This window comes from Andrographis paniculata, unplaced genomic scaffold (genome assembly GCF_009805555.1).
Source record: "Andrographis paniculata isolate CXL003 unplaced genomic scaffold, ASM980555v1 Contig79END, whole genome shotgun sequence".
Taxonomy (NCBI): domain Eukaryota; kingdom Viridiplantae; phylum Streptophyta; class Magnoliopsida; order Lamiales; family Acanthaceae; genus Andrographis; species Andrographis paniculata.
Window position 1 is genome coordinate 2,676,190 of NW_026137616.1, and position 108,818 is coordinate 2,785,007.

The 108,818-nt window shown below is 34.8% G+C and overlaps 10 protein-coding genes across 14 annotated transcripts; 3 read left to right on the forward strand and 7 right to left on the reverse strand.

Moving 5' to 3' along the window:
- Positions 1-28,986: 28,986 nt before the first annotated feature.
- On the reverse strand, positions 28,987-31,257 carry LOC127240388 (probable cinnamyl alcohol dehydrogenase 1). Its single transcript, XM_051259050.1, has 5 exons — positions 30,810-31,257; positions 30,581-30,697; positions 29,898-30,125; positions 29,335-29,777; positions 28,987-29,260 (listed from the first exon to the last, which is right to left on the reverse strand). The coding sequence occupies exons 1-5, from the start codon at positions 30,884-30,886 to the stop codon at positions 29,058-29,060; spliced, it is 1,068 nt and encodes a 355-aa protein (XP_051115007.1). The 5' UTR covers positions 30,887-31,257; the 3' UTR covers positions 28,987-29,057.
- A 131-nt stretch (positions 31,258-31,388) lies between these two features.
- LOC127240389 (transcription factor MYB73-like) lies at positions 31,389-32,365 on the reverse strand. Its single transcript, XM_051259051.1, has one exon. The coding sequence runs from the start codon at positions 32,338-32,340 to the stop codon at positions 31,594-31,596; it is 747 nt and encodes a 248-aa protein (XP_051115008.1). The 5' UTR covers positions 32,341-32,365; the 3' UTR covers positions 31,389-31,593.
- A 9,450-nt stretch (positions 32,366-41,815) lies between these two features.
- On the reverse strand, positions 41,816-43,338 carry LOC127240506 (uncharacterized). The gene is made up of 2 exons (XM_051259224.1): positions 43,326-43,338; positions 41,816-42,150 (listed from the first exon to the last, which is right to left on the reverse strand). Exons 1-2 carry the CDS (start codon positions 43,336-43,338, stop codon positions 41,816-41,818), a joined length of 348 nt encoding a protein of 115 aa, XP_051115181.1.
- A 492-nt stretch (positions 43,339-43,830) lies between these two features.
- Positions 43,831-45,819, forward strand: LOC127240384 (F-box protein SKIP2-like). The gene has a single exon (XM_051259044.1). It carries the CDS (start codon positions 44,194-44,196, stop codon positions 45,772-45,774), a length of 1,581 nt encoding a protein of 526 aa, XP_051115001.1. The 5' UTR covers positions 43,831-44,193; the 3' UTR covers positions 45,775-45,819.
- A 17-nt stretch (positions 45,820-45,836) lies between these two features.
- On the forward strand, positions 45,837-48,608 carry LOC127240390 (protein RER1A-like). Of its 2 annotated transcripts, none has more exons than XM_051259053.1 (4): positions 45,837-46,419; positions 47,416-47,596; positions 47,674-47,769; positions 48,170-48,608. In XM_051259053.1, the coding sequence occupies exons 1-3, from the start codon at positions 45,977-45,979 to the stop codon at positions 47,677-47,679; spliced, it is 630 nt and encodes a 209-aa protein (XP_051115010.1). In that variant the 5' UTR covers positions 45,837-45,976; the 3' UTR covers positions 47,680-47,769; positions 48,170-48,608. The 2 variants fall into 2 exon arrangements, with proteins under 2 accessions (XP_051115010.1, XP_051115009.1); XM_051259052.1 differs by having other exon boundaries at positions 47,702-47,769.
- LOC127240386 (cysteine proteinase COT44-like) lies at positions 47,957-49,768 on the reverse strand. Its single transcript, XM_051259049.1, has 4 exons — positions 49,277-49,768; positions 48,949-49,184; positions 48,715-48,852; positions 47,957-48,392 (listed from the first exon to the last, which is right to left on the reverse strand). The coding sequence occupies exons 1-4, from the start codon at positions 49,758-49,760 to the stop codon at positions 48,135-48,137; spliced, it is 1,116 nt and encodes a 371-aa protein (XP_051115006.1). The 5' UTR covers positions 49,761-49,768; the 3' UTR covers positions 47,957-48,134.
- A 2,636-nt stretch (positions 49,769-52,404) lies between these two features.
- LOC127240385 (beta-1,4-xylosyltransferase IRX14-like) lies at positions 52,405-57,868 on the reverse strand. Of its 4 annotated transcripts, none has more exons than XM_051259047.1 (4): positions 56,793-57,868; positions 56,263-56,715; positions 56,035-56,135; positions 52,405-52,654 (listed from the first exon to the last, which is right to left on the reverse strand). In XM_051259047.1, exons 1-3 carry the CDS (start codon positions 57,476-57,478, stop codon positions 56,036-56,038), a joined length of 1,239 nt encoding a protein of 412 aa, XP_051115004.1. In that variant the 5' UTR covers positions 57,479-57,868; the 3' UTR covers positions 52,405-52,654; position 56,035. The 4 variants fall into 4 exon arrangements, with proteins under 4 accessions (XP_051115004.1, XP_051115003.1, XP_051115005.1 ...); XM_051259046.1 differs by lacking the exon at positions 52,405-52,654 and adding an exon at positions 52,703-52,729; XM_051259048.1 differs by lacking the exon at positions 52,405-52,654 and having other exon boundaries at positions 55,692-56,135; positions 56,793-57,454; positions 57,541-57,868.
- Positions 57,869-60,049: 2,181 nt separating this feature from the next.
- On the reverse strand, positions 60,050-61,634 carry LOC127240618 (protein IRX15-LIKE-like). The gene has a single exon (XM_051259396.1). It carries the CDS (start codon positions 61,261-61,263, stop codon positions 60,301-60,303), a length of 963 nt encoding a protein of 320 aa, XP_051115353.1. The 5' UTR covers positions 61,264-61,634; the 3' UTR covers positions 60,050-60,300.
- Positions 61,635-61,738: 104 nt separating this feature from the next.
- Positions 61,739-88,381, reverse strand: LOC127240617 (midasin). The gene is made up of 45 exons (XM_051259395.1): positions 88,050-88,381; positions 87,612-87,943; positions 87,342-87,426; positions 86,392-86,666; positions 85,576-85,782; positions 85,241-85,401; positions 84,459-84,568; positions 84,257-84,376; positions 83,490-83,568; positions 82,865-82,987; positions 82,714-82,780; positions 82,532-82,628; positions 82,318-82,446; positions 82,181-82,237; positions 81,893-82,069; positions 81,672-81,797; positions 79,840-81,585; positions 79,237-79,304; positions 78,954-79,149; positions 78,733-78,837; positions 78,325-78,630; positions 77,373-77,566; positions 77,242-77,296; positions 76,866-77,016; positions 76,001-76,074; positions 75,613-75,760; positions 74,809-74,907; positions 74,535-74,635; positions 74,346-74,435; positions 74,203-74,268; positions 73,733-73,897; positions 73,385-73,592; positions 72,442-73,307; positions 71,163-72,349; positions 70,749-71,064; positions 67,070-70,616; positions 65,529-66,982; positions 65,308-65,451; positions 64,952-65,152; positions 63,152-64,879; positions 62,791-63,072; positions 62,507-62,686; positions 62,322-62,420; positions 62,100-62,225; positions 61,739-62,011 (listed from the first exon to the last, which is right to left on the reverse strand). The coding sequence occupies exons 1-45, from the start codon at positions 88,152-88,154 to the stop codon at positions 61,979-61,981; spliced, it is 16,185 nt and encodes a 5,394-aa protein (XP_051115352.1). The 5' UTR covers positions 88,155-88,381; the 3' UTR covers positions 61,739-61,978.
- Positions 88,382-97,107: 8,726 nt separating this feature from the next.
- On the forward strand, positions 97,108-99,810 carry LOC127240430 (SUMO-conjugating enzyme SCE1). Its single transcript, XM_051259124.1, has 5 exons — positions 97,108-97,479; positions 97,603-97,686; positions 98,436-98,588; positions 98,691-98,804; positions 99,413-99,810. The coding sequence occupies exons 1-5, from the start codon at positions 97,411-97,413 to the stop codon at positions 99,473-99,475; spliced, it is 483 nt and encodes a 160-aa protein (XP_051115081.1). The 5' UTR covers positions 97,108-97,410; the 3' UTR covers positions 99,476-99,810.
- The last annotated feature ends 9,008 nt before the right edge of the window (positions 99,811-108,818 follow it).

Consider the following 108,818-nt stretch of genomic DNA (forward strand, 5'->3'; position numbering starts at 1 on the left):
CAAATCGGATGAGGGAAGTTTTGGAATCTCGCAACGCCTTGGCTATCAACAATCCCAACTACCAAGCAGTTCGCATCCGAGACAGCATCAAGACCCATCTCACAGACCCAAAAGATCTGTATCGTGCTTGGTATCGACGAGTAGCAGAACACTTCCAGACCCAATGGCGATCCCAAAAGATCGACCAAGCAATACTACTGTCTACCATGCCTATCAACCTGCATGAGAAGGTGCTGTTGGCCATGTCCGCCTTCTGGAATGCGGAAAATGGGACTTTCCTTTTGCCCTCGGCCCCCTTTGGCCCAACTCTTATGGACGTGGCCATGATCGCACATCTCCCAGTCGTGGGTGAAGACCCTGTAATGGGAGCCCTAGATGGGCAGGAGCCATCAGAAGACCATCCGGGATGGTCTTTACAAGGTGTGAAGGAATGGGGTTGGACAAAGTTCGCAACCGACCAGCAAGGGGCTCCAGGGACTCCTGTAACCGACCGGGAGCATACTGCCTTTATTCTGTTCTGGCTTTGTAGGTACATCATTGTTTCTCCTTCCAAAAGTGTTCTTCCTTCCCATCTCGACCTGGCCATTCATATTGCGTCAGGTCGGTTCTTCTCCCTTGGCACCCTATTTTTAGCCAATCTGTTTGAAGGACTCACCAGGGTTAGCCTTCGTTTAACAGATAACGATAATAGGAAATTAGACACTGCCGCGTCGGGTCCTTTTTGGTTTTTAGAACTTTGGTTCCGTCTTTACTTCCCCAACGCGTTTAACTTAGGATCTCCGCCCACTATGCCAACATCTGAAAAACATTTAGGATTAGTCCTCAACCGACTCTGCTCAGGACGCAATAAACTCCAATCGTCTGATCCAATAATAACTGCCATTTTAACAGATACCCGCAGTAACTCTCGATTTTCTATGTATAAAAAGTATGCGGGTTATGCTCCCGACCATTTTTGGCCCTTTCCAGTACCAAACCCGCTTCCGACTCCTGAGCCTTGTCCTCATCCCACTTATCCTTTCGCCTGGGACGTCGCCCTCAAACCCAGGTCTCTTTTTAGTAGTAAGAAACTTGATAAAAAAGGGCAGAAAACTTTTTACACTTTTAACTATGAACCTCAATTCATGGCGCGCCAGTTCGGCTGTTGCCAAGGTATCCCTGGACCCGTCGCATGTCCCCAAATAATATTTCAAAGTCCCGACCGACGAGTCCTTCCTAATTCAATCCCTTCTTATATCTCCCAGCTCACCACGTATATAATTTCCAATTCTTATATTCCTTTCCGCTCCAACCCTGAGATTGTAGATACTTTCAATGAATGGTGGTCGGTCGTATGGTCCCTGATATCCCCTGATGAGGGTCGGTTGCTAAACGTACTCCTCCCTCCCCAAGGACTGGTTCTAGGGGCGGCGATACATACTAGCACCCAAAAACAAACAACCGCCCCGGGAATCGGATCTGGGGGTCCCACGCGCAAAAGAAAAACTTCCCAGCTGCACACACCCCCGACCTCGGAGACCGACCAGCAAACACTAGCAGACCTTGGAATAACTAGGACGTCAGCAAGGACCCGACCCCGAATTGGTAATGTTTCTTAACACCGTGAACCATTTCACTATATCATAACTTTGATTTCACTCATTTCATTCCCCAGAACCGACCTTGGTGACACCGACCAAGCAACCGACGCCAGCACCAACCGACCATTCAATCGGGCCTTTGGTCCAGACCAATTTGCCAATGAGCAGTCGGAATTCCCAGCTTTATAGGAAACGAACCAAACTCCTTCTTTAAAAGAACACTGTTTCTCACATTTTAAGAAACATATTCCCAGGCATATTTTAAAATCAAAACACTGAAAGTGTGAACAAACATGGCGAACGACCGACCTCATGTTCCATCAAGCAACTGGGAGGGTGTTCTTCAACCCTTCTTTATAGGTAATCACCCTATTGGAGGCCATGCAGAAGACTTGTTACATATACTCAAGCAACTAGACTTCAAATTCCGATTCTCCCAACGAGGAAGAAGAACCATTCATCGCGTCATCCGCCTGATGGAAAAAGTCATTGAGGGGTATGAACCTCTTCATGACATCCTTAGCCGCATTCCTGATCTTCATCATCACATGGAAATGATCGAAAATCACGCAGCAACCATACTTCCAGATCTTGGCTGGGATAACATATTTTCCAATCAACGAAAAGTCTTTTCAAGATTGCGTACCATTGTTGACCGTGAACATCAAGCCCTAACAGACATGCAAGCACGTACCCACCAAGATCTAGATGACATGCAAAACCAATGGGAAAGGTACCGACCAGACTTGGAAGATCTTATTGAAGAAGAACCAGAGCTAATATCCACTCACTGGGATGAAAAGTCTGATTCAGAGACAGAAAATTTCTCACAACTACACGATGACTAACAGAAATGAACCTTCCAGTAGGTTCGAACCCCCATAAATGGGTTCTGAATAATATGTGGTTTCAGGCAGTTTTGTTATCTGAAAAGGCAGGATAATACCTCTTCAGATATTTAGCATTAATACAATCATGTACTCTTCTACCTTCATGATTTACAATAATGAACGCGCCATTTCCAATATCTTTTTGAACAATGTATGGTCCTTCCCAATTCGGTGACCACTTTCCCAATTGATCAGTTTTCTTATATGTAGGAAGAATGGTCTTCCAGACTAGGTCTCCTTTTTGGAATGTCCTGTGAAGAACTTTCTTTCCGTAACTCCTTGCTCTGATTTCACTCTGTTTCACACTTCGATCTATTGCATGGAGACGGTTAACATCCAAATCTTCTAACTGCTGCAGCATAAGTTGTTGGTATTCCTTTGTAAGATCATTATCAGTAAATTCTGTTCGGCCGGATGATACTCGAATTTCGGCTGGTAAAACAGCATCTTGGCCAAACGTAAGTTGGTAAGGTGAGAACCCTGTGGCCGTATTTCTGGTATTTCTATGTGCCCATAAAGCCTGAGACAATAACAAATGCCACTTTCTTGGGTTCCCTTCAATCATCTTCTTTATAATCCCAATGATAATCTTATTTGCTGCTTCCGCCTGTCCATTGGCTTGGGGATAATAAGGTGAAGAATGATGTAACCGAACACCGAATTCTGCCAAGAAATTAGAGAACCTTTCCCCTGTAAAGACCAAGCCTTGGTCGGTTGTTATAGACTGAGGAATACCATATCTATAAATAATTTGGTGCAAAACAAAGTCTATCACTTCTTTCTGATCCACATTTTTCAAAGCAACCGCTTCCACCCATTTGGTAAAGTAATCAGTCGCGACCAATATGAAACAGTGATGTTTCGATGAAGCAGGATGTATCTTACCAATAATATCCATAGCCCACGATTTAAAAGGCCATGGTTTTGCCAAGAATTGTAATTCGGTTACTGGCAAATGATTTAAGTTTCCATGTCTCTGACATTCCTGACAGCCTTTTGCAAATTGTATGCAATCCTCAAAAATCTTAGGCCAGAAAAAACCCAAGCGATGAATGGCCCATTTCATATTGAGACCTGCCCGATGAGCTCCACATATCCCACCATGTACTTCTGTCATTACCTCTAGAGCTTCTTTAGACCCCAAACATTTCAAAAGCAGACCTTCAAATGACCTCTTATACAAAATTCCATTTATTAATTGAAAACGTAAAGCTTTCAATCGCGTCGCAACTGAAACATTTGCACCAGGATTCTGTAAATATGTGATGAGCTCTGTTCTCCAATCGGGCACTGTTTCACTGGTATCTTCGTGTCCGACTGTAACTAAGCCGTCGGGCTCCTGTCCATCAGTCTCATGCCCGACCATAACTTCGCAATCGGGCTCATGTCCATCAGTCTCATGCCCGACCATAACTTCGCAATCGGGCTCATGTGCGAATACCTCCTGCCCGACTGTAACTTCGCAGTCGGGCTCATCTGCGACTATCTCCTGCCCGACCGTAACTTCGCAGTCGGGCTCCGATCCGACAGTCTCCTGCCCGACCATTCGATCACGTATTGGGTCTGTCTTTTCTTCTATGTCCGACTTGACCTCCGACCACATATCCCCTGGAATTCCTTTACAGGCCCTTTGAGCCAACTCATCAGCACGTTGGTTTTCTTTCCTTGGAATGTACTCAATTATTACTTCTGAAATTTTTGTCAATAACCGACCCACGATGTCCCTGTATTTGCGAAGATGAGGGTAATTGCAAACATATTGATTGTTTACCTGGTTGACTACTAATTGAGAATCCCCCCTTATGATTACAGACTGGACCTTCCTGGCAATTAAAGCCTCCAAACCCAAAATTAAAGCTTCATATTCTGCCGAATTATGGGTCATGGATTCCAATCGTAGTTGTAAGTTGATCTTTTGACCATCAGGTCCTTGCAAAAAGACCCCTGCCCCCGATTTGTTTCCAGAGGTAGAACCATCAAAGAACATCAACCATGTTCTGGTACTTATATAAGGCACACCTCCGACCTGTAGATTATCCAGATATGATGCACCACTAAATGGTCGGACACTATCACAAAGAGAATACCCGACTTGTGAGAATTCTGCCAAGAAGTCGGCTACTGCTTGTCCCTTAATTGCCCTCAGTGGGGAATGGTGAAGATCGAAAGGAGCCAATTTGATGGCCCATTTCATGAGTCTGCCCTTCATAGTAGGTCTCTGTAAAATCAATTTGATGAGATCCACCTTTGATATGACCTCAACTCTTCTGGGCAACAAATAATGCTCGAGTTTAGTACAAGCGAAGACCAATGAATAACACATTTTTTCTGGGATAGTGTAATTCAGTTCTGGTCCTGTAAGGGTTTTACTGAGATAGTAAATTGCCCTTTCCTTCCCGTCATCACCATCCTGCGCCAATAAACAACTAACCACTTCATATGTATTTGCCAAATAAAGTTTGAGTGGCCGACCTTGTTTGGGAGGCATCAAGACTGGAGGGTGAACCAATGCCTGCTTGATAGCATCTAAAGCCGTTTGTTGGTCGGGACCCCATTCAAAGGCAATTTTTCCAGCTTTCAACAATTTAGTAATGGGTCTGACCTTGCCAGCAGCATTAGAAATGAAACGCCTCAAATAATTCACCTTACCCAACAGACTTTGGATTTCTTTAACCGTCTTGGGTGGCCGACTATCAAGAATGGCTTTAGCCTTATTGGCATCAATTTCAATTCCTCTCTCATGAACTAAGAATCCTAGAAAGCTCCCGGCTGATATTCCAAAAGCACATTTGGTTGGATTCATCTTCAACTTGTACTTCTTCATTCTTTCAAATGCCTCTTCAAGATCTCTCAAATGTTCGTCAAAACTGGCAGATTTAACTATAACATCATCAATATACACTTCCATAGATCTGCCAATTAAATCATGAAAGATTGAATTCATGGCTCTTTGGTAAGTTGCCCCTGCATTCTTTAACCCGAATGGCATGACTGTCCATTCATAAATACCCAAAGCCCCTGGGCATCTGAATGCTGTCTTAGGAATGTCTTCTTCTGCCAAGAATATTTGGTTATAACCTGCATAGCCATCCATCAGACTAAGGATTTTATGCCCTGCTGCTGCATCTATCAGCATGTCGGCCATAGGCATCACGTATTCGTCCTTAGGGGTAGCTAGATTCAAATCCCTGAAGTCGATGCATATCCTTATCTTACCATTTTTCTTGACCACTGGCACAATATTAGCCAGCCACTCCGCATAACGGCAAGGTTGAATGAAACCCACTTTGAGAAGTTTTTGGATTTCTTCCTTGATTTGAGGCATCAGATCTGGACTCATTCGCCTTGGAGGTTGTTTGTAAGGTTTACAACCTTCTTTGATGGGCAATCGATGCTCTATTAGACTTCTTGTCAAACCAGGCATCTCTGAATAATCCCACGCTAAACAATCAATGTTGTTTCTAATAACTTCAAGCATCATTGTTTGTTGCTCTTTAGACAAATAACCACTTAACCTGATCACTTTTGGAACCAATTCGGTTCCTAAATTAAACTCCAATAACGGGTCTTGTGATGAAGCTGTTGGTTCTGTTTTTTCTAATAAGTCGGGCCAACGAAATTGTTCATCTTCTTGGAGGTGAACATCTAGAATCTCTTTATTATTTTCTACTTTATGTAATAACTGTTTTAAATAGAACTTATTAATAAGAGAACTACATACTTCTAAAGTTGTATCTTCCATAACAAACAACTTATACAGAAATGGGTGTGGCTTTATCATGAGCCATACAATAAAGGTGTTCTTTTAATAGAACATCGAGTTCTGGCCAGTGACTTTATAACCCTTGTTTGGGTATTCCCTGGCCATATACAACTGAGACATCGGAGCCAAATGACTAGAATAAAACACTGACTCTTCCACTTGTTCTGTTACGTCGAATGGGTTGTCATTCGCTTCCATTTTAAAGACCTGATTTCCTTCCCAGAACATTAACTGTTGGTGCAAGGTTGATGGCACACATTGAGAGGCATGAATCCAATCTCGTCCCAGCAAAAGAGAGTATGTAGTATCTGCGTCCACAATAAAGAAAACAGTGGAAATTTTCTTTGGTCCGACCTCAATTGTGGCAACCATCATACCTTCAGGCTTGGTCGGCTGCCCTGTAAAACTTGTCATTTCGAATTCCACAGGGGACAGATCATGAATTCCTTTCCCTAGCTTCTTGAGAGTCTTCAATGGCATAACATTAAAGACTGCTCCATTATCCACGAACACCTTTGTGATTGGTTTCCCACAAATGTGAGCATTAACATACAGCGGTTTCAAATGGGAGTTCGCACCCTCTGGAATAGGAGGAAAGACAATTGAAGGTGCTTCCGACTGAGGCTCAGAATCTGTAATCTTTGCCAACTCTGTTTCCTCTAATTCGTCATCTGCCAAGAATGCCCATAAAGGTTCGTCCATAGTATCATCTACCAGACTCGCCCACGTCGGTTCATCACTCATCTGGTTAATCTCTGTCATTCGACAAGGGATTCGTGGTCCCAGACGAGATTTAACAGATCTTGAATTTTCCTCTGTAGGCACCACTTCTTCCTTCGTCTCATTTCGAGATTGAACCGTCAAGGATTCAATACGAAATTCTTCCAGAGATGGATTGATGTTGATCCGTTCACAATGTTGGCATCTAAAACCTTTAATTATTTCATCTGCCATTCCTTTACCTTTCCCCTGTCCCGACGAACTTCTTTTGGTATAGTCGGAAGCTCCTAATCCGTCCTTCGGTTGCTTTCCTGACCAGACCCGACTGGACCGACTTATTGGAGACTGAATGGCCGCTCCCTGCTCGTCGGTCGTTTGTTCTGCAAAGACTCTAATGAACTGATCTCCTGTCAAGTGGTCGGCTGCATTTTGTTCGTCGGTTCTTTGTTGTACTGCAGGAACTCGTTTCCCATACTTTGCAGCATACCTGCGTTTGGCATTGCGAATCTGTGTACGATTCATACCTGGGAAACGAGGATCTATATCAACGGGTAAAGGCTTTTTATTTCGAGCCCAATCGTTCCCGACTGAACCCGTTTTTCTGGTCGGGTGGTCTCGCACTAAAACCTTTTCCTTCACTTCCACATTAAAAGAACCGTCTGGACGGTCCCATTTTTCAGCGACTGGCCTTTCAACAACTTTGAGTCGTTCTTCCGTTCGGCTGCTGTTTGGCTGATTCCCTTTCTTTTTTCTGGGACTTGCCTGAGTTTGCTCCCCTGTTTGTCCACTATTGACCGAACTTTTCCCTGTTTCCGAACTTGGTTGGATGTCAACCATTGCCGTTGTTACTTTCGGAAATGGTTGCTGGTCTACACCTAAAGTGATGTATTTGAGCCGACCTGTCTTGATGGCCTTTTGAATTTCCTTCCTAAAATGAGTACACTGACTTGTAGTGTGTGTGAAAGAATTATGCCACTTACAATATGGTCTCCCTTTGATTTCTTCTTTAGTGGCAAGTCTTTGGCCCTTTGGAATACGGATCTGCCCGTCAGTCAGTAGAATATCAAAGATTTCATCAGCTTTCGAACTATCAAAGGTCGGCTGCTCCTTTCCTTCAGATCCTGGTATTGGCTTCAATTTAGGACATACATACGGTTTTCCAGAAAGGATTTCGGCTGCCATCTCTTCTGACTGATTAAAATCAAAGTCGCATGTTTCTGTTCCCATACTCGCCATATGTTGGCCTCTATTACGCCTGTTATGCTGATCTTCCTCTCTGAACAAAGACTCTAGACGTCCTGCCTTGGATGCAAGACTTGCCAAATCCTCAACATCCAGGGCAGTAAGTGCCTTTCTTAAACGATTATGCATATTCCGGACCACTAAATTGGTCATCTCTTTCTCACTGATTACCGTAGGACATCGTCCCTTCATCAATCGTACCCTTTCTATAAACTGTGAAGCAGTTTCTTCTGGATACTGTCTCAATTCAAGTAAATCAGTTAAAGACACAACTGGTAAAGGATTGAAGAATCTAGCGTGAAATGCCATCTCCAGTCCTTCCCATGTCTGAATTTGTCCAGGAGGTAGGCTTACAAACCATGAAAACGCCGTTCTGGTAAGGGACAAACCAAACAGCTGTAACTTATAAAAAGGGTTATTGCCAACTTCTCCTAATTGTGCTGTGAACCGACCAACATGTTCTATGGTGGAAGATCCGTCCTCCCCTGAGAATGCATGAAAGTCGGGTGGTCGAAAATTCCTTGGGAGAGGGTGTTCATGAATGATCCTTTCTGGGAAAGGTCTTTGATATGCAGGGCGGTTAGCCATCTGAGGAGTTAATCCATACTGATCCCTTAATATATGTGCAATCTCATCAGGATCTACATGAAAGCGTTGATGATCAGGAACCTGGAACGGGTCCTGCACAGGAATATGAATCGGATCATGTATATATCCTTCAGGCCTGTCCTCCCGTGTATTGTTCGGTTGCGAATTGGTAACCCTTGGTCCCAGTGGAACATTGTTGGGAAAAGTCAAAGGAGTTTTTCCCCGATCCATTCGGTTGGGATTTGTGGCACTTGGGAATGTACTATCCACGAATGATGGCCCTGCGAAATTTGCCTGTGGTCCGGACGGTGACACTCCTGGTGGCGTTTGAGTGGGTTGAAGACTAACCCTTGACAATGCTTGATCTATCATGTTCTGCAACTGACTCTGTTGCTCACGCAACATGTTCGTTTGTTGCTCACGCAACATATTCTGCATAACCAAGGTATGCTGGTTGTTCATTTGTTGAACATAAGACCACCAATCAGTTGGTGGTTGTGGGATTTCCCCGGCATTTGGCACAATGGGTGGTGGAACGGATTCTCCCACCGGTGTCGAAGATGCTTGCGGTTGTGACCCTGCCATAACCCTTCCGATGATTCGGCCGGATCTAAGACGTATGAAATTATCGCCGGAATTGGGATGAGCAATTTTGTCTTGCTCCCACTGTGGTCGCCAATTTGTTGATGTATTTTTTCAACAAAAATAAAGTAAAATTCAAAGACATAGAAAATATCCTTAAACTTGATTAATTAGTGCCTGAGATTAGGAATCTCTAAACACTGTAACGGTACAGAAACTAAACTGGAAAATAAAAGACTGAAATTTAAAGTGGTGATCCCCAAATCTGACTTTGCTTTGTTGAAGTTGATTGAAGATGCCTTGCCAAATGATGATCCAAATCCTTAAATATTCTCTGGGAAACCGTACTGAAAACCGTCACCCGAACGGTTACAACGTCTCCTTCTCAACCGTCTTCCAACCTTTCTCATGCTGACACGTGTCCCCAGCAGACCAAAATTCCCTATATTTCGCTCCTTGAGCCGACCACAAACCTTCCGCTCTTTTGGCCCGACTTCGTCTTTCGTCCGACCTACTTCTTCGCCCGACCCCACTTGGGCCGACCTCCATATCAACCGCCCCCTGTCTTTGATCAAAGGCCTCCGCGTTTGTCCGACTCCGCCTTCTATCCGACCTACAGCTTACCCGACCTGCGGATATCCTATCTCGACAACTTTTCCGACTCGAAGACCTTCCGACTTGAGGTCTTTCCGTCTTGCGGACCTCCCGACCTGAAGACCTTCCGACTTGAGGTCTTTCCGTTTTGCGGACCTCCCGACCTGAAGACCTTCCGACTTGAGGTCTTTCCGTCTTGCGGATCTCCCGACCTGAAGACCGTCCGACTTGAGGTCTTTCATCTTGAGGGCCTCCCGACCTGAAGACCTTCCGACTTGAGGTCTTTCCGTCTTGAATTTTCCTTAGAAATAAATAAATAAATTTATTTTCCTTGATTTCCTCACGGTATCCTTCAGCCAGTTCAATCAACCCTATTGCCAGGCCCATTCCTCGTTTTACCTTGGGCTTTTAACCTAATTCTAAATTTCGTACGTAACAATATTTATTATATAAACAAAATAAAAAAATATATATATTTTCATAATTAAGGTCCTTGATTCTGAAGTTTTGACTGAGAATTTTAAGTTCAACGTTAGTTCGTTTAGTCAATTTCCACAAGCCAAACTTATTTTGTTTTCCTCAAAGCCGACATTTTTGTTCCAAGATATTATTCATGTTTGGATTTGAATTTATGGTTTGTTTGATTTGTACTTCAAAACAATTTTTGCATTATTTTAGTATGTACGATTTTGAGAAATATATAACATTTTTCTCGTAAAATAACATATTAATCTAAATTAAAAATCAAGTATTATTTTTTTTTTGATAAATATCAACTGAAAAAAAAAAAAACAAAAACAAAAACAGAAACAAACAAACAACACACCTTATGTTATTTTCCATTGGAAAATAGTGGCTTTGTTTACTTTTTACTTGTTTTCCATTGAATAATTATTAGATGTAATTTTTTTATATGAAATTTGATATATTTTTATAAATAATAATAATAATAATAATAATAATAGAACTCAAAACAGAGAGATCATGTTTTGTAATAAAATTCACAAAAGTAAACAATTTTAAAAAATTTAAAACAAAATGAAAGCACGAGTAAGACTATATATCTTTTTTAAGGTTTTTGTTTTTTGTTAAAATAATTTTAATATATGTTAAGTTGAAAAACTCTCATCATCTATTTTTGACATATTGAAAAAACTTCTCTGTGTTGCTGTTGTTGTCAGAACCCATAAACAACAACACCTGACATAGCTAGTGCAGTCATATCAAGTTGTATTTATTTGTCTTTCCTAAGATGGTGGTTTCTCCAGACAAAATGGATATTTTGGATTTGTCTTCTTATGATCAGAAATGTATAGAAACACATCATTCCTTTTTTGGCTCAAGAGAATTAATTACATGTCAGATCAATGGCTGTTGTGGTTGCTTAACACAACTCGAGTTTAGTGGGAAGATGAGAGAATGGTTTTGAGAGAGTGTGTAGTGAGAGAAATATTGTATCAATTCTCTCAACCTCTTCCCTTTCTATCTCCATGCTTTGAGTGAGTGATATACATTATTATCTTGCTGGAGAAGTTCGTCGGTCGAAGGGAGATCGGAGTTCCGATCAGAAGGACATTTAGAATCTGAGCAGCCCAGCTATGTGTTAATTGTCAGTATGCGTTTGTGACAACATATGCTTGTGGAGGGAATTTTCTAGATAATCAGCTTGTAGTTTAGGTTGAAGGAGCTTTGGGTGTTTTGCTCTTAATCAGCACTGGTTAATGAACCTCTTCTGGATTGGTATCTCCCAAGTTTATATCCGAACCGGGTAAACAAATAACTTGTCATTTATTGCTTTTGACTTTGGATTTATTTTATCGACAAATCGCCGTTATAACTGTGATGTAACTACGCTTCGGGAGTTGACCCATTTGAATAAGTGTCCGAGAATTTATTGGAGCAGCGCTTATTCTCACCCCCAACAATATAAAACGAACTAATATTTGTAGCTATAAGTAGACGATGTCACCAATCCAAATACATGCAACTGAAGTTACAAAATTCTACGCCTAAGTTGACTTATATGGTGTAGTAGGTGTGGTGTAACCGGATCATCTATATACATATACAAAATAAATAACACGTATTTAAAGTTGACCAATCACATCAATAACCAAAATTGTTCCTTATGAATAGATATATTTCAAAGCAAACAGTATTTGAATTCAAAGTGTGTTGTGTGGTCCCCCGGCCTGATTAAATTAAATTGCGTTACACTAAATAATTTGGCAATGGTAATGGTGCAGCCCTAAGTTAGATTTGAATTGAATATACGTGCTTACTTGCTGCCCAATTTAGACTCAAAAATTCTACTACTAATTAATTTCTTACATTTCATTCAATTCACCACATTCATAAATAAATAAATAAATAAATTCGCAGTCAATGAATATATTCCCATACCCATACTATAAATAACCCCTCATTTTCCCTAATTTGTCACACCCACAACTTTATTTGAAAAAGTTTTTTAAAAAAAAAAAAAATTAATTTCTCCAACTCCACTTTCATAAATTATGAGAGCCTTTAATTTCTTCACCATTCTTATTATTACTGTCGTAGCTGCCTTGGTCTTGGTTGTCTCTCCCGGCGAGTCCCGTCCCCTGAAGGCCCCCACAGATAACAAAGTTGTTGCAAAGGAGGGACTGAGTCCGGGAGCCGGACACCGGTTTTCTGAGGCGCACACGCTCGCGTCGAAGGATGGGCCTAGTCCGGGAGCTGGGAATGGAACGAAGGATTCTGGTCCGAGTCCCGGAGGCGGGAACAGCTATAGTAATGCTAAGACATACGCACAAATTAAGGAATCCGGTCCGAGCCCCGGGGAAGGACACTGATACGTACGTACGGACATGTAGATGTACGTATTTGTATAGTAGTATATTATGAATTGATTTTATTCTTTGTTAGGGATTTTTTTTATAGGTGTTGATGTATTTTTTCAACAAAAATAAAGTAAAATTCAAAGACATAGAAAATATCCTTAAACTTGATTAATTAGTGCCTGAGATTAGGAATCTCTAAACACTGTAACGGTACAGAAACTAAACTGGAAAATAAAAGACTGAAATTTAAAGTGGTGATCCCCAAATCTGACTTTGCTTTGTTGAAGTTGATTGAAGATGCCTTGCCAAATGATGATCCAAATCCTTAAATATTCTCTGGGAAACCGTACTGAAAACCGTCACCCGAACGGTTACAACGTCTCCTTCTCAACCGTCTTCCAACCTTTCTCATGCTGACACGTGTCCCCAGCAGACCAAAATTCCCTATATTTCGCTCCTTGAGCCGACCACAAACCTTCCGCTCTTTTGGCCCGACTTCGTCTTTCGTCCGACCTACTTCTTCGCCCGACCCCACTTGGGCCGACCTCCATATCAACCGCCCCCTGTCTTTGATCAAAGGCCTCCGCGTTTGTCCGACTCCGCCTTCTATCCGACCTACAGCTTACCCGACCTGCGGATATCCTATCTCGACAACTTTTCCGACTCGAAGACCTTCCGACTTGAGGTCTTTCCGTCTTGCGGACCTCCCGACCTGAAGACCTTCCGACTTGAGGTCTTTCCGTTTTGCGGACCTCCCGACCTGAAGACCTTCCGACTTGAGGTCTTTCCGTCTTGCGGATCTCCCGACCTGAAGACCGTCCGACTTGAGGTCTTTCATCTTGAGGGCCTCCCGACCTGAAGACCTTCCGACTTGAGGTCTTTCCGTCTTGAATTTTCCTTAGAAATAAATAAATAAATTTATTTTCCTTGATTTCCTCACGGTATCCTTCAGCCAGTTCAATCAACCCTATTGCCAGGCCCATTCCTCGTTTTACCTTGGGCTTTTAACCTAATTCTAAATTTCGTACGTAACAACTTGCCCGCCGCCAAGGAACTTTCAAACGCCAATAAATGTTTGGAAGTTCATAAAGCACTACCTTCTTGAAAAACTCCCTTAGCAACTACACCAGTTACTGCAACACTCCTGGTTTTCCTTCTTCGCAATACAAGCCTGTGTGAATCACAATCCCAAAACATTCTAACTATGGCGAATCAATACATTCCTGCCCTTCCTTTCGACGGAACCCTTCCAGAAGGTCCATTTTCAGCCTCGAAAGTACTAACTCCGACGATCCGTCCATATTGCACTACTCCTGAAGATTCAAATCGGATGAGGGAAGTTTTGGAATCTCGCAACGCCTTGGCTATCAACAATCCCAACTACCAAGCAGTTCGCATCCGAGACAGCATCAAGACCCATCTCACAGACCCAAAAGATCTGTATCGTGCTTGGTATCGACGAGTAGCAGAACACTTCCAGACCCAATGGCGATCCCAAAAGATCGACCAAGCAATACTACTGTCTACCATGCCTATCAACCTGCATGAGAAGGTGCTGTTGGCCATGTCCGCCTTCTGGAATGCGGAAAATGGGACTTTCCTTTTGCAGATTTTATTTGGTCCCAATGAGAGTCGTGGGTGAAGACCCTGTAATGGGAGCCCTAGATGGGCAGGAGCCATCAGAAGACCATCCGGGATGGTCTTTACAAGGTGTGAAGGAATGGGGTTGGACAAAGTTCGCAACCGACCAGCAAGGGGCTCCAGGGACTCCTGTAACCGACCGGGAGCATACTGCCTTTATTCTGTTCTGGCTTTGTAGGTACATCATTGTTTCTCCTTCCAAAAGTGTTCTTCCTTCCCATCTCGACCTGGCCATTCATATTGCGTCAGGTCGGTTCTTCTCCCTTGGCACCCTATTTTTAGCCAATCTGTTTGAAGGACTCACCAGGGTTAGCCTTCGTTTAACAGATAACGATAATAGGAAATTAGACACTGCCGCGTCGGGTCCTTTTTGGTTTTTAGAACTTTGGTTCCGTCTTTACTTCCCCAACGCGTTTAACTTAGGATCTCCGCCCACTATGCCAACATCTGAAAAACATTTAGGATTAGTCCTCAACCGACTCTGCTCAGGACGCAATAAACTCCAATCGTCTGATCCAATAATAACTGCCATTTTAACAGATACCCGCAGTAACTCTCGATTTTCTATGTATAAAAAGTATGCGGGTTATGCTCCCGACCATTTTTGGCCCTTTCCAGTACCAAACCCGCTTCCGACTCCTGAGCCTTGTCCTCATCCCACTTATCCTTTCGCCTGGGACGTCGCCCTCAAACCCAGGTCTCTTTTTAGTAGTAAGAAACTTGATAAAAAAGGGCAGAAAACTTTTTACACTTTTAACTATGAACCTCAATTCATGGCGCGCCAGTTCGGCTGTTGCCAAGGTATCCCTGGACCCGTCGCATGTCCCCAAATAATATTTCAAAGTCCCGACCGACGAGTCCTTCCTAATTCAATCCCTTCTTATATCTCCCAGCTCACCACGTATATAATTTCCAATTCTTATATTCCTTTCCGCTCCAACCCTGAGATCGTAGATACTTTCAATGAATGGTGGTCGGTCGTATGGTCCCTGATATCCCCTGATGAGGGTCGGTTGCTAAACGTACTCCTCCCTCCCCAAGGACTGGTTCTAGGGGCGGCGATACATACTAGCACCCAAAAACAAACAACCGCCCCGGGAATCGGATCTGGGGGTCCCACGCGCAAAAGAAAAACTTCCCAGCTGCACACACCCCCGACCTCGGAGACCGACCAGCAAACACTAGCAGACCTTGGAATAACTAGGACGTCAGCAAGGACCCGACCCCGAATTGGTAATGTTTCTTAACACCGTGAACCATTTCACTATATCATAACTTTGATTTCACTCATTTCATTCCCCAGAACCGACCTTGGTGACACCGACCAAGCAACCGACGCCAGCACCAACCGACCATTCAATCGGGCCTTTGGTCCAGACCAATTTGCCAATGAGCAGTCGGAATTCCCAGCTTTATAGGAAACGAACCAAACTCCTTCTTTAAAAGAACACTGTTTCTCACATTTTAAGAAACATATTCCCAGGCATATTTTAAAATCAAAACACTGAAAGTGTGAACAAACATGGCGAACGACCGACCTCATGTTCCATCAAGCAACTGGGAGGGTGTTCTTCAACCCTTCTTTATAGGTAATCACCCTATTGGAGGCCATGCAGAAGACTTGTTACATATACTCAAGCAACTAGACTTCAAATTCCGATTCTCCCAACGAGGAAGAAGAACCATTCATCGCGTCATCCGCCTGATGGAAAAAGTCATTGAGGGGTATGAACCTCTTCATGACATCCTTAGCCGCATTCCTGATCTTCATCATCACATGGAAATGATCGAAAATCACGCAGCAACCATACTTCCAGATCTTGGCTGGGATAACATATTTTCCAATCAACGAAAAGTCTTTTCAAGATTGCGTACCATTGTTGACCGTGAACATCAAGCCCTAACAGACATGCAAGCACGTACCCACCAAGATCTAGATGACATGCAAAACCAATGGGAAAGGTACCGACCAGACTTGGAAGATCTTATTGAAGAAGAACCAGAGCTAATATCCACTCACTGGGATGAAAAGTCTGATTCAGAGACAGAAAATTTCTCACAACTACACGATGACTAACAGAAATGAACCTTCCAGTAGGTTCGAACCCCCATAAATGGGTTCTGAATAATATGTGGTTTCAGGCAGTTTTGTTATCTGAAAAGGCAGGATAATACCTCTTCAGATATTTAGCATTAATACAATCATGTACTCTTCTACCTTCATGATTTACAATAATGAACGCGCCATTTCCAATATCTTTTTGAACAATGTATGGTCCTTCCCAATTCGGTGACCACTTTCCCAATTGATCAGTTTTCTTATATGTAGGAAGAATGGTCTTCCAGACTAGGTCTCCTTTTTGGAATGTCCTGTGAAGAACTTTCTTTCCGTAACTCCTTGCTCTGATTTCACTCTGTTTCACACTTCGATCTATTGCATGGAGACGGTTAACATCCAAATCTTCTAACTGCTGCAACATAAGTTGTTGGTATTCCTTTGTAAGATCACTATCAGTAAATTCTGTTCGGCCGGATGATGCCCGAATTTCGGCTGGTAAAACAGCATCTTGGCCAAACGTAAGTTGGTACGGCGAGAACCCTGTGGCCGTATTTCTGGTATTTCTATGTGCCCATAAAGCCTGAGACAATAACAAATGCCACTTTCTTGGGTTCCCTTCAATCATCTTCTTTATAATCCCAATGATAATCTTATTTGCTGCTTCCGCCTGTCCATTGGCTTGGGGATAATAAGGTGAAGAATGATGTAACCGAACACCGAATTCTGCCAAGAAATTAGAGAACTTTTCCCCTGTAAAGACCAAGCCTTGGTCGGTTGTTATAGACTGAGGAATACCATATCTGTAAATAATTTGGTTCAAAACGAAGTCTATCACTTCTTTCTGATCCACATTTTTCAAAGCAACTGCTTCTACCCATTTGGTAAAGTAATCAGTCGCGACCAATATGAAACAATGATGTTTCGATGAAGCAGGATGTATCTTACCAATAATATCCATAGCCCATGATTTAAAAGGCCATGGTTTTGCCAGGAATTGCAATTCGGTTACTGGCAAATGATTTAAGTTTCCATGTCTCTGACATTCCTGACAGCCTTTTGCAAATTGTATGCAATCCTCAAAAATCTTAGGCCAGAAAAAACCCAAGCGATGAATGGCCCATTTCATATTGAGACCTGCCCGATGAGCTCCACATATCCCACCATGTACTTCTGTCATTACCTCTAGAGCTTCTTTAGACCCCAAACATTTCAAAAGCAGACCTTCAAATGACCTCTTATACAAAATTCCATTTATTAATTGAAAACGTAAAGCTTTCAATCGCGTCGCAACTGAAACATTTGCACCAGGATTCTGTAAATATGTGATGAGCTCTGTTCTCCAATCGGGCACTGTTTCACTGGTATCTTCGTGTCCGACTGTAACTAAGCCGTCGGGCTCCTGTCCATCAGTCTCATGCCCGACCATAACTTCGCAATCGGGCTCATGTCCATCAGTCTCATGCCCGACCATAACTTCGCAATCGGGCTCATGTGCGAATACCTCCTGCCCGACTGTAACTTCGCAGTCGGGCTCATCTGCGACTATCTCCTGCCCGACCGTAACTTCGCAGTCGGGCTCCGATCCGACAGTCTCCTGCCCGACCATTCGATCACGTATTGGGTCTGTCTTTTCTTCTATGTCCGACTTGACCTCCGACCACATATCCCCTGGAATTCCTTTACAGGCCCTTTGAGCCAACTCATCAGCACGTTGGTTTTCTTTCCTTGGAATGTACTCAATTATTACTTCTGAAATTTTTGTCAATAACCGACCCACGATGTCCCTGTATTTGCGAAGATGAGGGTAATTGCAAACATATTGATTGTTTACCTGGTTGACTACTAATTGAGAATCCCCCCTTATGATTACAGACTGGACCTTCCTGGCAATTAAAGCCTCCAAACCCAAAATTAAAGCTTCATATTCTGCCGAATTATGGGTCATGGATTCCAATCGTAGTTGTAAGTTGATCTTTTGACCATCAGGTCCTTGCAAAAAGACCCCTGCCCCCGATTTGTTTCCAGAGGTAGAACCATCAAAGAACATCAACCATGTTCTGGTACTTATATAAGGCACACCTCCGACCTGTAGATTATCCAGATATGATGCACCACTAAATGGTCGGACACTATCACAAAGAGAATACCCGACTTGTGAGAATTCTGCCAAGAAGTCGGCTACTGCTTGTCCCTTAATTGCCCTCAGTGGGGAATGGTGAAGATCGAAAGGAGCCAATTTGATGGCCCATTTCATGAGTCTGCCCTTCATAGTAGGTCTCTGTAAAATCAATTTGATGAGATCCACCTTTGATATGACCTCAACTCTTCTGGGCAACAAATAATGCTCGAGTTTAGTACAAGCGAAGACCAATGAATAACACATTTTTTCTGGGATAGTGTAATTCAGTTCTGGTCCTGTAAGGGTTTTACTGAGATAGTAAATTGCCCTTTCCTTCCCGTCATCACCATCCTGCGCCAATAAACAACTAACCACTTCATATGTATTTGCCAAATAAAGTTTGAGTGGCCGACCTTGTTTGGGAGGCATCAAGACTGGAGGGTGAACCAATGCCTGCTTGATAGCATCTAAAGCCGTTTGTTGGTCGGGACCCCATTCAAAGGCAATTTTTCCAGCTTTCAACAATTTAGTAATGGGTCTGACCTTGCCAGCAGCATTAGAAATGAAACGCCTCAAATAATTCACCTTACCCAACAGACTTTGGATTTCTTTAACCGTCTTGGGTGGCCGACTATCAAGAATGGCTTTAGCCTTATTGGCATCAATTTCAATTCCTCTCTCATGAACTAAGAATCCTAGAAAGCTCCCGGCTGATATTCCAAAAGCACATTTGGTTGGATTCATCTTCAACTTGTACTTCTTCATTCTTTCAAATGCCTCTTCAAGATCTCTCAAATGTTCGTCAAAACTGGCAGATTTAACTATAACATCATCAATATACACTTCCATAGATCTGCCAATTAAATCATGAAAGATTGAATTCATGGCTCTTTGGTAAGTTGCCCCTGCATTCTTTAACCCGAATGGCATGACTGTCCATTCATAAATACCCAAAGCCCCTGGGCATCTGAATGCTGTCTTAGGAATGTCTTCTTCTGCCAAGAATATTTGGTTATAACCTGCATAGCCATCCATCAGACTAAGGATTTTATGCCCTGCTGCTGCATCTATCAGCATGTCGGCCATAGGCATCACGTATTCGTCCTTAGGGGTAGCTAGATTCAAATCCCTGAAGTCGATGCATATCCTTATCTTACCATTTTTCTTGACCACTGGCACAATATTAGCCAGCCACTCCGCATAACGGCAAGGTTGAATGAAACCCACTTTGAGAAGTTTTTGGATTTCTTCCTTGATTTGAGGCATCAGATCTGGACTCATTCGCCTTGGAGGTTGTTTGTAAGGTTTACAACCTTCTTTGATGGGCAATCGATGCTCTATTAGACTTCTTGTCAAACCAGGCATCTCTGAATAATCCCACGCTAAACAATCAATGTTGTTTCTAATAACTTCAAGCATCATTGTTTGTTGCTCTTTAGACAAATAACCACTTAACCTGATCACTTTTGGAACCAATTCGGTTCCTAAATTAAACTCCAATAACGGGTCTTGTGATGAAGCTGTTGGTTCTGTTTTTTCTAATAAGTCGGGCCAACGAAATTGTTCATCTTCTTGGAGGTGAACATCTAGAATCTCTTTATTATTTTCTACTTTATGTAATAACTGTTTTAAATAGAACTTATTAATAAGAGAACTACATACTTCTAAAGTTGTATCTTCCATAACAAACAACTTATACAGAAATGGGTGTGGCTTTATCATGAGCCATACAATAAAGGTGTTCTTTTAATAGAACATCGAGTTCTGGCCAGTGACTTTATAACCCTTGTTTGGGTATTCCCTGGCCATATACAACTGAAACATCGGAGCCAAATGACTAGAATAAAACACTGACTCTTCCACTTGTTCTGTTACGTCGAATGGGTTGTCATTCGCTTCCATTTTAAAGACCTGATTTCCTTCCCAGAACATTAACTGTTGGTGCAAGGTTGATGGCACACATTGAGAGGCATGAATCCAATCTCGTCCCAGCAAAAGAGAGTATGTAGTATCTGCGTCCACAATAAAGAAAACAGTGGAAATTTTCTTTGGTCCGACCTCAATTGTGGCAACCATCATACCTTCAGGCTTGGTCGGCTGCCCTGTAAAACTTGTCATTTCGAATTCCACAGGGGACAGATCATGAATTCCTTTCCCTAGCTTCTTGAGAGTCTTCAATGGCATAACATTAAAGACTGCTCCATTATCCACGAACACCTTTGTGATTGGTTTCCCACAAATGTGAGCATTAACATACAGCGGTTTCAAATGGGAGTTCGCACCCTCTGGAATAGGAGGAAAGACAATTGAAGGTGCTTCCGACTGAGGCTCAGAATCTGTAATCTTTGCCAACTCTGTTTCCTCTAATTCGTCATCTGCCAAGAATGCCCATAAAGGTTCGTCCATAGTATCATCTACCAGACTCGCCCACGTCGGTTCATCACTCATCTGGTTAATCTCTGTCATTCGACAAGGGATTCGTGGTCCCAGACGAGATTTAACAGATCTTGAATTTTCCTCTGTAGGCACCACTTCTTCCTTCGTCTCATTTCGAGATTGAACCGTCAAGGATTCAATACGAAATTCTTCCAGAGATGGATTGATGTTGATCCGTTCACAATGTTGGCATCTAAAACCTTTAATTATTTCATCTGCCATTCCTTTACCTTTCCCCTGTCCCGACGAACTTCTTTTGGTATAGTCGGAAGCTCCTAATCCGTCCTTCGGTTGCTTTCCTGACCAGACCCGACTGGACCGACTTATTGGAGACTGAATGGCCGCTCCCTGCTCGTCGGTCGTTTGTTCTGCAAAGACTCTAATGAACTGATCTCCTGTCAAGTGGTCGGCTGCATTTTGTTCGTCGGTTCTTTGTTGTACTGCAGGAACTCGTTTCCCATACTTTGCAGCATACCTGCGTTTGGCATTGCGAATCTGTGTACGATTCATACCTGGGAAACGAGGATCTATATCAACGGGTAAAGGCTTTTTATTTCGAGCCCAATCGTTCCCGACTGAACCCGTTTTTCTGGTCGGGTGGTCTCGCACTAAAACCTTTTCCTTCACTTCCACATTAAAAGAACCGTCTGGACGGTCCCATTTTTCAGCGACTGGCCTTTCAACAACTTTGAGTCGTTCTTCCGTTCGGCTGCTGTTTGGCTGATTCCCTTTCTTTTTTCTGGGACTTGCCTGAGTTTGCTCCCCTGTTTGTCCACTATTGACCGAACTTTTCCCTGTTTCCGAACTTGGTTGGATGTCAACCATTGCCGTTGTTACTTTCGGAAATGGTTGCTGGTCTACACCTAAAGTGATGTATTTGAGCCGACCTGTCTTGATGGCCTTTTGAATTTCCTTCCTAAAATGAGTACACTGACTTGTAGTGTGTGTGAAAGAATTATGCCACTTACAATATGGTCTCCCTTTGATTTCTTCTTTAGTGGCAAGTCTTTGGCCCTTTGGAATACGGATCTGCCCGTCAGTCAGTAGAATATCAAAGATTTCATCAGCTTTCGAACTATCAAAGGTCGGCTGCTCCTTTCCTTCAGATCCTGGTATTGGCTTCAATTTAGGACATACATACGGTTTTCCAGAAAGGATTTCGGCTGCCATCTCTTCTGACTGATTAAAATCAAAGTCGCATGTTTCTGTTCCCATACTCGCCATATGTTGGCCTCTATTACGCCTGTTATGCTGATCTTCCTCTCTGAACAAAGACTCTAGACGTCCTGCCTTGGATGCAAGACTTGCCAAATCCTCAACATCCAGGGCAGTAAGTGCCTTTCTTAAACGATTATGCATATTCCGGACCACTAAATTGGTCATCTCTTTCTCACTGATTACCGTAGGACATCGTCCCTTCATCAATCGTACCCTTTCTATAAACTGTGAAGCAGTTTCTTCTGGATACTGTCTCAATTCAAGTAAATCAGTTAAAGACACAACTGGTAAAGGATTGAAGAATCTAGCGTGAAATGCCATCTCCAGTCCTTCCCATGTCTGAATTTGTCCAGGAGGTAGGCTTACAAACCATGAAAACGCCGTTCTGGTAAGGGACAAACCAAACAGCTGTAACTTATAAAAAGGGTTATTGCCAACTTCTCCTAATTGTGCTGTGAACCGACCAACATGTTCTATGGTGGAAGATCCGTCCTCCCCTGAGAATGCATGAAAGTCGGGTGGTCGAAAATTCCTTGGGAGAGGGTGTTCATGAATGATCCTTTCTGGGAAAGGTCTTTGATATGCAGGGCGGTTAGCCATCTGAGGAGTTAATCCATACTGATCCCTTAATATATGTGCAATCTCATCAGGATCTACATGAAAGCGTTGATGATCAGGAACCTGGAACGGGTCCTGCACAGGAATATGAATCGGATCATGTATATATCCTTCAGGCCTGTCCTCCCGTGTATTGTTCGGTTGCGAATTGGTAACCCTTGGTCCCAGTGGAACATTGTTGGGAAAAGTCAAAGGAGTTTTTCCCCGATCCATTCGGTTGGGATTTGTGGCACTTGGGAATGTACTATCCACGAATGATGGCCCTGCGAAATTTGCCTGTGGTCCGGACGGTGACACTCCTGGTGGCGTTTGAGTGGGTTGAAGACTAACCCTTGACAATGCTTGATCTATCATGTTCTGCAACTGACTCTGTTGCTCACGCAACATGTTCGTTTGTTGCTCACGCAACATATTCTGCATAACCAAGGTATGCTGGTTGTTCATTTGTTGAACATAAGACCACCAATCAGTTGGTGGTTGTGGGATTTCCCCGGCATTTGGCACAATGGGTGGTGGAACGGATTCTCCCACCGGTGTCGAAGATGCTTGCGGTTGTGACCCTGCCATAACCCTTCCGATGATTCGGCCGGATCTAAGACGTATGAAATTATCGCCGGAATTGGGATGAGCAATTTTGTCTTGCTCCCACTGTGGTCGCCAATTTGTTGATGTATTTTTTCAACAAAAATAAAGTAAAATTCAAAGACATAGAAAATATCCTTAAACTTGATTAATTAGTGCCTGAGATTAGGAATCTCTAAACACTGTAACGGTACAGAAACTAAACTGGAAAATAAAAGACTGAAATTTAAAGTGGTGATCCCCAAATCTGACTTTGCTTTGTTGAAGTTGATTGAAGATGCCTTGCCAAATGATGATCCAAATCCTTAAATATTCTCTGGGAAACCGTACTGAAAACCGTCACCCGAACGGTTACAACGTCTCCTTCTCAACCGTCTTCCAACCTTTCTCATGCTGACACGTGTCCCCAGCAGACCAAAATTCCCTATATTTCGCTCCTTGAGCCGACCACAAACCTTCCGCTCTTTTGGCCCGACTTCGTCTTTCGTCCGACCTACTTCTTCGCCCGACCCCACTTGGGCCGACCTCCATATCAACCGCCCCCTGTCTTTGATCAAAGGCCTCCGCGTTTGTCCGACTCCGCCTTCTATCCGACCTACAGCTTACCCGACCTGCGGATATCCTATCTCGACAACTTTTCCGACTCGAAGACCTTCCGACTTGAGGTCTTTCCGTCTTGCGGACCTCCCGACCTGAAGACCTTCCGACTTGAGGTCTTTCCGTTTTGCGGACCTCCCGACCTGAAGACCTTCCGACTTGAGGTCTTTCCGTCTTGCGGATCTCCCGACCTGAAGACCGTCCGACTTGAGGTCTTTCATCTTGAGGGCCTCCCGACCTGAAGACCTTCCGACTTGAGGTCTTTCCGTCTTGAATTTTCCTTAGAAATAAATAAATAAATTTATTTTCCTTGATTTCCTCACGGTATCCTTCAGCCAGTTCAATCAACCCTATTGCCAGGCCCATTCCTCGTTTTACCTTGGGCTTTTAACCTAATTCTAAATTTCGTACGTAACAATAGGCAAGTTGCAATATTTTTTTTTTAAATTAAGTTTTTAAATTAATTAATTCTTTAATTCAATTTACAGGTTAGACATTCTTTGTAGCTTCGTATTTTTGTATGCATTTGTAGATCCCAATTCATTTGCAGTCAATAAAGACAATTATTATTATTATTATTATTATTATTGACCTTTAGGCCCATTTTTCGCGTGCATATATCATTGTGTGTAACTACATATAAAGTGTATCATCATAGAAGTCAAAGACTTCAATTCATTTAGTTAGGTGTGTTTTTTTTTTTTTTTGTTTTTGGCATTTCTATTTAAACAATAGTAGATTATATATATATATATATATGTATACTTATACTATTTCATTAAAAGATTATATGTTGAACCGGGCCATGAGTCGCATCAACAATCACATAAAAAATAAACGGCATGTTCGTTGATTTTCGATTGTAAATAAATAAATAAAATTATATGTATCTTAATAGTTTAAATTTTTAGGTGAAACGGTTGTTTACTTCATCACAATTTATATTTATAAAATATGTTGTATAAACATATTTTATTATATTGAACTTAATGGTCGTGTGTTGTATGAGTTATTATCATATTGATTGTCAATTCATATGATATATTTGTATTATTTTAACACAAATATTTTGTTGTTATTTTTTATTCTATGCGTTGGCTATCAATATTTAAAGTCTCGTCGACTGTTGAATATTTTGTATTAGCATACAAACAACCTACAAAAATGATACTTTTTTCATTCATTTGATAAGTATTTGATTTTTTTTTTCACAAAATTTAATGAATATTATATATTTAAGTATAGTTGATACTTTTGTTCTTTATATAAAGACATATATTTTAATTTAATATAAATATTTATGTAAATAAATATAAATTTAAAAATATTTATAATATATAATGGAGTCAACACTTACTAAAAAGAAAGATTGAAAATTTTTGTATTTGAACGGCCAAAAATATAAAATTGAACACATTTCAATCATGTGAAAGAAGTGAAATTCTTCCGCACATCATTGGTAGACTTTAATAATTTAAATATAATTTCAATTTTCAAATTTTGATTTGGGGTTTGTTCATTAATTCATTAAAAAAAAAAAATTGACATATTTTCTAATTAATATTATAAAATATATAATACTCCCTCCGTCCCATAAAGAAGTATTCATTTATTTTTTACACATAGTTTTAGAAATATTAGTATTATATTGGGATATAATAGGAATAAAGTAAAAATGACTAAAATAATCTTATTAGTACAATTTTATTGGCATAGTAATAAAACAAAAAAATAAAAATAAAAGACAACACAAAAAGTATATAACCTAACGTAATTTTTAAATAAAATTATATAACCTAACGTAATTTTTAAATTGGACATCATATTTTTTATGATTTAAAAATTTTACTCTCTCCGTCCCGGAACAAGGGTGACATTTGCTTTTTGAACGTAGATTTTTTAATATTAGTATTATAATAGATTGTAATAAAAATAACGAAAATACCCCTATTAGCATTGTGTAATATAAAAATAATGATATTTGTGTAATATAGTGTAAGTTGTAAGGATATTTACTATGTTAGGTAGGTAGTACAGTTACTAAATTAGGAAATGATAACCTTGTTTTGGGACGGATAAAAATAAAAAATAACAACATTTTAATAGGACGGATAAAGTATATAATTTTTCTTTATTTCAAAAGTCTTTCACTGTTTTTACTCCAATAAGAGCAACCACAATGATAATCATAAATATGGAATCTCCTTACCAAAAGCTTTTTAATATCAAAAAATAAATATCAATAACATTTATATAGAAAGAAAACAAAAGAACACCCTGGAAAAAACATAAGCTATATTTACTTGTAAGATTTTACTCTGATTTTACTATTTTAATTTTATTTTTCTTTCAAAAATATCAAATTAAATATCTAATTTTTATTTATTTTATCACACTAAAATATAATTTTAGTTTCAAAATATCATATCAATACGTATTTATATCACATCAAACAACTATTTCAATTCAAAATTTTACTATTCAAAATCAAAATCTCCCGACTAAATAAAACAGCTAGCTTTTGTTATTAGTTTTAGAGCAAAGACAATGGTTAAACATAAAAATACCTTCTATATGTGGCATATCAATGAAATTTTCATTCAAATGACTAGTTTAAGAGGTAATGAGAAAAAAAAATGTAACACAATAGCTTTTTTTAATTGTTTTTTTATTCATTATATTGATGAGAGATAAAATTATAAAAGAGAAAATGTAAGTACTTCTTCTGTTCTGGTGCAAGGTTTTCGTTTACTTTTTATACGTAAATTTTTTAATATTAGTATTATAATTGATTATAGTAAAAAAGACGAAAAATACCCCTATTAGTATTGTGTAATATAAAATTAATGATATTTGTATAATATAGTATAAGTTGGAAGGGTATTTATTATGTTAGGTAGATAGTACAATTACTAAATTAGGAAATAATAATCTTATTTTAGAAGTGACGAAAATGAAAAATGACAATTTTTCAAATGAGACACAGGGAGTATTATTTTTATAAGAAGAATAAAAAGAAAAAAAAATCTAAAAAGTAGCCTCAGCTGCACAAACTTGACTTATGAAAATTACCTCTATTTTTCTTCTAATAAATGAGTCATTATAAATAAAATTTTATCAAGCTTGAAAAAAAAAAAAAAAAAAAAAAGTCCCCATTCTACGGAGGTCATCTATAACTTCTTCGTATTTGCTCTTACTAAGACACATTTTACAAAAATAACAATGGGTGTGTTTACTTGTCAGATTTTACTGTTGATTTTACTATTTTAATTTTTTTTTTTTTTAAAAAATATCAAATCAAATACCTAATTTTTATTTATTTTATTACACTAAAATTTAATTTTACATTCAAAATACCACATCAACACATATTTATATCACATCAAATAACTATTTCAATTCAAAATTTTACTATTCAAAATCAAAATCTAAAACTAAAACCTCACAAGTAAACACACCCAATAATAATAATAAATAATTAGGGGGGGGGGGGGTTTTTTTGTTATTTGTAGTATAAGTCACTATATATATACTCTCTCTCGTTCATTTTGAAATGAATTTTTTGGGATTTTATAGTATATTAAAAAATAATACTAGTATTTTATTAATTAGTGGAAGTATATAAGAGATTTTGATATTTTTGTCATTTGATTTTATGTAAAAAAAAAAAAAGTGTATATGTAATTGTGTAAAGGTATATTTGTAATTTAAATAAAAGTTAAAGAATATTTTGTTATTAGTATAATTACTTTTACTAAAAATAGAAATAAATACTTTGAAATGAAACAGACGAAAAATTGTAAAAATAGTACTCGAATTTGGACGGATAGAATTTTTGTTACTTGAGACTGGAGTCTAAACAAACTGTTTGCACACCGCAACCAACAAAGACTTTTTATATTATAATTATTATTTTTGCTCTTAATAATGTCCAATTTTTTAGCCGTCTACATTTAACGGACTTAATATATTTTGTGCTTATTATTGAATTTTTTATGGATGACGAAAGTATATACTATTACACAAATATTTGTATTGTATATATAAATACTTAAATAGATATATGTAACTAATATAATTAAATTTTAATATGTCAAAAATTTAATCAAAAAAATTTCATTGAAAATCGCAAAAGAGTAATAGAGATGATACGAGTTTGTGATGTGTAAACATGAAGTGTGAAAATGAAATTTTATAGACACTCTTGGGGTTGTGTTAAAATTAATAAAAATTTCAAAAGATCAAAAATTATTGATTACAAATTTAAATAAGAATTAAAAATATATTAAATTAGTTTTAAAATTATTTTAAAAATTCAAAATTTAGAAATTCTAATAATTAGTATTATAATCACCATTAATCGTATATTTAATGAAAATTAAAAAATATTAAATCAAATTTTAAAATATCAAGAAATACAAACAAAATAAAAAATAGATTTAAAACAATGAGTCCCACAAACAATAATTATTCATCCTATCCGATCAATAAAAAAATAATTATTCATCCTATTAATTGTAAACACGCCATTAGGGTTTTGATTTTGGTAGATTAAAGTATAATTTTATTTATTAAATTGCAATGAGAATTACTTATATTCTTTAGTAAATAGGAAAGTCAGTTGAAAAATAAAAAAAATAAAAAAATATAGTTATTGAAATGAATCGAACAAGAAATACTTTTGGTGATTTTTTTTAAAAAATTATAAATTATATACGATATTTTTGTAAAATTATATTTTAATACATATATTTAAAAAAAAATAAAATTAAATATTTAAATAATAAATTAAATATAAATTTTTAATAAAATAAAAATATGTATATATTGCAAAATTTATTTCTCTATATTTCTCTTTAATTGATTTTTTACCAATGAGAAATTGTTGGGTCTGTCTTCTTGTTCTTCAATCAATCGAAGATTATAAACATAGTATAGCATAATCCATGTCTGTATTCTCAAATCAATCCTTGTAAGAACAAGGATTCGTCGATCATATATAGCCATCATTCTTCGAGATTGCTGCCAGCTACATCAACCACAAACCTGTATCTAACATCATTCCTTTCCATCCTCTCCAATGCTTTGTTTACATACTCCATCTTCACCACCTCCGCCAAGCTTCTCAGGCCCTTCTCCACCCAGAACTTCAGCAATTCCTCCATTTCCTCCATGCTTCCAATGAAACTACCTGCAACTGTCTTCTTCCCTGCACAACAAAAAAAGAATCAATTTTCAGATCCATTTCAAGTTCCATTCTGTTGCATACTGATTAGTGATTACCTAATATCAGATCACTTGCTAGAAACTGCAGTGGCTGAGGAGATGCTCCCACCATCAATATCTTCCCTTCTGCTTTCAGTAGCGAAATGTACGACTGAATCGAATGGTAAGCCGGCACTGTGTCTAGAACATAATCAAGGCTGTTTGCAGCTTTCTTCATTTCATCTTCATTACAACTTACCAAGAAAGCATCAGCCTTCAAGTGATCGATAGCCTCGTCTCTTTTCTTATCCGATGAGCTTATCACCGTCACATGATGCCCCATACCTTTAGCTATAAGCACCCCTAGATGCCCCACCCCCCCTAAGCCAAGAATTCCTCCATTGATGACCTTTTCGGAATTATGCTTAAACTGTTTGAGAGGACTGTAAGCTGTCACTCCTGCGCATAGCAGCGGCGCCGCCTGTTCAGGTGCCAATTTTTCGGGGATTTTAACTGCAAACCTGTTTGCATTTTACAATGTCGGATGAAATATGAATGACTCTTTTCTTTCTGTGTTCTTATGCATGCATTAGAATGAAGAGAAGTTTTTTTTTTTTTTTTTTTTTTTTTAATTTTGACACCTGTGATGAATGACCATAGTCGATGAGAATCCGCCCTGTGTAGGAGTTCCGTCGGTGTATACGTCGTTGTATGGTAAGATTCTGTGGCTGCAGTATTGTTCTTGATGAGAGCTGCACAAATCACAGTCCCCACAAGAACCTATGATCCCTCCAATACCTATTAGGTCTCCCAATTTGAAGTTGTTCACTTTTGATCCCATTTCTATCACTTCTCCAACCACTTCATGCCTGCAGAATGTGTTAAAGAAATTTATTTCAAATTTAATGATCCTATTTATATGATGGAAGGTTTGATGTACTTAGAAATCCAAATTCTATTTTGATTGCAAGATTTGGAAATAGAAATTATTGGATTATAGTGAGATGAAGATCCTATTTTTATCTAGGAGATCAGCTCAGATGTTGTAATATGAATATGTAAGAAGAATTAGTGGGAAAATTGCAAAAAATATTTTAATGGATACCTGCTGGCAAAATATATCTCACATGTTTGCAAAAGTCGTTATTTCTATCCTTTGGCCGCGCATGGTATGGACATCGGCGTGTCCGAATGACAGAAATAGAGACTTTTGCAAAGATGTAAAATATATTTTGCTATAGAGATAAATAGATGAGAAAAGTGACAGTGGAATATACACGAGGGATATATATACATTACATACATTACATATATACATACATACCCTGGAACCAAAGGGTAGATGGTATTGCTTTTCAGTTCTCCCTTAATTTGATGAAGATCAGTGTGGTCAATTCCACAATACATCACCCTCACCACCATGTCATCTGGACCCATTTCCCTGTTTGAAAAGAAAAAACGGACAAGATTAAAGGATTGTATTTAGACAAGCAATTCTATGTTCATTTATTTTTTTTATTTTTTTTTATTTTTTATGTAGGAGAGAAATTAACCTGAGATGATATGTGTAAGGGGAGAGATGGCCAGATGGGCTTGTGGCTGCCCATGCACTTGCTTTTCTGCCTACCATATTTGATGTGTGTAATAAGGAAGAGAATAATTTAGGGGAAATGAATGCACAAACTCGGCCTATTTATGGAAGTATGTGCAATTATAATTTGGTCGTTTTAGCAGTCGAGGTTGATATAAATAGTAATAAAATGAAGGGAAAGAAGACATGTATGCTTAGGTTTAGCCCATTATTTTATTGAGGAAGAAAGAAAAGAAGAAGAAGAGTGTTCGAATTTGAATTTTGGAGCTCTTTCCAATCAGCAGTGACGTCTGCCTGCCTCTTTCTTGTATTGTTCCTATATATTCCCATGTTTCTATATTTAGAATTTGTTATCGGTATTGCTGTAGTGTTTGTGACCAAGACTCCGACAACAAGTCCAAATGCTCTTTCTCTTCTTCTTCCTCAAGTTTTCAAACTAATGGCAATGAATTATTAACTAATTGAACAATCCCAGATGATAATTTAAATGAGGTTATTTTTTGGGTGTGTTTTTACTGTTACCAACCAAATGGACAATAGCTATAGAACCAATTCTTTTTGCCCATCTCCTTGCTGCTGCTGTACATTGATTGTACAATATTTGGTTTTTATTTTCTTCTTCCTTGTCACCATTTTTTTTTTGTTTTTTTTTTTTAATTTAATTAGCAAAATCTACACTAAAAAAAACAAAGAAACAGTTCTCCCCTCAGATTCTGCATTTCCTTCTCAAATCAAGATGTCTTGTCTCAGCCAAACCTCCTCATCGCTGCTCCATTGCCGAACCCCATCCTCGGCCGTTGATGATGATCCTCATCGAACGGCTGTCGTTGCTTCTCCAAACCCGCCATGTAATTCCTCACCTCCGCCCGAATCATCTCCTGCATCACTGCCATCAGCTCCGCCCCGAACGACACCGGAAACTTCGCCGTAACCGAATCAACAATCGCCGGGGCCGGAAGAATGGGTTGGCTCCGATTCAACTCAGTTGTACGATTGATCATCTCAGACGCCGCCGGGAGCGACAGGCTGAGGTCGGTCGGAGGATCATTGGCCGGCAGACCCGAGTCGCTCAAATCGGATCCGGACGGGCTGCCCGGACCCGACCCGGCGCTGCTGGCGGATCTCTTCAGCGGGCGCGGCGCCGCCCCGCCGCCGTCGGAGGAGGAGGCGCATTTCCTTTTGAGCGTCGCGTTCCAGTGGTTCTTGACGGCGTTGTCGGTCCGGCCGGAGAGCAGCCGGGCGATGGTGGCCCACCGGTTCCCGAAGCGGGCGTGTGCCCGGATTATCGTCTCGTCCTCCTCCGGCGTGAAGGGGCGGTGCTCCACCTCCGGCGAGAGCTGGTTGCACCAGCGGAGGCGGCAGCTCTTGCCGGAGCGGCCGGGGATGGAGCGGCTGATTAGAGACCAGTTCCGGGGGCCGTGGGCCTGGACCAGGCGGCGGAGGAGGTCGTCCTCCTCGGGGCTCCAGGGACCCTTGATCCGGTCGGCGTCCATTGTGGGTGAGTGTGATGGGGGGCTGGGGTGGGGGTAGGGTTATATACGAGGGGGTGGGGTGGGTGGGTGGGTGCCTAGGGCCAGCTGTGATTTTTGGATAACGGTTGAAAATGGGGAACAGCTAGCAAAAGGGGACACACACACACATCCGATGCTGATTTACTCATTAATATCTGCTTTTATGTGGCGTAACCTTTAAACTAATGTAGTATTTTATTTTATTTTTTAAAAATGTTTTTAATTATTTATTAATATTTCTGATTTATAGTTATAAATATCTGTGTGCAGTGCAGTGTGCTCTGATAGCGAGAATATTCGGTTAGTATAATAAATGTAATTAAAAATATATAAATATGGGGGTTGGGAAGACAGGGTAGGTATTTACTCGTCGGTTTGAACTTAATTAATACAAGGGGTTCTTTGTGTGTTTGAATAAAATTATTCATTACACTAATTTAAAGATTGACAAATATATAAATTAATGTAACAAAATTTATATTAATATAATACAAAATTTAACGTATAGAAACAAATAGCACAAAAATGGAGCAACCCATTGCTTTGGGTATGTGTGTATATAAACTTATGTAGGTATATATTGAAATTAATATTATTTATTCTATACAAATTTTAATAAAAATATTTCATCAAAAATACCGTATAAACAAAAATTCAAATTAATTTTTTATTTCAAATCAATTTCAAACGATAATAAAATAAATGCAGTACTTCAGAGTATTTGGATTTTTTCTCGAAAAGACATAACATATATTATAGTAAAAATTAAGTCGATAAACCATCACTACAATTAATGGGAAAAACATATATAGTGATTGATAAAGATGTGTGTGCTTTTAGTTTTCAATTGAATTATAAGTGCATGAAAATAAAGAGCCTTTATTTGAATGTAGGAGAAGTAAGTAAACTAAAATAATTGAATGACTTTACGTTCTTGTTTATATTTCTTGTATTTTAAAAATATATACATTTTTTATCATAATAATTTTTATATTATATATTTTAAAAAAAAAACTAAGTTAATACTTACTATCTATTTATTATCATGATATTTGGAATGTATTATACTTTATTATTATTGATGTTCTTATTTCTTCTCATACTAACTTACATATGCATTTAATAATGAACAATAAAATTGTTATCAATAATTATTAATTCGATGTTACGTTAAAAATAAATAAATATGTATATATATATATACTTTTATTTTATTTTTAAAACAATAAGGACACGTTTGGGGGTTGAATGTAGGACAGCTAAGAGTCGATAGAAGTTTGTATAAGAACACAACTGCTCTCAATAATTCTCATCTTTTTGCTAAAAAGGTGAACCAAACAAAGCACAAGTACGAACCAATACGGCTTTTGTCGCTATCCTATCAAAGTATTCAATCCTTTTTATTTATTTTATTATTTTTATATATATATATATAAATTATTTAAATATAATAAATAGTATTTCTACATGGAATGGATCGTATAAAGTAGAAACGAAATCAGCGTACGCCACCGTAGATACGCTGAAAGGGACGGTGGACTTCTTTTAGCCGTTGGATTCGACAGTTGGGGCTTGCAATTATTAATTTTGCAGATGTACAACTTGTGCTGCGGAAGGTACGTACGTCAAATGCATATCCCACGAATCCCGCTTTGAGGGGATTTTTTTAACCATTTTTAGTCCGCTTTTAGGACCCATTTTTAAATAAATGAATGATAATTTTTTTTAGTATGATTCATTTTCTTTAAAAAATATAATATTAAATATATTTTTATTTCGCATAATATTAATTTTTTGTTATTTTAAAATTTTCAAAAATCTCCTGTATAAACCAAAATAAACTGAAAGTATTTGAGGTGCGCTTGAAGGTGTGTAGTGTTTGATTTATAATCTAAATAAATATTTAATTTAATATTTGAAATAAAAAATTAATTATAAAAATAAAAGAAATTAGTACTATTTTATCTTATGTTTTGGATATTAAAAAAATAGTGTAAGTGAACCGCATGCCTAAACACACCTGAGTACTGACAGAGACTAATAAGCCGTTGTCCTAAACTAATAATAATAATAATAATAATAATAATAATAATAATAATAATAATAATAATAAATATTATTCCAATAATTGAAATGTTTAATTAAATAATTGAGTGAAAGGGGAGGTTCTGTAATTATTATTATTATTATTATTATTATTATTATTATTTTGTGTGCTAAGTATATATGTATTATACTTGCAAGGATATTGAAGCTACAAAAAGACAATAAATCAGTCTGTAACTCGAATAAATCGAATGTAACTTTAATCAAATGAAAGAGAATCCTGAAGACAAAAGGAATAGCAAATCAATTGGGCCGTGTAACAACTAAAAGCCTAATAAAAATTTTTATTATTATTATTTTTTTAAATACTACTTTTTCCGTCCATTGAAAGGTTGTCATTTTTTATTTTTATCCGTTATCATTTTCTAATTTAGTAATTGTACTATTTATCTAATCTAATAAATACTCCAACTTACAATATATTACACTATACCTATAGGGGTATTTTTGTTTTTTTTTTTTACTACAATCCAATATAATATTAATATTTAAAAATCTAAGTGAAAAAAACAAACGTCACTCTTTCATCGGAAGGGAGGGAGTATGATTTTTAAGATATACTAATAAAAACAAGTTATTATTTTATTTTTTATATATTTATTGTATAGATAAAAATATAAAAATGCTAATATATATGGTGTGTTTTTATATCCGGCTAAATTTAAGAAAATATCAAACTTACTTTATAAAAAATTAAAAGATAAATAAATCAGTAAGATCTCCAACCACACTGCAATTATGCCGCCCCGGGTCTCCAATTCAACGCCAATTGCAACGCCATTTTTTGTGTTTGTTACAGTACAACACCATTTTTTGTGTTGCACTATAGCAAACGCCATTTATGGTATCTTTATTATTATTTTTTTTTATTTTTTATTTTTTACAAATGGTAAATTTAACTTTTAAATTTAATTTTTATTTTTTAAAATTTTTTAAAAATTTAATTTAAAATTATAAAAATAAAAAGTTGTTTAAAATAATAAGAAAAATTGAATATTAAAAGAATAATAAAGTAAAGTAGAGTTATGGTTGGAGTAAAATTACCGTAACAATTGCATATTTAGAGTTAAAATTGGATAAATGAAGTTGATGGATTGAAGATTGCATAAGACAATAAAACAATCACATAGAGCTTCAAAATTATTCAAGATATACAAATCAAACAAACAACAGCCAAGAAACACTTCGGGGTTGTGTTACTTTGGGTGCGAAACCATTATATGTAAATATCATTAAAATTACAATATATAATATATAAATATATTTTACTCACTAAAAAAATAAATAAATAAATAAATAATACAAAATATTCCTACTATTTTTATCCGTTTTAAAACAATAGTCTTATTTTCATAAATAATCATATCATTATAAAAACTATTTTTATTTTTTCATTATTATTACATAATTGTCACTATTTTTTACACTAATACACTTATAAAATAAAAAAATTACTCGTATTTTTTATCCACTACCAACATAATATTAATATTTCTTAAATTTCATGTCAAATACACTCAGACGGAGGGAGTACTATTTTCAATAAGTTAAAAATGCACAATGGGTTCGGCTCTATATTCCTATCTTGTCAGAAAAAAAAAAAAAGGACCGAAAGTGATAAAAATGAAAATAAATATACTTTATCTGTTCTCATACTTTATCTGTTCTCATTGGAAGGATGACATTTGCTTTTTGTACGTAAATTTTTTAATATTAGTATTCCCTCCATCCCGGAACTAAATATCCATTTGCTTTTTCACGTAGTTTTAGAAATATTAGTATTATATTGGGATATAATATGAATAAAGTAGAAATGACTAAAATAACCTTATTAATATGTGTGATAGAAAGGTAATGACATTTGTGTAATATATTGTAAGTTGTAAGGGTATTTGTAATGTTAGATAGATAGTACACTTACTAAAAATGAAAATGAATATTTTGTTATGGGACATACTAAAATAGAAAAATGGATACTTTGTTATGGGACGGAGGGAGTATTATATTGGATTGTTATAAAAAAGACAAAAATATCCCTATTAGTATAGTGTAATATAAAAGTAATGATATTTGTTTAATATATTGTAAATTAGAAGGGTATTTATTATGTTAGATAAGTAGTACAATTACTGAATTAGGAAATGATAATTTTGTTTTGGGACGGACAAAAATGAAAAATAATAACCTTTCAATGGGACGGACAAAAATGAAAAATACTAACCTTTCAATGTGACGGATGGAGTATATAAATAAATAAATTGCATGAATTATGGCATCTTTTCCATTTGATCTCATGTGGATCACTCTCCTAATTTTCCTCAACCATTTTGTAACCTTAAGTTAATAATTTTTTTACCAAAGATGGATCTCGTCATTTCAGTATGTCTTGAACTTCTTGGACTAATACGGGCCAGTTCACTTGCTTGAACCATTATTTTCACTATTTATAAATTTTATTTTAAAAAAATATTAAATAAAATATTTATTTTTATATTATATCAATATTTTTCAAAAATATTTTAATAATATATATTTCGACTATATGAAATAATAATTCAAATTTAAAAATTTATTACTAAAAAATCAAACTCAAAGACTCAAATCCCAAAATAGGACATTCTAAAATTTTAAATCATACATATTTTATCTAATATCAATAATAAATATTTTTTTTTATGTTAAATATAATGAATTACGTTAATAATATAAAAATAATATTATAATAATTTTTAAATAAATAAAATATTATATTATATTTTTTTATGTAATATTTATAAAAAAATCGTGCCACACAATAAAATGCAAATGAAATATGTTGAATTTAAATGCCCGATCTTTAAAGCGGAAGCGTACCTGATGAAGCTATATACAAATCTTGGGTGATTAAAGGTTTGGTCTTCCAAGATCAGAGAGCCGGCTTCCTTTCTGTCCTTGACGGGTGAGGAGCAGAAACTGCAGGGAGAATCAGATCTTTTTTACGGCGTGCTGATCATGGGGACCTAACCCTAGCCTATTTATAATAGGGCAAACATAATTGCAATTACAATTATGCCCTTAATTAATATTATTAATTTGTCACGTCACCAAAATAATAATATTATACTGGTAGCTGCACTTTCATTTCATAACAATCAAACCTATCAGTCAATAATTAATTATATTAATTAGATCACTTAAATAATAAGACTGAATAAAATAATGACTTTAACAACATATTCGATACACATATTTGATCCCAAATCCAACAATCTCCCACTGGATCTAGTATGTGTCTGAATGAACATATTGTTCCTTATGTGCTCAATTTTCAGTCATTATAAAACAAGGATTGCAACAATCTGGTCCATCAATCACAACAATATAGGACTAAAGAAGCATTCGCCGTATCAACAGCTAAACTCACAGTAATCACAAATATCAGTGTAATCAAATGACATAGATCAATCATGGAACGTGCAGAGAGAAAATTACATAAGTGTGATATAAATATGTCAATTTTCTAATGGTCCAAACTGAATGAGATCGTAAATTACTTAATCATAATGTCCAAAACATCATAACCGAAATAATGATCAAAAGAGTATAAAACAAATATCAAGTGAACGACAAAAGAATGTAAATGCATACTCCCACTACAGTGAAGCTTCCTCAAATTGTAACACACCCATATGAGCAGTATGCTCATGGAAGACCTTAGGCGTTACACCTTTAGTTAGGGGGTCTGCTAACATAGATTTCGTCCCTAAGTGCTCGATCGAGATATGATGATCTTTCACTCTCTCCTTCACAACTAGGAACTTAATGTCAATATGTTTTGACCTGGATGAACTCCTATTGTTGTTGGAGTATTCAACGGCTGAATTGTTGTCACAGAAAATCTTGATGGGTTTTTCAACCATCGGAATGATTCGCAACCCAGCGACAAAGTTCTTTAGCCAAATCGCTTGCTGTGATGCCTCAAAACACGCCACGAACTCAGCTTCCATCGTGGAACTGGTAACGAGTGTCTGTTTGGCACTGCGCCAAGCGATGGCCCCACCAGCCAACATATAAACATAGCCATATGTAGATTTCCTACTATCTTGGCATCCTGCAAAGTCGGAGTCAGAGTATCCAGCGATCTCCAATTGGTCTGACCTCCTATATGTGAGCATGTGATTACTGGTTCTCTTCAGGTATCTCATCACTATCTTGGCTGCCTTCCAGTGATCCAATCCAGGATTACTAAGGTATCTGCCTAACACACCGACTATGTACGTAATATCTGGACGCGTACATACTTGTGCATACATGAGGCTCCCAACTGCCGAGGCATAGGGGATTTTTTCCATCTCCTCAATTTCCAGATTTACTTTAGGGCATTGGCTGAGACTTAATTTCTCTCCTTTAGTTATAGGGGTATCTCCCGGCTTGCATTTTTGCATGCTGAATCGCTCGAGTATTATATCAATATAGCTCTTTTGAGATAATCCGAGAATACACCGAGATCTATCACGATATATTTGGATGCCTAATACAAAATATGCTTCACCAAGATCTTTCATTTCAAAGTTACTCGAGAGAAATTTCTTAGTTTCGTGCAACATGCTCACATTATTTGTGGCAAGCAAAATGTCATCCACATACAAAACCAAGAAAATAAACTTGCTCCCACTGAACTTATGATAAACACAATCATCAACCACATTCATCTCAAAACCATATGAGAGAATTACTTGATGAAACTTGTGATACCACTGTCGAGACGCTTGTTTGAGCCCATAGATGGATTTTCTTAATTTACAAACCATTTGCTTTGGGTCACCGACCTCAATAGTTTCTGGTTGTACCATATAGATCGTTTCATTAATGTCACCATTCAGAAACGCCGTCTTAACATCCATTTGATGGAGCTCTAAATCAATGTATGCTACAAGAGCCATGATTGTCCTAAAAGAGTCCTTCGAAGAAACCGGAGAGAAAGTGTCTTTATAATCAATCCCCTTTTTCTGAGTATAGCCTTTAGCTACAAGACGTGCTTTATACCTCTCCACATTACCATTTGCATCCTGTTTGGTTTTAAAAATCCATTTGCAACCTACGGGTTTTGCACCTTCTGGCAATGGGACAAGTTCCCAAACTTTATTGTCTTGCATTGACTTGTACTCATCACGCATCGCATCAATCCATTTATCTGAATAAGAATCCTTCATGGCATGATAAATATTAATTGGATCATCCTCAGTCATGCCATTATTATCCTCACTTTCTTGAAGAAATGTCACATAATCATCCGGAATGACATTTATTCGTTCTCTAGTGGATCTACGCAATTGCGTTGGCTCTTGAACTGTATGTTCTTGAGTTTGTTCCATAGGCATAGGTTCCTGTTCTATACGAACGGGTTCCTCAGTCGCACTTTGAAACTCTATGGGAGTTGGAATGACTGCTAACTCATGAGGTGTTTGATCAATCACATCAGTGATTTCTTGATCCTCAAAAGTAAAGTCTAAAACTGTATTTCTCCCCCTAAACTCAACATCCTCAAAGAACTTGGCAGTAGCCGTCTCAAAAATAGTTTTTGATGTGGGATCATAAAATTTATACCCCCTTGACCGTTCCGAGTAGCCAATAAAATAACTGCTTACTGTACGAGGTGCTAGCTTTGGTTCATTTGGCCTATAGGCCTTCGCCTCAGCTGGACAACCCCACACCCTAAGATGATTTAACCTAGGCTTGCGCCCAATCCAGAGTTCATAGGGTGTTTTGGCAGTCGCCTTAGTTGGCACTCGATTAAGGATGTAGATTGTTGTCTTTAATGCTTCTCCCCATAATGATGGTGGCAAAGTAGATTGACTAATCATACTTCGAACCATATCCTTCAATGTGCGGTTTCGTCTCTCAGCAACACCGTTCATGCTAGGTGAACCGGACATGATGTATTGAGGGACGATTCCACACACCTTAAGGAAGTCAGCAAAAGGACCTGGACGTTGTTTACCCGAGCCATCGTTTCTGCCGTAATATTCTCCTCCACGGTCAGATCTGACAGTCTTAATGCGTTTGCTTAGTTGATTTTCAACTTCAGCCTTAAATGCTTTGAACATGTCCAGTGCCTCAAATTTTTCCTTAATAAGGTACAGATGACCATATCGAGAATAATCGTCTATGAATGACACAAAATATTGTTGACCGTTCCACGAAGGAATGGGAAAAGGCCCACAAATGTCTGTATGTATCAATTCTAAGACATCCGTAGCTCGATAAACACCTATCCTTTTAACCTTGGTTTGTTTACCCTTAATGCAATCGATACAAACGTCAAAGTCTGAAAAATTTATGGAATCAAGGATTCCATCCTTAATGAGTCTTTCAACTCTGTTTCTTGAAATATGACCTAAACGTTTGTGCCACAATAAACTAGAGTCATGCAATTTTCGCTTAGTACCTTTTGATTTCATATTAAGTGCCTCATTATAGGAAACCAAAATATCGAGCATATATAAACTGTCATTCACCATAAAAGTACCAAAACCAACAAAACATGAATTAAAAGACAACTCAACTTTATTGTTTCCAAAAGAACAATGATAACTGAATTTGTCCAAATAAGAAACATAAACCAAATTTCGTCTAAATGACGGTATAATAAAAGTGTCTTGCAATTCAAGAAAATGTCCAGTACTCAATAACAGCTTGAAAATGCCCACGGCTTCCACCTCTACTGAATCCCCATGTCCAAAGTAAATGCGTCTTTCAGCATCAGTTAGGTTTCGGTAGCTCAGGCAACCCTGCATTGAAACACTTATGTTAGTAGTTGATCCAGAGTCTAACCACCAAGTATTTCGAGGTACTGAAGCTAAATTAACCTCAGAACAAACCAAAGTAAGAAACGTACCCTTCTTCACGCGCCAATCGTGAAACTTAGTACAATTCTTCTTCTCATGTCCAGGTTTCTTGCAAAAGAAGTAAGTCTTTTCAGGACGAGCCTGAGGAGCTGGAGCTGGAACATGAGCCTTAGCAGTCTCAACCTTAACGGCCTTATATTTTCTCTTCTTGCCGCCTGCATCCTTTGAGGTATCCACCACATGTACCTCTTCGGTCTTATTACGCTTCATCCTTTCTTCTTCCTCAACACAGTGAGAGATGAGCTCATTAAGAGTCCACTTCTTCTTTTGACAGTTGTAACTGACTTTAAACTGATCGTATTGAGTAGGAAGTGAGAGCAAAACCAATAGGACTAACATGTCCTCTGAAAGGTCTAACTTAAGTGCTCTCAACTTAGAAGCAGTATTAGACATGTTCAGGATATATTCCCTTATATTTCCTTTGCCGTTATACCTCATGGTAATGAGACTCTTGAGAAGAGTACTCATTCCGCCTTATCGCTTTTGGTAAAGCGTTTCTCAATTTCGACAAGGAAATCATTGGCAGTAACGATATCATCAGATATCGTGCCCCTAAAGATTTCTGGAATGCTTTTCTTTATGATCATTAGACTAAGGCTATTAGACCTAACCCATTTCTCAAACAACTGCTTTTCATCTGCAGTGCTTTCTTCCGTAGGAGAAGGGGGTTGGTCTATCCTTAATGCCAAGTCTAGATCCATACAGCCCAAATGAATCAATATTGATTCTTTCCAGTGCTGGTAGTTGTCCCCAGACAATATTGGGACTGAATAGTTAGAAGATACCATAAGATTCGATCCTGAAGATAATAAGGAATAAATATACACATAAGAACTCAAGTAGCATAATGAAACTCAAAATAAAATAATGCAATCCCATCTCAAGACACTAAACGCAACATTAATGTTTAATCTTTGGATCAATGCCATTAACTGCAAGCAGTCATCTTGTTGCAATCATATACGGATAATAAGGTAATGTCAAATAGTAACCAATCTTTGGACTGATTTACTATTCATATAAGTTAAATCTATATAATTGTCCCATACATATTATCGCATATGTATATTTCATTCTGTCAATTATCAACTGCCTTTGGGCCGAAGAATAATCACATGAATTAAAATACACATATAAACACTTACGTTATCAAGTAAAAATTTCATATAAGAGAGGTTACTTTGGCAACTTCAAACACTAGATTTTCACCGTCAAAACGCAGCAAGCATTATTAATGAGTTTCCAATTCTGAAGATTGAAATATTTACAATATAAGCAAAATTAATATCTGAAGATGCATACAGCAATTTCATAAATAACATATTCCAAAATATTCATAATTTAAATGAATAAATATATGCATCTCTCACAAATAAATAAATAATGTCCAGGGGTGTGTACTCGATTTCCGAAGATGTAATTGAATGCGCACGTACATTTATACATGTATTACTATATCTATGTTGCTGAATTACAGTTTGATAAATCGAACTTAAATAAATAAAATAAAAAAACAAATGCAATATCAAGAATTGCACGAATTATTATGTTTGAACATGTATGCACGCATACATCACATTATATATATACATGTTTGAATAAATAAAATAATTAAACATGTACTTTCAATCAATCAATTAAATGTTGCTTTGTGATATATATCCATACAACACAAGTAAGAATTTGATCAATGTAATAAATAAATATTGGCACGGTAATCGAGGCATGACACACAAAGAATTTGATCAATGTTATATAAATAAATAGAGGCACACGTCATAATTAAATCAAGAAAGTGAACGGATACACAATCGAATTCAAAACTAATTGCACATCGTCGGATTCAATCCAACAAAGAAACCCTAGATCGACACCAATGTGTTCGATTGATCCGACAGAACATCCAAATAATTCAACCTGGCTCTGATACCAATTGTTGAATTTAAATGCCAGATCCTTAAAGCGGAAGCGTACCTGATGAAGCCATATACAAATCTTGGGTGATTAAAGGTTTGGTCTTCCAAGATCAGAAAGCCGACTTCCTTTCTGTCCTTGACGGGTGAGGAGCAGAAACTGCAGGGAGAATCAGATCTCTTCTAGCCTATTTATAATAGGGCAAACGTAATTGCAATTACAATTATACCCTTAATTAATATTATTAATTTGTCACGTCACCAAAATAATAATATTATACTGGTAGCTGCACTTTCATTCCATAACAATCAAACCTATCAGTCAATAATTAATTATATTAATTAGACCACTTAAATAATAAGTCTAAATAAAATAATGACTTTAACGACATATTCGATACACATATTTTGATCCCAAATCCAACAAAATATTTGTCCTGTGATACTTTTATTAAATATTTTGGCGTTAATAATATATGTTTTAATAATTAATATTTATTAAATTTTAAGATATTATACCAAATATTTAATTTTATTATTTTTAAATTAAAAATAAAAATATCTAATAAAGCATTAATTTTGATGACAGGCCTGAGATCCAAAAAAATTTTTGGAATTGGATAGCCTTCATTCAAAGCGGGCCATTCCCCAACCGCAACATTCAATAAAATTTGCAAACAAAATACTGTAAAGTCAGCATGAGCACTCACTCTCTCCCTTGAGGCCGTGCCGTAGACGCGCCGCTGTCTCTGCGACGGCATCCTCACGCACAATTCTCCATCAATGCGCATTCACCGCTTCCATTCGCACCGCCATTCCCTATGACGTCTTAAGATTCTATAAAACCACCACCACCACCATAGAAATCCTGCATTGCATCACCTGTATCCTAATTTTTGGGAAGATTCCGGCTGTTATACGCCGCCGGAATGGGCCAGACCGTCTCCAGCCGAGGCGGCTCCGCCGGTAGTTCGACTCAATTTCGCAATGCCAGCCTCTTCGTGGATCACCATCAATGCCGCCTTGATCTCTCCGACCAACAGCGAGATTACACCTCGGACATCCCTGACGATTGTTTAGCCCTAATTTTCCAATTCCTGAGCGTCCGCGATAGAAGTCGGTGCTCATTGGTATGCCGGCGGTGGCTCTCCGTGGAAGGGCAGAGTCGCAATCGCCTCGTCCTCAACGCCTCGAACGACATCGTTCCGCACCTGCCTGCGCTCTTCAACCGCTTCGATTCGATCATCAAATTAGCCCTCCGCTGCGAGCGCAAGTCCGTGAGCCTAAACGACGACGCCTTGGATTTGATCTTCCTCCGTTGCCCTAACCTGACCAACCTGAAGATCCGTGGCTGCCGCGAGATATCCGATCTAGGTATGTTTTCTCTGGCTAAAAACTGCAAATCGCTGCGCAAATTCTCCTCCGGATCTTGTACGTTTGGTGCCAAAGGCATGAACGCGCTTTTGAATAACTGCTCTTCCCTCGAGGAAATTTCCGTGAAACGATTACGCGGAATCAACGATGGATTCGCCGTCGAACCGATTACCCCTGGCGCTGCATCTGCGTCTCTGAAAGCTATCAGGCTCAAGGAGCTCTACAACGGCCAATGCTTCAGCTCATTGATAATTGGATCGAAAAATTTGCGGACATTAAAGATCTTGAGGTGTTTGGGGGATTGGGATGGATTATTACAGGTGATTGCTGAGGGAGATAATTTGTTGACGGAAATTCATCTAGAGAGGCTCCAGGTGAGTGATTTAGGGCTAATGGCAATTTCCAAGTGCCCTAATTTGGAGACCTTTCATTTAGTGAAAGCTCCAGATTGTTCAGACGCAGGGATTTCTGCCATTGCAGAGAATTGCAAGCTTCTGAGAAAGCTCCACATCGATGGATGGCGAACGAATAGGGTAGGTGATATTGGATTGGCTGCTATTGCAAGTAATAGTGTTCATCTTGTTGAGTTGGTGCTTATAGGTGTCAATCCAAGCATCGAGAGCCTGTCTGCCATAGCTTCGAATTGCCAGAAGTTGGAGAGGTTGGCACTCTGTGGTAGCGAAACCATTGGAGATACAGAGGTTTCCTGCATTGCAGCAAAGTGCTTGACATTGAAGAAGCTCTGTATAAAGTGTTGCCGGATCACTGATAATAGCATAGAAGCATTAGCAATTGGCTGCCCCAATTTGGTGAAGCTGAAGATCAAGAAATGCAGGGGGGTGTCTAATGGAGCTGCACGCGGTCTGAGGAAGATGCGGGCAACATTAGATGTGGCTCTCGATACTGATGTAGTAGAATTTGATTCCCCGGCTGCCATGGAAGCAATAAGTAGTGAAGCAGCAGCACCAAATGATGGTGCAACGGTGACAGCAGAACTCGACATTGATCCTTCATTGCCACAGTCCTCCAATAGGCCAAGGCGTGGCCTTTTCGTAGGCCGGGGGATAGGTGCCTGTGCGTGTTCCAGCACTTCGAACAGGAATGGTGATTCAAATGAGGATGTTAGAGAATTTTGATTTCTAGCAGCAAATGGTTTGTGAATAAAAACTATGTTCCTTGACTGTACTTTTTTTTTTTTTTTGGCTCGTGTGCAAGAAGAAAACTTTTTGGGTTTAATTGATAATTATGAAGAATTTTGTGGTAGCGGGGCAGATTTTTCCCGAATAGGAAGGAGTGAATTGATATTTTATAGATTTCCCTTTGGTTTATATACGGACGATGGTCGGTGGCTTGGCTTCCCACTATTCCTGTTTCGGTTCAGCGATGGAATTGGAACCCTCGCCGGACGGTTCAGCCTCGGCCTCCGCTACTGACGCGGCGGCCGCCTCCGAGTCGAGTGATCGGTCGTTCAGAGCGGCGGCGTCGAAGTGGACGTTTGCAATTTCGCAGCGATTCCAGCACCTCCTAGACAAGTCAACGCCGCACTTGCGCTACCGGTGGATCGCGTTCCTCTGCATATCGTTCGCGTATGGAGTCCGGGTCTACCTGCTCGAGGGATTCTACGTGGTTTCGTACGCCCTTGGGATATACATACTCAACCTCCTCATCGGCTTTCTCTCGCCGCAGGTGGACCCGGAGTTCTCCGATGGCCCGGAGCTTCCTCTTCGGGCTACCGACGAGTTCCGCCCCTTTGTCCGCCGCCTTCCCGAGTTTAAATTCTGGTATGTTGCTTGATTATCTGATTGCTACCGTAATTTACGAATTAGGGCATCATGATGAATATCAGTCATCTTATTGTATGTTGAAGTACTCTGCCCTCCAGAATTGGATTTTCTCTGAATAGTTAAATTGGGCTTTGGTAGAATTCTTGAATGGTTTCTGTCTGTAGTATCTACGGGGATTTAAAATGACCAGATCAATCATAAATCTAGGAGTTCTTGACTAAATCCATAATTTTTTACTAAATCTATTATAGTTGCATACTAGCTGTTTACGTTTTCAAATCACTCTGGCTGCATTATTTACCATCACAAAGGAGAGTGTCTTAGGGACTATTTTGGAATCGATTATTGTATATTAAAATAAACACTTTAGGGGAAAGTGAATTCTTTTGTATCCGCTGGTAAAAATTTGCTGCCATAGTAATTTTTGCCCCATGTTTGTGTATAAGCTTTGAGATGAATGGTGTAAATGGAAGTGGACTTGGCAAGTTGAATAATTTTACTTAGCAAAAGCTGGATTGGAAGTGAATTCTTTTGTATCCTTTTGTCCAGTTTTGCAATCAATTTTAGAATTGGTCCTTCCTGATGCAGATTGAATATAATTTATTCTTTTTTTATCTTTGTATTTTTGTTTCGGTGCTATTGGTTGGGTTAAATGATTTTTGCACATAAGATGTTAATTGATAAAGAGGAATATATATGCTCTGTTCTATTAGAGCTGGTTTATTCGCTCGAATGTTTTGTCAGTGTCCATTGTTTGAAAAGAATATGTTGTTCTCAGTTGTTTGAGAATATTATGTTGACCTCAGTGTTAGATGACATCCACAAATTAAATTGGTAGGAATTCTCATTATGTTCCTTCTAGTTGGATGAATACTTTAAGTGCTAATGCCGTTAATTCGAGCAATTTTGTTTTCTTAATAATGAGTGGATAACTCTGAAAAAACGTATTATAATTTCTCCCGTCTTATTGGAATTTCATTGTTTTGTGTCAAGGTATTCAATCACCAGAGCCTTCTGCATTGCTTTCCTATTGACATTCTTCAGCGTATTTGATGTACCTGTTTTTTGGCCAATTCTCCTTTTCTACTGGGTCATTTTGTGCTTTCTAACCCTGAGGAGGCAGATACTGCATATGATCAAATATAAATATGTTCCTTTTTCTTTTGGAAAACAGGTAATTTAAATTACATTTTAATTTCTTCATTTTTTATGTTTCGTGTTTCATTACTGCTTAAAATGGCTTTTTGCCAGCAATAAGACAATTTGGTATACCTTTCAGCGGTATGATCGAAGGAGAGAACCTTCTCCAGAGGGTGAAAGCTTACAACCCTAAATTTAAATCCACAGGTAATCTCAATTTTAATTATTTAATCATTTCCAGCTCCAATGTTGGCTCTTTAGTTGTGGAGATATATGAATATTCAGGGATTAGATCGGTACTTCATTTCGTTCAATAGCTGAAAACTTGTAAACAAGCCTGTGTATTATGGCATACAGATTGAACAGAAAATATTGTGTTTTGACTACTAGAAAATATCATAAAATAACATTTGGATTCAAATAAAATTAAATCTTGAAAATGCATTTGAATGAAATTTGTGTTCCCAACACCAGTGCTGGAAACATAGAATATGCGAATGTACACATTATCTTCATTATGAAGAGAATCCCTCATCCATCATCAGCAATCATCTGAAAGTTTCTTCTATATCTTATTCAGCTGCATAACCAGAGTTTGATTTTGCAGGATTGTTGCTGATCTTCGTAGGATAGGAAGCTTCCATTGTAATCCCACACTTCCCGGTGTTACTACCTGCGAGGTTACGTTCCAATCTCAGGTACCCGTTCTCGCCCCAGTCTGTCCCCCATGAGTTCCTCACTATCCAGTAGTCCACCCCATTCTCCGAGCCGTATCCTACGGCTACCACACCATGATCCAATTCTGTGCCGCATTCCCCCGTAAATACACCCTGTTGAGACACAAATGAACCATTATGCTGACACATTTCTGTTTTTTTAGTAACTTATTAGTTGATTTGCACTGCTTTATTCCGATGCTCACAAGTCACAAGTGATTAAAAGCAAGAGTATGTTCTTTTCCCTTGCAAAACTCTCTAACCTCAGTTACTTGACTCTAAATTTGTCGATTAGTTTTATAGTAAATTTATTGACTTGACTTGCTTTTATTTCTGTGATCTACACAGTTGCTGGCCGATAGAACTAACTATATCCTGTATAGAAATTATAGAGAGAATATAGTGTATGGAGATAAAGTATCGGTTAGTTAGTTACCGATGTGTAGAGCTGAAAGGCTCTCCCGGAGGCTTCAATGGCAATGCTGACGGGCTGACGAGAGACAGCCTTCTGCAAGGCTCTCTCATCCTGAGGCACATCTTCATACCCATCAATGCTTACTACTTTTGCATTCTTCTGCACATAATACATAGAATGCATAGTAGAATAAGGAATTAGAACCGATTGAATCCAATCGAATCGAGGAGTAGGGGTAGAGCTTTAGATACGAACCCGTGTAGGATCACATCTCCCATCAGTCCCCTTGTAGGGATAGTCGTCTTCTGTGTCCATGCCACCATTGGAAACAATGAATTGGAAGGCATAGTCCATAAGGCCTCCATCGCATCCACTGTTTTCCGATGTGTCGCAGTCCACCAGTTCTTGCTCGGATAGGGAGATCAGTTCTCCGGTAACTATCTTGTTTATGGCTTCGACTGCTGCCACTGTAGAGAAAGCCCAGCAACTTCCTGAAATGGTAAAAATTAAAGTCAAGAGTTACACTATTTCCGATCATTAAGTATTTGGACTTTGATCGGAAATCCGGAGAACTCAAACTCACCGCAGGAGCCCTGATTCTTGACAGGAGGCAACGCGCCATGCTCCCTCCAATCCACGGACTCCGGCAGGTCGTCCCTGGCCCTGGCCATGACAGCAGCATACTTTTGGCTGGCAATCTTGGCCTTGGTGAATCGGCGCCTGGCATCAGTCCGAGTGCCAAAGTAGATGGACTTGAACTCGTCGTTGGTGAGGTCGGCGAATTGGTTAAGGCCGAGCTTGTATGTTCGGTTAAGCGCATTATGTTGGCGGATGAAGTTGTAGTTGTCCTTGAATATCTCGAACCTCTTTCTATCGATTCCTTCTCCTCCATTGTTGTTGTAGTGTTTGCCATGCCTTGCTAGCCACACTTGGTATAGAGCCTTGAGGTGTTGTGGGCTTTGTTGGTCTGTGATGGAGAAGCTTGAAGCATGAGATGATGATATGATGAAGGTGAAGAAGAAGAAGAAGAAGGTTATGGATATGGGTATGGCTATGAGTGAAGGCATGGGTTGGATGTAGAAGGAAAGTAGTTGGTGTGTGGATTGGGGTTGAGGAAGTTGAAGATCCAAGATGCTATTTATAACTATACAGCCATCAGCGTCTTTTATTTATTTATACGTGTATATTTTATATAGCTTACTATTTTTGGAAACGAATGTGTGTTTGTTTGTGTTCTCTTTTGAATTCGATTTTTTTAATGAAAATAATTTTAAATAATACTATGACTGTTAAATAAACGTGGTAACTTCCAATACAAGCGTTTGTGTTATATGCCTTTTTTATAAAATTCTCTATACTTTAGGCTGTGTTTGTTTGGGGGATTGGATTAGATTTTCACTATTTATTCAATTTTTTTTTTCCCCAAAAATATTAAATCAAACATCTATTTTTTATTTTTTATATTATACTAAAAATAAATTTTACATTCAAAACATCACATCAACAACGCCTGTTTATATTACATCATACAATTTTTTAAATTCAAAATTTTTACTATTCAAATTCCAACTTAAAATCCAAACCCTCCGACCAAACACACCTGCATGGTTAAGATATAGACAAATTTACATAAAATTCACATTTGTTACTTTGATAGTTGTGGATGAATATTTTATATGTTGTTTAATATTTCCTAGGGGTGTGTTTGTTCGGGGGTTTGGATTTTGAATTGAGATTTGAATAGTAAAATTTTTGAATTGAAATAGTTGTATGATGTGATATAAATAGGTATTGATGTGATGTTTTGAATGTAAAATTATTTTTTAATATAATATAAAAAATAAAAAATAGGTGTTTGATTTGATTTTTTGGAGGAAAAAAATTTAATGAATAGTAGAAATTTGGAAAAATCCCCCAAAAGAGGTATTTTTTTAAAATTATCGTGTGTATTGCCGTGATACTATATTTGATACGTATAGATTAATATTTTAACGTCGATATAGGTAAAAATATAAATAAAAGTATTATGGAATTTTTAATAAATAATAAAATAAGTAAAAAATAATATGATAAATTGATTATATATATTAAAAAAAAAAGATAAATTAAATTATATACAAATACAATTATTTACTATAAATATATACATATATAAATTTAGCAAACTACCAAAAAAAAAAAAATAACAAAATTTTTTTAAAAAAATTATATCCAATCTAATTCATGTTTTTACCATTATACTAAATATTTTTAACTTTTAAATAATTTACAAACATATAAACATATTATTATAAATAAATATACACAAATATTATTACTAACTCTACCTACTAAAAGTCTTAGTTCTTTAATTATAATTTTAATTGAAATTAAAGAATATTTTAATAAAATTTTTATTGTTTTCAATAAGTGACCCACTTGGATGTGTTTGTTTGGGGATTGGATTTTAAATACAGTATTTATCCCATTTTTTTCTCCCGAAAAATCAAATTAAACACTTATTTTTTATTTTTGATATTATACTAAAAATCAATTTTACATTCAAAATATCACATAAATACCTATTTATATCACATCATATAATTATTTTAATTCCAAATTTTTACTATTCAAATTTCAGCACAAAATCCAAACCCAAACAATCACACCCTAAAAGTTGGCATCGGACTCCACTTCCAATGCAGAGCAGACGCAGACAGTGATACTAAAACTAAAAGATGAAAGCAAAGTGTTTAAAAGTGTTAAAGATGATAATCCCTAATTTTCACATAATCTGTCTTTATTTTTATTTTTCATTCGTCTCATATGATTTATCTATTTTTTTAGAAATATAATTATACATTTTAATCTTATTTTAAATATACTTATACACATTCATAATAAATATAATTATTTGATATATTCTAGAAATATAATTATATATATTCATAATTCATAATAATATAATTATTTGATTTTGCAGTTTTTACAATTTTAAATCAGTATATGATTATCTACAAATAATTTTATATATTTTAAATTGATAATTTACTTATTTAAATATCTACAATATCAAATTGAAACAAATAATTATTTACTATTCTGATAAATTAAAATTAAATATAAAAATATAGTTAATTATTTTAATTATTCTCAATAAAAACTATTCACTCCGTCCCAAACAAGGTGCAACATTTACTTTTGGTACGAGTTTTTAGATGGGTAGTATTAAGTAGAATAATTTAGAAATTAAGTGATGTGATGGAGAGAGAAATATATATTTTATTTTTTTATTTGGATGATATGAAAGGATAAAGTGTGAGGCAGAGATTAAGTATAATTAATTATTTCCTATTTTAAAAATATTGCAGGGTGTTTAGGACATACCAAAAAAAATATTGCAGAGTGTTTAGGATGGAGGGAGTATCATTTAATAATAAATATAATTAATTTTTTTAATTTTTTTTAAAATAAAAACTAACATTGATATACATGTATATTATAACATTATTTTAATATAGTAATTATTTATACTTCGTTTATTATTTTTTAAAATATTTTATTTATAGATACACTCATGCCGGTTTAAATGTCACTACGAATTATGTATTAAAATTAAAATAATTTAATAAAAATTATAAAATTTAAAATATAATTAAAATATATATTTATATATTTTTGAAAAATAATGAATTATATGAAACAAATAAAAAAAAAATAGATAACTTAGGTGAGAGACGATAGGAGTATTACGTAAGAAGTACAACCGAAATGACTGAATCGAACCTAGATTTAGGACAGGTACGTCGTTACTTTTATTCGCTATGTCTATGTAACCGCCTAACGGCTTGCGATATGATGTAGGAAAGCCTCCAACGCCCACGAATCATAATGTTCCACGTGGACTGGCTCTACTCGGGAAGCAGCAGCTTTTTCTGCATTGATCCAAGTGCCGCCACCGCCAATTCCTGCCTATTTATTACTACTATTATAATAATATTATCCTCTGATGCGCGACCACCGAAAGTTGCTGCGGCCTCACATTTCCGCCAATCACCTATTTTTCTCATTTTTGGGTATTATTATTATAATATTTTAATGGATTAGAATATTCATGGAAAGGAATCTTTTGGTTGGCATAGATTGACTCCCAGTTATCAGTGATGGGTGGGTGGTTAAACGAACCGCGCTGTTTGTTTGTGTTTTTTCTTATTCCAATTGTGTTTCAGAGAATTCTACGGCTTGTATAGCAAATCAGGTCATTTTTTTCAAAAAAAAATAATTATATATTTTAATTTCATTTTAATTCTTTTTTATTTTAATTAAAATAATTAACTATCTTAATTTTAATTTATAATTATTTATATTATAAGATAATTATTTACATTAATACATTCTTAATTATTTATTAATTATATTTATTATAAATTCTAGTGTTTACAGTGATCCAGACATCTAACGTGCGACGAGAGGAGTACTTTTTTTTCTTCTTTCGTCTCTCGCAAAAAAATAAAATAAAAGATAAAATGTTTAAAATAAATTAAAAATATTTTAAATATAAATATTTATAGAATATTGTTATAAAATAAAATAGAATACCTCATTCGTTCAACTAGAAAGTATACATATATTCTATTTTGGAATGTATAATCACACAGTAAATATTTTATTAAATACCTCACATTTTTCCATAAATATCTTTATTTTACATTATATAATTACTTTTACATCAAAAAATAAAAATAAAAATATCATTACACTACTTTTAGCTGCTCATTATAATTAAAATACTATTATTTTTTAAATATCGTACCAAAATAAATATATATTTTGTAGGTGATCGGAAGGAGTATAAATAAACAAACTTAACAATATCTTAAGTGGGCTTAAAATAAAATAAAATATCTTCACCGCCACACCGCACGCAATTTAAGAAATTACGTGGGATAGAGTACCCAATAAATGAGAAATATTTTCAATAAAAATCATATTTAATACTATTATTTTTCTATGAAATAAATGTTCAATACTTCATAATACTCAATTCCTCTTAATAAAATATAGTCTCACTCCATCTCAGAAAGAAATATCTATTTGTTTTTAACATATAATTTTAAAAATATTAATATTATATTGAGATATAGTAAAAATAAAGTAGAAATTACTAAAATAATCTTATTAGTATGTGTGATATAAAGGTAATGATATTTGTGTAATATATTGTAAGTTGTAAGGGTATTTGTAATATTAGATAGATAGTACAGTTACTAAGAAAAATGAATACTTTGTTATGGTACATACTAAAATGAAAAATGAATACTTTGTTATGGGACGGAGAAAGTATTTAAATTTTTTTAACACAAATTTTAATGTGTATGTTTGTTATTTTCTATATTTTATAATACTAACAAATTATATTTTATTTTTATCATTCAAATTTATGTTTATTTATGAATAAGAGTTTTAAAATAGTTATTTTTATAATAAATAATTAAAAAATATATTAGTAAAAATAAATATAATAAATATAATTATAGATTAAGATTAAAATTATTAAATAATTTAATTAAAATAAAAAATTATAAATTATGATTTTTAAAATGACAATTAAAATGTATAATTATATTTCAAAAAATAAAAATACCAAATATAATGAGTAAGACATAAATAGAAAGAATTGATAAATTAAGTGAGACGGAAGGAGTATTATTTATTTAATAATTTTTTAAAAAATATTACATTTAATATAATTTTTTTTTCATAAAATAGTATAATTATTTATTTAATAAATTTTAAAAAAATTGAAATTCTAAAATTGTGAAACTCTTGCCCCAAATACTATTCAAACGGTGATCTCCTCCCTATTCAAACACACTAAGGGTGTGTTTGTTTGAGGGATTGAATTCTTTTTTCACTATTCATCCAATTTTTTTCCCCCAAAAACATCAAATCAAACACTTATTTTTTATTTTTTATATTATACTAAAAATCAATTTTATATTCAAAACATCACATCAACACCTATTTATATCACATCATACAACTATTCAAATTCAAAATTTTTACTATTCAAATCCCAACTCAAAATCCAAACCTCCAAACAAACACACCCTAAGGAGTTTGTTAGGATTAGGATTTTGAATTGAAATTTCACTAGTAAAAAGTTTGAATTTAAATAGCTGTACGATGTTATATAAACAAATGTTGATGTGATGTTTTGAATGTAAAATTGATTTTTAGTATATAAAAAATAAAAAATAAATATTTAATTTAATATTTTTTGAAAAAAAAAAATAGAATGAATAGTATATTTAAAATTCAATCCTCCTAACAAATCCACTCTGCAAAAATCCAAAGAGCTAGTCCCTCTCATTTTATGGACTATTTCATTTGGTAATTTTTTTTATATGATAATGGGCCCATTGGAACTTCTGTTTGGTCCATAAAATTTTACTCCCTCCTTCCTGTATAATTTGTTTATATTTTTTATTTTTTTTTTCCACATAATTTTTTTTGAAAATATAATTATATATTTTAATCACATTTTATATTTTATAATTTTGATTAAATTATTTAGTTATTTTAATTTTAATATATAATTATTTTTATTATACAATAATTATATTTACTGATATATTTTTTAATTACTTACTAATTATATTTTACCAAAATTCTGTAGGAATATACCCATAGATGGAGTAAATGGGATAAACAATTGATTTGTTTGATAAGATTTGAAGTTAATTTAAAGTAGATTGATAATTTAAACTTTTATTTAAAAAGTTTTTTGGTGTAACTCTTTTTTTTAAAAAAAAAATAATATATATTTTTATTAATAATTGTATGTAATAAATTATATTAATTTAAATTTAAAATTACTATTTCTTCGCAACTATCAAAAGATAAAATATATTTTTAAAAAAATATATATGAGATTATAATTGCTAAAAAAAATTGATATATTAAATTTCAAATAAATCAAAATAATAAAACAAATAAATTAATTTCAAACAAAAGATATTAGTTAATTATGCACAAAAAAATATTTTATACAATAAAAATATTGCGTGTAAGGAATTCGAATTTAATACATACCAAAATCACTACCCGCTCGCCATAAACAAACAAATCAAATTCATCAATAAACAACAAATGATTCTAATTTAAAAAATAAAATAAAATAAAATAAAATAAAATGAAATATGAATTATTCACCACATTTATCTATAAATCTCTCTAACTATCGACGTATTATATATGCAACAGCTCCCTTCAATCCTCCATTCAACTCTTTTAAGTTTTCACATATATATAAAAAATAAAAATAAAAATAAAAATATAAAATATAAAAATTCTACTCACCTCAACCTTTCCGAGAATCCTCCGGGAGCTCCGGCGGAGTTTCCGGCCACGGCGTGCGCTTCGCGCGCACCGTGATCGACAGCGGAGGATCGATTCTCCACCTGCATTGCCAAGAAACCGATCAAAAAAACTCAAAAGATCAAGATCGAGATCAAAATCAAAATCGTAATGTTTATAAGAACTCGGCTTGTTACAATCTAAGTATACGAATTTTTTATTTCTATGTACCCCGCCGGGAACTTGCTGTCTGCCCGGGCCTCGACCCGCGCCCACCACAACAGAACTTTACGTCCACAGCCGCCTAAAGGCTCCACGGCTGACATGTCGCTTAACATAGACAACGGGCTATCGACTACCTCTTCGAAATCCTTAATCCGGACAGGCTTATCCGAGCCGTCCCACAACAACCTCGAATTCAATACAAAGCCTGCCCACTCCAACTTCTTTGGCATGTCGCCGGTGTACCTAGGACTTGTGTCGAAGGCGTGCCACCCGATCAAATGTCCTGAAGAATTGCACACAGGGCCTTGCGCCGTCATTTTTTCGCTACGAGCTAGAATCCCGATTGAAACTGCACCGATCCGTCTCACTTTTTGGATTTCGTCGAAGAATTCCATCGAATGGATGTTGCTGTCGTCCGCGAATACGACTATCCCTTCTAGCCGCTTGTCGCGCACGACCCTGCAGCAAAGGCATTGTCGTCAATGGCGAACGTTTATAGCTATGGATCATTATAGGAATATCGACCTAGATTTTACCTCAAGGCGTGGATTCTCATCTTCGAATCCAGGGCGCGGCGATCGTCCCAAAGCAGAGGGATACGCCCCTTGAATCCGATGTGGATTGTTTTCAGCCCTGATTTTGAAATTAGGTCGGCGGTTTCGTTAGTGGTGGCGCCGGCGACGGAGGCTTCGACGACGATCCAAACGACGTCGTATGGGAGGTTCATTAGAGAATGCATCACGCCGGTTAGATGCAGAGCCTGAAAAGTCCGTACATAAGTAGGAGTAATTGCAATTACTGTTCTAGGGTTTTTTTCCCCAAATTGATTTCGCTGCTCCAGTTGAACTCTGGAGATGATCCCGTGCGCCTTCATCACCTCCGACGGATCGGGATGCGGCCAGGGGCGGATCAGTATGCCGTGGCGTCCGACCGCCACTCTGCTCGACGGCGCGGGGGCGGCGGAGGAGGACGGGAACGACGTCCGGAGAGCGGTGTAGATAGTGGTGGCGGAGGGGGAGGAGGAAGTTGAGATCACGAGGAACAGCACCAGGCGGGAGAATCGGAAGCCGAGGACTAAGCTGATCAGGCAGCAGAATCCATGGACGAGAAGCCAGAACACGGTCGCCGTCGATCTATTCGGCGCGTCGGCGTTCGATTCCGAGCTCCGGAGACTGCTGCTGCGGCGACCGCCTCCCATCTGCAGCGCCATTAGCTGCTTCATTTTGGAGAGAGAGGAAGAAACAAACAAACAAACAAACGAAGGAAACCGAAATAGGTAACAACCAGTGGTTGGTGGGAGGAATATTAATCGAGAGGATTGCTTCAATCTCACGAATCGGTTGTTAGCATTGCGCAGTGTCGGCTTCGATTTCCGAAATTCGATATCAATTTCATCATCCACTTTTTCCCCCTTTTGCTACGAACTCCGGACCCTAAAAGGGGCTATGGGATGAGACGTCCGCCATGGAAGGAAGCTTGAAGGTCAGTGAAATTCAAATTATTGAGGATTAGGGTAAAGGGTAGATGGAATTGGGATGAGTAGATTCAATCGGATTAGGTTAATTGTCAATGATCGAATGAGTTGAGGCGTCGCTGCTGCTTTCGAATGATTTTCTTCCTCACTACTTAACTCTCTCTTCTGTGTAATTGTAATTAGGAGCCGCCATGTTTGTCTTCACGTTGGATAATTAAGGAGGGAAGATTTAAACTTTAAATAAATGAATAATTAAAATAAATTAAAGAAATGTATTTATTTGGTATAATTGGCCACTGTTTGTTGTATTTGGACAATTTTATTACAACTGAATATTGACGTGTATTAATTGTTGCATGTTAATCTCGTGACAGAATCTGGCAAATGTTGACGAAATAAAAAATTATTATATCTATTTTTTTAATAAATGAATTATTAATCACTCATATTAAAATTCGTATCTAAATGTATAACATATTTGTTGAATTGAGGAAATATTAGGTTGCTATTTGTATTGTATTTTTTTTTTTTTTTTTTTTTTATATTTGCGTAATAGTTTGATATATTCTCTCTATTATTGAAAATTATATAACAATTTTTTTTGTCATCTTTTGAATTTATATACAATTCATTTATAATAATTAATTTTATTTATTATAATATTCCCTCTGTCCGATAATTATGTATCTATTGTTTATTTTTTTTGCACGTAGAAATAAAGTAGAAATGACTAAAATAACATGTGTCATGTAAAGATAATGTGTAACGGTATTTGTATTGTTAGATAAATAGTATAATTACTAAAAAAAATAAATAAATATTTTGTTATGGGACAGAGTAAAATGAAAAAATAGATATTTTGTTACGAGACTGGACAGAATAATAATATTATTATTCTAATAAATAATAACTAATTTATTATTTACTTTTCTATTTATATCATTATCTTTTATCAATATATATATATATATTTTATAATATTTCACTTTACTTTAAACTCATCCTACTTTAATATTAAAAGATCATAATTTTTATGTTCAATCAAACATATGTAATTTTACTAAACCAAAAAAATAATAATTTGTGTATATATATATATATATATTTAGAAAATATACAATTGCATAATAAGAAATACAAAAAATTATTTAAAAATAAAGGAACCAAAACATACACATCTGTCCTAAATAATAATAATAATAATAATAATTCGAGAACAAACTTTATCCTAAGTTATGTAACCTATCACTTTCTTGAGAAAGGTTCATAATTTATTTCTCATGCATACATATATATATATATGGGTCTTAGTATTTTACGGTGAAACTAATTTATATAAATCTTATTTAAAAATAAAATATACATATATTAATAGTACTATATATTGTATTTTACAAAATTAAGAATTTAATACAAAATATTATTTTTATATTACCAATTAAATTTTTTTATACACTTTTATGGACTAATAAAATACGATTACCTCCGTCCCACATACCGTGTTTGCTACATTGTAGTAACGGTATTTTAGGAGTGGTGTAATTAGTAGATAATTAAGAATGTATTAGTAAAAATAATTATTCTATAATATAAATAATTATAAATTAAGATTAAGATAACTAATTAGTTTAATTAAAATTTAAAAAAAAATTAAAAAATTTAAAATGAGATTAAAGTGTGTAATCATTTTCCAAAAAAGAAAAGTGACATGGTATGTGGGATGGACATAAACGGCAACGTGGATATAGTACGTCGGAACGGATGGAGTATTATTTTTTAATATAAAACAAAAAAAGATACATTCAAACGGAACAATTTTAAAACTTAAATTGCTTTTATGTATTATACTCCTTTATTCCGTCTCATATTTATCTATTCGTTTAGACGGAATTTTACAAATATTAGTTTTATATTGAGATATACTCCATCCGTCCCGTTGGAAGGGTGACGTTTGCTTTTTGCACGTAGATTTTTTAATATTAGTATTATATTGAATTGTAGTAAAAAAAACAAAAATACCCCTATTAGTATGGTGTAATATTTAAATGTAATGATATTTTTGTAATATATTGTAAGTTGTAAGAGTATTTATTATGTTAAGTAGACAAATACAATTACTAAATTAGGAAATAGTAATTTTGTTTTGGGACGGATAAAAATAAAAAATAGTAACTTTTCAATACGAAGGAGGAAGTATTAAAAATAAAGGTAAAAAAAAAAAAAACTATCAGAATTATATAATATAAATATAATATTATTTTGTGTAATATATTGTATGATATATTTATAAACGAATATATTTATTTATTTTTATGAGACAATGGGTGGGAATCTCATAATAGGTACATTGAATTGAATTGTGCCAAGAGTGTTGATTTAAAATAAGACTTAAATCGAAAGGATACAACACAGGAAGGACTACAGAGGTAAATAAAAATGCAAAATAAACAAAAATTGAAATCAAATTATTAGGTAAAATAAAATAAACTCAAACAAAAAAATAAAAAATAAAAAATAATTAATTAAATAACCGTCTGCCACTAATACAACAACGGAATTCCACAAACGAATCACACCGCCGCAGACGGCGGCGGGGGACGGCTGCTCCGGCAGAAGTGGGAGGCGGCGCTGTCCATTCGCTCCACCACAAAATGCGCCATCTGTTCCTTCCATTTCACCAGATTCTCCCTGCACAAAAATTCGAAGCTCGTTATTCGATCCACCTTCATATTGAAATCGTGCACGAACACGTGCGTCCTCGGCGTTCCCCCCTTTTTGCTCCGCGCCAGCACCGCCGCCGTGAATATCGCCGCCATCCTCCCCGGCGCCTCCGGCCAGTAGCCTCGCGGACCGTCGACGAGGATCACATCCCAATCCACTTCGTACAGCTGGTTCGGCAGATCGTTGAGCCCTAATTTGCACTCGGAGAACAACAGGTTCTGCACGGGGCGGCACTCGTTCTTCGCCTGCTCCTTAGCCGCCGCGATGAGCTCCGGCATCTCGCTCAGCCTCGTGGCGTACTGGACGTCGTACGCTTCGATCTCCGGATACTTCTCCTCAACGTAGGCCGCGTAGTACCGATTCTCGTCGATGAACACTGTCCGGCCGTTGTGGTTGAGTGCTCGCCACAGTAGGGTTTCGTGCGTGAGTCCGAAGACCAGGAAATTGCAGGGCGGCGAGCATTGCCGGAGCGCGTCGGCGATCTGCTTGATATCTGTGTGCGTCATTTTATCGGTGTTGTTGGAATTGGAGGCGTAGTGGATGAGTGCCATAGACACCGCCTCAGACATTATAGTCGGCCTGGCGGAGGCGGAGGCGGCGGCGACAACGGCGGGGAGGGTGGAAATGGTGGAGATGGAGTCGCGCGTGTGAAATAGGGTTCCGAGGAAGGCGAGAGTAAGGAAGCAGAGGAGGAGCAGAAGAAGCCATAGGCGATTGGAGGTGCCCTGTTTGTGAACATATGGATGGAGAAGGATGAGCTTAGTGGCGCCATTGCCATTGCCATAGCCATTGGCGAGGTTAGTCGTCTTCATCTGATCTTAATTAATTTGATTGAAATCTGATTCCGGGCATACATGAATTCATGTCACAAATTCTTGTTGAGTTGAGTGTGGTTATTGAATAGAGAGAAGGGTGGGGGTGGTGGGAGTGGTTGGGGGCAGTGAAAGAGAGGCAGAGGCAGGGCAAATGTCACTGTTACTTGTTTCCATTCCACTCCATTTTAACCACTAGTCTTCATTTTATTCTTGTCCTCCTGTGTGAAATGAACACGTAGAGATAGAGAGTTAAGTTTAGGTGTCCTGTCTTGAGTGGGTTGAAATGAAGACGACAGGTCAGCTGCTACTGCTGTCTGGTGTTGAATTTGGTGGGATGGAAACGAATAAAGAAATCCTATTTGGAATTAATGTTGGATTCTTGGGGTTTGGTTTGGTTTAGGCCTCATTGACCCAATCCAATATAGAGACCCGACCCGAAATTGATTTATTCAAAAGGAAAGAAGAGTTAGAACACAATTAAATGAAAGTTTTATAGATGCTAAGTATATACATATAGGGAACCCTGTGTTTATGCAGTAAAAGTAATGATACAAAAAGAATCGAACGCACAACTATCCTGCAAAATTTCCTCAACTGCTCCAGGCATGCTATGCTCTCTTAAATAGCTAGCCTAGCCATGGTGGTGCTGAGACCAGTTGACTTCCCAAGTCAATTCTCATTTTGAGAACTGCCTTCCTTGTCTATGTATAGATCACTCCCCGTAATACTGCATCAGCTCGAACCACTGGACAGGACACCAACAAAAATGGGACTACAGTCAGTTTACCTTACTTACACATACAAAACAGTTGCTCAAAGCTTAGCTAGCTTACCTGTCTTAAAAGATCCCCCAGTGTCCTGGGAAGTGCTTCAATGTTCTTCAGAACTACGTAGTACGGAAACGGAAACGAATCCAGGTATTTTGAGAACTTTATATCCGACCCATGAACCGTAGCTTCCTGAAAACATACATACATACATACATACAACAAATGAGTTATCGAATAATACACCTCAAAAACCGATCTCAATACAAAAAATATCATTATATTTACCATGAAGTCCACAATCGATTCATCTGGACTATCCAAAAGAATGAATGCAACCATTCGTTTCTTGCTTAACAGATTCCTCACACGTCGCTTCAATTTTTCCTAATAAGACAAGGGCGAAAATTTTATTGGAGAAAGAGTATAAGAAGCAAGAAATCTGTGAAAATGGAAGACAACTAAGTAGCTACCTTCTCATTAAACCGGCCATCAGCTATAATCAACACGAGTTGTTCTAGTGGGTTGGTCCCGGATGGTAGCCGAGCCCTCATCACTGCAGCATCGAGCATGCTGTTCAAATATTTCAGTAGATCACCCATTGGTTCATCCGCTATCGTGTTCTCTTGTGTAAACGTAAAGCTTGAAATCACCTGCCCAAAGATGACATAAATAAGAAATAAATTTAAATATATCAAGCAACAGTTTGAAGAAAATCAGAACCATAAAGAATTAAGCATGAGAAAAAATAACTAACCTTGATTCCAGCTTGAGGTGTGAATGGTTCATCGAAATCATGAAGTAATCTGATATTGCCCTGCTGCCCGAAACTTGCCACAGCCAAATTTCCCACTTCAAGTTGGGACATTGCTCGGCACACCGTAACCAATGCTTCCAATGCAAAGTTTCCACAATGACCCTCAGACATGCTGCGGGAATCATCCACGGCAATAACCACTTGGTAATCACGTTTGTTGGGCCTTGTCCGTCTCAGCCAGATTTTGTCTTTCCTGTAATGGCTGGCCACATATGGGATCACCTGTAATCAAGGAATTGTGAGAATTGATCACCGGTTAACTCGTATAACTGATAATAAATAAACCATGTAGCAGACATACCTTCTTCATATTAATCCTTTTACCCGTCTTGTAGTCGCCTTGGAGTTTGCTGGCTAATGTAGGTTCCATGATCAGTCGTAACTGTTCTGCTAACTCCTGAGACAGTCTTGATGTCCGGGAATCATATCTTCTCCAAAGAGCAGTAACACCTTCCCTTTTATCAGTGGAAATCTCAAAACGATGAACTTTCCCCAGCTCATCTTCATTAGTTTGTAAGTCACTAAATTGCTGTAAGTTCTCGCTCATGTCTGACTTCTTAGCAGATACAATACTCTCCGGAAAGGTAGTCACCTCTTCATTGTAATCATCGTCAATTTCCATAGATTCTCCAGGTTGCTTCTCTGCATCTGTTATTCCTTGATTCTTTTTAATGTCAGTTACATGATTCAAGGCAGAATTTCTGATGGGGCCAAACTCAGAAGTTTCTTTGTCAATCTCAATTTCAGTAGGCGAATCTTTTGTGTCAACATTACCCGTATCTTCCTGCTCAGTATCATTAGGAGGAATATCGCCCTTAATTTGGTCAGCCATTGCCGGTCCAAGTGCTTGAGCTGTACCCTCTTTAAACTCCGCAGTGTATCCATACTCATCCGCATTCTCATCTGCTAAATCATCTGCATTGTCCATTTGGTCCTGAATATCAACAGAAACTTTGACTCTCTCTTTCCATCCATCAAGAGCATTGCCAACGCTGCGACAAGGGTTCGGCTGAACGTTTTGAATAAGAGGCTCCAGAGGAGCACCCATAGTTCTTGAATGTTCATTGCTTAAGGTTTCGCCATTTGTTGCATCAGCAACCCTTACTTCAAACTCAGAGGCATTAGGCTGAGCACTTGCAGGAGCAAGATCATCTTTCAGTTCACTGAGATCTGAATGTTTTTCATCTGGTGCAGTGTTTCTGGGGTCGGCTGTATCCGATAAGTCCTGCAAAGATTGCCTTCCAGATTGATCAACATTGTCGTTAGGATTGTACTGAGCCATATCTTGCTTTTCTATTCCAAGATCTGTTTCTGTATCATTATCCTGGGAACTTTCTTCAGCATTAGTGGTATCGGCATTCGCAGCAGAATCCTCGAACCCTGCCTCTTCCAGAAATTCATCTGCCTTTTCCACATCATCCTTCATATCGGATTCATTCACATCTTCTGATTCCCCATCCTCCATTTGGTCAGTATCTTCCATTTCATCCATGGGAATGTCGTCTTCATCCATGTGAGTGTCTTGATCAGGTTTCTGGCTTTCGTCCTCCGGATTTATACCAGAAGGATCAACAAATGCATCATCTTTGTCAACCTTCATATCTTCTCCACCATCATATTCTTCTTCTTCTTCTTCTCCATTTTCATCATTATGTGCATCGGATTCTTTTGCTTCCACTTCTCCAGTATCCTCTTCAGCAGCAGCAGAATCATCCTTAGCCCGAAGCTCTTTGTCATGGGAAGCTTTCTCATTCACAGCCGGTCCATTCTCATACTTCTCATTTGCATTGGGATTCTCATCTTCACCATCATCGTTGGCATCCCCAAGTTTCTCGTCAGCTACATCTCCATTGGCACCTACATCCCCCAAGGCAGACTCCAGCTGCTCATCATCCTCATTATCGTCATCTCCATCATCTTCAGAATCCTCACTAACACTGAATGCCTCACCATCGAAGTCTTGTTCCATCTCAATTCCTTTTTCATTTTTACTTGGCATGTCAGACTTTGCATCCTGCTCTTCATTTCCCTACAGAAGCACAAAACAAGATTAACATTGTGATATCCAACTAAAACTTAGATTAAGTGCAAAATTGCACACCTTTTCTGAGGCCCCAAGGAGCTGATCCTCATCAGTTATTTGATCACTGACATCATTCAATCCAGCACCCTCACCCATACCAGTTCCACTTGCATCTTTGGTACCTTCTTTTCCATCATCAGTTTCTTGTTCTTCGATACCAAATCCTTGGGCAAACAACGAACCCAAAATATTCACAAGCGCATATGTCAATTTAGATACCTAGACATCAGAGAAACATGGGTAAGAACTCTTTCACTATGATTAATTCTGCAAAAGATCTTCCAATGCTTGACATTCATCTTCTCCCTCCATCTACTATACAATAAAAAAATAGATGCAATATATTTACAAGGTAAGAGTTGCATGATACTGACCATATTATGCAGGCATAGAAAGTCCTTCAAAAGATTATCAGCAAAAGCTAGTAGCATATCCAGTAAGCTATACAGATGTTTCAACTGTGCACAAACTGAAGCCACCATAGGGTTGTTGCACCCACAGTAGTTACATAGTTCATCCTGAGAATAAAAGTATAAGTTTGGAGATCGGTTTCACTGACTTGTAACTTGTACAATACTAAATTGACAGGACTTACAGCGTATTGAATAATTCTGATCACATCCTCATGAATGACGTCCAGCTGAAGATACTCCATATCTTTTTCAAAGAGGATCTTCCAATCCTTTATATTCTTTAGCCTCTCCCCGTCAGCAAAATCCGGGTTTAGGGAACTCAAACTCTGAAGTGTACCGAGGACATGTGTATAAGTCCCCTTTAGGGCATCATCAAGATGAGACTCAAGTTCCTTTATATTGACATCTGCAATATTCGAGACCTTTCTCTCCTGTGAAGAAGAATAAAGTTCTTCAAAAGTATGAGCCTTTACAAACAAGTCTTCAATATGCCCAAGAAGGATATGTTCAACAGCTCCTTGCCGATTTTCTACCCCTTGGAAAGCAGAGAGATCCCTCTCAAATGTTTTAACTAACTTGAAGTTATGATTCACCAGCTGTTCCATTTCTTTTGTGACGCCAAAGGGATGCAATACTGTTCCAGCCACAAAAGTATCCTCTGAATCCCCAAGAAGGTGGTGGTCCAGAGCATTCTTGGATTTCTGAAAGTTGGGAAGGAATTCCTGAATGAGCTGGTGAATCTTTTGTGCTCCATCTTTGACACAGGAACAAGTACTCAGATGAGTATTTTCAACCGTCTGTAGCAACAAATGTTCTTCATAAAGCAAAGAGCAGAAACCATCAAAGAGTAGCTTTTGTTGCCACATACACTTGAAAGTTTCATGTTGGTTATGAGCAAAAGAGCCATCAGTAACGGTTTCCCCAGTTGATTGAATGGAGCCCAAGAACAAATTTGAGAAAGGCCATATAGATTGTCTCAAGCACTTGATCTTTCTGGAAAAGCCAGAGGCAAGAGCTCTTTGATCTTGCTGTATCGCAATTAGATGGTCAACAAAAGATCCACACCTTGTGACCTGTACGAGATTAAAATCTTTATGGAAATTCAGGCATATGTTCTGCAGAACTTTCACCGAAGCAATGCTCTTGAAGTAGTATTTATTTGCATCATTCCATGTACTTCCATTGGGTGAACCCTGAAGGTGGTTGTCATCAGTACCAAATTTACCAGAAGAATCATTCAGCAGCAACAAATGTTTTGCATCATATGAGGGCTGGAATAACCAGGACTGTGAGTTGTCAATTTGGCTCTCCACTGATGTTCTATGTTTGGACAAGCCACAACTCTCAAGGAGCTTTAGAAGATCAGACAAGGCCCTCCTTTTGCCCAACTTGTTTTTATTTTCCCAAAGTTCACAGCAGTGAATCAGAGAGGCAGACAAGGTTTTGATTGTATGCCACAACTCTGTCCTTTCTTCCCATTGCAAAGGTGCACCACTCTTGATTCCTTCCATGGCCAATTCAACATTCTCTAGACGTTTCCACCACTCAGAAACCCATATAAAGCCATCCTTATCCTTAGATAGACTTTGATTGCAGATGGTATCCAGGAGACTCCTGCTAACCTCATAAGAGTCAACTGCAAGAAGAGAGAAAAAAAAAGGATTTAGCCGCAGATAAAAATATATATATATGAAAAAAGAATTAAAAACTGCAGGCTTTTGACCTTCAATGGAATGGTTGCTCAACCCACTTCGTGAGGTTTCTCGACCAAGAAACTCCATAAGAGGTTGTTGGAGTACGTCCATATACTTCTTGACAATCTTTCGTAGTTTCAGCCTGGTTCTTTTCAAGTTCTCAACAGCCATATAATTGTCAATGCGATCCCAACGACACAATTTCATAAGTTCATTCAGCTCCTTTTCAATGGTTTTCCTGTTTCCTTCAATATGCTCCGAAATTCGGGGCCACAACTGCACATAGAAGCCAAAAGTGTTGTACAGTATTTTCACACTCTCCTCTTGACAGACGCTTGTCAATGGCTGATCCAAATTGTGGCTTATCTGTCCATGGAAAGAAAGAAGTAACTGAAGTTGACTTTTAAATTCTCCAATGCTGGATGTCTTGAAAAATTCTTCAAGGCTTTCTATCATTGAGCATCTGTATTGATCAATACTGGAACAACTGTTTTGCTGAAAAACAGAATACAACGGAAACCATAGTTTTCCAGCATTTCTCTCAAATTGATATTGAACTTCATTAAGCAATGCAGGCCATGATTCAAACTCTAATTTATGCCATGAAGACACCAGTGCAAAAATTGGCTCCAGATGATCTGAAAGAGGAAATTTGGCAACATTTTCCTGCACAAACCGAATCGCATTGAGAAGGAATTCCAAAGCTGAGAGACCCTTGGCAAGAGGACTGTCGAGAGGTAGAGCTAAAATCATGTCAGAAACTTCTAAAATCTTCTTAAGTGAAGGGTGATCATCCCACTCTTTCAGTAGGATGGATATTTTCTTCTTCAGAAGTTCAATAGGCTCCACCAATTTAGCCATCATGGAGGCATTAGAATCTTTGTAAAAGTTGTATGCAGCAGTGGATTTACGAGAACCATTAACCTTGCCATCATGTTCCAAACAGAGGCGAAACAAGCTCTCTGGTGCAATCTTAGTATCAAACATAGAAGAAAAAGAGCCTTTCAAACCTGTGGACATTTTCACACCAAGCATATAAGAATCAACAAAGGAAGACAATCTATCTGAGTCAGATACATGAAGTCTGCCAGGTCTTTGAACAAGGTCCACTGAACCAAACACCTGTCTGTGAATACTGACAATGCCATCCAAATCAGATTCTTGAACATTCCAATCCTGCTCCAAAGCTTCATCTTCCTCATAATCTCTAATCTTCTCATCAAGGCTTTCGGACAGAAGTTCCTGCCACTCAGACAAGCTATCATTTCCAAGAAGATCTGCACAATTTGATAAATCAACGTTGATGATGCTTTCCATCTTAAATCCTCGTGTTTTGAACTTGAACTGCTCAGATCTGTTCCCCTCACTTTGCTTTACCCGGTGTTCCATCCAAATATTGGCAACACTGTCAAAAATCTTATGCAAGAGCTTAGAAGAAGAAGAACCAAGGAAATGAGCGTCAGCAACGGAATCTTTAATTCTAGCCAGAACATTGTGGTATATAGACACCGTAAGTGACAAGTCTGAGACTTGTTCTCTTGCTGAAACAGTGTCACTTGCAAACTCAGGTATAAATTTCAGCACATTCATGCCTATTTCTTCAATACTACTTGGAAACTCAATATCACCGGTTGAAACTTTAGGCAACCTCCCAGCCTTGAATGAGACAATCTTTGATGCACAAACTCTAGGATACCTCATAAACTGATAAACAGTTGTGAGAGCAGTTTCCATATCCTGTTTTCTATCTGATAAATATCTTTCCTGCTGTACACCAGAAAAAAGTAATGACAGGCCTAGTTTCATTTCATATATCGCAACCTGGACAGGTTCTGTCACATCAATATATGCCAAATATTCATTTGATAACCGACCAATGAACCGTGATGTTATCTCTTGCCAATTGAGTACTTGGTTAGTGAATTGCTCAATACTCAAGCATTGCAGATCCTTGATCCATTCAACAACAGCTACAACGGACTTAAGGAACTCGTGGCATGCATCATTCAACTCCTTAAACTTATCAGAATTAGGGCGAAACACCATCTTCTTTTGCAGCTTTCTCCTTTCACCATGGAGTTCTTCCAATAAATTTATCCTGTAATTATCAGGGGCTCTCTGGGTACTTCCAGCTAAATAGATGCATTCATTCTGAACCTGAATTTCGATCTCAAGGGAAGCTATCTTCTCTGATAATTCTGCATACTTAACAGAGTACTTCAACATGGGATCCACATCATTGCAGAGAACCAAAAGATTGTAGCGCAGTCCCCCAAGAAGCACCAGTGCACGCCCAACACTCTGGATATCTGCAAAGTCATCATAAGGGCTTATAGAGTACAGATCACTGAGCAGCGGCTTGATGTACGAATCAATCAAGGATGTGAAGACATGGTGATTAGATGACGCCAGATGTGATACAAGAAGCTTTATATTTTCCAGCGGGCTTCTTAATTCCTGGATAGAATGGAAAATGCATATGATCTCCGCATATACAGAATCCTCAAAAGACTTTTGGTGGGCATGAATTATCTGCTGGAAGAGAGATCGCGACATAGAAATCAACATAGAATGCAAATTAACTGTATTTGCAGAGCTTAGCCAAATGTCACGGGAAGCAACTCTAAGCTTAAAGCTGCGAAAGTTGTAGTCAGCAATGGAGTTTGCAGTTTGCAGGATCTGATTTACCATCGTTACTTTCAGGGGACAAAAGAGTTTGTGAGGCACAAGCATACCACAGAGATCATCTTCAGGTAGGGTCTCAAATGGCATGGGGCATGGTTCCCATAGAGTTGCATGCCATTTAGACCACATGTCCATTATGAAACAGGAAACTTTCTCATTTGCCATAGGGACTGATTCCCAAGCATCCAGGGTCCACAGAAGTTTTTGGTTAGGTACAGAGTCGGACGGAGATCTCGACGAATAATGCAGAGAGAAGTTCATCGAAGCCTTCAAAATATCAGACAACTTTAAGAAAGCACGGTGTTGTTCTTCCATGCCTACTACAGAAATCCTCATAAGGTGCTGCAGTACCTCCAGATCAATGGAGAGACTAGTCTCATCAACTACTGGTTGGGTCTTAAGCCAGCATTCAAAACCAGAACTTCGAAGCAACACATCTGGAGTAAACTTGCAGCAAACAGAACACATTTCCTGAAAAGATCCAAGATTCATAGTAGTCAATTTCTCTGCCAATCTTTTCTTTTCATAATCCAACCTCCCCAAAAGAATATGATGCATTTCTTCTAGTTGGTGAATAATCTTATTGTCGTTATCATCATCTTTTCCAATAACATATGATGACAGGCAAAGTCCTTGCATTGAAAGGACACGAAGATCAACATCAGTCATCAATGCAACCTCTGCTGTAACATGGTTCAATTCATCCACATCCAACTTCATGAATGTATTTTTCCTTTGCCATACCATTTCACAAAAGTTTGAAAGTTGGCACTGCTTTTGGTATATGTCAGCAGATGAAGGCAATATTGGATGTCCGCCATGTCTCCAAAGCAAGGGTTTGCTTGAATTCAAACATAAGGATGAGACAGAACTCAATTTCCTCATCTCAATCTGCACCAACAACATTTAGAAACAGTAAGCATATAAAACAGGATACAAAGGAAAAACTAACAGCGCACAACAAAATAAAAATAATAGGGAAAAGGGGAAGCAAAAGGGAATCGCAAGTTCACAACAACTTGCCTGAAATATTTCTACTTTTGCAGGACAAAGTTCTTGTAGTCTTAAAGAATCCTTCATTAGAGACCTCCAATATATCAGCTGGGAACCATTCTGAGGCGTAGTGATACTGCTCCAAAAGAGCATATGGTGATGGAGGAGGCCACTGAAAGACTTAAAGTGCACATGAAAAGAAGGTGACTCAACAAGGACATCTAGCACTCTTTCCTCCATCCTTCGCAGAGAGATCAAAACACGCTCAAATGGCTTTCTAAGTCTGGGATCACACTCATCCTCCTTGCTCCATTGCACAAGACCATGACGCAATAATCTAACACACCTGAGGCCCAGAAGTACCAAAATTGCTATTAGCACTATAACTAATATACCCCATAAATCAGAATAATAGTAATTTAAATAAATAAATAATCAACACACCTGAGAGAATTCATTAAAAGAGTATGACAAGAATTTGAAGTGCTAACAGATCGGGAAGCATCAGTCAATTCCATGGACAGTATAGAGAGGGGCAAGGAATCTATATCTCTTCCACTTAGAGACTTGCGGAGCTGAAATATCCTTGTCCAAATAGAATGTTGCAGTTCCTTTCTCAATAAATCTGAATACCAAGTGAAGAGTCGAAAAGATGGCTGCAACCGCGAACCAAACCACTCAAACCAGTGAACGTAACTCCAGCAGTCACTTTCTGTTGCCTGTTCCATCACCCAATCAACAGCAAAGGACAGCTTCCTCTGGGATAATACCAAATCCAGATTATTTTGTGCACCATAATTTGCAAGAACACCAGTAGAGTCCATAGGAAACGATACTTTGTTCAGCAATTTTGCATCCATAAGGTGAATCAACTTGGAACCTCCTCCAATCAGAGTTTTTCCCTTCGATCTGTTCAAGGAGTCAGTAAACACATGGGAAGCAATCTGAGACCCCAGAGATTCCAAATACATGGTATTTTGAAGGATGCAAGCCTCTTTTGAGTGAGAAACATAATCCCACAGTTTCAAGGGAGTTGGCCACCCTCCCGGTAAGCAGAGAACACGATCATCAGATGAAGTGAATCTATAAAGTTCACATCTTGATAAGAAAGAAACAGCTGCTTGAGATACAATCTCTTTTCCTTTCCCCTTCCCAAAAGAGGAAAGATACGTATGCTCCCAACTGACTTGGATGCTCCAGGAGGGCTGGCAGCCATTTGCAATGAGCAGATTAAATAACTGCATCCAGCGTGAAAGCTCCAGATATGTGATGTTTACACCAAGATGAGATCCTTCATGCTTCGCATAAATGTGAGCTCTGGCCATCATATCAACCAACTTACCCACAGGAATTCCAGAGAGAACAATAAATCTTTTCACTTCTCTGAGCTCAAACTCACTTGGATCCACACCACATTCCCCATCTACTAACCAATTAGGCTGCATCAAATATATTTCAACCCCTCTATTTCTCATAGCTCGAGATACTTCACCAAAATTAGGATTCACAGTAAGAAACATTCGAAATTTAGGATGGGGATGAAGAACCACTGGATTTCCATCCACAATGCCACACTCATTAACTGTAATAGAACCAGATTGCTCAACCAAAGAGTTAATTCTATCAAGAACCTGCATGCAATTAAATGCGATAAATCAGTTTCACATAAATTACAACACTAGATTAAAGTGGGCCAGGACATCCAAGAACAGAATATTCATACCGTTGGATTGCATAGGTTTGCATTTTCTAGAATGATCCACTCCCCATTTTCTATGGCCTTGATCAATAATCCAGTTACCCATTCAAATTTCACAGACCGCTGCCTTTTCTGCTGATCTTCCAACTTCCTAATCTTTCCCAAAGTGCTCTCCAGATCTTTCATTGACCAAGGTAAAGGCAATGCCAATTTGTCAATGTCCAGCTTTAGACATTCAATGATTTCAACTAATTCTGGAATGGAGCCTCTCATCCGTGGATTATCAATGAAGGTTACAAGCCTATTTATGGTGGAGAGAAATGTCAGCCACCGGTTAGTAAGATCCTTCCTCCGAATGAATGCCTCCGGGGAAGATTCCAACTGCAAATTGCAGTACTCGTTCATATATCTTTCAACTTGAGTGATTGCAAGATGATAGTGACGGGAAGCATTATACTGCTCAAAGCATCCAAGAAGCTCAGATATATCAGTTCCAGAGGAAAGATTTAATACATTTAGAACATTCCCAGTCAGATCAGCAGCCAATCTTATCAGTGATGTCTTTCCTGAAGATGAAGGACCTACTAGTATGCAAAGCCATTGATGCTTCACACACTGTGCAATGGATTCTAGGCTCTGGCGTAAGCTAGGCAAAATCTTAAGGCCATTACTGGCAATTGATGACAGGCACAAATGCCTTTCAACAGAGACATCACCAACAACCATTGATTCAGGAGTGAGCATTACTCTAGGATATAGATTTATAAATGGCTTCACTCCAAAAATCTGTTCATACAATTTCATGACTTCTATCCGATCAGATGGTGTGCGCATTCTTTGCAGGTAAATAGGACAAAGGAAGCAGTCAGACTTTGAGTTTTCGGGGGCATCTGCAACGGTTCAATTTAATTTAGAATTTAAGTAAATAAGATATAAGCATACCAGAAAAGAAATAGAGAGAAGAGACCTTGTATAATTCCACAAGAACGGATCACATCTCGAAGATTAAACTCCCATGGGGAACCACTTTGACCAAATTTGTTATGCAACGTAGTCTCTTGTTGTAAATTGATATTGAATTTAACCAACGCAGTCAATAGAGACCTTTCAATTGATGGAAAGAGGGAGCTGCAAATGGAAAGATAATCTTCGTCCACCAACTCATCAACATAGACCTGCATCATAAGAAAATTATACAATATTAATTGATAATTTATTATTAATTATCAATAAATCCAGAAATAACTTCACAAACAGCTTTCTTAATCGCTATAAATAGTAAATTTGCATGGAAGTGTAATAAGAAAAAACATACCTTAGTAAACCTGTTAAGGAAGGATTTAGGTAGGCCTTTCCGGCCACCTCCTTGATACGAAGGATTTTGGCATGCAAAGACCCGAAAAGATGCTGGACACTTGAAAGAACGACCAAGCTCGGGAATGAAAACTTCAGCTCTATGGTCCAAAATAGCATTCAAACCCTGGCATGTATAATTAACTTGTCATTCCATTGGCATTATCAAGTGACAACTACTACTTAACATTAGCAGTTAAATAGATTTATTTGTGGCAAGTTGCAACTATCATTTTCTTTTAGCGCACAAGCACTTCGAATTGAGCTAGTCCAGAGTTCTAAAAAGATCTACAGCTGAGGCATTTGACATGGTTTGTAAAATAGTCTCAAATAATAATAATAATAATAATATAGATTAAAATAAATAACTAAAATAAGCAAAGATACTAAAGCAAAAGAGAGATAACAATTGGATGCAACTATGAAAGATACCTCCAACACAGATTGGGGTGCAAGATTAAGTTCATCCAGAAGAACCCATGATCCCTTCTTTAAAGCCTGATAAGCAATACGCAAAGTTAGATACTAAGCAAAGAAAAGATAAATGAAGACATTTTGAAGACATGTTAGCTCACCTGAAGTAGAATACCATCTGACCAGGCAAACCGTATGCCTTCATCACTTTCAACCGGTAAATCAGATCCAATCAAGTCCATAATGTCTGTCTGTAGAAAGAAATTCTAGTATAAATACGCTTCCATAGAAAGGAAGAAACAACCAAGTGAATGGATTTGGTACTGTTACAACCAAAAATGCTTGCTAACCTGCTCAGACAAGTTAATTCGTACAACAGTATGTCCAGAAAACCGTCCGATGGCAACAATTAAACTTGTCTTTCCAACACCTGGACTTCCTTCCAACAAAACTAGAGAGGAAAAAAACCTCAATATTAAGAACCTTGCTACATGTGAATAATAAGCTCTGAAGGGTGATTGTCTCAAGAATTAACTTATTTAACCAGAACATTTAAACATGTTAAAGCAAAATTAAAAAATACATTACTTCCAGAAAAATAAAAATTAGTTTAGAAGGAAATACCAGGCTTGCCAAGTTGCATAGCACGCAGAACTCTCAGAGTATTCCTGCGAGTGGTAGGGGCCAAGAATTCAAATCCCTCGGTATCTATGCAGTCAGTACCTGGACAATGCCAGGTGCCAATTTATGTTACATCATAAAAATGCTGAAGCACCCTAACAAGGTGTCAAAGAATGAAAGTGAAGAACTGACAAGCGAAAATGGCATTTACTGAGATTGCAATTCCGAATAACAAGGCAATAGTCATTTTGCATTAAATCCCATTATGCTGCTTCACTATCAGAACATATTTTATTATAATCAACAATAGATGACATACAGTCAAAAGTTCAGTGCTAGAAAGTCAACCCATTAGAATGGCGCAAATTACACAGGTAGCTAATCTTACAAGACCTAACAAATAATCTCAAATAAACAAAAAGAAACTATATATCATCAGGTAGTAAATGTCTCCCTCTTCCAGCACAAGTATTGCCAAACATCAAACAATTAAACATTAACAAGTAATTGGCCACCAAAAATAAATGTAACAGTTATTTAAAAGCAGTTCAATTTCACAAGCCTTACCAAACATCAAACAATTAAACATTAACAAGCAACTGGCCACCAAATATAAATGTAATGGTTATTTAATAGCAGTTCATTTTACACTGCAGAGACAACTAATCATCATTTGCATGATGCCTGCAAGCATACTCGTTCATCCATCAAAAAAGATAAAATTAAAATTAAAATCAATTAAAGTAAAGTAAAATGAAATAAACGCTAGAAATGTAAAGGCGAATATCCCATCAACGTGCAAGATACCTTTGGTGATATAAAATGGATGCATTCCAAAGAGATTGTCACACTCCATATTATCAGAACAACTTGAAACTGACAGATTTCCAGGATCACTCCAACCATAAGACTCTAGACGATCAAGACTTGATGAATCAAAACCTGGCTTGTACTCCTGCATTGAAGCAGAATGTTACTTTAGTCAGTGTTTGTAATAGTGTAAAAAATTTCACAAGTCAAAACTAAGCAATTTGGAAACTTGGAAACAGAGCACCAATGCCTAAAATGGCACTTCTCTTGTTTCCTACTAAGGATAAACTACTGAGAAACATGGTTCCCTAAAATTCTCTTATTCCCCAGAAGAGAATTGATAGTTTGGATAAATGGGTACTGAACCTCAAATAAAAGAAATCACCTTGAGTTTCTGCAGAAGGAAAGAAATAGACTTCATTCTCAACTGAACAGCTTCCTCCTTGGAAATATTTGTACCTGAAGAACAAAGAAATATGTAGTATGAAGAAATAGATGCAGAAGACATTCCATGTGTAATAAGAGATACAACATATTACAAAGACGAATCGTAAATAATCAAGTCAAGGGCCATCAATAATCTTTCTGCAGCCAAAGAACATAAATCTCTTAAATTCAAAACTTTTCTTATTCTTACAACAATACAATAGCTCCCACTTCCTAATGCAAAATCCTATTTATTTATATATTCAGTTTAAACAAATATAGAAAAGAAATAGTAGGTGAAAACAATGGGAAAAATATTTGGAAGAAGGCAGGAATATAATTATTTTTATATTGGCCACTAAAAGCAGGTAGGTCTTTGCCTTTCTCACTGAGGTACAGACAATGATAACCAACTCCCTCAAAGTTATCAAAACATACCAGATATCCTAAAAGCTATAAAATGTGCAACAGTGCAACAGCATTATTACCAACAAAACTTAAAAAGATTACATGTGAAATGCAAACAGAAACTATGGCAGAATAATAAAGTTGAGGAAAATGACAAGTTGTTCCTCCAGAGCATTTCTTATGTTATAAGCAACACTATCATCCTTCTGAATGATGATAACAAGGAAACCAACGGTTACAAGACCATAACTGACAAGTTTATGACACTTAGTTTACATGGAGAGATGTATATTGGCATTATAAATCAAAAGACAAAAGTCTTCCATGAACATCAGTCTGGAAAGCGAGCAGTAAGATATTCTAGAACATCAATTCCCAGATAAAGAACTAAGTTGTACATAACAAAGTTGGCATACCCAATGTAAGTCCATCCAACAAAACAAGGAATGCTCCATGAATAAATGCAGATTCAGGCGGTAAATTTCTCTCGGTCAGATTGATAAAAGAAACCCAAGACAAGATATCCCTCACAGTAAGTACTCTTCCTGTGTGTAGAACATTAAACCACTGCAAGGGGAGCAAAAGAGGATCTAAGAAAATGTCGAAATAATTGCATGAAATAGGAGAAAATGCTTCATATTGTTGTTATGGAACTGATAAATAACTGTAAGAGTAGCACACATTCTACTGAGGATCAACATAATTTGTAATATACATCAAGCTTTGATATTAATAGAGCAACAATCTAATAGATAACAATTTAGCAATGATAGAAGAACTTTGAATTTGTACCTCCCAAAAGTCTATCATGGCATCCACAACATGACCAAGTTCTGGGTTCATAATTCTGCATGGTAGTAAGTGGTAAGCCGTATAAAATATGACTTATTATCATAAAAATTATAATTGTTAAGATAACTAACCTCTCACGTGCAATACATTTTAGCTCATCTACATCACTGACAGAAGGAACCCATATCTCAGTAAACCTATTGCGAAGGGCGGGTGAGAGTTCTTTTTTACCATAATCACCACCAGGATTCATCGTAGCCAAAAGGAAAAAATTTGGATGAGCAACTACGTTCTCAAGATGAGAGCCTCCTTTCTCGGCCAATGACTGCATATGTGAGGGAAATAATAAACAGAGGATAAGCAATGCAGTTTAACATATATACACATCTAGTTCTTACTATAAAATAATGAGCAGACCCACCACCAAACATGGAATAAATGAATTATTGCAGAAGATGGGAGGTGGTTATGTGGGTATATGCGAGTAATATTCAGGAACGGGAATTTAGATTTATACACTTATTTCATCTTACAAAAATCTGAATTCAAGTAAAAGTGGTATATCAAGTACATGTCTCTAGCTTTTGGTCTCTTTCGAGAAGTGGCCACAAAAACCATGTGCCATCAACTCAGATAGAATTCCAAGTACTTCTTTCTGTAATTTTACAATTATTTCCAGCTTTATGTCCATACCAGCACACTAACAAGTAACAATGGGCTCTATTTAACAAATGCAGTAAATTTTCTTTACAGCCCCCACTCCATGTGACCTATAGAGAGATATTTAGACCTAATTAAGGGCACAGAAAGTTGCTTTCTTTGATTTATGGACTGATTAGGATCAGTGCACTATATGATGCTCTAAGAGATATTCCACATACAAATGTACATTTGTCTTTGATTGAATTAGAGTGTTGACACAAAAAAAGAAAGTCTAAAGAACTTATTAAAATGTTATTGTCAAGAATCTGTAACATTGTAACATATACCTAGTTTTAAGTAATTTTACAGTTTAAAAGATATCGGCTATAAACAAAAAGGTCATAAAAGGTCTCAAAGAAAGAATAATTCAGAATCACTCACCAGTTTCCTTTCCGGCTCCAAAACACTGTTTAGCCTCTCAAGAACACTATCATCGGCCAACGAAATCTCATCAACAAGAAACAGGTCACCCTTCTTCATTGCCTCAACCAGAGGACCATCTTGCCACATAAAAATGGTCTGCCATTTACTATGAAGCTCACAAAGCTCCATGCAAATTTTTTCTACATAATCAAGCTCTTCTTCCGTGACATCCGGATGAAACACTGAATGATCTCGGTAACTCTTGATTATTAGTGCAAGTTCATTAAGAGTCACAGAGGCCTGGTTGATGTCCCTTGAAAAGTTCTGGGAAACAGATAAATCCCAGAAATTGCAAATGTAATCGAGAAAATGAAGAAAAAATCCAACAAAAAGATATACATATATATAACACGAGAAAGAACTTACAACATCTCTGGGAAAGTGAATAATAGCCTTCGAGTGGACCAACTTCTTGCAAAGATTTTCAAAGCCCACACTTAATCCTGATCTTTCTCGAATGGGATAAAATCCCTGTCAGCAATCACCCATAAAAAAAAAAACTCGGAGTTCAGGATCAAAAGAAGTTGTGAAAGCAAGCAGAATGAAAAGACAAAGTAACTTAAACAACCAGAATGAAAAGGACAAACCCCAATAAAATCAGATGTTTCTGTATACTGGTGACAATTCAGAATGTGTAGATTGGAATCCAACAGGGCACTGAGCAATTGGCAGACAGTTGTTTTCCCTCCACCAGTTTCACCAACAAGGAGAACAGGCTCACGCATCTTATAACAGCGCTCCACCAGAAAGAACATCCTCCGAAGACTGTTCGTCCAAATTATTCTGTGGGGAAATAGCAGAAAAAGATTGTTACAAATACTGATATTAATAAAATATTAGGGCATATATATGTGAAAAGCAGATACTCACTTTCCAATAGTTTGAGAGAGTTCAGAGACTTTATTTCCAACAAGAGCAGCATCTTCTAGTTGGTCACCCTGAAAGAACAAATGATCAGCACATCTTTATTGTTCAAGTTTGTGCAACAATAACAATTGGAAAAGGGTTCAAATTTATATTTGAAAGAAAGTGCTGACTAAAATTAATAAAGGACGCATTTATATGCATTGTCAATTTTTGTTCCAGTATCAGGCCTGGAGGAACTGTCCAGGGGTTCGTATTTTTCATGGTTTCAGTTCTAAGATGATATGTTTACGAAGTCATTATTTAATATACAAGGAGAAAATAGTGTGGCAACATATGGTCAGAGTCCCAACAATAATGGGATTATCTTCTATAAAGATTGCCTGATTAACAGTACACAATGTTTGAAGGTTACACAGCTTCCCTAGCTTCAGTGGAAGACACAGACTCTTTAGGAATCTACTTCTATAGGATTAGGTTATGTGAGTAATACGTTCATTTATTTTGTTAAGAAATTCTGATCAACTTCCTTGTAAAGCTATTTCTTGGTGAGATTCATTGTTAGCATAAATAATAAAAAGTATGTCAAGACTCAAAAGTAAATAGTACCTGCTTGTACAACATTTGATCAGAAAATTTGATTCTTAGCTGCTTCTCCAAAGCTTCTTTAACAACTTTCTTCTCAGCATCATTCCGCAGTCTTTCAGCCATTAAATAATAGCCATCATAAGCTAAATCTTCATAGGATCCAAATTTCGTAAAGCGATCAGCCCATCGGAATAAATCACGAGGAGTAATGAATCCATGTTTTCCTGCAAAAATTTTACTCCCTCGCCTATGCAATTGCAGATCTTTCATAACACCAACCATTTTCTTAGCATAACTGGCCGGAATTTTGCTCCTCTTATGCAAAATTGTGCTTAGCTCATCTTGTGGAATTTCATCAACATGGATCTCTACAAAACGATTAAGAAATGCCCGAGATAGCATTTTGCGACCCCCATAAACGACAGGTGGATTTTGGGTAGCAAACAACATAAAATCTGGATGAGCACGGATAGTTTCCCGCAATTCAGGAACAAAGAGCTCCCTATTGTCATCTAGCAACCGGTTTAATGCCTCGAGCACATCTGAGGGAGCTAAGTTAAGCTCATCAAGAACAATCCATTGACCTCTTCGAACAGCCGTCACAAGAACACCTTCATGGAATACAAGCTTTCCACTTGGGTCCGTAATATAAGAACCAAGATACTCCTGGAGATCAGTATGTTCATGATTATTTATTCTGACAAATTCATGACCAGTTCTGGTAGCAAGATACCGAACAAGACTAGTCTTTCCACTTGATGTGGGTCCCTGTAATAAGACCGGATATCTTTTGATAAATATTGCTCGTGCAAGGTTCTTAAGATGCTCCTCGACACTCTTTGTTAAAACATAGCTGTCCAGAAAATCATCATTCTTAGCATGTGGTTTACCCATCAAGTATGAATGAAAAGGAAGAGATGCAGGTTTTTGCCCCCCCAATAAATTCTTGCAAATTAAACTGTTCATTATCTTGGCACTGGAGTCATCCAATAAACTCAGGAAGAACATACTAAACCCATCATAAAGAGATTGTTCAAATCCAAAATGTCTTTTGGCCTTCTTCAAGTATTCTAGTGCTCGGTATAGAGAACGTAAGTTGTAATGAGGTCTTTGGTTAGCCCCATCCTGCAGTCTTTCTTCATATTCTTTTGTTGCCTTGTAAAATTCAACTATTTTACTTATCAGTCTCCGGCGTGAAGGATCATCATCCATAAACTGACTGATAAATAAAACCAAATCTTCATCATCCAATACATCATCAACGTAATATTCTGTAAACCGGCTCCTTAAAGAAATTGGCAAGTCTCTTTTACCAGCATCAGTTGCAGGGTTCATGCAAGCAAACAAACGAAAATTAGGATGCCGACATACATAATCTATATCACCCCTTTCAGCCAAGCATAAGGAACCTTTCTCATCTTCAATGACTCCTATAACTCGCTGCAAGATATCAGGAGGAGCCAAATTTACTTCATCTAACAATATCCATTCGCCATTTTTCAGGGCAGCAGTAAATGCTCCTTCCACAAATGAAAACACCATCCCATCTGATGCACTAATATGTGCATGAGATTTCTCCAGTTTCATGGAAAAATTTTCCCAATCCTTCAGTAAATCTTCATTCAAGGATCTTTTTCGCTTCTTACCAGAACTGGATTTTCCAATTTCAATTATCTTTTGAATGCCTTTCCGAAATCCACTTAATAACATTTTCCAGTTCTTATCAACTAAGAATTTTCTCAAAGTTTTAAGATATTCTTCATTTCCCTGAACAGAAAAAATATAATGACACAAGTTATTATCCACAAGAAACCATAGAAGATATACAAACAAAGATGTGTGGTAAATGCTACCTTTGATGAAAAGGTTCTAGTGAAAAGGTTCTCAAACTCCTGATAAAGGGGAATACAGACAAAACGTGCATCCACAGGCTTAAAACCCCCTAGCAGATCAGCAACATCACTCTGCTGGCTCAAATTCTGGGCAAACCAAAACAGTTAAGTGACATTTTGAGTAATAGTAATGGGTTAAACAATCTGAAATAATGCAATAAAATATCTAATCATGAGCATACCAAAACAGTAAGCCTCTGGCCCAGCCTTGAGGCAAGGGTCTGTACAAGCGTAGTCTTCCCAGTACCTGTTTCACCAACCAAAAGCACAGGCTCATTGAACTTGGTAGAGCAAGCAATTCTCTCAAGAGCATATGCTGAACCACGAAGCTCAACAAATGGCTTTTGATCGCGATTAAACTGCCAACAGAACCATCAGTAATCATGCACAGAGCAAATATTCTTTGGGGAGGGTGGGGGGAGTGGAAGGAATAGACACTTAGGAAAAGAACATTATATATATACACTCACAGCCATTTCAGCACGTTCCAGTCTAGCCCGTCCAATTTGAAGCACAAAGTTCATTTCCTGCAAAAATATTAAAAGATCATAGAACATGCATAGCTCCTCATTACATTTATAAGTCAAATGTACAGCCGTATTGCTACCTGAATGACAGGCTTATTAAAAGGATATAATGTTTCTGTAGCTGCAACTGTCCACAATTTAGAAATCTCACTCATGGTGACCAACCGATTCTTTGCTGAAGTAGAGAATGATGCAAAAACATCTATAGCCTGAAACAAAGAGTAATCTTATAGTCAAAATAATTTATAATCCACGTCTTTAGGGGAAAATAAGTTTTTTTGAGCATGTATCTACCTCTTTACAAATACTTTCGCATGCGTAAGTAGAGATCCCATCTGATCCAAACCGAAAGTCCAAACTCGCAACTCTTTTGCACAACTTAAGAAGATCTCTATTATTGCAGAAAAATGGTTTAATTAATAACTTTGCTACAATGATATACAAGTATTTCAACGGAGTGATCAATCAGTGTATACCTTATTGTGAATCTGTCCTGATAACCCAACTGGGACCTTGTAAGTTGGTTCACTTTATCAAAGGTTTCTAAAGAAAATGTAAAAGAAGATACAATCAATAAACTTGTCACAAAATCCTATAACATTTATAAATCAGATATCTTTCGCATACCTATGAGTTTTGGTGCAAGAGAACCCAATTCTGGATACCACGCAAGAACAATATTCAGCAAGTCCTGATCATTTGGCAGGTCAACCATCACTTTCCTCCAAATAGCAACAAGAGAATTTCTACCTAGTACCACAACAAGGAACAGGAAGGCAGAAAGTGTTAAACACCAGATGAATATTACACTAACCATGCTTTCCTTTTTTCTTTTGTTTTTTTTTTTTTTTTTTTTTGGCATACAGTATATCTAATACTACACCAGAAAATAGTGACACATGAGTCCTGGCGGAAATTTTTCCGGTTTCCTATATAAACACCATGCAGCATGGGGATTTCACATACATACATCATACAATGAGCTAAAGCTGATGGTACTGCAAGACATCTAACTGAATCCTTGTAGAATAAGCAAATACCAACCCAAGACAGAAGAATATTGTAAAAGTGAGAAGAGATGAGATTGACTTGAAAACAATATAGGGCAAATAGTGATGATAAGCTATAATTTCTCAAACTGGAAATAATGTAAGGAGAGAATTTTTATTTTAATCAACATACAGTTATAGCCTTTGACATCTAATTTAATCTCAGATATACCATCAAAACGACTAGAGAAGCAAAAGCAAACCTTCAATGAAACAAGATGTGTCCGGGTTTGAGCTTGTCACAGTGGAAAATAACCGAAAGCTCTCATGCACTCTTACCGCCTACAAAATATTACTTTGATTAATATCATAATTTTCACAAATCTTTAGCATAAACTCAAAAAGAATATCAGATGTGAACAAACAAGGAAATGACAAAGAAAAAAACAGAAATATATGAACATGAATAAGTCCAAGTTATCAAACTCAATAGTTATTCAAGCACATACTTCTTGATAAGAAATTAAACTCCAACTACACAGTTAAACCCATCATTAATGCTAATGCAGTCCTGGCCAGAAAGGACTACCTCGTCTAGGTTAGGTGATCAGTTTTAAGATTGACAGCAGTTAAAAGCACTACTTTATACATGTGAAGGAACAGCATAGCAAAACTAACAAACAGGAAAGAAAAGGTTATTTCACAGGATTGCATATAACCAATTAAATTAATCACTTTCTATAAATGCAACTTGTCTCATTTTTACCAAATTATTATCTAAAATGCTATCTAATGTTTTGACAAGAAAAGAATCCATCACTTTATGTATTCCATTTCATAATCTTAACACTATTCTAATGATAAGTATGTTCATCAATAAATGTAAAACCATCCTAAATTGAATTCAGTAAGTACTGTTTACACATTTCAAATTTAAGAATGAGTTAGGATATGCAAAGCACTAGAAAAGTATCCCCGGTCCATCAGTTGCATCATCGAAGAATCACAGAAACAGAGAATTACTTCATACCTCTCCATGACCAGTAGAGAACGACATTGCACCTTCTAACAAAGGCAACAAAATCGATTGAATGTCAGCTGGTGCTTTGTCAATATCTTCAAAAATAACCCAAAAACCATTGCAAACAGCCTGCAAATTATTTTATAGCAGAAGTTATCACACTATCTTGGGGGGGTTGCTTCCAACCAAAACAATCTGTTTCACTTTATACCTGGGTAAGAGAACCAGGTTGCCATCTGAATTCACCGGGCTGTTCCGTACAGACATAAGTTCCGAGCAATGTTTTTCCATCAATTTGGTCATCCATGTGAATTGATAGAACTGTTTTTTTTTTTTGGGGGGGGGGGGGGGGGGGGGGGAGGGGTGAGGAAAATGTTATGTTAACAATTATAGCATCACCACATGAACGGAAAGGAAAAAACAGCTTCCATTTATACATTTGATGTCAAAATCATTTAAGAACCCAGAATACTGTAACAGGAAAGCACATATGCACAATAGACATAATATGGTTCCAATTACAAATAAGATACATAAGCAACACGTATATCCAATCAGCATTACTGTTTAAAATCAAAGACTTAATATTTAAGGGTGATGTGTTCAAAGTTGTAACCCCTTTGTGCTTAATATTTTATGCAGCTGTAATACACATTATAATATGTAAAGACTTGATCAACTTTGGGGCTCCTCACAGCTACCAACTCCAAAAATTTTGATGAAGTTTGATGATAAGAATTGAAAATGAAATGCAATAAGAGCATGTCGACAGTCATTTCAATGTTGGTGGTTCACTGGGTATTCTTTCATGTTGGATTTTCTAGAAACAGAAACCTTAGCTCACCAATTTACAAGTTATATACCAAGACTACATAAAAGCAAGTAGGAGATTGCAATACACACAGAAGTACATGCCTTTCTAATATTACAAATTCCAAGAAAGTGAAAAACCTAAAAGACATCCAGAGATTAAAGCACCAACAAAGAACGTACCTCTACTACCATATCCGTCGGCCAAGTTGTTAATGAGTGCTGTTTTCCCACTACCAGCTGGACCATAAAGAAGCACAGGCCATCTCTGACCGACAGCTAAGGAGGCCATCTCAAAACTTTTTGTCATGGCAGATGTCAAGACAAAAGGAACCCCAGAATTCCTGCAGAGAAAAAGCCCAGAAAGTGAAATTTTGAGCATGACATGTCACAACATACATCATCACAACATCAAGAAATAAATAATGCAGAGCTTTCTTCTGATAACTAACTTCTTCAAAAAAATAACAAATAGAATAGCTGAAAATATGGTTCCCAAGTAAATTAATAAAATCAACCTTACTGCAATCCCAAACTGATTTGATGGGATAATATCATTTGCCACCAAAGAGCATGAGTTTAACGAGTTAAGTTGACATGGCTTCAACAATTGACCACCATCCTTATTGGCTATTCCTCCTGCCATCGCCTCGTCTGCATCTACAGAAGTCTCAACATACCAACTCCCTTTCTCCAGTGACACATCCATGCAAAATTCTTGCCAACTGAAATAAGTGAATATAAGATCCATATAGTAAACACCCATATTTCTCAATTACTGATAAAAATGACAAATTTCAGAGGGAATAAGACTATAAGTTTCAGAATTTGCTACTAGGTTACATTTACTCTTAAGGATAATTAACATATATTATCCTTAAAAGTAAACATAACCTTAAATTATGATATAATCAGTAGATCATCATGTCAAAACAATTCCCTCTGCACATGCATATTCAACCACAGATTTTTCAACTCTCTGTGCAATTTACAATTATTAAACAGGCATCTAAAGCATATAGCATGAACCTGTTACATTATTTGACCAATCAATTAGTAACAAATGACGTGGCATCATATAAAACTTAACTCTACATACGTCAAATCATCCTCAAGCCACTTTTATTATTTATAACTAGATGTTCATGCAGTACATTGTATAGTATCCATGTTTCCCCTCTTTTGCAGCATAATAAATTTCTACCTGAACATCCACAAACTCCACATACATGTGACTTAAGATCGTAGAGCTTCATAAAGAAAAGCAATCTTACAGGAATTTATGAAGGGCTCTTGTCAATAAAAAGCTTAATAAAGAAGAAGGTAAAAATTACCGTAGAAAACTCTGAAAAGCATCGACAGAGTCAAGACCTAGCTTTGCAGAAGCTTTAAAACTTAGCTTCAAAACCACTGATAAAATATGCACACTACACCATCTCAAGTCAAGTATGATATTCTTCAACATGAGATCATCTGTCATGGTAAGATCTGCCAAATGTTGTACAACATCCAAAATACAGGACCAGTCCCACAGCACAGTGAAAACCTTTGGCTCCAACGTGAGAAATCGATAAGATGCCCGAACAACATTAAGCAACCGACTTGGTCCCTAAAAATATTAACATAGACTTTCACGATGTTGCAGAAAAATAACATGACAATTCATCTATGAGAAAAGAATTAGGAATATTGAAAAAACAAACAATCTAAATCTATATATATATAGTTTATTTCCCTTGAACAAACTACCCATTCATATATTAACCTTTCCAAGATTAGTTAGTCAGCTGTAAGATGTATATAATTATCATAAAGACTGGAAGTCTAGAATATGTTACTGATTTTTGCTAGATCGTATGTCTGTATGCAAATATCTTGTTCCTTGTCTCTCTGGCCAATGTGCAGGCCAAGTGGCTTATAAATACTGTGTGCTCGTTTATTGAATTCTTTCCAAAATCTACTATTCATCAAATTTTTTTCCCCTAAAAATATCAAATCAAACACCTATTTTTCAATTTTTATATTATACTAAAAATCAATTTTACATTCAAAGCATCACATCAACACCTATTTACATCACATCATACAACTATTCCAATTCAAAATTTTTACTATTCAAATCCCAACTCAAAATCCAAACCCCCAAACAAACACACCCAATTACTATTAAAAACTTTCAGACAATATCAGTGAACAGAGATAAAATAAATGACTGCAGGAACTATCACTGAAGGAAGTATCAAAACACCACAATATTTATAGATATGGTAAAAGATAAGATTACCATAGATAATGCCTTGGAAACTGATCCACTCTGTCTAATTCTTTCAATTGGAGCAGGAGCAACTTTGTAATAATTTAAAACCGACCTGCAACAGAGAAGGGGAGACATTGAAGATTCATTGTGAAAGCAAACGTAAGATGGAATGAATCAGCTACATGAGGACATATGTGGGGAGAAAATTAAGGTTGTTCAATTTTATTAATAGTAGTAAAACAACATGAAAAACTTTATATGCGACCAACAAAAGAATAGATCAAAATATTATCTCACCGCAGCAAAAAGGGAAGCAAATCAAGGGCTCGGCAAAAGGCAAGACTAGCAAGCTCGTGGAGGCATAAGCCCTTTCCCCTTCTCACATAAAAATTTATGACACTAACAATTTCTTCACTGCATTCATCCTCCCTTAGAAATCCATCTTCTTCAAATTCCTCCATATCATTATCATCATCCGAAGTTGGCACAAGATGAAGCAACCCCACTGTCCTGTCCACAATCTTCTGTGCAATTGGCCTAAAGCATCCCAACAATGGGACTGTGTAATTTGGGTGCAAAACCAATTCACCCAGAGCAAGCACCACTTCATCTTCGGTAACTTTGTCTCCCTGAAACAAACAAACAAACAAGCAAAACATAAAAGACACATTATTTTACGTCGTGAATAACTAACTGCAAATTCTTGTATTTGCACATATCGCACGGGTTTAGTACCTTTTTTAACAGATTATGAAAGCATGGAATTGACTTTAGGTTTGGACACCTGTAGAGAAACCTTCCCAGCCCCGATTCTAGCGAAAAACTTCCATCTAACGCCATGAACAAATTAAATTGAATTCTCTCTAACTAAAACTAAATAAATATCAATGTCAAAATTGTTCCTCTGGGTGTGTTTCTTTTATGGCCCGAAGACGACGACGACGACTTCTGACAATTGTACGGAGGGAGAACGAAGAGTTTGCGGGCGCGCGCTCTGGAATATGACGGACGAAGAAGAAGAAATTATGTCGTCCCTTAAACCCCAGCGAGGACAAGTTTCCTCTTTATTTTCTTAAACCCTTTTAATGTCGGAAGAGCAAGATTAGGGATTTAGGGTAGATTTGGTCAAAATCTGTTTCGAAGCGGCGGTTCCGGTTCAAACCGAGCTGTCATCAACTCTAAACCTAAACCGGTTTTGTCACGGTTTTGTTTTCTCTTTTCTATCCGAACCGTAAAACTTCCGGTTCAACCGACGGTTTTCAATGCAATTTTGTATATATTTTTTTAAATATATATACTTCATTTGTTCACAAACTAAGTTCTATTTTTTTAATTTGGGAAGTCTAACAATTATTTTTCTATTTTTTTAAACACATATTTTATATTTTTACTCTTTATTGTTTTATTATTTTTAATTTTTACTCTATGATAAATTTGTCAATTTATAAAAAAAAAAAAAACAATCATTTAAAAAAAAACATATAAATATATTTAGGATAATAGAAATTGAAGAATAGAAATTAGACGTATATAATATATATTAATGGAGCAGAGGAATGAGGACGGCTGTGGATATTTAATGAATTGATAATTAATTAGGGCAAAAATGGTAATATATTATTAATTATTTATAAAATAAACATAATATTAATATTAATAAAAATACATTTTTATTAGTAATAAATAGTTTAAATTTTATAAACATTTATTATATAATTTAATTTAATTTAACTTATATTATTATTATTTGAAGCAATAATATTTTTATAATTGATTTTTAATTTAAATTTTAGTGTGTATTTTTTATCAAATTTTCTTAAATTTTTATTATTTATCAAAAAGTTTTTTTTAAAAATATTAAATTATATATTTATTTTAAATGTTTACATTATATTAAAAATTAATTTAAATTTAAATATCGTATCAATATTTATTTATACGACATTATATAACTATTTCAATTTTGAATTTTTAAATTTTGTTAACTCAAAATTTAAACCTCTCAAACAAATACACTACTTACTAGATTTATTATTTTAATTATTTTCTTATACAGTAACAATATAATCAATCATTATTTATGTATTTTTTACATAATAAATAATAAATATATTATATAATTTTTACACTAAATAAATAATAAATATATATTTAAAGAAAATTAAAAGTAAAATCAATAGCTTTCGAATAAAATTAAAATTTAGAAACTTAGAAAATATAAAAGAAATATATTAAAAATAAATAAATATAAATCAGTTCAAATCAGAGCCATAACTGAAATAGTCAAATCAAAATTGAAATAAAAAATTTGAAGTTTTAATATCTATTTTCTCATCTAATTAAATTGAAAATCATATCGAATGTGTTTGATTTTGTCCAAATTTTATTATTCATTGGATTTTTAATTTTAAAAAATATTATATCAAATAATTATTTTTTATTTTTATATTATATATATTTAAATTTTTGCTATCATATATTTATTTAAATTTAAATTATTTACTATTTGAATTCAAACACAAACAATAATTTTAAAATCCTAATGAATTTATGTTTTCTTATAAAATTGATGATGAAATTTCAAGTGTATTGGATTTTAAAATCCTACAAATGCAAATTTTGTAAGTATCAGTGTACCATATTACTTTAAAATCTCATGTCATTGCATTTTACATTTTACAATTATATCTTCCCATAAAGAAAGTCATATTTCTTTTTCTTTTTTAATATTACATATATATATTTACATTTAAATTATATTTTATTGATTTTATAAAATATAATATTATATTTAAGTATACTACTACAAATCATATATTTATTTATAATCATTAATTTTATTTATATTTAATTATTTTACTAATGATAATTTAAATAAATTAATAATTTAAATTTATTTTACTGGTGTATTAATTTTGTATTTTTAGTTTAAAGTGTTTTTTATATTAATATGAAAAAAAAATATCGATAGTATAAAAGATAAATAAATTGTCATATTTTTTAGTGTATAGATTATATATTACAGTATATTTTTTGTATGAATCTACGTATATATTATATTTTGTATTATTGATCAAAGTTCGTATTAAAATTTTTTATTAGAATACACTAAATTTAGTAAAAAATAAAATTCACGAAAAGAAAAAAAAGAATGTAAAGTTTAATTTATCACAATAAATAAAATTCGTGGATGGATAATTACGTCATTTAAAATATCACAAATCTAAATCTTTCAATTAATCTATAAAACAAACTAGATTTGAAAATATAAATCCAAGATAGTTTACCAACCAAACACATGATAGGATTTCAAATCCTAAATACAATAAATATTTATCACATATAAATTATACTGTAACATCTCAATTCCATTAAAAAAAAAAAAAAAAAACAACCAAACAGCCTATTATAGTATTTCTTTTTTTCAATGTATTTTTCTTACGAAGAGATTGATTATATTCTTTTAAGTTTTTTGACATTTTTGTCACATATAAATTATGATATTTTTATTAACAAAATAAATTTTATTTATTACCGAAATTAGTGTGGCTCTGTATATGTCCATGATATATGTACAATTTCTTCTATTTTGAGTATATTTTTTTTATTTATCAATACTTAATATCTATTATTCAAATTAATATATATTACATATTTATTTTATTCAAATATTATTTTTATGGTAAAACATATGATATTTACTTAATTTTAAACATATATATATTTAAAATGCCTACAATAATTGGTGTATTTTTGGAGGAGGAGAGGGTTTGGTGAGGAGCGGTACAAGAAGATCTCTGAATTTAGTCGTGTGGCTATAGAATGTAAATATTGTGTTTAAAAAAAAAAAAATTAGTTTGTTCACTTAGTATTTTTAGGTAAAATGTTTTTTCATAAATATTAATAAAAAAATACAATATATAAACGCTATATATAATATATATTGATAACTCTATCCACTAATAAAAAAATAATAATTGAACAATTTTATTTTTTTTTATTTGTACCAATAAAATTTTTCATATTTGATATAAAAAATACATTAATAAAAAAAGTCTAAAGTGAACAAATCCAGTATAACAAATTTCAAAATAGCTTTTTACTTTAATTTTATTTACTTTTTATTTATATGTAAAAATTGATAATTCGTTTCACACACATAAAAATATATTTTTCATTGCATTATTTCTTAACTATTTTAATATATATTTTTAAATTATGATTTTACTTTTATAAATTTAAAATAATTAAATTAAATTGTAAGAGTATTTATAGTTAAATATGTAATATAATTACTAAATTAAGATACAAAACTCTTATCTTGGTATGGACAATAATATCCTTCTTATGAATGGAGAAAATATATAATAAATATATATATACGAAATATTTATTATTTTATATTATTTTTAATAAAAATTATTTGTATATTTTAATAAAATATTTTTTTTCAAATTTGAAAATTAAAATAAATATTTTACAACACTTCACAAATTTCAATAATAAGAACAAAATAAAGGATAATCGAATCACGACAACATCATGCTTTATCCAGGCGTGTACTAATTAGTGTGGTTTTCACGCTAGAATAAAGTGGTCTAATAATATATTTTTTGTTTAAATTTAAAATGCTTTCTTACAATGTAAAAAATATTAAATTTTGTATTTAATCACATTAAATATCTCATTAAATATTATAATATAAAATATTTTTGATGCATGTATAAATGATGAATCCAATGAAATAGAATGCTAATTTATTTTAATTAATAATAATTTTAAGTATTTTAATACAATAATGAATGTTAATATATATTACTGAAATGCTAAACTAAAACAAAAGATATGTTTATTTTTAATTATTATTTAACTTTGTGATGAACACTAACATGTTCAAAGTAGGATACTCTCTATGTTTCATTTTGTCTATTTAGTTGAAAATATATCTATAATTATGTTTTTGTCTTATTAGTACGACATGTTGTTCAGATTTTTCCTTATTTGTTGCTAGATGAACTCAATTTGAATTGGTTTCAAATTATTGTTTTATTTGTATCTTGTTTTGTAATAATAATATTTCATGTACTTTTATGATACAAATATTTTTTTATTTTATTTTTTCCTCATCTTAATTCTAACCGCAAATCATCGTATTATGTGTATAATCATAATAGAATTTTTAAGTGGTGAATTCTATTATATGTCGATCAATGGATTTTGTTTATATTACATGTTGAAAATTGTCAAATAATATATTGTCTATTGAATATTAAAATGTTTTTATACCGTTTAAAAAATGTTGAATTTTATATCATACATTTTATATTAAAATGCATACATAAATGCTAAACTCAACTGACCGGCAATACTAATTTATTTTAATTAACAATAATTTAAATATTTTAACACAAAAATAATTGTTATTACATATTATTCAAATTTTTAGCAGATATAAACAAGATTATAATAGTTTAGCTATTTTTCAAATTTTGAAAAATTATAAAAATAGTTCGACTTCGTCATTGGGTATTGGTGAAGGAAATGAAATATTTGGAATTTCAAAATTTTAATGTCTTATTTGCTTTTTAAGCGCTCGATTGATATTAGAATAAGGACAAATAGATTTTGCCTACCTCTATCGATTTCGTTCATAAGTTTTGCTTTATTTTTCTACACTAAAATTGAAGTTGGGAAATGAAAGAGAAATTACAAAAAAAAATAGAGAATGTGCCTATATAAATTAATAGTAATTAAATTATCTTTATAACTCTAAATTAATATAAATTTTTTTATTAACTTTTTAATCCAAGAGTTATTAGACATCACATCCCAATTGATTTATATATGTGTCTAATAAGTAAATAATATTATTTTAAACATAAATTTCAAATCTAAAATCCTGGCATTAACAAAATTTTAAAAATTCTATCTAAAAATTTCAAAAATTCAATTTTCAATTGAAAAAAAAAAAAAAAAATCTACAAAGAAAATATTCCAGAGATCTTTGAAAGGTTGATATATGTTTTCATTTATAGAGTGCAAACATATTTATAAAAAAACTACAAACTATATATATTATATAGCATTGTACTTTCTTCTTCTGAGTCAAAAATATTTATTTGTCATTTTTGTTTGTTCATGTCAAAGGCATTGTACTCTCTTCGTCTGATTCAAAAATATTTATTTTGTCATTTTTGTCCATTCATATCAAATGTATTTTTTTTTTTAATAAAAACATGTCTTAATTAAATACCAAAATACCATTTATTTTATTTTACCTATTCTTTTATTTTCAGTAATATCAAGGGTAAAATAGTTTTTACCCTACTATATTATACTACATATCTATAAAATATTAATGTACATAAATTTACCTGTAAAAGTTAAATGAGTACCTTTAATTCGGACAAAGGAAGATCTTTAAATGTATATTATGTGTTGGATATACTTGTATTTTTAGATGGATCACATTCTTTGTATGTTAGTGTAGTAGTGATCAATCACTTCAACTTTCGGCTTATTAAAATTTATTGAATACATTGTTAAACCACATCACATTGCTTGTGTATCATTGTAGTAGTGATTAATTATTTTACTTTTGTTTTATTAAAATTTATTAAATGTATTGTTAGATCATATCACATTACTTATGTATCATTATAATAGTAATGTATATCTTTAATTTTTATTATGTTGAAATTTATAGAACACATTATTAAATTATATTACATTATTTATGTATGTATCATTATTGTAATGATCAAACTTTTTAACTTTAATAATACCTACTTGTGTCTCTAATTTTCATCAACTTTATCATTATATTTGGTAAGTAGTTTAAACGTACTTGTATTTACAGATCATATCACTATTATTATGTATGTTGTCTACTTTGTCACTATTTATTTTATTATTGTATTATTTATTCACATATTTTGGATATATATTATTATGGACAAATTTCATTTTTACTCCAATTGTGAATTAATGAGATCACATTTCATCTATGAATTTTCGCGTGAAAATTATGATAAATTTATTATCGTATTAGAAGTTGTAATATCATATGATCTATGAATTTAACATTTTTTGGCGAATTAGGTCCATGTAATAATATTAATATATTTGATCAATCTTTAATTTTTGATGAATTTTTTAGTAACGGAAGTCCGAAAGTAAATTTTTTTCTCAATTATTTTCAATATAAAATAAAATATCATTTTATGCATAAAACATATATTTTATAGACGATATTTATCTAATCTAGTCACTTAATTTAATGACTTAAAATGAAATTATTTACACAATATCAATAAGCGACCTGAAAAGATGTATAATGTGCTTTTGATGTTTTACAAGTTCAATTTATTATTATTTGACGTCCATCACTTATTTGATATATTGATTTAATTTGAAATATACTGAAACGTGTATCATATTGTATAATATGATCATTTAAGATGAAAGAAACACATACATATGTATTATTATGATAATTTTCAATTTGAACAAATAGGAGTAGATAATATTAACAACTTAAGTCAATCATATTATGATGATAAAAATACTGGAATAACTCGAATATTTAAGAAATAGAATTTGATTTCGAAACAAAATAACACATTAACAACTCAAATTAGTTTTGAGTAAGCACATATTACAAAATTTTGGTTCGATAAATAAGTAAATAATTAATTTATTTTATATATTTATATTGTATTTTTAATGTATTAATCATTTTAAAAAATTAAATATTATATCTATATTTTATTTCAAAAATAATAAATAATTATAATTATAATAAAAATACAATACTCAAGAAATATTTCAATATTAAAAATTTAAAATAAAAATAAATTAAGTGAAATTAAATAATAAATAAGTATAAAAATTATGTTATTTCAATAAATCAGTTATTAACAAAAAAATTATATTGTTTTATTATATAATTAATTATAAAAGTAATAATTTTAAAAAGAAATATATATAATGATATAGATATAAAAATAAAAAATAAATTGTGATGAGTTTTTTTAATATGTGGCACACACAATGTGATATGGACACATATATATATTTTTGGATATTTTGGGATTTGTTTTGTTGATGAAATAGAAATTTTGATATAAAGAATAATTTGATATAATATTTTATAAGAAAAAAAAATATTTTCTTTTTATAAAAAGATTGTTATTATTTTTTGTGTTTAAAATTTAAATTTTAATATTATATTAATATATAATATAAATATATATATTCAATATACAAATATAAATACATTTTTAATATTAAATATAATAATATAAAATACAAATGATAATTTTTTTAATGAGATAATAGAGTATATTTTTATGAATTTTTTTTTAAAAAAATGCTTGAAATTAGAGTTTGATTCTCAAGGAGTATGTGAGTAGATGTGTGTGGATAAAAAAAAACATATATGTATATTTATGTACGCTTTATCTGTGTAGTGTTTGATTTGATTTTTTTATTTTTTTTTTATCTATTTATTTATGCCAGGTATTTGAAATTGTATAGCTATTGAATTTTTTTATAAAATATGATAAAATATATTTCTTCAATTTCAATTAAATTGTTCCATTCAGCTTATCAGAATTTTAGGTATGATTTAATTAATAAGTAATTTAAAAACTATATTAGAGAAAAAAATATATGATTTAATAAAAATAATTATAAATTAAAAATAAGATTACTAAATAATTTAATTAAAATAAAAGAAATTATAAAATTATGAATTTTAAATTGTGATTAAAATGTATAATTATATATTTTTTTTTTTTAAAAAATGACAAATTATGTTGGACAAACTTAAATAGAAACAATGGACAAATTAAATGAGACAAAGAGAGTATATATTAGAAATTTTGTTGGAATTTTTTTCTGATAAAGTGTCTTGTAAGATTATTTTTGTTTTGATTTTGAATAATAAAATTTTGAATTGAAATAATTATCATTAATGTGCTGTTTAAAATTAGATTTTTTTGTAATAAAATAAATAAAAGAATAGATAATTGATTTGATATTTTTAAAGAAAAACTAAAAGTGAAATACTTTTTTTTATGTTATCCAAATTTATTTATATTTTTTTTTTGTTGTCATTCAAATTTATTTATAATTTTGTTTTTAGTATATTTATTTTCATAAAAGAAAAAATCTATGTTTTTATTTATTTTCTTTATAATTCGTATGAAATCAAATAGACATAAATTTATATAAGAAAAAGAATAATAATATAAAAAATAAAATTTCTATGAGTAAACAAAATTTTATTATTATATTACTCTCTCCGTCCCATGTACTATGGGCTTATTACTGTAGATACGAGAATTTAAGTAAAGTGTATTAGTAAAAATAATTATTAGTATAATAAAAATAATTGTAAATTAAGATTAAGATAACTAAATAGTTTAATTAAGATTAAAAAATTATAAAATTTAAAATTTAAAATGAGATTAAAGTGTATAATTATATTTTTTTAAAAAAAATAAATAAATTATGTGAAACAGACGAAAATAGAAAATAAAAACAATGTGGGACGAGGGAGTATTATTTTCAAATATGGACTATGCAATAAAGCATAGTCTCATTTTGGATCGTCTGATAATTAAGGGTAATCGAATCGCGACAACATCACGCGTTTTCCACGCGTGTACTAATCAGCGTGGTTTTCACGCTGGAATAAAGTGGCCAACCCCAACCCCAACCCCCCTTTTTATTAAATACATATCTTTTGTGGTTTGACTTGTAAACTTAAGCCCAATAAAATATGACTCAGCATCAGCAATCCCTCATTGTACTTTTACATTTCTACCCTTTCCATTCAGATCTAATCTGGACCGTCCATTCCAATTCCCGAAAAGAAAATTAAAATTGCATATTCCTTTTACCGGCCGCTTCCCTTTGCGCTAAATTAAAAGGCAAACGCAAAAGCAAAAACTCCTCGAAAAACTGCGATTCAAAATTGTGGGCTACACACAAGTAGAGAGAGATAGAGATAGGACGTAGAGATAGAGGGTTAGAGAGAGAGAGAGAGAGAGAGAGAGAGAGAGAGAGAGGGCATTTTGGGAGAAGAAGAATGTCGGGAGGAATTGCTCGCGGGCGGCTGGCTGAAGAACGGAAGGCTTGGCGGAAGAACCACCCTCATGTTGGATCGAGTTTCATTGGACTTTTTGTTTTATTGGTTTTCTTGTCTGTGTGTTTGACTGTGTTGTGGGTAATTTTTGGGATGGTTTTTTTGAGTGGGAAAATTTTCTGTTTTTTGTTTTAGGGTTTTGTGGCTAAACCTGAGAGTCTTCCCGATAGTACAGTTAATTTAATGGTGTGGCACTGTTCGATCCCGGGGAAGGCAGGGGTAAGTGTATAAACTTTACTGGTCCCTTTTTTTGTGGTTTATTTCGATTGGAATTGCCTGCGTTGTTGATTTTGGCATTGGTGGAAATAGGGATTTGAGGGTTTGTGTGTGGTTGTGTGTAAATTGTTTGAATCTAATTCGTCGGTGGTCTGGTAGGAGTGCTTGCAAGTTCGTGCTTTTGAACTTTCTGTATTTTGTTGTGATTGTCTTGATTTTGGTAAACACTAGTGGCCGTTTGCACGGCGTGGTGCTTATTTATACTTTGAATTTTTATTAGGGCAATTCTCGACATCACCATATGATATGCTCATTGTTGCCTTACCTTTTTGTAAGTTAGGGTTTCTTCACGTTTTTCCTGCTTTGATTTGAGTATTAATTGCGGAGTAAAAGAGGGTGATATGGTTGTGAAGTTCAGCTTTTGACGAATAAGATAAAAATTGTTCTTCAGAACAGTAGTTGTATGATTGAAGATGACGTTTGTTAAGTAATAAGCATGATAATTCAGGAAGGAGAAATTACAAAGACCCAAACTTAGTGTCTTACCTATTCTCACTCAAAAGGAAAAGAAACCAATTTGAGTTCGCTTTTGGATCAGTTGTATTTCTCTGTTATCTTTGATTATTGGGTCTTAAATGACATGTGCAGGTTGAAACTATATCCATGGAATTTGATGTCCATGTTCTCTGTAATTTTCAGCATTTCTGTGATGTATGTTCCGGGACATTTACTTCTCCTAATTGATATTGCAGACTGATTGGGAGGGCGGTCATTACCCCCTTACAATGCACTTTAGTGAAGATTATCCAAGCAAGCCACCAAAGTGTAAATTTCCGCCAGGTTTTTTCCATCCTAATGTGTATCCATCTGGAACTGTTTGCCTGTCGATTCTCAATGAAGATAGTGTAAGTCCATTGCTGGTGTCGTGCTGATAAACTATAATTTCAGAGTACTACTGGTCTTGTGTGCCAGGGTGTTTTCATTCTATCCACTTGTGATGTTATTAGGGTTGGCGGCCGGCAATTACTGTGAAGCAAATTTTAGTTGGTATCCAAGATTTGTTGGACCAGCCTAATCCGCTTGATCCAGCTCAAACTGAGGGCTACCATATGTACATCCAGGTAATAGAACTTTCCTTGATACCGCAAGAAATTAGCCCTTGTTTTGTGAAAAGTAAAACACTACTGCAGCTGCTTTGTATTTTTTGTTGTGTCATATTGAATATATTCTGTATTCTTGTAAGATTAATGTTTACGGTCAAGTTATATCTCCTTGTTAGTTTAATGTTGTGTTAAATGGTGTAGATCATAGATTGTCATACATATAGTTTTTTTTAGGCCTCGTGAAATTTGAGTGATTACACATGATAATCTTGTATCAAAGCTAATTCCATGATCAACTAGATGCTTGGTGTAGATGGTCTAAAAAGTAGGATAAATAATTCAATGCTATACCTTTGGGGTGCACACTCCTTTTTAACCATGTGCATATGTACAACCTAGACATTAGAATTTGGATAGAGATAATAATCGGATATCCAACTACATGTGCATATACAACCGGAGGTTCTATACAGAGTTTTTGTTTACATGGTTCTTTTAATTTCTTCTATCTAAATCCTGTCTTATCTTTTACACTTGTCCTAACACAACACGGGTTTTATTTGTATTATTATTATTACTATTATTTTCCTTCGAATGGATTGTTACACACAGTTTTATGCCTTCAGGATCCTGTGGAATACAAGAAGCGGGTTCGGGCGCAGGCCAAGCAATATCCTTCTCTGGTCTAAGATCTGGATGCATATTCTCTATTTTCTTATCATCGGTGTCTAGTTTCATCGTGCAAAGTTGTTGCTGTGAAGGTTGCTTTAAATTTAAATAGACAAGACTATTTTGTGCCGAAGTGGTATGGCGATGGGATTTACAAGACTATGTTGTTACTTATAACTAGTGTGTGTGTGTGTGTTTTCTTGTTAAAGGGACAAGTGAATTTATCTATATAATGCATTCAGAGCCCTAATCTTGTTGTGGCAAAATTTGTTGGATATAGTTTGTGATTATATTGTATTTCCGGAATTGTGATGTTTTAGATAGCCCTTTAATGCACACATGATTGTCCAACTTATGCATCAGTTATATATAGGGTACATATGATATCTATTATGATTAATTAAGATATTTAGAGGGATGACAATGTATTGCATTGCTCCCTTTTGCTGTCTATGGGTAAGCAGCTATTGTTTTATGCCGTTGGAAAATGTATTGTTTTAATTTTAGAATAAAAATATTTTATCATAATTATATTTATTCGGTTTTATGGAGTTTTCTGATTCAAATATGGTCCAATTTGTATAGGTTTATTTTAATTTTAGAATAAACATATTTTATCATAATTATATTTATTCAGAATAGATTTTATGGAGTTTTCTGATTTAAATATGGTCCAATTTGTATAGTTTTGTTTTAATTTTAGAATAAAAATATTTAATATTAATTATATTTATTCTGAATAAGTTTTATGGAGTTCTCTGATTCAAATATGGTCCAATTTGTATAGCTTTAGGTATAGCTTGGTTTTTCAAGCGTATTGGGTTAGCTACTGTCCAAGTTGTATACGTTTATATATAACTCGGTTTTTCAAGTTTATTGGGTTGGCCCAACCTAAAATTTATTTGGATTTAATTTTAAAGCCCATTTTTCGAGTTTTTTAGATCGTATTTATTTTTTTCGGTTATAATTAAGGATAAATTGAATTTATTATATAAATTTGTTTCACTCTTAAATGAGCATCAACTATTATTCTTGTTAAAGATTATAGATTGAGCTATCTATCATATCTTCAAGGACTGTGTTCATAGCGCACTAAATAATGTAAAAAATTGAACTATTATTCCAAGACAAAGTTAGAATAAAGATAATTTCTTAAAACACACTAACAAAAAGTTTCAAGTTATTTTTCTGTTCGAATATGAGTTTCTTTTTTTTCTTTTTCTATCAACAATCTTAATTACTCTCATTTTATTGACGGTGTTTTTCTTTTTTTTGTGGAAAAAAAAAAATTTCAAAACAAGAAAAATCACTATATGCACCGTTGGAAAGAAAAGAATAAAAGAAAAATACCAAATTTTAATATTTTTACAATTGCTCGAAAAAAAAGTAATGCAATAATCATAATAAATAAAAATTACAAATTTCAATCAAAAGTAGTTACTACAGTTTCTACGGTAGGTGAGTGCAACGGCGGTTCGAGGGATGAGCCGGAGGGGCTTTGGCCGTGGCGGTTCGTGGCAGCTAACGAAGCCATAGAAACACACATTGTAAGAAAATTGTTAGATCTGGCCTGGTGACTCCAGCCCGTCTCCCGGTTCAAAGCCAAAGTCCGAGCCACCCGGTCCAATCCGCAACCAATTCGTTCTTGATATTGTAGTTGTATTGCAATATTTATGTTGTTTATTCCTATATAATATCATATATTATGTAATAATTTTAAAAAAAATAAGTCTTGAAACTCAAATCAACCGAATCAATGCCTTCAATTAATACATTTTAAGAGGTGGCCTTAATGTATCATTTCTTCTTTGCAAATCTAGATTATTCAATAATTATGTACAAGTTTTTCTTTTAGTATAAAACTCCCTAAAAACTTATATAATGTATATTATGTAGAAAACTTTAGAAACATTAGGCAGGAAGATTCCATAGATATTTATAAATATAAGTCATTGTGGGTACCATCAAAACACACACACACACAAAGAAGGTTAGAATTTGTTTGTTTTGTTTAAGAAAAAAAAAAGGAAAAAAGCTATAATGTATAATCAATTTAACTTATGAGAAAGAAAAAATAATGTGTAAATTATTTTCTAATATTGTATATATCTCTTTGAAAAAATGCTAATTATTGTTATTTTTTTCCTTAATATTAGCTCTAAAGATGATATTCGAACATATAAAAGTACTACAAAATAATTTGCAATTTGTAATAGAATTATGCAAAGTGTCGCATTCCATTTCTATATAAAAAGTTGCAATTTAGTGATAGAAATTTGTAAAAAAATATATTCTGTCACAATTTAGTATAAAGCAACAATTTTTTTTTTTTTTTTTTCAATTTGCTTCTATTTTGGATGTTTTAATCTTTTGATTATGTTAAATAGTTATATATTTTTCATGTTTTATACAACTTATATTCAATTTTATTGTTTATAACTTTTGTGGTATTTTTTTCAAATTTATGTTATTTTATTTTATATCTGAATGCACAGATAATGCACATGGTATGTATAAAATGTGTCTGTAATGTATTAACAAACCTTAGTAAATGAATTATTTTTAATATCTTGTTCTTATTATAGTTGATATTATTGTTTATTCAGTTTTATTGGAAATGCAAGGATAAGAAAAGCTTGACCTATAAGTAAGATGAAATTTTGATTACTACCATTGTATTAATCTTTATATATGCTATATTACAGTTAATTTTCTTGTTTATCAATTTACCTATGGTGGACCCTATCGTTGATGGTTCTTATTTATACGCCAAACTTAACGGATTTTTTTTTTTTATTATTATTATATTTTTTTCGTCTCAACCGTGGATTTAAAGTTTAAATAAATTAGGATTTGCAGTTAAGTCCGTGTAATTCAAATGATGTGTTTCTCAAAATAGTATCACAGGATAAAAAAAAAATTACATTTATAAGTTAGGATAATTAGTTAAAATTGTCCTTCCTCGACATCATCCTTCAGTTGTGATGATTGTACTCCGGGCACATTCATCCTTAAAACACGATTAGCCAGGTGAGTTGAGGACAAAGCTTAGGAACGGATATGTCTGTGGAAACTCACGCAGCAACGCGTTATAAATATAAAAAAACAGCAACGAGCCATATACTATTTTAATTTGACAATTATGGAGAAATTATGATGATGAGAGCACCATCCATTCACAGGTGTGATCCCGATTCAGATGGTGGTAGTGCTTCGGTATCGTGATGTTTTACCTTTACTGATTTGTTAATTACGACTTTACTTACTTTTGTATGATATTTGCTAATTTTTATATTTGTTTAATATTTGATAATAACAGTGTTGATACTAAATATATTTTATTTATATTATAATATAAGACGTTAATAAACTCATTTAGATTTGAATAAATTTTATCTATACAAGTTTTTGGAAAAAAAATAAAACCAAAATAATTGATTATGAATTTTGCGACGGAATTAGTAACAAAATTATTCTCTTATAATATTATCTAAATGTTGTGACGGAATTAGCAATAGATGTATTCTCTTGTAATATGTTTTAAAGTTGCGACTGAATTAGTAAGAGATTCTTTCTAACACAATGTCATATAATGTTGCGACCGAATTGACAAAAAGAATAATAACATTGAAATGTTAGGACAAAATTTTCATTGATGCTTCTATTGCAATTTTATGCAATGTAACTCAATTTAGTTGTTTGAGAAATACAATCAATTATTTGCATCAATTTTCATTTGGATATAAAGTCCATTACAAAATGAATTTGTGATGAAAAATATCTAATTGCAACAGAATAATTTCATCGTTAACTTATGATTTTATTTTTTAGTGAAGTGATGGGTAAAACAAATGCTTTGTTTCAAAAGAGTAGCGGCAATAATACATGACTAAATTTTTTTTGTGTGTATATATATAAATATTTTGGTTATTGGTCAATATTTTCTTTAAATGTATGCATTTAGAAATTCACTGTGTGCGATGTTGCGAGGGTGTTGTGTAATATAAAATATATTTGATATTTATTATTGTGATTATATTAAAAATATATAATGTATTATCTAATTTTTAGAATACATATAGTTATGTAGAAAGTTTCACTAAAACTAGTTCATTTATTGTGTGAGAAAAAAACAAGTGTAACTACCAATAATGGTGTATGTTTAATGTAAAAAAAAAGTGAAAATGAAAAAAAAAGTGAAAATGAAAAAAAAAAAGTGAAATATATTGTGAGTTATATATTGAATTTTGTAGAACGAGATAAAAAAATTTAACAAATGTATGTAATTTTATCCTTGTTTTTTTCTAAAAAAAAAAAAATAAATTTAAGTAAACATAATATGTTGTTATAACTCAAACTATTATCGGTTAAGTAGACATTAAGCTAAATTGCATTACGGTTTCTTTCAAAGTTTAAAAGATAATATTAGTAGACAACAAGTGTGAACAAATCTATAACCTATACTTGTATTTTTTTCAGAGTATATATGAACAAGTGATTTTTTATACTAAGAATTTTGAGTAAAATAATTAAAGGGATGCAATAGAATAAATCAACCGTCGTTGTATTTGGAACTGTGTTTGAAATTTTTGTTTTTTTTTTCTTTTTCCCGTAATATCGATAACTATGAACTCCGTTGCACATGCACATATATATGCCTATGTATTTTATTGTGTTTTTGTGTTTTTTTAAATTTTATATTCTACTCTCACCACAAGATGTATGTGTTTATTTATTTTATACTTTCAGTTATATTTATTTTATGAAAATTATCGATAGCATACTCGTATTTTATAACTTTATGTATATACCTGCAGTGTGTCCACTCTAAGAGACTCTGTAGAGCAAAGTTTAGAGAATTATTAGAAATTTTGAACTTAATAGAAATTTAATAACTCATTCATTTTTAATCAACATGTAGTCTTTCAGTTTTAAGAAAAATTTAATTTATGGTCACTTGCAAATGGTGGTTTTAGAAATTGTTGCGGATTTGGTGCTTATTGGGTCAACTTATTTGACCCAATCAATATATATAATAAAAGAACATAATATTCATTATATATGCTGATTTGTGTGTTGAATATTGTCTCACATAAGAAAAAATGTGAGAATTCTCTATTACTTGTAAATGTGAAAGACTACTCCATGTAATACCAATTGATTTGAAATTGGAATTTCGAAACCCTTCTTAACATGGTTTCAAAACCCTAATATAATATCCCCACACTCTTAATCTAATAAAATGTGCACAAGCATATATATAACTCTAGACAATTCAAAACCCTCATTTAAATCCAAACACTTTAAAATCTTACAATAGTTTCACCGATGAGTACAAAAAGAGGCTGCTTCAAGTCTAATAAAACATCAAACATTCAAAAAATTTTCTAGAATAACATATATATATTCATAGAGTTGAAGATCATCAACATAAAACCGATTATCAAACAATCTCGGGTGCTGGATTGCAATATGGTATGTGCAAGCACACAAGTTTTGTGATACACTTTAGCAAATCCTATACCAATGACAAGCCCGACTGCAACTCTTTTTTTACCCGGTTTGATTGTCCGGTTCACAATGCTCCAAAAAACACGACAAAGGCCCTCTGCAAGCAAAGACCATCAGGTGGTTCAATCATAACAAAAATAGCTCCGATGGCAGACAATGGACACACAAATCAAACTGATGGTCTTTGCTTAGAGAAGCCTTATTTTGGATGATAATAGAAATTAAAGAAATACAAAATGTGAAACAATAAATACGAATAAATATGAAATGTGGAACAATAAACAAAGATTGAGGATTCATAATTGGATAAAAATAAGCACGAGTAAGTTGAAGCTAACAAATGGAATCTTCCTATTATAAAAGTTCTAAATTCAGACTAAAATACCTTTACTTTTGTAGCAATTGATGAAGTCACAAAATTTTGATCATTAATTCTTTCCTCTCAAAGAATACGGATTTTGAGTCTGGATTCTTAAACAAAAATGAAATAAATATAATTAGTTTTCCTAAATACTTCTAATTAGTTTGACATATTATCTAGTTATGAATTTGAAACAATTTACATCAAACTCGTATGGTGTCTAAACATATAGTAACAATATTTTTTGTGAACATTGGCTACAGAATAAAAGAAAAAATCGTTTATTAATTATTTTGATACCAAATATATACTGATGCCAAATAAAATTGATACAACATATTATGAAATCATCTCTTATCTCAATGAAATAAGTTTTTTTTTTTTTTTTTTTTTTTTTTTTTTTAAGTTTATCTCGATTAACAAATTTTTTGCTTTGGTTTGCATTATCATCATGTTTCTTCTCGTATCTGTCTGCAGACGGCTAGTACAATGCTAATTTTCTCATATCCCATTGTTCAATTGTTCATATAGCACATATCAATTTTCTATTTTTTTTTTTTACTTTTGATTAGTCATTTCTAAATTCTTAATCTATACTTTAAGATTTCTTGAATTATTGTTATATGGGGAATTAACAACATATAGCATAATATATAATATATAAGAGTACCATACATAGTTTTATAAAATATTCAATATATTTCTACAGAGTAAAATCATCACGGTGCACTGTAATCGAAACGCTATTTGCAACTTCTCTTTTCTTAATTACTTTTCCAACACAATTCAACTTGTCTGAATTATGGGGGTTTGCATCATAGTTGCCAACAACTAGCCTCTGTGGGTAGTTGTGTTAGGGAAGGCGACTTAATTTCAGAAGTGTGTCTTTGAACATATATATATATGTTTTGTTGTGAACTTAGTGTTGATTCGATTAGATCGATGCTCGGCTAGCTTTTTGCCACAAAAAATATCGGTTGGAATTGGCAAAGGAGTGTTCGGGAAGACGAACCCCACATGGTAAGACCTTAATCCTTATGATGAAACTACCATTGCGACTCAATTTAATTTTGAGGGTAAATTAAGATTAAAATTATTCGCAAAAAAAATAAGGGTATAAGTCATTTGTTTTTTGTTTAAGTTAATTAATTTTATTATATTATTCTCATCATAATGATTTTTTTAGAAAAAATTTGAGAAAAATTAATGTTCACTTTCAATTCAATTTCCAGTTAAAAATAATTAGTTTACATTCTATATTTCATCTATTTGATAATTGATTATTGCTAGATGATGTGAGTGTTGGAATTGATTTATTGATGTTTGGATATTTTAAAATGTTTGAAATGATGGTCTTCATGTTAGTTCAATTAATTAATTAATCATATTTAAATTTTGATTATTTTTGCATTATCTTATATAATTAAACTAACTTTAAATTGTGGCCCACTTTTCTCCCATTAAGTCTATCACATTCAAAATATACGTGAGAAGTGACAGAAAAATCGTGATGGACGGTTTCTCTTTTTTTATAAATACTCTCACATACGGGTTACTAAACCTACTCTTAGAAAATCAGAATACACAATCTCTATAGAGCCAGGGTTTGACAACATCATCTTAGGTTCCAGAATCTGGCAACATGGTTCCAGAATCTGGCAACATGGGTTCCAAAGTTTGGCAACATCCTCCCAAGGTTCCAGCAACACCATCTTCCCACGATTCCAATTTACCGTTTGCTTGAAGAAGAAAGTATTGACAACAAATTTAATTTTTAGCAATTGAAGATTTGTTTAAATTCCGCTTCCGCTAACATATTTGATTATATGTTTGTTTTCTAACACTTCATTAATATTATATAATATACATATATTTTTATTGCAATGATTGATTTGTGTTTATTTGAGATGATTTGTGTTTATTATTCTGTCAAATATTTTATTTTTAATTATTTATTAATGTTAAAAAAATATAATAATTTGATTTAATTTAAAGTGTTCATAAATTAATGAATTAAGTTAAACAAGGTGAATTCGAGCTCAAATAAATTTTATTTTAATTAAACGAGGTCGAGTTGCTAAAGTACATAATGAACCGAGCTTGAACACAATTTTTAGCTTGCTGTTGAGCTCAAACAAATAAAATTCAACTTAGTTCGACTCGTTTATATTTCTATAGCTGCAACGATATTTCTATCGCCAAATGTGCGCTCCACCGAATGCTATGAACTCCAACTTCCTATCATCAATGAGCCTTCTTTAAGAGAATTAACATTATAGTTCTTATGCACTTCTCATCGAACTTTTATTATTCGTCAAAATGCACTTCTCAAAAATAAAACATTTAATTTTTATTTTCTATATTATACTTAAAAATAAATTTTACATTCAAAACATCAAATCAATAAATATTTATATTACATCAATTATTTCAACTTAAAATATTAATATTCCAATCCCAACAAAAAAATTCAAAACTCCAAACAAACACAATGAGAATTTATTATTTTATATATGCTTTAGGGAATGAATTGCTTTATCTAGTAAATATTATTGCAATGAATTACCAATTTGGTAAAATTGGAAATTGTTATTAACGGTAAATATATTAGATATAAGCTACCCTCAATTCCTTATATTATTTCTTATTGTACGTATTAGTTTAAAGAGAAAAAAATCGTTTTATGTTTAATTTTAATTTTTTATATTATTATTATTATTATGTACACCAACAATTTTTCTACATTTAATATATATTTTTAATTCTATATATAATCTTATCAGTAAGAGATGACTTGGTGGTGTAGGTACTGGATTATTATTCATAAAATTATTTTTTTACTTATTTGTCAAGCATAATTTGCAGGATATTAGATTCGATTCAAAATTTACTCAGTGTGCACTTTCGAGCAGCGACTACGAATTTTACGTCATTAAAAAAAAAAAAAAAAAAAAAAAATTATGTGTTGGGTTGTTTATTCATGTGTGGTTAGGGGAGGGGACACATGAATCCCGCTTTTTCATTCATCTAAAAGTAAATAAAAAGTTGATATTGACGCTACTGCCAAAAGCTTTTAGTTTGTTGCGCCAATAATTGATCTGATGCAGCTCCAGGGAGTACGACTCCCCAACCGATCCTCACCATTCATCCCTCACAAATGAGCGGCTTAGATTATCATTTCACTATCCTCCACTTTCGTTGGTTTTTAACGAATTTACAACTGCTCTTTCACTTACAATTTTACCCTTTATTATAGACTGCGTTTGTTCAGCGTTTTTATTTGTAGGGCTATGCAAATTATAAATTCTAAATAAATATTGGCTCCGTTTATACATGCTATTTATTTATTTATTTTTTTTAAAAAGTATTACATTATATATATATTTTTTTATAAAATACTATTTTTATTGAAATAGAAAAAGATATTTAAGACAGATAAAAATAATAAAAAATGTATTTGAATTGAGACAAACGAAGTACTGCCTCAATCC

Coding starts and splice junctions, on each gene's coding strand:
- LOC127240430 (XM_051259124.1), top strand. CDS start 97,411: ATGTCGGGAGGAATTGCTCGCGGGCGGCTGGCTGAAGAACGGAAGGCT. Junction 97,480..97,602: donor GGCGGAAGAACCACCCTCAT/GTTGGATCGAGT, acceptor TTTTTGTTTTAG/GGTTTTGTGGCTAAACCTGA. Junction 98,589..98,690: donor CGATTCTCAATGAAGATAGT/GTAAGTCCATTG, acceptor TGATGTTATTAG/GGTTGGCGGCCGGCAATTAC.
- LOC127240389 (XM_051259051.1), bottom strand. CDS start 32,340: ATGGACGCCGACCGGATCAAGGGTCCCTGGAGCCCCGAGGAGGACGAC.
- LOC127240388 (XM_051259050.1), bottom strand. CDS start 30,886: ATGGTAGGCAGAAAAGCAAGTGCATGGGCAGCCACAAGCCCATCTGGC. Junction 30,126..30,580: donor ATCTACCCTTTGGTTCCAGG/GTATGTATGTAT, acceptor CACATTCTGCAG/GCATGAAGTGGTTGGAGAAG. Junction 29,261..29,334: donor AGCAAGTGATCTGATATTAG/GTAATCACTAAT, acceptor TTTGTTGTGCAG/GGAAGAAGACAGTTGCAGGT.
- LOC127240385 (XM_051259047.1), bottom strand. CDS start 57,478: ATGAAGCAGCTAATGGCGCTGCAGATGGGAGGCGGTCGCCGCAGCAGC. Junction 56,716..56,792: donor ATGAGAATCCACGCCTTGAG/GTAAAATCTAGG, acceptor CCTTTGCTGCAG/GGTCGTGCGCGACAAGCGGC. Junction 56,136..56,262: donor GACAGCAAGTTCCCGGCGGG/GTACATAGAAAT, acceptor TTGGCAATGCAG/GTGGAGAATCGATCCTCCGC.
- LOC127240618 (XM_051259396.1), bottom strand. CDS start 61,263: ATGAAGACGACTAACCTCGCCAATGGCTATGGCAATGGCAATGGCGCC.
- LOC127240390 (XM_051259052.1), top strand. CDS start 45,977: ATGGTCGGTGGCTTGGCTTCCCACTATTCCTGTTTCGGTTCAGCGATG. Junction 46,420..47,415: donor CTTCCCGAGTTTAAATTCTG/GTATGTTGCTTG, acceptor TTTTGTGTCAAG/GTATTCAATCACCAGAGCCT. Junction 47,597..47,701: donor CTTTTTCTTTTGGAAAACAG/GTAATTTAAATT, acceptor TATACCTTTCAG/CGGTATGATCGAAGGAGAGA.
- LOC127240384 (XM_051259044.1), top strand. CDS start 44,194: ATGGGCCAGACCGTCTCCAGCCGAGGCGGCTCCGCCGGTAGTTCGACT.
- LOC127240617 (XM_051259395.1), bottom strand. CDS start 88,154: ATGGCGTTAGATGGAAGTTTTTCGCTAGAATCGGGGCTGGGAAGGTTT. Junction 82,447..82,531: donor GCGAAAGTATTTGTAAAGAG/GTAGATACATGC, acceptor TCTTTGTTTCAG/GCTATAGATGTTTTTGCATC. Junction 77,017..77,241: donor CCATGATAGACTTTTGGGAG/GTACAAATTCAA, acceptor CTCCCCTTGCAG/TGGTTTAATGTTCTACACAC.
- LOC127240386 (XM_051259049.1), bottom strand. CDS start 49,760: ATGCCTTCACTCATAGCCATACCCATATCCATAACCTTCTTCTTCTTC. Junction 49,185..49,276: donor CAAGAATCAGGGCTCCTGCG/GTGAGTTTGAGT, acceptor TTACCATTTCAG/GAAGTTGCTGGGCTTTCTCT. Junction 48,393..48,714: donor CCTTTCAGCTCTACACATCG/GTAACTAACTAA, acceptor GTGTCTCAACAG/GGTGTATTTACGGGGGAATG.